Source organism: Chiloscyllium plagiosum, unplaced genomic scaffold (genome assembly GCF_037043375.1).
Source record: "Chiloscyllium plagiosum isolate Xiang-an unplaced genomic scaffold, Cpla_swu_hap1 HiC_scaffold_17, whole genome shotgun sequence".
In the NCBI taxonomy this organism is placed as follows: domain Eukaryota; kingdom Metazoa; phylum Chordata; class Chondrichthyes; order Orectolobiformes; family Hemiscylliidae; genus Chiloscyllium; species Chiloscyllium plagiosum.
The window spans coordinates 20026001-20170179 of NW_028270155.1; the positions used below are offsets into that span (position 1 = coordinate 20026001).

Below are 144179 nucleotides of genomic sequence, written 5' to 3' on the forward strand. Positions count from 1 at the left end.
TTTTGACAGAATGTTCAGGAGCACTACCTGTATGTAGTTACCCGAGAGTGAGGTTACCCTAAACCTTTCAGAATAAATTTTATTTTCCAGCTAAAGTATGTTCTTAAAAAAATCATTCATCACCAATCAGCAACTGGAACATAATATCAACAATTGCAATGATATTAACATGCCACTCTTACACATTTTGATCATTTTTGATAACTATTCATATCGGACCTTAACAAAGTCTGCTATTGAATTTAGCTGCACAGGAGAGGGACAAATGATTACACTTCATTTTTATTGCTCTGGTCCAAAGCTACCAGCCAACTGTAAACTGAAAAATTACTGCTGGCAATGAGCACTGTCAGTGAATGCTTAATGAACTTGTATTAAAATCAGTTTAAAATAAATAAATATCATTAATGCATCAGACTCATGTGCACATCAATAAACTTTCATCGAAAGTTATCTCCTACAGCAATTCCAACTGTATATTTTGACTAAAATGATAGTTAGCCCAGCTTCATTTTCAGTTATGAATTGGAAGCCTTACCGAAAGAAGGGTACTAAATCCACGTGAAACTCTGTTTGGAATTTGACATAGCGAAATGTTTTATCTGCACCCCATTGATCTGTTCTTTAAAAACAAGATGTGCCAGCATATCTGGTTGGGTTTATATCAGTGAAATACCTCCTTTAATATATTTTTCATGATTTCTATCACTTGAATTGGCACAAAGCCAACCAGCCAAATATTTTCCACTATGGATAGTGTGGAGGTGGGGACATGAAGACTTTAAAAAGTTCTTGAGTATCAGGGACCTGAAGAGGATAGTATGAAAAGAATACCCTTGGAGTTCTGTTGCAACAGAAATGGTATCTTGCCTTTGGTATAAAAGTTGCCCAAAAGTGTTTTCCAGAACTACAGAACACATAGGGACCTGGAAACTTCGAACAGGATTAGGCTGGTTAGATGCAGGAAGGATGTTCTTGATGTCCAGAAGCAAGGGTGATAGCTGAAGAATAACAAGTAAATATTTTAGGGAAATGTAGGGAAATTTCTCCTCCCAGACAGTGGTGAACCTATGAACTTCACTAGCACTGAAAGTGGCTGAGGCCAAAACTTTATGTGTTTTCAACAGGGAGGTAGATATAGCTCTTGTGACTGAAGGGGTCAAGGGAGAAGGGAGGAGGGCAGATTAGGGTAAGATTAGGGTATTGAGCTTGATGATCAGCCATTGAATGGTTGAATGGTCTACTCCTGCTCCTATATTCTATGCTTCTGTGTTTATGAATATTGCTGACAAACCAAAGAAGACTTCAGGAGGGAGCACACATGATCAAAAAGATAAGTTCTGAAGAAAGTCTCACAAAAAAAGTGAAGAGGCAGAAAATTTTAGGGAAACTTATTGCAGTGATGTTGCTACCGGATGAATAATTCAGCATTTAGAACAGGGACCAGGAGCAGATGTTTAAGCTCAACATGTTTAACATCCTATAGATCAACCAAGGTCTTACTAATGGTGGAGCAAGCTCAAGAGGCCAAATGATGTACTTTTGATCTTATTTCTTATGTGTGAATGACCAATAAATTCTTTTAATATATGAGAAAATTTGTGAGAAACCATTGGCTGGATTGATATTATATATATTCTTAAATGAAATGAGTGGGCCAAATTAATGACATTATGTCATTCTTCCCAGTTTTAAAATTACTTGGAATAGTTAGATGATATTCTCTGTAATAACAGTGGTAAATTTCAGTGTATCATTTGGACACCCCAAATCCATTAACTTGGCTTACTGGATTGTTAACCTTATACAATAGACTGTGAACCCTTTGTTAACCTTAACTGATACATACAATTTTTCACAATGGCACATTCACAATGACTCTTAAAGGTCAATTTAAACCAGCCAGTCCTGCAGCAATTGTGTGAATAGAGGTTAAAATTGTGTGGAGATGTATTTGTATGCTAAAGACTTAATCTATGCCTGCCCCTCTGCTGCACCCCTACCATTTTAATTTGTCTGGTTTCAGTCAAATGAAGCTCCCTTGCCCAAGAGGAGCAGATGCTTAAATTGAGTTAAATTCACACCCTTTCCTGTGGACTTAATTAATACCCATAAAATCTCAAATCTGTTAGTGCAAACTGGTGGCTGCCAGAGGTCTAGCCAGAAGAGATGCAGATAAATGTTATTATTCTTAATTCTTGATTCTTTGGGCCATGTTTGCTCCTTTCCATTCTTTACATACCTTCTAAAGATTGTTTGCATGAGTTCCCAACAGCAGCCTGGATCCCCATCCCCACTGTAGATACTGAATCCAGTCCGATAGCAGTGGCATCATTCTCCGTGGTGGTATGAAGAAGTTGCAAAGAAGGAAGAACCTTTGGGCAGGTAAATGAGAGCCTGGCCTTCAATTCTGCCAGGATTCACATGTCCATGGCTTACCACCCACATTGAGACTTGCCCCTTTGATTTTCAACTTGTTTCAGATGCCAACACTGATTAAATCTATTCCTGGCAGTCTTGTCCCATGACTTGTACCTTCTCCTCCAGCTGTTGTCTGCCAACCCATCCACCTTTGTGACAAAATGCATTTTGATGCCAATTAGAAAGCAGAAAGATTCATTATCCATTGGACGAAACTTGACTTTCAGCCAAACAGTCTTGTAATCAACCAATTGCACCATTTTTATACTTGGTAAAGAGAAATGTTCAAAGACATGACAAAGTCGTCAATTTTTTTTTAATGTTTCCAAGAATTTCCTCTGGTATTGTGAACAGTGTTGTGGAGTTTGCTTGGCAACGTTTGGAGACTCCAAGCCAAACCTAGATAGTTGGCAACCATACCAGAGTTAAAATTAGGATTTTCATTTTCACAAGACTAAAATAGGTACAAGGTCCATAAAGAGTGGAAATTCCAATTTGTTACATCCAGAGGAGGGCCCAAGTTTTGGGCACCAGTTTTCTAAAATTGTGTGGCCACCTAAAATAGAATATTAATCACCAAGATAAATGAATAAGAATAATGTCTGTTTTAGGTTCCTCAATCTACAAGCTGCATTCTGATACAGTCTGGTCCTTGCTTCAGATTTACTTATGATTGCTGCATTCTGAACACTGAGTGTCAGCAAAACGTATGTGAAAAAGATGAACTTGAGGAGCAAGTGTACACCCCCACCCCCTCGCCACCCCCACCTGTCCCCTCACTGACTGCACATTACCTGTAATAGATCTCCTGCTCTCTTCCCTTTCCTTCCTCATCATTACCACTCCATCTCCCCTTCCATGATCAACCTTGGGGCTGCTTTTCCAAGGCAATTGGCTTGAAATGTGTTTGCTAAAAATGGGCAAATTCTCTGTGGAGGTCAGATAGTCCTTGCCGTGAGGCCTGAGCTCTAACTGTGGGCCAGTGTTGTGTCAGCTGGCTCAGGTTTGCTTGGGGCTTGCATTGCTGGCAGCACAGCATCATCCAGACTTTGACGAATTTCTAACCCAAATACCAATTCCATATCTAGCACATGTTTTCTGGACCACTTCAGCACATGCTGGAGGGGTTTTACTATGTACCTTTCATTTCTAATCTCCAATATATTCCTATCAGTGTATCCCTTAAATGTTATAAATTACTATTGTCATTACTCCTCTGAATTTTCCTGTGTTCTTCCTTCAAATTGCAAAATAGTATGATATCCAGGATATCCTTCCTCCCATCTGCAGTATACGATTGCTTGTCTTGTGCTCATTCTTTACTAATGCCTCAAAACTGTGGAACTTCCTATCTCCCAAAATCTTTCTTCCTTCCCACAATCTACAGCATTTCCAATCCCAAGCTTGGTGTCACCGAGCACTATGTCTTGATTTATTTCCTATTCACGACTACACTGTTCAAACTTGGTGGTGCCTTGCGCAATGGGCTTTGGCCTTGCACCTAACTTTCTTAGTATCATTGCTGCATTTCCTGCCTTTCTACTTTCTTTCTACTTTTCACTCTACTTTCGAGTTTATTCCAAAGTCTGGCTTCCAGCTAACCCCTAAGATCCACACACTTTCAGAAACACTGCATGAACACTCCTCCCCCCATGAAAGTGCAGATGACATATCAATAAAATATTCAGATCATATTATAACTAATATCATTAGCAGAGGAAACCTTGTGCCATTAAATTTTACCTGCGTTCACACAAACTGCAGCTAAATGACTCTCTCTATATATCAAGCCACTGACTACAGACTAAACACAGACAGACTGAAGTTTTTTTCCACTTAATACCATTTATTGCAGTACTGGTCCATGATAAAATGGACACAAAGAGGTTATTGCGAATAATAGACAATTTTAAAAAAAGATTTTATCCAAATTATTCCATTTCTTTTCCTTCAAATACAAACAGAGAGTGTTTATTTGATGCTAGGGATATCTTAAACAAAATCTTCAGTGTCGAATGGCTCAGATATAGAAAGTGGCATTCAAAAATGCCTTAGATTGTATTTTGTAAAGTATGAATAAAATGACAGAAAAATATTAAATAAATATGAATTGGGGAAACTGGTTTCTTCTGGACTTAATTTTGGTGCAATTGCCATAAGGAAATGTAATATTATGCTGGAGATTTCTTCAGAAATTATCCTTATTCAGTGAAGAGGCCAAATAAAATGAGTTTCCACCAACGTTATAACAGTTGATTGGGACAATGCCCAAGGGAATTTCTGCCATTTAGCAGTTCACATAAAGCTTGCTTTTTAAATTTGGAGGTCAAAATCAAACTTAGTATTTTAAAAATAAAATCCTTATAGCGTTCCGAAAACATGGAATTATTTATGATTTGCCTTTTGTGTTGCAATTTTAAACATGCAACAATATTGCCATCTTCTGGTAGAAATGGAACCTGCCACATGGATAACTGATTTTCCAACATTGTTATTCATACTCCTTGGGAATGAATATTTCTAAACTTTTCAAGTATACTTGCAATTTTAGGAGAATAATCCCACAAAGCACACTTAGGGAAAAATCAAGGTTGAGGAAGATATACACAGCGTGTTGGAGTGAGAAATTCAGAAGTATTAATGACTGAAGTAAAGCAATGGGCAGTAGTATGTTTTGATCTTTATATAAGAACATCTCATGTTATGTTCAAGAGGGAAAATCCCACATAAAATTATTTCAGCAGTAGTTACCATAGCACAGACCAAGAATTGCTACCTGTTTGCTTGTGTTGGCTGTAAATTAAAATTAAACGACAGGTTATAATGCCAAAAAAAACAAACAGAAATAGAGCTTCTGGTGTAGTGCTGAAGGCAGAAAAATATATATTTTAATTAGAAAGGAAAGAATCACTACCTTAGAAGAAAAAATACTCAGTAGAAGTCTTGGCTAGGATTATACTAACATAAACTTTGGCGCAAATGCTAAGTTTTATCGATTGAATATTTCCTAGTTGACACTGCCAGGGTTAATCCCTGCCAGGGGTTGAGGTCAAGTATAGGGTGCTAGAAAAAGTCTAGCTGGTCACCGGTTTGCCCTCGATGTATGTATTTGCAAATAGCAGGCAATGAGTAATTTGCAATATCTTCCATTGTTTCAGGACATGAGAAATCCTGTAAACTTTAGTCGAACTTTAGAAACAATGAAAAAATTTAATATTTCCTATTTTGACTCAACATCACTCTAGAGGTTTAGCATTGGAAAAATCACTTCGTTTGTGCAATTAATATTTTTGACAGGTCAAATTATGTGATGATGATACATAGGCTTATTTGAATGTTAAATGCATTAAAAAAATGTCTAAGGAAAAGCGCAAAAGAAGCAGAACAAAGCCTTGGCAGTGAGTACAAAGACAGAGTCAGGCAGTCAAAAATTGACCTTCCAACAGATGAAATGTAACATTACAGGAACTGCCAGAATGGCTCTTACGTAATAGCGAGACAGAGGAGTTGGGTGAGCATTGCATCCAAGTGTAAGTCTGCTTCCCAGTCATAGTTTTATGACTGACAGACAAAAGTGCTCCAATGGGCTCTGTAGATGTGAGGGTGAAAGGTTACTTTGCAATACCGGAAGGATGATAAGACTACCAATAATTAAGTCACATGATTTTACAAATGAGAGGTATTAAAGGATGCATACAAAAAATAATCTAGACAGGGAATTGATAATGCAAACAACACTGAGATACTTACCATGTATTGTCCATACTTTCCTTTGTTTAGGGTCATTACAATGGGGGAACCACAGTGTAAAGAGTGGATCCTAGTTTGCAGCACCTGGAATTGTTCACAGCTGTCCTTTAAATATGGTGTCAGCAGTACAAATGTTGGAGTGTCCTAGCAATGGTGAGCACTTACACCCCTCCACAGCATGTTTTTTCAATTACCCCAGGAATGGTATCCAAGTGGCCAGTGGCATAATTAAGCAGGCAGGCAAGTTTATCAGAGGCATCAGGTAATCTGGATTAATGAATGTAGAGTCCACTGGCATGGTATCAGTACAATGCTGGCCCGAGTATTGTGTGCCTGGCTGTCTCCATCGATAGGTTTGTACCAGGTGCAGACAGCCAGTGCCAGCATATTCTGTCGATGCTGGAAATGCACAGTCCTACAGTGCATTGCTATTGCAAAGTGAAACAGGAACAAGGGCCTTGACACTGCTCCAACTGTGCATTCATTTCATGGAGACAGGGTGATGGGAAGAGGCTTGCATAGGAAGGAGCAACCACACATGGGACCCCCAAAAGCATCTTCTCAGAACCCTCCGGAGGCACACTTTTCCTCCTCCAGCGATCTTAAAGACTGTAGATTTTCAAGCCAAGGAGGGTGAGCCTACATTTGAGCAGGAGATTCTCAGCTGGCTCGGTCCCCTTAAACAGCAAAGCACTAGTGGGATGATGTTTTAAAAAATTCTCAAGGTCAGGTTCGTAGGAGAGTAGTCTGACACAGAACAAACGACCAAGAGGCGAGTCTGCTAGAATATGGGCATTTTATTCCCCGCAGCGTCGCCAGAACGGGTCTGGCTTATACTCACTCTACATGTTACCAAAACTGGGAGCCGTCAGTTCTCGTAGAGCGGTTGCCAACAACCCACGCTCGGCGGTTAAACGTAACCCCGGAGCAGACTCACCGAACTGGAGACTTTTCCAGCTGATATACTCTTTTCCAGATATAAACATTCATGTGAACAGCAGAGCAAGGCTAAAAAACACATCCATTCTGGTTACATACAGATAAGAAGATTCACACGGGACTAAGCAACACCTCCATTCCGGTTAGATTCACACATGTATTGGGACATAATTTTTAACCGTTTCACCACATTCCACTGCTTGGAATTTTACACCACATTCCACTGCTTGGCCCAATACATGTGTTACATTATGATTCACACATGTATTGGGACATAATTTTACACCACATTCCACTGCTTGGCCCAATACATGTGTTACATTATGCTTAATTCAGTTCAATTCGTTTCAGTTAATTTCAGTTCCGTCCATTTCAATTCAATTTAGCTCAGTTCCATTTTGTTCCGTTCAATTTGATTCACTTCAGTTCCACTCAGTTCAGTTCAGTTCAATCCCATTCAATTCTGTTAACTCCGCTTCAGCTTTTTGGACATGCCCACATCCTCCGCTGTACCCCAGGCAAGGGGTTCTTCGGCAGGACTGGGATCCTTTCTCAAACAAACTGCCACGTACATGCCCACATCCATGCCATCCCGGGACGGTCGGGACCTCCACAGTTTGTTCTTCTGGTTTCTTAGTCTTTTTCCAAAACATTGTTCTGTATCAAAATCTCTCCTCAATTGCGATTGATCCTGCCGACTACGCCAAATGTTTTAAAAAATTCTCAAGGTCAGGTTCGTAGGAGAGTAGTCTGACACAGAACAAACGACCAAGAGGCGAGTCTGCTAGAATATGGGCATTTTATTCCCCGCAGCGTCGCCAGAACGGGTCTGGCTTATACTCACTCTACATGTTACCAAAACTGGGAGCCGTCAGTTCTCGTAGAGCGGTTGCCAACAACCCACGCTCGGCGGTTAAACGTAACCCCGGAGCAGACTCACCGAACTGGAGACTTTTCCAGCTGATATACTCTTTTCCAGATATAAACATTCATGTGAACAGCAGAGCAAGGCTAAAAAACACATTCCATTCTGGTTACATACAGATAAGAAGATTCACACGGGACTAAGCAACACCTCCATTCCGGTTAGATTCACACATGTATTGGGACATAATTTTTAACCGTTTCACCACATTCCACTGCTTGGAATTTTACACCACAGATGACCATCCAGGTTTTCCAGGCAAACAAAGCCAATCTCATGGAGTAGGCACCCTTGCCCTAAAGGCTCAGTGAATGTGCACTAAGAGAGCAATGTGAAGTACAATAGACAGAGGCTTGAGTCCTTGGAGGAAGAGCAAAATTCGTGATTATTAAGAAAACGACATAAGAATTGTAATTATGCCTCTGTGCGCAAAGCGGCATGCAAATCCCAACTAACCCAGATCTCTAAAGCACTGTTGAATCATGGAATCCCTACAGCTTGTAAAGAGGTCACTGGCCCATCAATCAGCACCAACCACCACCCCCTACCAAAGAGCACTGGATACAGACCCAGGTCCTGACCCTATCACCGTAACTTTAAATTTCCCATGGCTAACCCATACAGTCTGCACAATTCCAGGACATAACGGGACAATTTTGCACAGCCAATCCATTTAAACTGCACATCTTTGGACTGTGAGCACCTGGAGGAAGCCCGCACAGACCTGGGGAGAATGTGTAAACTCTACATAAGCAGTTACCCAAGGCTGGAATTGAACCTGGGCCCCTGGCACTGTGAGGCAGCAGTGCTAACCACTGAGCCACCATGCTGCCCACCAAAATGGCAGATTTACTTCCCTAAAGGACACCAGTGAATGAGAAGGGAGTTTACAACAATCAATATTGGTTACATGGTCACCATTAAACCTTTTTTTGTATTCCAGACATTGAATTCAAATTTCAACATGTGTCATGGTGGGAATTGAATCAACGTCCCCAGAACATACACTTGTTCTGGATTACTAGCCCAGTGAAATTACTAATATGCCGCTGCCTCCCTTTAAAATGGCATAAGGAACAGACCAAGGTCAGCCATGATGATGTGATGAGGCTGGTGGATTGCTGGTTTGTGACAATGAAGGGTTAAAGGGAACAGGTGACATAAAGCACACAGTAACCTTGTTGTGGTGAACTAGTTAGACAAATGAACAGGTCAAGCAGTCAGCGAGCTGTAGCCACCAGGTGACCGCTCTGAATTACATGCTGAGACTTGTGTGCCTGCCAGCCAGCCAGCTTCTCAGGGAAGGAGAGGATTGAAAATGATATATGAATGAGGTGAATTGGGGCTTCTGTGAAATGTAAATGCATGGAAAAAAAGGGTGTTCCCACTCAATGGTGAGATTCTAAAATGATTAAAGGCTGGAGATAAAAATCGTAAATATTTTTCTTGATGTGGAGATTCTGATTGATTTTCATTTTTCTTAGTTTTCCCACCATTTTCTCCATTGCTCATGTAATGTTAGGGAGGCCCAGCTTTTCTGAAGTGCTGCTATAGGTTTTGTGTTAAAGGGACCAATCAGAGAGCATTGACAGGAACGTTCATTTTGCTATTGGATGTCAGGAGCATGGGAATGAAAGGGTTTGTCCAAATTCGGATAAAACAAGCATTACAAACAGTCTCATTGTTCTGCTCAATGAGGCAATGTGCACAAATGGTTAAATGCAAGGCAGTAAAGTTGAGGATTATCAGATGTGCCATAATTTCATTTATTAGCAAAGAAGACTTGATGAACTGAATGGCCTACTTCTGTTCCTATGTCTTATTGTCTCACATACTTTGATCACCCAATTGAATCTGTAAAATTGAATCTGTATCAGTGCTTTGATAGGCATATTTGTTTCTTTTAAAAATATTATTTCCTTCTGCCTTACTTTATGGTTGGATCTTGCCTGAATATAAGCATCATTTTATCACATTGACTTACTGATCACCGACAATCTGTCTTGGTCCACTCATGTCAATGCAACAGTCAAGAAAGTACAACAAGTCTCTACGTCTTTAGCAGGCTAAGGAAACTCAGCAGGTTCACAAGAATCTTAACAATGGATGTAGGTTTGCTTGCTGAGCTGGAAGGTTCATTTCCAGATGTTTTGTCACCCTACTAGGTATCATCTTCAGTGGGCCTCAGGTGAAGCACTGCTGAAAATTCCTGCTTTCTATTTATATGTTTGGGTTTCTGGGACAACACATCCATCCTAGGACAAGCCAAGCAAAGACATGCACAAGAATTCCTAGAAACATGGCATTCCAATCGGAACTTCTATCAACAAACACATCAAGTTAGACCCCATCTACCACCCCCTGAGAAAATGAACAAGAAGTGACTTCACGACAGGAAATACCACCACAGGAAATGACATCACCAACCCAGAGAAACCCAAACATATAAATAAAAATCAGGAATTTTCAGCAGTGCTTCGCCTGAGGCCCACTGAAGATGTTACCTAATAGGGTGACGAAACGTCTGGAAATGAACCTTCCAGCTCAGCGAGCAAACCTACATCCAAAACCTCAATCTGAGCTACAAATCTTCTCAAAACTCGCTACTCTTAACAATTTTTTTATAGATGCACCATAGAAAGCATCCTATTTGAATTCATCACAGTGTGTTTTGGAAACTGGTCCTCTCAAGACCGCAAGAAACTACAATGTATCATGAACACAGCCCAGTCTATCATGCAATCCATTGACTCCATCTATACTTCCCACTGCCTTGGGAATGCAACCAACATAATAAATAACCCTTCCCACCCCAGTTATACTCTCCTGAATCCTCTTCTGTTAGGCAGAAGATATAAATGCTTGACTATACATATGAATAGATTCAAGAACAGCATCTTCCCTGCTGTTATCAGACCTTTGAACGGACCTGTCAAACATTAACTCTGACCTCTCTCTCTGCAGCTTCCCTGCATCTGTAACACTGCATTGTGCACTTTGTTTTGCTACCTTGATGCACATTGTATGGCACAATCTGCCTATACAACAGGCAAAACAACTTTTCACTGCATCTTGGTACATGTGCCAATAATGAATCAATCAATTGAAAACTGTACATCTCTGAGATGACACTTGTGGCTGATGTTGAATTTCTGACTGCAGTCAAATGATGCTCTTTTGAGTGTTAATTAGCTGTGGGACAGATGTGATTGGCAGGATAGGACAAGAAGTGGAGGATACATTCCCCATTGAGTCTTTGGATGACAGAGTGGGGATCTCCACAGTTTGAAAAGTCTTGCCAATGTGCAATGAATTCCTCAGAGTTCAAGATTAGGAAAATTATATTCCTTGTTATATGCAAACTACTGCAACATGGATATGACGTGCAATTTTAAAGTTTTCAGATAATTCACAACTTGCCAAAATTGTTTAGTTTTTGTTCCACCAAGAAGTGAATGTGGTAGTAGTGGATTTTAGGAAGATGCTAACAGGCTTGGTAAAATGTCAGATGCAGTTTAATGCAGATATATGTGAGGTAATTCACACTGTTGCAAAGTTGGTGTGTAAAAATGGCAAAACTGTAAAATTGGAGAAAGTATCCCTTTAAAAGATGATGTTTTTCATTGCTTAGAGTTAAAATGGATGTCTGAACAGCAGTTAAAATGCAGGTGCACAGATTGAAACATCTTGTGTCGAACAGCAAGCAGCATTTTTACCATGACAAGTCTTTTCAAATTTAACCAATTAATTTAACCCAAGCACTTAGATATTGAAAGCCAATTAAGTTTAAATCTGATGGTGTTGAGAACCTTGAACCAATCCAGTTGCAAATAAATGTGTATGTTAGCACAGGGGCAAATGGGCACAGGGGGAGAGCCAACTGCCATCTGAAGAGATAAGAACTTTTCAGCTCCATGATAAAAGCAGCATCTATTCATAAAGGTACACGGCACTTTTAGATAATATTCCAGCGAAACGAATCAGAAGAAAATGACAGAGAAGGCATTTTGGACAGAGGAAGATGACACAGAAAGTTCAGGAAGACACATTCTGATTGATCTTTGAGAGACTAATTGTAGATTAGATTCCCTACAGTGTGGAAGCAGGCCCTTCAACCCAACCAGTCCACATCGACCCTCCGAAGAGTAACCCACCCAGACCCATTCCTCTCTGACTAATGCACCTAACACTATGGACAATTTAGCATGGTCAATTTACCTGCCCTGCACATCTTTGGACTGAGGGAGGAAACCAGAGCACCTGGAGGAAACCCACACAGACACGGGGAGAATGTGCAAACTCTACACAGAAGTCACCCGAGGCTAGAATTGAACCTGGGTCCCTGGTGCTGTGAGGGAGCAGTGTTAACCACTGAGCCACCGTGCGGCTCCATTTTACCAAATTTATTGTTTTCTTATTACTTGGATTTATATAAGAGGGACATGTGTTATTGGAACAGCATACTATTAGAATCTTGATTTATTCAAGAATAAGTAGTTTGGTTTGCTAATAATTCTGTTAATTTGTTCACCACTGGGGTTAGATAAATAAATTGTTACTTGTTAATTATAGAGTAGGTGAAAGGATTCCATTTCATTTAACCACTCCTTTATAACGGATTAGGGTTTGAGGTAGGTTTTACCACTTTTCACACTTTTATCAGATCACAAGGTGAAGTGAGTTTCTCCGGGGATTTTGGTTTAATTATCACAGCAGTGTTGACCTCCACTTCATAACAACGTTGAGAGAGAGTATAGAGAAGCAGTATGATCAAGTGATTACCATTTTGAGGGGGATGCAGGAACAGATTAACCTCCTGATGCTTATAACCGATTTTGAAGATGGAAAGGCAATTCGTTAGCTAGTAAATAAAGCATACCGGCTTTGTAGATAGCGGCAGTGAATCAAAAAAAGCAAGGATATCATGTTGAATCTTTGCAAATCACTGTTTAGTTCACAACTGAAATACAGCCTACAATTCAGGGCACTATATTCTAAGAATGGAGTTAAGATGCTGGAAAGCTTACAGGGAAGATTATCAGGATGATGTTGGGATAAAAGTAATGTGAGACAATGGCGAAGTTGAAATTGTTCTCTTTAAATCAGAGAAGGTGAAGGGAGATTATTTAGAGACACTCAAGATTATGAGCTTGTTAAAGTGCAGAAAAAGTAATATTATTTCATCTGGAAAATGGGTCAATAACCAGACATCATAGAGTTAAAATACCTGAAAAAATTAAAAAGCTTTCACAGGTATGAGGAGCTGAATGGTCATTTTTTCTCTGTATGATTCAATTAATTCTGTTCCAGTAAATGTTTTTGCAAATGGCACAAAAGTTTATTCGGCCCAAACTTACTTATTTTTATATGACAAGCAATAAATGGGCAATATTATGGGATGTGTTCCCCAAAACACTGGTAAAAAGAAATATTGGGATTCTTTGCAAAAAAAAGGGAATGTCAACTACTCAGTCAGTTTAAACCAACAGTCCTGGCATGTTGCCTCTATCCCCCATGAATGGAGGAAGGATAGAACACTACATTTATATGCTATATTTACAGGAATTAGAAGTCCTTCCCTCCACTTCTGGTTTGCTGAAATTGACACTGTAAATTTCACCAAATGCAGTAATTCCAACAAATAAAGATTTAGTTTATGAGCTGCTCAAATGGAAAGTTCTTAGATGAATTTAAAGTAGTATTACTGTGCTGTTTACACTTCTACCTGTCAATCAAAATCTAATTACACTGCAGGCCAAGCATCAGAACAAATATCATTTGTAAACTGGGTACAAATCAACATTTTCTATTTCAAAAGGGATAAATGCACTAGTGAAAATGATCTTCAAATTTCTTTTCTCCTTAACCTAGACCCGATACCCATGCATCCCCACCGCCTCCACAACCACCTCCACCTCTAATTTTGTAATTACGTTGAATCAGAACTAGCAAATTCTTTTCATAATTCCTGCAGTGTTTAATATTTTCAGTTCAATTTATTTTTTGCGGTCATACTTGTTAAATAAATATCTGAAAGAGTGATGGCACTCAGGAAGCTCATGAGACATTGGAGCATAAACTCAGCATTGTTGTACTTGTTTAGTTGGTGTAACATGGACACCATTATGATGGATTCAGCAGACTATGACCGATGCCCAATTATAAGTAGGTTTGGCATGTCGCTAATTTAGTCAGGGCAATTACCAGGCAGCCCAACACAGGCTGTGTTTCAATACTGAAATGAATATCTTGTGTCCATATCTGAGAAATTCTGTCGAATGGTTTTTCTGGTCTCCACAGAGACCAATGGATGCCACCGGAAAAGCTGTAGATAAATTTCTTTCTAAGTTTACATTGACATGTAGCCGGAAAGAATCCTCTCCTTTTAGCCATTACCAAGTTTCCGTCGGTCTATTCTGCGCTATTTAACTTCCCCATTCATGATATCTGTAAGGCAACAGTTATGTATGTGTTGGGCAGAATTAATTCAGAAAATCATATCATTTCGTACCTGCAATTCACTGGACTTCTTCCAAACAGGCCTCGGACAAATTCCTGATGAAGGCCTTATGCCCAAAACATCGATTCTCCTTCTCCTCAGATGCTGCCTGACCGGCTGTGCTTTTCCAGCACCCCACTCTTCAACTCTGATCTCCAGTATCTGCAGTCCTCACTTTCTACTCGGACAAATTTAGAATGTTTTGTAACCATTTTTTAACCAGTTTTGTTAATTAGCAAATCTAATTGTCGGGTTTTTTAAAATTGAAGGCTAATTTTGCTAAAGATATCTACATGAACGATGGTTACTTAAACCTTATGAAACTGACAACCATCAATAGTTTCTAGCGAAAGCAGACACATACAAAAATGATAATAAAGACTGAACGGTTTTTAACAAAACAGTTTGACACTTGAAAATGCTTTATGTCATAGTGTCTTGCCTCAGCAGTAACCCTTCTCATCTCCAACTCAGGAAATTATCAGTCCGAGCTCATCTCAAAATTAAGTGACAATCTAGTGCATTTTCAGAGTAAAAATGCCTTTGGGTGGAATACCAAAGTGGTTCTTAGTGGTTTCAATACTTTTGTAAAAACTAATAATTCTTCTTTTCAATGTCACAAAATCAGTCAGCCATGCAGGCTTTGCATTTTGTGGAGACTCACTATGTACAAGATGTCTACCAAATTTGAGCCATAGAGTCATAGAGATGTACAGCATGGAAACAGACCCTTCGGTCCAACCCATCTATGCTGACCAGATATCCCAACCCAATCTAATCCCACCTGCCAGCACCCAGACCATATCCCTCCAAACTCTTTCTATTCATATACCAATCCAAATGCCTCTTAAATGTTGCAATTGTACCAGCCTCCACCACTTCCTCTGGCAGCTCATTCCATACATGTGTGAAAAAGGTGCCCCATAGGTCTCTTTTATATCTTTCCCCTCTCACCCTAAACCTATGCCCTCTAGTTCTGGATTCCCCAATCCCAGGGAAAAGACTTTGTCTATTTACCCTATCCATGCCCCTCATAATTTTGTAAACCACTATAAGGTCACCCCTCAGACTCCGACGCTCCAGGGAAAACAGCCCCAGCCTGTTCAACCTCTCCCTACAGCACAAATCCTCCAACTCGGGCAACATCCTTAAAAATCTTTTCTGAACCCTTTCAAGCTTCCCAACATCTTACCGAAAGGAAGGAGACCAGAATTGCATGCAATATTCCAACAGTGGCATAACCAATGTCCTGTACAGCCACAACATGACCTCCCAACTCCTGTACTCAATATTCTGACCAATAAAGGAAAGCATACCAAACGCCTTCTTCACTACCTATCTACCTTTGACTCCACTTTCAAGGAGCTATGAACCTGCACTCCAAGGTCTTTTTGTTCAGCAACACTCCCTAGGACATTACCATTAAGTGTATAAATTCTGCTAAAATTTGCATTCCAAAATGCAGCACCTTGCATTTATCTGAATTGAACTCCATCTGCCACTTCTCAGCTCATTGGCTCATCTGGTCCAGATCCTGTTGTAATCTGAGGTATTCCTCTTCGCTGTCCACTACACCTCCAATTTTGGTGTCATCTGCAAAATTACTAACTGTACCTCTTATGCTCACATCCAAATCATGTATGCAAATGATGAAAAGTAGAGCACCGCTCCTTGTGGCACTCCACTGGTCACAGGCCTCCGGTCTGAAAAGCAACCCTCCACCACCACTCTCCATCTTCTACTTTTGAGCCAGTTCTGTATCCAAATGGCTAGTTCTCCCTGTATTCCATGAGATCTAACCTTGCTAATCGGTCTCCCATGGGGGACCTTGTCGAACGCCTTACTGAAGTCCATATAGATCACATCTACCGCTCTGCCCTCATTAATTCTCTTTGTTACTTCCTCAAAAAACTCAGTCAAGTTTGTGAGATGTGATTTCCCATGCATAAAGCCATGTTGACTATTCCAAATCAGTCCTTGCCTTTCCAAATACATGTACATCCTGTCCCTCAGGATTCCCTCCAATAACTTGCCCACCACCGACGTCAGCCTCGCAGGTCTATAGTTCCCTGGCATGTCCTGACCACCTTTCTTAAACAGTGGCACATTAGCCAACCTCCAGTCTTCTGGCATCTCACCTGTGACTATCGATGATACAAATATCTCAGCAATAGGCCCAGCAGTCACTCCTCTACTTTCCCACAGAGTTCTAGGGTACACCTGATTAGGTCCTGTGGAACATTTATGCGTTCCAAGACATCCAGCACTTCCTCCTCTGTAATATGGACATTTTGCAATTTTGCTTAATAATAGTCCAAAAGTAACACTGAATTTGAAACAACATGAAAGACTCTCCTTCTCAACCTTTCCTCTCACCTGAGGTGTGGTGACCCTCATGTTAAATCATTAGAATCATCTGCCTCCAATGAGAGAGCAACTCTCTGGTCCAGTAGGACCATGATGCCATTACATTGAATTTGTCATGTTTCTGAAAACCATTTAAAAAATGCAATAACAATGCAGGTTTTTCAATTTGACCTACAATGAATAGCTCCCCAAGTTAATTTATTTGTAATTTGAAGTCTATAAAAAGTAATTTTTCTTAGATGACGGAACCAGCAACACAGATTACATTTTGACGGAAGTTTTATGTTTAAAGATTTTTTTTCCATTGAACATCCTGCATGGTTCCCCTCAATGACGTTATCACATTCTATTTCCCACGTTGCACTTAATTACTACAATAGTTGTTCTTTAAATAAATATCTTAGTTTTATAAAGAATCCATTGCATATACTCGAATAATAGTTGATCTCAAGTAAAATTCAACTCCTAACATTTGGCCCAAAAATACTTAATTTTTCCTGTACCTCGTTCATAAGTCTGTCCTTGACCTTCAGCAAAAAAGCCACTCTTCTTACTTTTACCAGATGCTTATTTGCTGAAATATTCACACCTTTGATGTAAACACCACACATAGCACACTAGTAAGGTTGGTAATTCATTTAGTTATGTCTGCACAGGTTAAGGCTGCTTCTCTGATACTTTAGGGGTGGGATTGATGGGCATTGCCTCCAATCTGGCAATTTGGTGATAGTAAGTCAAAACAAGAGGCTGGATTTCAACCCAGCAAAACAATTACTTGTGTAGAAGTCGACCTCCTACATTGTGGCTGAAATTTTAGAATTTTCAAAACTTGTCTTTGAGTAGTTGTGGTCTTTGAAACTTTGCAATATTTTGATTTTAAAAATCCAAAACTGTGCGGTGAGGAGACAGATGCTGTATTGCGAAGGAAGCTGATGGAAACTAACATTCGTGTAAAGGGTTGTTTGAAATAGTTCACCACTCCATTCTTTGTCTTGGGCCTATCTAGTGATTATTGACCAAGGGTACTCCATTGCAGAGTGTCTACTGAAGAGGTACTGATTCAAAACAATACGAAGAATTATTGCATGACAGCAATAAGTACAAATACATTTGGTATAATTACTAGGATCTTAGGGAGCTAGTACAATTGTATCTGATCTCTCTGAAAGCTGGAGTTGAACTCATTATCTGCAGTCTCAGATTGACATTTGTGACATTAATACAATGGGTGGAGTCAATGTAACATGAATATTAATCTCTTCAGAATTATTATTTAATATAACAGTGTCAACAGTAAGCTGAACTGTACCTTTGGTTAAAGATTAATAGAGGCAAAGTTGAGCTCCTTGTCAATCTCTGTTAATTATTTTTCCAGTTAGCTAGCTACATGAGTTTATGATGAACACTAGACTCCTGGAATATTGTACATTATTATTCCTTTACAGATGTAAATGACTTGTTGTGAATTTGCAACACCTTGTTTTTATTTGTAGTATTTTGCACTACTATATTCAAGTATTTTCTGCTCCCTTTTACCTGTGCCTGCTGCATCACAGTCCTGTCTGCTCCCACACCTTGGACTGGGTCAGTGCTGTGAGGGGGGGGGGGGGGGGCGACATTTCCCAATTCCTCTTTGTACAATGCCAGGAAATTCCATCCTTGCAGTGCTTGACTTCTCTTACGGCAACAGAAATAGCTGCCATTGCAGTTCAAACAGGCAAAAGGCTGTGAAATCTATGAAGGTCAAAATGGCAACTGAGGTTCCAAGGGTAGATCAAAAATTCCTCTGGTATACATTGACACTGGAGTAATTAAACATCACTACGTGACTCAACTGTTTTACTATCCATTTGGCTTTCAAATGCCTTTTGGCTGCTTGACTGAGATGAACTTTATATGTCATCCAACACTTTTTCACTACTTTGAAGCCTTTGCAAAAACTAATTCACAGGTCATTAAACTCTCCAACTGCCCTCTTGTAATAGTAGTAAGCATACACAATTTTTGACTTTTGCTTGTTGTCCTTCTTCTCCATCTTTGCTTAGACGTATCAAAGGAGTTCACTTACCTTCACGCTTCCAGTTCTGACATAGGATCTATGCCAATATATTAATCTTTACCCCGAAAACAATAGAAATATCCAACAAGGAAACCTGAAAGCTATGTGAGCTCCTTGCTTTGCTAATTTGAAACAGAGATGCATTTGCATGAACTTGTTGTTCAAAGATATGATACAACAAATGAAGAATCTTAAATTTGGAACTTTCACCAGAAATTGCACATATGGCTTAAAATTAAATTTCTAGTACGTTCTCAGGAAATGTTTAGCAATTACATGTAGAACATTCAGATTAGACAGGAATATTTCACAATCTATTCTTAAACAATCTTATATATTATTACAAACATCAAAGACAAATATCTAGCTGCCCAGAAAATAATACTTGAAAAATATCTGAAATTACATTTTCAGAACATCTCCGACAATCAAATGCTGAGTTTCTCTGGGGCACCAAAGCAAGTTTGAGACAAAAATGTTTGCCAGGGAACATGGTGTTGTGTTGAAGTGGCAAGTAACTGGAAGCTCAAGATCTTTTTTGTGGACACAATGTAGGTATTCTGCAAAGTGGTCACCCAGTCTGTGCTTCAGTAGAGGAGGCCACATTGTGAGCAGCAATTGCAGTAGATTAGGTTGAGAGAAGCACTGCTTCACTTGGAAATTGTGTTTGGGACCTCGGATGGTGAGGAAGGACAAAGTAAATCGGCAGATGTTCCACCTTCTGCGATTGTAAGGGAAGGTGCTCTGCGGCTATGGGGAGTCTGGGTTGGTGTTGTGAGCAAAGGACGAGTGAATCAGACTGTCCCGGAGGGCTGATAGGGAAGGCAAGGAAAATGTCTGTCTGGTGGTGTTGGAGGCTGAGCACAAACTAGAAGAAACAGCACCTCATTTTTCGCTTCAGAGCCAAGGCTTCGTAGTTTGGAGAAATGAGATGAATGAGAAAAGATGATGCATGCATTATGAAGTGAGAGTGGTAGATCATGAGCTTGGTGAGAGATATTTGTGCAGTGGCAGAATGACAGTAAGTCTGAGATAGCAGAGAGAATATGGTGGCACTTGTCCTTGCAAAGTGCAAAAGACCATGAACCTTCTCGCAGCATTGTCACACTTTCCTCCAGATCATGATCACACCACACTGACCTAGATGGCAACTTCAGACCAGGCGTGATCATCTGAGAGGACAGCCCTCCTTCCCAAAACCCTGTCCACAAGGACATCCAGGTTCCTGTATGCAAAGCTGGCTGCCCACTTTCCATCCTCAGCCATGCTGTTTGGAATTGCACGGCCAGTCGTTCCTGTCTTGTAGTGTTTGAAATGATGCGCAACTGGGATTCTAATATGGCACCCAGGACGTGATTTCTATTATTGCTGAGTGCAAGATTGATATCATGGAGGCAGAATGCATACTTAATCAAGTGAACGGTGGAGAAACACATGAGAATAGTCATCAGGGCTGACAGAGGGAAACCTCTTGTAAAACTCCCTGAAACTGACACTTAGCCAAAATATGAAAAAAATTACCCAAAATCCAGTTTACTGAAAAGCAAATAAAAACAATCTTAACATTCATTAACAAAAGTACAGTCTGTGACAATCATATGTTTTCTCTGAGAAGCAAGGACAATGAGGCATGATCATGTTGCAAATTATTCCTTTCAATTAAGTTGGGTGAAATTCTGAGTCTAAAAATAAAACCCTTTTGTCCTTTGCTCATAATCAGTTTACACACACATTTGATTGATCCATGTAAGCCACACATCTGGTACAATTCTCTGTGTTAGTGAATACATGCTTATTTGGATCATTAGTTGCAAGGCAGATGCCAGTTGGTTCCACCCCTTGGCTATGTATTACAGGACCTCGAATATGGTCTGGACTGACATTCAACCTCCTCTGCTTGCTGCCACATGTTCCATTTTTCTGATCTAGCGGGCTTGGTCTAGCCTTGGCCATGACTGGACTTCCTTGTTCCAGCATATTACATTTTAAATTGATTATGGTTTTATTCATTCATTCACATTATTTCCACCTTAAACTTAAATGTGTGAAGTTTGCTGATGATTGCAAAATGTTCAAACTGTTTGCAACTTCTCAGATACTGAAGCATTCAATGTCTATATACAACAAGACATAGACAGCATCCAGGCTTGGGATCTTAAGTGGCAAGAAACATTCACCCTGCAAAGATAGCAAACAATGACCATCTCCATGAAGTAACCAACTCTCCTCGACGTTCAATGATTTTACCATCATTGAATCTCCTAATGACCAGAAAATGAACTGGGCTAGCCAAATAATACTGTGGTAACAAGAGTTGATCAGAGTCTAGGAATTCTGAGGCAACCAACTTACCTTTTGACTCCTCAAAAGCCTGGCCACTTCTACAAGATATCAGCCAGGAGTGTGATGGAATATTTTACACTTCCCTGGAAAGTACATTTCCAACAACCATCAAAAAGTTCACTACCAACCAGGACAAAGCAGCCCCAAGTAACTGAAAACCTACCCTCCATCTCCAACATTCATTTCCTCTGTCACTGATGCACAGTGGCAACAGTGTGTAGAATTTACAAGAAGTATTGTAGGAAATCACCAATGATTTTTGAAAGGTTTATTACAAAATCACAACATCTGCCACCTCAAAGGATAATGGAAGCAGGTGCACGAGGCCACCATCACCCAGAGGTTTCTCTGCAAGCCAAACATCATTCCTGACTTGCAACTATATTACTGTTCCCTCACTGTTGCTGGGTCAAAATTCTGCAACTCACTTCTTAACTGTCCTGTTGATGTGTTTACACTATATGGTCTTTAGTGTACCACCTTCAAGTGGTAACTCACCACCACCTTTCTCAAGGGTATTTACAGATAGACAATAAATGGATAGGTGCAATCCAACAACACTCAAGAAGGTTGACACCATCTTGAACAAAGCAGCTTAATTGCATCACATCAACAAACATCCATTCCCTCCACTACCAATGCTCAGTAGCAGCAGTGTGTACTATCTACAAGATGTACTGCAGAAATTCACCAAAGACACTTAGACAGCATCTTCCAAACCCACAATTACTTCCCATCTAGGAGAAGGGCAGTAGAAATATGGGAACACCACCACCCTGCAAGTTCCCCTTCAAGCCACTCACCATTCTGACTTGGAAATATATCCCCGTTCCATCATTGTCACTGGGTCAAAATCCTGGAATTCCCTCCTTAATGGCATTGTGGGTCAACTCATAGCACTGGACTGCAGTGGTACAGGAAAAGGAAGGCAGCTCACCACCACTTTCTCAAGAGTAGCTAGGCATGGGTCAATAAATACTGGCCAGACAGCAATGCCCATGTCCCATGACTGAATAAAAAAAAGATGGTCTAGCATGACCCTACACATCCTATGTACAGATAAAAAAACATTCAAGACACCAGTTTCAAACAAAATGATATTCAGATTCTCCAGCTTCATATTTTTGCTGATGTACTTTCAATATAACCATTAAGGTTATCTCTAGTAATGCAAAGAAAATAAACATTTTAATGGTTCTTAACTGTTACATTCACACAGAAGTGTATAGAATCTACTGAATCAATGCTTAGAGTGGATAAAAAGATAAAAGGCAAGCAAATAAAAATGAGAAAGTTTGTTCAGAGCAGAGATTTGCGTATTGTCTGTGATGCACCCTTGAAAGCAAGAAAAAAAATCAGAATGGAATATTTTAAATGTGTTTCTCTGCAAACCTAGTTATTGAAAATAATTACAATCGTTCCATTTGGAAAGGAAGTGGCAGCTGAAAGTGTCAGCTTCACACATTAAATCAATGGAATAAGATTTGCAAACCACTTCCACTTGCTCCACGCTAATTAAACTATACCCTTACAGAATGACTGCATGCACACTCTATATTGCTGTACCAAAAACTTGTCAAGACTCCAAGATAAATTAATCTTACAAGGTAAGTTACTGATAGACCATCACATACCTTTCACTTGTGCAAATGTTTGGATTTTAAAATGAATGTCTAAAGAAAGTCAATTTAACTTAATGCTTTCCATGAAAATTATAGTTAAGGGCCACCCTTATACTAGACACCAAAGTGCAAGGAGGGCAACTGGAACTGCCAAAACTGGAGGAATAACACTCCCTTTAATTTTGTTAGCATCTCAAAATGAGTGTGGAGATTGTGACATGTAACTTTCTCATGTTCACTGATTGCAATGCAAAAAGCATGCAAAAATCACATTACACACTTGTTTAAATTATTTCAGTGTCTACCCAGTACAAGCCATACTTGTTCAATGACTGGATGAATCAACAAGTGTCCAATAATGTGAGCAATATCAGCCTTCACTGCTTAAAACATCACTGTGCTGACTTAAAAGGGAAGTGCATTGTGGCTAGAGGTATTCATAGCAGTTTTCTGAAGCTGCAATGGATGAACATGTGGCAGTTTAAAGTGAAGACATCCTGAGTGAAGGAGGTAAAAACAATGACTGCAGATGCTGGAAACCAGATTCTGGATCAGTGGTGCTGGAAGAGCACAGCAATTCAGGCAGCATCCGAAGACAGGCAAAATCGACGTTTCGGGCAAAAGCCCTTCATCAGGAAGGGCTTTTGCCCGAAACGTCGATTTTGCCTGTCTTCGGATGCTGCCTGAATTGCTGTGCTCTTCCAGCACCACTGATCCAGACATCCTGAGTGAAGCCCACTCAGTAATTGGGCTTCACTGACGCCTCAGTAGGATAACTGGATAGTCAATGTACAGACTTGTATGTATGAATGACTAATTCCGATCTCGGCATGTAAAGAAATGGAATGTATAGTATGTATGGCATCACGAATTGTATAGATATCAAAATAATTTTATGAATAAAGTATATTTTTGAATTTAAAAAATTCCTAAGTGAGGTATAAATGTCATGTATTGTTCCTGACTGAGGTTCAGGTATAAAAATAACTCACTGACTCTCCTGCTGGGAGTCCTGTTCCCCTCCTCCTCCCTCTTCCAGCTGATTGTCCTGCTCTACATGACCTCTGCTTATTCACCATATCATGCTGTTTTCTAGGGGCAATGGCTACCAATGTGCAGATGACTGGGATTGGTTTGTGCAGAAGACTTAAAGTTAGCAAAATCTCAGCATCTGCTACTCCTCTCCCTTATATTTAAAATTATACACAGCACCAAACACTTGTAGAAATGACACTGCATGCAGAAAAATTTACCTAGCAACTAATCAGGAGCTCAATCACAATATAATGCCGCTGATTGAGTTCTTGCTGCTGCTGAGTATGTGTTCAACTTGTAGGGCTAAGAAAGGATAAAAGCTTCAACTTTGAGATTCAAGCCTTAAGCCATGGTCATCTCTTCTGAGCTCAAAGTGATCTGCACCACACAAAATACAGGTCTAACCAGTGCAAATTTCATGGCCCTTATTTTTTGGGAGAAGATGACAGACAACGTGATGCAATGAACATTTATTTCTTCCAAGTCAATTGAAAATTCAGGAAGCAGAGGTGGACAGAGGTTAGCACTACCCCCTCACAGTATAAGGCACCGGGGTTTGATTCTCAGACTCGGGAGTCTATCTGTGTGGAGTTTGCATATTCTTCCATGTCATCCCACAGTCCAAAGATATGCAGGTTAGTGGACTAGCCATGGTAAATGCAGGGTTATGGGGATTGTGTGGGCTGGTCTTTGGAGGGTTGGTGCAGACTCAATGGGCCAAATGGCCTCTGTCTGCACTCTGCCAATCCTATGAAATCCTTACTAATTGTTATATTACTTAAATGGATGTCTTACGGAAAATTCACAATGAATTACTTTACATCTTAAAAGAAACAAAAATATGTGAACATTGACAAAAAGACACAATCATTCTGTCCTACACAACTGTCATGCCTTGCACATCCAAAAGCCATGTGATCTCTTGAAAGAGGTGACAAAACCAGTCAAATGGGGAAAAGAAAATCTAATTAATGTCATACAGCACTGATCTTCAGGATGACGCAATCTCTATTCCAATCAGGAGGTGTAAAGATCAGCTTAACGTTCTCATTCAAAATTGTCTTCTGAACTGCAGTCTCCCCTAGATCTTTAAATTGACTTTTTCTTTTCAGAAGCTGCTATTCATTTCTAATATTTTCCTTGATATGTCTAATTTTCAATATTCAGTTGTAGTAAATTAGTAGTCTTCAATACTTAATGCTTCTTTTTGACATAGGTCTTAAAACCAGCAATGAATTGTGGAAGTAACATAATAAATTGCTTGTATTCAAGCAATGTCCAAAGTGCTTCCAAATGCACTGTTTCAAAATAGTAACCTATTCACTTTCACTATATGTACATTAAAAATGTTATTGACTGAAATTTTAAGCTTTACTAACAATATTCTATAAACCTTCTCCTTTCAGACTGGGCAGGCTGTTAGTAACTGGAAGTACTGTATTCTGACAGTTAAGTGACAGTGAATTTGGAATTGGATCAGAGTGACGAAAAATGTGGAAGCCAAGACTGCTGAGCAGTATGAATGATAAAGAGGCATTGAAGAAAACATAGAAAGGTGTAGCAGTTTTGAAACCAGGAGGAATCTGAGGAGGTGACTAAATAGAGAGCAGATTAGTGCTCAGCTCATGGACTAAAGCTTCAGGAGTCACCACAAACAATTATCATTAAGTTGTTCTATAAGTAAGTACTGGACTGAAGGTCACATTAACTTGAATGCAAGAAAAACAAACTGCAGCGGTTCAAATATGCAGCTCACCACCACCTTCTAAAGGGCAACTAGGATGGGCAATAAGTGTTGGCCAGCCAGCAACATCCACAGCCCATGACTAAAAAGAAATTGCTGGTACATTGAGTTGTCCCTTGGTATTTTAACTCATCTTGCTCAGTATCTAAGTTCATTGTAAACTCCATGGTTACCTTAGATGTCACTACTTTATTGGATTGACTGCTCTATCCAGTCAATGGCTTGTACTTTGAGTAAACACTCTTTTTCCTTTTGCATTACTCTTCAAAAACTTCATGTTCTCTTTTTCTGATGGCATAACTAATATCACACTCATTCTATTTCTGTGTCATTCAATATTTTGTAAGTCTCAAATGACATTATCATTTTTTTCTGAATTGTAAAACTTAAAGTTCTCTAATCTTAACTGCTAGCACATGATTTTATATTTTAAATCATTCTCTATACCTCTCCAATGATTAGAAGTTCATTCCAATATTACAAAGATTGTCTAACCATATGATAATAAAACATAATTTATAAAAACAACTCAACTGTAACAATCCATTCTGATGTTCTTAAGTTCTCCTACACATTGTAGTGATAAGCAAAGAATACTACTTTCAAATAGTCTCTGTGCTAAATCTATTCCTTTGATTGCATTCCTAAGTCGTTCGTTTTTATTTTGTGACACTTGTAAGATGAAGTGTGTAAAGATCCATCATTAGATTTGTGTGTCCACTGACAGTAAGCACTCAGCAACCCACACAGGTAGAGTTCTGTTTGCCTGACATGGATCCAGATTCTATACATGGTGACGTTACACCAGTTAAAATCACCAAGCTTACCAGCACAGGAGGTGAGAAATTTCCTGTGGCTTTGTTGGTTGAAACCAATACTATTTCTTCTCATATGCAACATTTCATTTGTCAATATTAAAATGCTTTCACTTATTTATTCAGAAATACAGAGAATTTCCACATGGGGTTCTCATGATTTATTGCTGTAACTTCAACAGAAGACCAAAACAAACAGCACCTATGTAGTTTTTAGCATTAAGCTTAAGTGCTATCACTTTTAAGCTGTTTTGCTAGTGTGTCTGAGAACAGTACAACAGCAGATCAGGAAAACCTCTGAGAAAATTCAAGCCGATGATACAGATTACCACATTTTGAGTAGAAAAGGTTTTCATGGCTGTGTGATAATATCCTTTCCAATTCAAAACGTCAAGAAGGGTTGTTATTACCGGAATCAGTACTCTCTGTCTGGCAAGACCCAGCAAGCTTTGGATCCTGCAGCTTAAGTTAAGCAGTCCGTGGACCAACCATTTTTGAATCTTATTGGATTTTAGTTTGTGCAACAATAAATGATCTTGGCCCTATTTGTTTCTGTAAGATGCATCTCTTGTCCAGGGTCTTTACCAGCTAACTCTGCAGTAATAATGTTAACACAGTTTCTGAAAATCTGTATATTTCCTGCAAATGCTACCAGAATTAACAGACCGACAAATTAAACTGTTCATGTCGATATTCTGTTTGTTTTGTTAATTTCAAAATGCAATAAACATATCTTTATTTTTGTTAAAGAAACAGAATTCCACAAAGACTTAGATCTTGAATAATCTCAAATACCTCATTCTCTTCCTTGTAGCTTGCTTCCCTCTAGTGGTGATATATAGACAATTTGTAACAGTGGAGAAAAACTAATGCTGAAGTTTGATGTTTTGAATAGAGCTCTTACAAAATATCGCTAGATTATTGCACTTATCTCACAATTCCAAAATTGGTAAATTTTATTATAAGTACAGAAGTAATTTATAAATAAGTAATTTATAAAAGGCACAGAGTACACATCTTGTCTCTTTGTGGGACATGTGGGACATCCTTTTGTCTCAACCAGAATTGAAAAAATTTATCAGTTTTGCTTCCAATTATTTTCCTTTCCTCACCATCAGCTGCCCATCTCTGATTCTTCCTTTCTCTTCTTTGACTTCTCTGTTTCCATTTCTGGAAAAGGCAGTCCACTACAAACCTACTGACTTCTACAGTTAGCTTGACGACACTTTCTCATGTACTACTTCTTGTAATAAATTGATTCCATTTCTTGCACCCACTCCTGTCCTCATACCTCCCCTCCCTCCAAGAACAACAATATGGTGCCCTTGACTTCATTTTCCATTCCACCAGACACTGCGTTCAAAGAATCTCTCTTCAGCATTTCCATCAGCAGGATAGCATGACCAAACACCACTTCCCTTTCCCTCAACTGTCAGCATCTCACTGGTTCTATTCCTTCCCCAAGACCTTGACCCCTCCCCTGATACATGCAATCACTCCTTGAACCTTCATGGCATTTTCCTGTGAATGGTTAAAGGGGTAACACATGCCCTTGTAGCTCTTCTGTTGTCACTGCCCAATCCCCAAAGACACCTTCCAGGTGAAGCAGCAATGTGGTTGCATTTCTTTCAATCTCAAATACTGAATTCACAGTTAACAATGTGTTCTCCTCTACATTGATGAGACCAAGCACAAAGGGAGAGACTGCTTTGTGGGTCACCGCTATTCAGCAAAACTGACCCTGACCTTTCCAGTTGCTTGCCAGTTCAATACATCTTACTCTCATGCTAACATTTCTGTCCTAGGCCTTCTGTAGTGTTCCATTAAGCCTCGTGTAAGCTTGGGAAACAGCGGCTCTTCTCTTCTTCATCACTTTACAGCATTCAGAACCTATCACCGAGTTCAACAAATTAAAATCACGAATACTGTCCTCTATTTTTATTATATCTATTCCCTTCTTACAGCCTTGCCTGCATAGTCAGCAGAGCTGATTTATTTTTTGCTACAATCACCTCCCATCAACATCTACTCTCCACCCATATCACTTTTCTACTACCATTCGTTTTTGCTCTGGGCATTCTTAGCATCTGTTCCACTCGATCTCCTGACCCTTTTCATAAGAAAAACATTAGTCATCTTTCCAGCCCTCTTCAGCTCCAAGGAAGAGTCACATTGAATTCATTGTTGTCACTTATATTTTTACAAAACAAAATTGAAAAGTCACCAAAGATGTTGCCAGAACTGCCAGGTTTCTCCAAAACTGTTTTTATTTCAATTCTCCAGCACCTGCAGTACTTCTGCCTTTGTTTATATAGAAAACATACTTTTGCACATTATATTTCATTATTCCCATTTACTTAATGCTACTATTATTCCAATTACCAGAGAGAATAATTAAATGGTGCTTTGCCATTTTAATCAATCACACTTCCTTGAACGTTCTCACCTCCCCCCCTCCCCCCAACCTGTTATATCTAACCTCCCTCCTTTACAACTGAAATTGTAGAAATCTGCTTTTAATGTAGTTTGAATCAAAACTGCATTTGACCAGACTCACAACCTTTTTTAGGGATCATTAAAGTCAGGGAGCTGATACATCAGGTGCTAAACAACTTCAGAGGTTGAACCAGTGTTGATGGGGAGAACAATGGAAAGGGAGCTTTACTCTGTATTTTATCCTGTGCTGCTCCTGTCCTGATCCTCAAACGATTGACTGTGTGGAGTTTGCATCCCTGTGTCTGCGTGGATTTCCTCTGGGTGCTCTGGTTTCCTCCCACAGTCCAAAAATGTGCAGGTTAGGTGAATTGGCCATACTAAATTGCCTGTAGTGTTAGGTGAAGGGGTAAATGTAGGGGAATGGGTCTGGTTGGGTTGTGCTTCAGCGGGTCGGCGTGGACTTGTTGGGCCGAAGGGCCTGTTTCCACACTGGAAGTAATCTAATCTAATCTAAAAAAAAAGAGTACATGAGCAGTCTTTACCAGGTAAAGGAGAACCCTAAAGCTTTCTATAGGATTGTGAGGAATAAAAGGATGACTAGGATAGGAATAGGGCCAGTCAAAGACAGAAGTGGGAAGTTGTATGTGGACCCTGTGGAGATCGGAGAGGTGCTAAATGAATATTTCTCATCTGTTTTCATTCAGGAAGAGGAGAATATTGTAAAGGATAAAATGAGATATTAGACTACATTCCCTACAGTGTGGAAACAGGCCCTTTGGCCCAACCAGTCCATACCGACCCTCCAAAGAGCAACCCACCCAGACCCATTTCCCTCTGACTAATGCACCTAACACAATGGGCAATTTAGCATGGCCAATTCACCTGACCTGCACATCTTTGGATCGTGGGAGGAAACCAGAGCACCCGGAGGAAACCCACACAGACACGGGGAGAACGTGCAAACTCCACACAGTCAGTCACCCGAGGCTGGAATTGAACCTGGGACCCTGGTGCTGTGAGGCAGCAGTTCTAACCACTGAGCCACCGTGCTGCCCATCTAATTAGGAACCTAGTCTAGAAAGGATCTAGTTAGTAAGGTGTAGTGTTATCAATTCTAGAAAGAGTGAGAGTAGATAAGTCCCCTAGATTGGATGGGATTTATCCAAGGATTTTCTGGGAAGCTAGGGAGATGTTGGAGCCTTTGGCCTTGATCTTTGAGTCGTCACTGTCTACATGTTTAGTACCAGAGGACTGGAGGATTGCAAATATTGTGCCCTTGTTCAAGAAGGGGAGTGAAGATGACCCAGGTAATTATAGACCAGTGAGCCTTATATCTGTTGTAGGAAAAGTTTTGGAAAGGACTATCAGAGATAGGATTTATAATCATCTAGCAAGCAACAATGTGATTGCAGATAGTCAACATGGTTTCATCAAGGGCAGGTCATGTCTCACAAACCTCATTGAATCTTTTGACAAGGTGACCAAGCATGTGGATGAGGGTGTGGCAGTTGAAGTGGAGTACATGGACTTCAGTAAAGCCTTTGATAAGATTCCACATGGTAGGCTGTTGGAGAAAATGTAGAAGCATGTGATGGAAGGTGATTTAGCAGTTTGGATTAGAAACTGGCTTTCTGTAAGAAGGCAGCGAGTGGTGGTTGATGGAAAACATTCAGCCTGGAGTCTGGTTACTAGTGGTGTGCAACAAGAATCTGTTTTGGGACCACTGCTGCTTGTCATTTTTATAAATGACTTGGGCACAGGCGTAGGTGAATGGGTTAGTAAGTTTGCAGACGACATTAAAATCGGTGGAGTAGTGGACAGTGTGGAAGAATGTTGCAGGTGGGCTTGGATAAACTGCAGAATTGGGCTGACAGGTGGCAAATGGAGTTCAATGCAGATAAATGTGAGGTGATGCACTTTGGGAAGAATAATGGGAATGCAGAATACTGGGTCAACGGAAAGATTCTTGGTCGTGTGGATGTGCAGAGAGATCTTGGAGTCCATGTACATAGATCTCTGGAAGTTGCCACCCAGGTTGATAGTGCTGTTAAGAAGGCATACAGTATGTTAGGTTTTACTGGTAAAGGTATTGAGTTCCGGAGCAGTAATGTCATGCTGCAACTATACAAAACGCTAGTGCGGCTGCACTTGGAATATTGTATACAGTTCTGGTCACCCCATTACAGGAAGGATGTGGAAACATTGAGAAAGGTGTAGAGGAGATTTACCAGGATGTTGCCTGGTCTGGAGGGAAGGTCTTATGAGGAAAGGCTGAGAGACTCGGGTCTGTTTTCATTGGAGAGAAGAAGGTTAAGAGGGGATTGGATAGAGACATACAAGATGATCAGAGGATTAGATAGGGTAGACAGTGAAAGTCTTTTTCCTAGGATGATGATGTCAGCTTGTACGAAGGGGTATAGCTACGAATTGAGGGGTGATGGGTTTAAGACAGATGTCAGAAGCAGGCTCTTTACTTAAATTGGTAAGGGCATGGAATGCCCTGCCTGCCAATATAGTTAACTCAGCCACATTAGGGGCATCTAAACAGCCCTTGGATAAGCACATGGATGATGAGGGGGATGGGCTTAGATTAGTTCACAGGTTGGTGCAACTTCGAGGGCTGAAGGGCCTGTTCTGCACTGTATTGTTCTATGTTCTAGGTGACTAAGTTGGGGTCTTGAGCTGCAATATTGTTTTAGGCTGGGTTTGCTGAAAGACAAAAGAGTTGAAGTGTATTCCAGCAACAGGCACTGGGATGCTAGTGTTACAGCTAGTTGCTACTCATGTAGTCTACTAGTGCTCATTAAAGAGACCACATAGTGTTTGTGTGGCTAGCACCTGGCCTACTCTCCTGTGCTAAATGGAAACTGTCTTCTTGTAAAGTGCTACAGTCACTAGGCTGATTGAATTGGTAACATTTATTGACCAGTTGGGCAACTTGCTAGAGTGGGTCATGAGAACCACTTGTCACTACCAGGAGATAAAAACTGCAGCTCTGTTAACCTGCTTGATTGTCATCCCATTTGGTGAAAATTAAAATATTCTCAAAAAAAAGAATTAGTTTGAAGCTGAAATTTAGCTGTATCCCTTTAAAGCCATTGAAGCTTAACAAATATCGACTATTCATTTAATATGATGGAGATAACAAACAGTCTGCGAAAATATATATGGCAGAGAATTCCCCAGCTATGGAGTACATTTCCAAAGGTAGAAGGTAATTTGTCTCTGCCAATCAGCCCTTTTCTTTATGCAATGCAAGCCCATTCAGAAGATCCGATTTTCTAATTTTTCAGATGTGGGAAATGCTCTCCATAAGCAATTGTTGCCGCTCTCTAGTTATCATCAAGTCAAACTGTGCTATGTAGATTGAGTCATGTATACATCAAACGCCAGACCAGGTAGAGGTCCCCCTCCAAGCCACTGTGCATTCAGACTTGGCGGCTCAGTGGCTATGGGTGGATCATTGGTTAGCAGTGCTGCCTCACAGCACGAGGGATCCAGGTTCAATACCAGACTTGGGTGACTGCCTGTGTGGAGGTTGCGTATTTCCCCCCATGTCGGCATGTTTTCTGCCAGATGCTCTGGTTTCCTCCTACAATCCAAAGATGTGCGGGGATGTGGAGGGTAGGAGAGCTGGGTCTGGGTGGGATACTCATTGTAGGGCTGGTACAAACTTGATAGGCTGAATGGCATTTTTCTTCACTGCGGGGATTCTATGATTCTTTTAGTGTCCCTGGATCAAAGCCCTGGAACTCCCTTCCTAACAACATGGCAGGTGTGCTGATGCCAAATAGATTTCAGCAGCTCACCACCACCTTCTCAAGGGCAACTAGGGATGGGCAATAAATGAAGGCCTCAAGGTCAAGATTAGAGTGGTGCTGGAAAAGCACAGCAGGTCAGGCAACATCCAAGGAGCAGGAAAATCGATGTTTCAGGCAAAAGCTGAAGGGTTTTTGCCAGAAATGTCGATTTTCCTGCTCCTCAGACGCTGCCTTCCCTGTCGTACTTTTCCAGCACCACTCTAATTTTTACTCTGATCTCCAGCATCTGCAATCCTCACTTTCGCCTAATAAATGACAGCAAGGCCCACATCTCCTGAGTAAAGTGAGAAAAGCAGCTCATTCTTTTCCCCATAGGAAAGCAATCCTGACCATTCATTTCTAAATCAACATCGATGCATTTGTATTTTATTCCATCAGTCACATACCATGGTAACAGCATCCTTCCAGAATAAAGAATTTCACATATGGTCTTACTTTGGACATGGATTTATTGGATGCCTTTTCACTCACTTTACACCTTTGCTTTTTCAGTTGTGAAGCACTTTTTTGACTTCTGCCCAAAACTAGCGACAATGGACTCAATGCAACTCCTCCAGTGTGATTTCTTGTCTGACATGTTGGCATCCGACCTATATGACTGTTACCAAGAGTAAGCCAGTGAAACCCTTTTCCACTCCAAGTCCACATCAATGAGCTGTACCATGGCCCTGCTTGTGAAATAGCTTTCACAAGGTCTCCCATGAGAGTCACTTCCTTTGAGAAAATGCTTCCTGAATGGTCTGTATCACCTATTTTTGTTAAGAGCATTCTGGCAACTTAAGGTACATAAAACAAATCCTACTGTAGTCAAGTTCTAACAGACCATATTTCTAATGTTAACAGCAAAGCTACTGGATTCCATAAATTCTTAACATAAACAGGTGGACAACAGAAAAATATTGAATCTTATCATCTGTAGGGAGTAAACTTAAATAGTATCAATCATAAAAAAAAATATGATTTATGTTCTCTTGTGTATCAATTAATCTTGCGAGTGCAAAGCCATTAATTTGCATTCGATGTTTTCTATTAGGCTGAAAAGAAACTGAATACAATGTCTGTTGCAATATTTCAAACAGATTTTCAATCAATTAATCTGTTCAGGAATGTTATATCCCACATTTGGAGCAGGTGTGACTTGAACCTGGTCTCCTGGCCCAGAGGTGGGGGGACACTATCATAACAGCCCTCTGCAGTATTTCATGTGCTTTCTAATATTACAGAGGCAATCATTTTATGTCAGATATCACATCCAGATAGTAGTATCTGGTCAATAATACCTGTATCACAACAATACCTGCTCAAATGCATTTAATTTCATTGGCTGTTCATGAATGTGTATTGTTTCATTTTGTTCAACTAATCTTTCATGTCTAAATGAGGCACGACATGTAAAATCAAATTACAAATAAGCTGCCTTTGTTGCACCCTGCACTTCTCAACATGATCAATTCTTTTAAAACATATTTACGTGTGAAATTTGCTGCCAACGTTTTTGGTACTCAATCAGATTACTGGCTGCTTGGTTTTTCAGTGGTTTGAATTTTAGATCTATTGCCTCTTTGACTCTTGGCAAGTTCAACTCTAATCACACTCCCACTTATACTTAGCCCAGTAAGGGAGGTTACAGCTTCTTCTGCAGTGACCTCGTCCTTGTAATCAAGAAAAGCCCTGTGTTGGGCCCCCTGCCAACTCAGACGCAATGGAACTGCATTGTGCTCTCTTAAGGTATTCTTTAATTCACTGACCCTCAGACTATGAGGTAGGTTACCCATATAAATTGAAGTAACTCTGGTTGGAGCATTAGGCTGGTTTTTACAGCTAGGTTCTTTATGTTCTTCACTAGCTTCAGTATTTCTGGCCATTTCCATTGCATTAGTTTTAACTTTGGTTGCACCTCCACCTTTCCCGGATGATATTCTTTTCTCTAATAGTCTCTGGAGTTCTTTCTTCTCTGCGTGCCTTTCCTCCTTCAGAGCAACATCCTTTCCTGCTTTTCGTTCCCTGAACTGAAGGCTTTTAAGGATTGGAATTTTTTCCATCATATTTGAATCCACCTGAGCACCAAGAAAGGAAAACACAAACATCAAGATCAGAAGAATTATGCACATGTGAGAAGGAACAGATTGAGGTGAGTTCATATCCTTGAAAGCTGTGTCACAGTTAGACAGGGTGGTAAAGAAGGTGTTAGCACGCTGGCCTTCATTTGCTCAAACCACTGAGCATAGCAATTGGGACGTCATTTTGTGGTTGTACAGGACATTGGTGAGGCTGCTTTTGGAGTACTGTGCACAATTCTGGTCACCCTGCTGTAGGAAGGAGAGTTGGACTGAAGGGTCTGTTTCCATGCTGTATACTATGATTTTAAGGTCACTTCTTCAAGGTAAATGGGAATTTTCAAATTAGCCTGTGGACCTCCTGTAGCTTGGGGAACAGGCAATTACCTCAAGGCAATATCCCAATAGCAGACTAGGGAGCCAGTATAATCTTCAAGGCCTGTCCTGCCTCACTGACCTCATTACAATTTCATATTGCCCAATGCGGGAGTATCCCTCCACAATGATGCAGCTATGACCATTTCTGAGTTTAAAAGTTTCTGTAAGGATACCTCCCGATGTAGCTCCTTCCATACTGGAGGACCTTCGTTGGCTTTGTGGCTTGGCAAGCCCCCCTCGCCCCCACCACAAGGATTACATCCCAAGGCTGTTAGTTGACTAATTCAGGAAATAAACTGCCGGTTGACTGTTTCCCACATATTGTAGAGTCATTTAAACCCAGTCAGGGCCCTGACTCAAAACCCAGAATCCTGCCAGCAACTTAGATGTTCTCACAGACATCATAATGGCACACAACGTCCATTGAAATACGGTTTTTAAGAGGTTGTATTTGTAATTATGTTGCAATAATGTGGTTCACTAACGTATGTGCAATTCTCAAATACAGCTGTGCTTTCATAGAATGCAAAGTGGGATACAGGCACTTCCTCACTGGAAAGAGACTGAGAAACATGGATGGTAAGAGGGGATCGAATATAAGGGTCGCTGTATAAGACACTTCAGACCTCAGCTGGAATAGAGCATACAATCCTGGATGACATGTTATAGCAAGAATGTGAATGTATTGGAGGGAGTGCAGCAGTGTTTTACAAGAATGATTCCAAGCATGAAGAATTTCAGTTATGAAAATATGATTGAGCAAAATGGAACTGTTTTCCTTTGAGGGAAGGAGACTAAGAGGAGACCTGATAGACGTTTTCAAAATCATGAGCAGACTGAATAGAGCAAATGCTGAGAAATTGTTCCCAATTTACAAGAACAAGAGGGCCATGGATTTAAAGTGATCTGCAAAAGAAGAAAGGGTGAAGTGAAGAAAGATGCTTTCACTCAGCGAGTAGTTACGGCATGGAATGCACTGCCTGGGAATGTGGTGGAAGCAGGTTTAACTGAGGGCATTGGATGATTATTTAGATAAAAATAACATGCAAAGGTATGGGGTAAAAGCAGATTAGCACTAGGCAGTAATGCTCTTTTGGAGAGTTGATGCAGGAATGATGGCTGAACGGTTCCTTTCTGTGTCGATTGTGTTGCCGTTGTCCTGAAAAAGAACAACGAGACCAGCACTTTGACAGAAGTAAAGAATAATTCTTTCAGGAATTCAAAGAATAAAAAAGTATTGTAAACCTTTGACCAAATAATTCCTTGAGGCTTGGAACAGCTGCAGTTTGTTTTTATCACTTGGCTAGGTGTAAGGATGTAGTCTACAGTGAGATCATGGCTGTCCATCAGCTCTTCTGGGATATCAAGCAACTAGAAAAATGACATAAAAAACACAGAAATCGATTATAACTCATGTAACTGGTTTCATTGATTTTGTCCCAGAATTCACAAAGATTTCCAATAGCCTGTAAGTGTTACCATGTACGAAACAAATTAACTTACTAATAATACCCTGCCAATCTGACATAATTTACTACAGCTGGCATTCACTCTGGATTGCTGCTGAGACAGCACCCTCTGGCATCCTCTCTGAGCCACTGAACTGTACTGAGAGGCATACTATTTGGCACCTTTGGCAGTGACTGAATTAAAGGAAAAATTGAAGTATCAGGCTCCTATAGCAAACATACATGCAGGCGTTTATTTTTTTTTCCAATTTATTTAGAACTTTAAACCATGTTTAAATGTTTACCTTGTCACAACTGGCTTCCTGATTGGAGTTGGAGATTTTGCACCATCTTCCGATGTTAAGCAGTGAGGTGTGAGACTTCAGTCTTCAGGTCTCACTGTGTTTAATTCACCCCAAGCCACGGAGATGTTCACAGATCAACACCTTTCACAGCTACTTTTATATACTTACAAACACTTTAACGTCTCATGTTAATAAACCAGATGGTCCTTCCAGTAGCTACTTGTAAAGTCTTTTCCCATCTGAACAGCAGTTCCAAAATGATTTCTTTTTTTTGAACAGCAATACTTATATAAGACAGTGACACCTTTGCCTCTTCGCCTTGGCGATCTGTCTAGGGGCACTCAGGCTAATGCCATACCTTTCTTCTCCTTGCCCAAGGTTGGCATGATTTCTCTTGAATGGGTAACTTGTTCTGTAGGAAAGTGTAATCTGTGTTCAACTGGGTACGTTTTGCCAGGTTTGAGCAGCTGTTTAGAAGTGAGTACCCTTTATGAGCAAGAAAAGCTTGGATCTTTGCCTGGGTGAGAAATGCGAACTGTACCATCTGTCCTTGCTTAGAAAAGCAAAGAGACCAGTTTTGGAGAGCAAATGGATGAATTGTATAGTGCAAATTTTGTTGATGCTGTTGTAAGCTGTATTTATTTCCCTTTAATACTTCACCTGTGCTGGGATCATTATGCACTGCTGGTGATTAAGCAACTAGAAAAGTGAAATAATTCTAAAGATGAAATTTTAGGAAATAAAGGATTGCTGAACACTCTGGACACAAACTGAGCATGAAGAATCTGTTTGCCTCAGAAAGCTTACCCAACTTTCAATATAGGTTAATTGGTGGAGTATATCAGCCAAAGGATTATTAAGATTACAGGTGGGGGAAGCTGCAGATGAGTTGAACCTTGCAAATTTGGGCTGATAAAAATCATAATAACAATTTTGAATAAAGATCAAATGCATTCAGCACTGGAAGAAAACTGAGCAAATAACTATAAACAAAGGCAAGGAATTTAATGAATCAGTGCAACAATGCTTCCTTGCTAAGCACAACAAACACCGTGATCAGAAAAGGCCTTGTATTTGTTCAGTGGGTACAAAACATTCAAAGGCAACCATTTTAATACTTCGGTGGACTTCATTTTATAAAAGACTGTTTCTCACTGTGAGTGGTAATAATGCAGGAACAGTTTCGTTAGAAAGAAGTGGTCAGAGGTGAATTGAAGGAGGAATTGCAATTGACAATGATTTATTGGAATTGACGACCAAATGATATTATTGCTGAACTATTATTCCTGAGAGGTAGTTAATGTCCTGGAGATCTGGGTTTGAATCCCACCATGGCAGATGATTGAATTTAAATTCAATAAAAATCTGGAATTAAGAATCAAACGATGACCATGAATCAATCTTTTGTTGATTATCAGGAAAAACCCATCTGGTTCACTAATGTCCTTGAGGGAAGAAACTGCCATTCTTACTTGGTCTGTTCTAAATGTGACTCCTGACCCACAACAAGGTGGTTGACTCTTAACTTCAACTCTGGTGAAACTTGAATGTTTGATGAGCACTCAATACTCTAAACTGTTAAACACATTAAAGATATATAGAAGAAAGCTGAATGGAGCTTTTAAGTTATAAGGAAAGGTAGGTTAAGTTTTTTTCACTACAGCATAGAAGATTGAGGGGTGACCTTATATTGATTTATAAAATCATGAGTGGCATGAATAGCCATGGTCTTTTTCCGAAAGTGAAGGGGGTTCAAATCTAAGGGACATATTTTTAAGGTGAGAGGAGAACGTTTTAAAAAGGACATGACAGGCAACATTTTGACACAGAAAGTGGTTAGTGGGTGGAATGAACTGCCAGAAGAAGTGCTGGATACAAGCACAGTTACAATATTTAAAATACATTTGCATAAGTGCAGGAGTAGGAAAGGGATATGTGGCTTGGAGGGATACGTGCCAAATGCAGGTTGGTGGGACTAATTTAGTTTGGGAACATGATCAGAATGGACTGGTTGGACTGAAGGGTCTGTTTTCACGTTGTATGATCCTATGACAAACCATTCAATAAAAACTTCAAGCACCATTAGGATATGGGTTCGCTGAGTTTTTGGAACGAGATCTCCAAGGTTCAAAATAGGGACTCATATGTGATCGAGCTTGAAGATCTTGGGGACAGACTATATATGGTTTGTTGAAGGAGCAGGTGAATTGCCTTTTCTTGTTAGAAGCAAAATACCACCTAACTACATTTCCCATAGAGTTGATGGCAATGATGGAACTGTAGTCATTTTCAACTCCAGTTTTTGATTTTTTTTCTCATAGAATCCCAACAGTGTAGAAAGAGGCCATTCGGCCCATCAAGTCTGCACTGACACATGGAATTGATCCCACCCAGACCTCCTACCCTATCTCCGTAACCCCGCATTTACTATGGCTAATACATTAACCTGCACATCTTTGAACTGTGAGAGGAAACCGGAGCACCCAGAAGAAACCCACGCAGACAGAGGGAGAGTGTACAAACTCCATACAGTCAGCCAGCCAAGACTGGAATTGAACCTAGGTGCCTGGCACTGTGAGGCAGTAGTGCTCACCACTGAGCCAATGTGCCACCCAGATTACCACTCGTCTGAAGATTGTGTCATCAGCACTCTCTTTTGTTTGCATTATCATCATCTCTTTGACATTTACTCATGCTTTTGTATTATCACAGATCTTCCCTTTGGTTCTTTCTGAGTCCCCCCAACTATCTTTCCCTGCTTCTGGACTTACTTAAAAGCTGTTACATTTGTCTAACTTTTTTTGGTTCAGATGTAAGGTCTTTGACTTGAAACATAGGGTTCCATTTTAACAGAATTGATTTAATAGTTTTGTGGAGAGTTCCATTATGCAAGGTCTACCTATTTCTCTCGACTACCATAAATCCCTCTCACCAAGGGTTATGGTCTACTCCTCTCAATGTCACATGCAACAACTTCCCTTACCACAACTCCATCCTCCCAAACTCTACTAACCTCACGCAGCATCTTGTACTCTGCCTACTCATTCACATCTCATCACATGTCCCAACAGTGCCTGCAGTAAAACCTATGCAGCCACCTTTACCTCAATCAATCCCTCCCTTCTCTCACTCCAGGAGAAAAGGGTCCACAATAGGATAGAATCAACTGGGATAGGTAGTGGAGTGATTTGACATTCAGCTCGCCCGCACGATAAGGAGATTTAAGAGGGAAATCATGAGGACAAAACGGGGACATGAGATAGCTTTGGCAAACAGAATTAAGGAGAATCCAAAGGGTTTTTACAAATATATTAAGGACAAAAGGGTAATTAGGGAGAGAATAGGGCCCCTCAAAGATCACCAGGGCGGCCTTTGTGTGGAGCCACAGAAAATGGGGTAGATACTAAATGAATATTTTGCATCAGTATTTACTGTGGGAAAGGATATGGAAGATATAGACTGTAGGGAAATAGATGGTGCCATCTTGCAAAATGTCCATATTACAGAGGAGGAAGTGCTGGATGTCTTGAAACGGTTAAAGGTGGATAAATCCCCAGGACCTGATCAGGTGTGCCTGGGAACTCTGTGGGAAGCTAGAGAAGTGATTGCTGGGCCTCTTGCTGAGATATTTGTATCATCGATAGTCACAGATGAGGTGCCAGAAGACAGGAGGTTGGCTAACGTGGTTAAGAAGGGCGGTAAAGCAAGCCAGGGAACTATAGACTGGTGAGCCTGACCTCGGTGGTGGGCAAGTTGTTGGAGGGAAACCTGAGGGATAGGATGCACATGTATTTGGAAAGGCAAGGACTGATTCGGGATAGTCAATATGGCTTTGTGCATGGGAGATCATGTCTCACAAACTTGATTGAGTTTTTTGAAGTGACAAAGAAGATTGATGAGGGCAGAGCAGTAGATGTGATCTATATGAACTTCAGTAAGGTGTTCGACAAGGTTCCCCATAGGAGACTGATTAACAAGGTTAGATCTCATGGAATACCGGGAGAACTAGCCATTTGGATACAGAAATGGCTCAACGGTACAAGACAGAGGGTGGTGGTGGAGGGTTGTTTTTCAAACTGGAGGCCTGTGACCAGTGGAGTGCCACAAGGATGGGTGCTGGGCCCTCTACGTTTTGTCATTTACATAAATGATATAGATGTGAGTATAAGAGATACAGTTTGTAAGTTTGCCGATGACACCAAAATTGGAGGTGTAACGGACAGCGAAGAGGGTTACCTCAGATTACAAGAGGATCTGGACCAGATGGGCCAATGGGCTCAGAAGTGGCAGATAGAGTTTAATTCAGATAAATGCGAGGTGCTGCATTTTGGGAAAGCAAATCTTAGCAGGACTTATACCCTTAATGGTAAGGTCCTAGGGAGTGTTGCTGAACAAAGAGTGCAGGTTCATAGCTCCTTGAAAGTGGAGTCACAGGTACATAGGATCGTGAAGAAGGCGTTTGGTATGCTTTCCTTTATTGGTCAGAGTATTGAGTACAGGGGTTGGGAGGTCATGTTGCAGCTGTACAGGACATTGGTTAGGCCACTGTTGGAATATTGCGAGCAAATCTGGTCTCCTTCCTACCTGAAAGATGTTGTGAAACTTGAAAGGGTTCAGAAAAGATTTACAAGGATGTTGCCAGCGTTGGAGGATGTGAGCTACAGGGAGAGGCTGAACAGGCTGGGGCTGTTTTCCCTGGAGCGTCGGAGGTTAAGGGGTGACCTTATAGAGGTTTACAAAATTATGAGGAGCATGGATAGGATAAATAGACAAAATCTTTTCCCTGAGGTCGGGGAGTCCAAAACTAGAGGGCATAGGTTTAGGGTGAGAGGGGAAAGATATAAAAGAGACTTAAGGGGCAACTTTTTCACGCAGAACGTGGTACGTGTATGGAATGAGCTACCAGAGGAAGTGGTGGAGGCTGGTACAATTGCAACATTTAAGAGGCATTTGGATGGGTATATGAATAGGAAGGGTTTGGAGGGATATGGGCCGGGTACTGGCAGGTGGGACTAGATTGGGTTGGGATATCTGGTCGGTGTGGACAGGTTGGACCGAAGGGTCTGTTTCCATGCTGTACATCTCTATGACTCTAAGCATGGAGCCTGTTCATGCTGTGACATCATGACCTGACTATCAGATAGGAAGCAGTGTCCATTATTCTCCCATTATCATCACTGAGAATGAACTCTTAACATGCTTGAATATCAATCTATCCTTAGGTCGCTTCACTTACTCATGTCCCTAGAGGGTACCAATGGTATCAGCACAATGCCAGCCTCTAAGCAGCCTGCCCTGCATCTCCACCTCTGAGGAAGAAGCCACAGATCCCTCCGAAAGGACACTTCAAGGCTCAGATACTGGCATTCTAGTGGATAGTTTTGCTAGATTAGAACCAGAAACACCTGCTGGTGAGCACATCACAATGAAAGATGCCATTACGATTCAAAATGCAACAACAAAGTGAAGAACTGTCTTGTAAGTGGATCGGAGATGTGCCAAAAGGGTTCCGTCAGGTATGTTTCAGATGCAATGGTCTGCAGCCACTGAACATGAACAGTGCCTGAGAGTTTGGTGTCTCATGTTCAAGATGGAAGCCTGAGGACCAAGGTGCAGGTTAGAATCAGTGGTTACTACTCTGGCTTTCATGTTGGTATTGTCACCACCTGGTTTCTAACAGGTAGCTAGGAGACTGCATAGCAATGAGGTGAAATTAGGTGTTAATGAGATGCTAATATCTTTCATCATTCACGAGTGAGCATCATGTCTCAATGTTCAACATTTACGTGGAAGATAGCACTTTGGCTCTCAATGTTGAGAAGTTCCTCGCTGGCTATCACACGATGTTCTCAAGTTTCTCACCAATGGCTATGTCGTTCATGGGTGGGAAAATTCTGCCAATGAAACTTACTTCTGTCTTTCCAAAGGTATTATCTGACCAATTGAGTATTGAGCATTTTCTGTTTCTAACTAAATTAGTTCTGAACTAAATTCATTTGGTGGCATTGGTTGAAGGAGCAATGTCAGTGAAGACGCCCCTTACAAACCATACCCTGAGATCTTGAATGATCAACTACACTGACAGGGCCTTAGCTTAACATCATACTCAAAAAGAAAAACATTTCCAATGATGTAGTAGTGTCAATCTAAGCAAAGAGCTCAAAAACATAAGCATGACTTTAACCACAAGTCAAAATAATACCACAACCAAATTAATTTGGAGATGCCGGTGTTGGACTGGGATGTACAAAGTTAAAAATCACACAACATCAGGTTATTGTCCAACAGGTTTAATTAGAAGCACTAGTTTTCAGAGTGCTGCTCCTTCATCACAACCACTTGATGAAGAAGCGTTGTTCCGAAACCTAGTGCTTCCAAATTAAACCCGTTGAACTATAACCTGGTGTTGTGTGATTTTTAACAACCAAGTTGATTGTTTTAATATCGTTTGACATAGGTCATGTAATGTTAACAGGATTGCCATTTGTAAAGAATGAAATTGCTTATTCAGTTACTCTCCTGTATCTTGTATCCATCTTCAGATTAGGACAACTGCTCATGCATCAACAGGCTCTAATAAATTGCTCCTCAAACTCCTTTGGTTGAAAAATCCCCTTCAGTTGTGTTATTAATCATGGAACCTCAATTTGATTTATTATTGTCACATATATCTAAGTAAGGTAAACAGTTTTGTTTTGCAAGAAGTACAACAGATCATAACATATAAAGACACAAAGACCATATGGTGATTGAACAGGACGAGGATTGAACAATGGTTGTAAAGAAGGTGTACAAAAAGCAAGTTTGGGAACTACTGTTCTAACAGACAGGAAGAAGTCAGTCAGAAGAAATGGACCAGAATATCAAAATAATAGGTGTGTTTTCTTAAAGTTGAAACCATTGTGGTTAGAATCATACTACACTGAAAGAGGCTATTAATTCCAACAATCCTGTTCTAGCTCTCTGAAAGCATTTAAAACTGGTCCCACTCCCATTGCTCATTCCCATAATCCTGCATACATTTCTTTCAGTAAATGTTAGTAAAAAATCCATTTTGATCTTTTTTTTAATTCATCTGCTACTATCACCCTTTCAGGAAATGTACTTCAGGTCTTAGCTTGTTGCATAAATAAATGCCTCCTGTTCTCACCTCCTCTCTGGCCAACATTTTACCAATGATTTGGGACGGCATGGTGGCTCAGGGATTAGCACTGCTACCTCACAGCACCAGGGACCTGGGTTTGATTCCAGCCTCGGGTGACTATGTGGAGTTTGCACATTCTCCCAGTGTCTGCATGAGTTTCCTCCAGGTGCTCCGATTTCCTCCCACAGTCCAAAGATGTGCAGGTTAGATGGATTGGCTGTGCTAAAATGTCCAGACTGTCCAGGGACGTGCAGGCTAGGGAGACTACCCATGAGAAATGCAGGGTTGTAGGGATAGGATTGGGGAATGTATCTGGGTGGGATGCTCTTCAGAGGTTTAGTGTGGACTTGCTGGACTGAATGGCCTGCTTCCACACCGTAGGGATTCTATGATAATTTGATCTGCTGTCTGGTGACTGACCATCCAACCAGTTCAAATAGATCCTCCTTCTTTACTCAATCCAAACCTACCAAGATTTTAAACATCTCACTATCTTTGTCCCTTTAACTTTTCTGCTCTTGGAAGAATAATCACAATTTCTACCATCTCTCTACACAACTGAAGTCTTTTGTTGCTCAATTCTATTAGACAAGAAAGTCACTCTGCTCTTGCAACATAGGTTTATTTTTACCCCCTCCTTTCTCAATCACATGAACAGAAAAATCACAACATTCAATTCATACAAAATTTTGGAATGAAATACATTACCCTTAGCCGTCTCTGAGCACTGACATCGTTAGGATTTCCACAAGAAACACGTACTCAGAGGTATTCAGTTACAGATTGGCTCCAGCCAAATACTTTCATTCTTCAAAATAAAAACTAAAAATGAGAGAAATGTGCAGCAGGTTGATAAACACCTTAAACAGACAGGTTAATGTTCTCATGGAACCCTTCAATAGAACAAAATGTCCTGCTGTCCACTTGCAATACTTTCAGTTTTTACTCTGGATTTCAGCATTTGTGGTTTCCTTTTTCCTCTCCTCTAGCTCCCAATTTATTTTTCTAGTTGGAAAGAAAACATTTGACTGATGGCCCCAGTCACAACATGGTTTTCAGCATGTGCAAAGGTTGGTTCATGCTCTGGTCCAAACTCAATCGCGTGTCAACTGACTGATGGGGGAAAACCAAGGTCTGTGCTTTTAAATAATGCACAAGCAGGAATAGGTTCAGAGGTAAGGTGGTGTTGCTTTCCCCTGATGTGTGACAGTCGCTGACTCTAAACGCTTTAAAGACGGAACTGGGACAGGGAACGTATCATCAGGTCAGTCAGAATGGAAGAGAAGGAGGCCATTCAGCCCATCTACTCCATACTCACTTTGTCTCAATACAGTCAGCCCCACACCCCCTCTTTATTCTTGTTGTGTAAGGCTCTGAACTGGTTAATGCTGAGGAGTGCATGAAGCACAGTTCAGTATGTCCTCATACAACGTTGTGGGGGTTTGGTGGGGGGGATCGAGTCTTGATCTTAAAGGAGATGGACTTACCATCAAGGTCTAGATTTCAAATTCTTAGTAAAAATGGGCTGAATCTTCCTTAGGTTTGGCCAAATGTCAATTTCAGGAAGTTTCATGAAGGCTTTCCCTCCATGAGCCCTAGTGACTTTTCTCACGCAATTTGATACTGCTCACTGAATTAAGTAGGCACCACGCCTCTGCAGCACTGCTGGTGTCCAGCCTTGTCCTAAAGGTACTGATCAGCGCTAGGATCTTACAGCATTCACACCACAGGTGCCATATTTCAAATGTTGCCAACCTGTTCCAAAGTAGCCCCAAGTCAGTGTGGCATCTAGGAATGTGCAGCAATGCTGTAAGAGGATTAATGACAAGGGTAAATGCCACCAACCTCTCTCTGCTAGTTCACACTCATTCCAACTGTATAACAGCACGCATCTCCCAACAAGGCGCATAGACCACCATTCTCAGTATTGCACGCAGCATCTTTTCCCAATGGCTTTCACATACTCCATCTCCCAAACTACAAACCCTGCCTTCATTCTGCACTCCTTACTCACTGCATCAGGATAGGTTGTGAGGTGCCCTAGGTTCAGACAAACGCATTGACTGACCATTGTCCACCTTAATTAGACTAAGGATTACTCCCCTTAGATTTTGAGACATGAGTACCTGGTTGAAGCAGTGTGCTTTCTGCAAAAGCTGCTGCCACATATTGTAGGTGTGATATTAAGAAATCTGCCCTCTTGAACAGTTATTACTTGGTCTGCATTAAAAAGGCAAGGTAAGGCAAGGAAGAGATGCTGTAAACATTTAAGAAGGCACAAAGTGAGTGAGAACCAAGAAAGCAAGTTAACCGCCCAAAGAAGCACTTTGAGATGGATGATTATCACTGTTTGCAGCACTAGAAGCAGCATAGCAATGTGAGGTTTTGGGGAGCACAGGGAGCAGTGCTGACATGCTGAACTGTATTACAAATTAAGCTGAGACATGCCATAATGATGCCGTGATGTGGTGCACTGGTGATGCAAAATTCCTCAAACAGGTAGACAATTGCAGTCCATGAAGTGAGTTCTGGACAAGGTGGTTGACCATAAACCATAGGAGCAGAAGTAGGCCATTTGGTCCATCTGGCCAGCTTTGCCCAAGAGGCATTTGGATGGGTATATGAATAGGAAGGGTTTGGAGGGATATGGGCCGGGTGCTGGCAGGTGAGACTATATTGGGTTGGGGTATCTGGTCGGCGTGGACAGGTTGGACCAAAGGGTCTGTTTCCATGCTGTACATCTCTATGACTCCATGACTCTATCATGGCTGAAAAGTAATCCTCATCTTCACTTTCCTACCTTATCCCCATAATCCTCGATTCCCTTTCTGATTAAAACTCTGTTAGTCTCCCTCAGCTGTTACACTTCACTGTGGTAGTCTGCTGAAAATCAAGACTTGCTATCCCCGAAGTCATCACAAAAGTTAAACATTTATAAAGTATGCTGAATTCCAAAATTTACATGTCTTTTAGACCCAGGTTGACAGAATGCATAAACTAGGTTTCTATGTTTAATCACGATTATTATTTACATATTAATAGACCCTAACCACAGCTAAACAATTATGAACTATCGACCAGTAACCCCACTCATTAAAACTTTAATCCCTTTATAAACCTGCCCCCTACATACACATACATCAGACTGGAAAGAAAACATGGGTGTGGTGACAGAAGGAAAGATAGGGAAAGCAGTTTAATGGCCCCTATCCACATGGCTCATTGAGATGGTCTTTCTGGCGAGTCAGGACAGGCTGCACCTTATTTCTCCTCCAGGTACTTGCACTTGCTTACAGAAGGTACAAGGTGGCTGATTGACATTTATCAAGTTGCTTATTGGTTAAGATTCACTGCTTACAGAACTGTTAAGGGCAAAAGAAACTGGCTTTCTTCAGACTTAAAGTGTTTTTTTTTACTGCAGAGAAAAGAGACAGCTCCTGTGCTTGCAGAGATTCGATGGCTTCTCCCAAAACATTCAAACTCCAAAGCTGTTCAGCCATCTGACAGCTGGTCTATTACCTGTTGTCAGACAAGACTACTTTATTGTTAATAATTGGTCACTAATATACAAACCAAACAGCTACTTGCGGCTGTATATGCTCTGTCAATATACAGGTACCTGACTTCAGTACAGCAGTATCCAGACATCCAATTCTACTTGAACAAGCAGCAGTAAAAACAAACACTCGCAATAAATGTCACCTAATCCGCTTCTATCAAATGTAGCTATCTTTTACACTATCTTCAGTTTTTAAGAGTTTTTTTTTCAGTTTTAGTCCATAATCAATAATAGAGAAAAATAAAAAGATACAGTCCATATAGAGTCTGGGACTTAATGACAAAGCTCTTCATGATAAAGAACTGCAGAGATTCACTACCATTTGAGAGAAAAAATTCCTCCTCTTTGAAACAAATGACCCCTTAATCTGGGATTAGGCTCTTGGGTCCTATACTCTCCCACAAGGGGGTACAACCTCTCCACAGCCCCCTTAAGAGTCATGTATGTTTCAATAAGGTCTCCTCTTGTTTTCTATACTTTAATCAACTCAACTGCTCCTCAAAAGAAAATCTTACCATTCTTGAAATCAATCTACGAAATGTTCTCTGGATTGCTAACATTGCCAGAATGTTTCTCCTTGGATAAAGGTATCAAAATTGTTGTCTGTATTCCAGTTGTTATCCTCAGCTCTTGCCATCACACCTCTTTTTGCAACATGGGTGATATAATGTCCATCATTCATGTCTCTAATACATATTGTAAATAATTGTGACCTGAGCATTTATCCCTGTGGCATGACGGTAGTTAAGAGTACCAAATCAAAAATGTCCCTGTCTCAATTATCTGTCTTCTTTTAGTCAGCCAACCTTCTGTCAATGCTAATGTACTAACAAAAGGTAAAGATTAAAAATCACACAACACCAGGTTATAGTCCAACAGGTTTAACTGGAAGCACACTAGCTTTCAGAGCGCCGCTCCTTCATCAGGTGCTCTGAAAGCTGGTGCTTCCAATTAAACCTGTTGGACTATAACCTGGTGTTGTGTGATTTTTAACTTTGTACACCCCAGTCCAACGTCGGCCTCTCTACCAGACTATAGGGCTGCTGTGTCATGACAGGAAGCTGACTGGTGGTGGTTTAACCTGACGGTCACCACGCCTCAGGTGAAGGGAGAGGTTGAGAAGGAGAATCCTTCATGATAATCTCAGCCGTTGCAGGAATTTAATCCAAACTGTGGGCATCACAAACCAGCCATCCAGCCAAGTTAGCTAACCAACCCCATAATATTCTACCCCTGACCAACAAGCCCCTTATTTTTTTTTTAATTGCTCTGCTAGGTTTCAAGGTAAGTGCATAGGAGCAGCTCTGGAAGCAGAAATCACTCATGAGATGCTGACTGACATGCTGAGCTTTCCAACCATATCTGCATAGCTTAGAGAGCATGCTGCTCCAAAAATCACTGGCTCCTGTCTTACTAAATAGCCTTACATGCAGTAATAGAACATAGAACAGTACAGCACAGAACAGGCCCTTCAGCCCACGATGTTGTGCCGACCATTGATCCTCATGTATGCACCCTCAAATTTCTGTGACCATATGCATGTCCAGCAGTCTCTTAAATGTCCCCAATGACCTTGCTTCCACAACTGCTGCTGGCAACGCATTCCATGCTCTCACAACTCTCTGTGTAAAGAACCCGCCTCTGACATCCCCTCTATACTTTTCTCCAACCAGCTTAAAACTATGACCCCTCGTGTTAGTCATTTCTGCCCTGGGAAATAGTCTCTGGCTATCGACTCTATCTATGCCTCTCATTACCTTGTATACCTCAATTAGGTCCCCTCTTCTCCTCCTTTTCTCCAATGAAAAAAGTCCGAGCTCAGTCAACCTCTCTTCATAAGATAAGCCCTCCAGTCCAGGCAGCATCCTGGTAAACCTCCTCTGAACCCTCTCCAAAGCATCCACATCTTTCCTATAATAGGGCGACCAGAACTGGACGCAGTATTCCAAGTGCGGTCTAACCAAAGTTTTATAGAGCTGCAACAAGATCTCACAGCTCTTAAACTCAATCCCCCTGTTAATGAAAGCCAAACAGCATATGCTTTCTTAACAACCCTGTCCACTTGGGTGGCCATTTTAAGGGATCTATGTACCTGCACACCAAGATCCCGCTGTTCCTCCACACTGCCAAGAATCCTATCCTTAATCCTGTACTCAGCTTTCAAATTCGACCTTCCAAAATGCATCACCTCGCATTTATCCAGGTTGAACTCCATCTGCCACCTCTCAGCCCATCTCTGCATCCTGTCAATGTCCCGGTGCAGCCTACAACAGCCCTCTATACTGTCAACGACACCTCCAACTCACCACCGACTTCCAGGCAGAATATTTTCCTTCTACTACCACTCACTGTCTTCTGTTGGCCAGCCAATTCTGTATCCAGACAGCTAAGTTCCCCGTATCCCATTCCTCCTGACCTTCTGAATGAGCCTACCATGGGGAACCTTATCAAATGCCTTGCTGAAGTCCATATACACCACATCCACAGCTCGAACCTCATCAGCTTTTCTAGTCATATCCTCAAAGAACTCGATAAAGGTTTGTGAGGCATGACCTGCCCCTCACAAAGCCGTGTTGACTGCATTTAATCAAGCCATGCTCTTCCAGATGGTCATAAATCCTATCCTCAGAATCCTTTCTCACACCTTGCAGACGACAGACGTGAGACTTAGTGGTCTGTAATTGCCAGGGATTTCCCTATTTCCTTTCCTGAAGAGAGGAATTACATTTGCCTCTCTCCAGTCCTCAGGTACGATTCCAGTGGAGAGCGAGGATGCAAAAATCTTCGCAAGTGGTGAAGCAATTGCATTTCTCGTTTCCCAAAGCAGCCAAGGACAAATCTGGTCCGGGCCTGGCGACTTGTCAATCTTAATGTTTGACAAAAGTTTCAGCACATCAGCTTCCTTTATCTCTATCCATTCCAGCATGCACATCTGCTCTTCAAAGGTTTTATTCACTACAAAGTTTGTTTCTTTCATAAAGACAGAAGCAAAAAACTCATTTAGGGCTTCCCCTACCTCCTCAGACTCCACACACAAGTTCCCTATGCTATCTCTGATCAGCCCTACTCTTTCTTTGACCATTCTCTTATTCCTCACATAAGTGTAAAATGCCTTTGTGTTCTCCCTAATCCTTTCTGCCAAGCCTTTCTCGTGCCCCCTCATGGCTCTCCTCAGACCATTTTTGAGCTCCTTCCTCGCCTGCCTGTAATCCTGTAGAGCTGAGCTTGACCCTAGCTTCCTCCACCTTATGTAAGCTACCTTCTTCCTTTTGACGAGAAGCTCCACCGCTCTCATCATCCAAGGTTCCTTTATCTTACTCCTTCTTGCCTGTCTCAGAGGGACATATTTATTCATCACTTGCAACAACTGTTCCTTAAACAGTCTCCACATGTCTATAGTGCCTTTACCATGGAACAATTGCTCCCAGTCCATGCTTCCTAACTCATGTCTAATCGCAACATAGTTTCCTCTTCCCCAATTAAATATCCTCCCATTTTGCCTAATTCTCTCCTTCTCCATAGCTATGTAGAATGTGAGGCAGTTATGGTCACTATCACCAAAATGCTCTCCCACCACAAGATCTGATACCTGCCCCGGCTTGTTTCCGATCACCAAGTCTAGAATGGCCTCTCCCCTCGTTGGCCTGTCAACGTACTGAGTTAGGAAACCCTCCTGAACACACTTTACAAAAACAGCTCCATTCAAATCTTCTGCTCGAAGGAGGTTCCAATCAATATTGGGAAAGTTAAAGTCACCCATTACAACAACCCTACTACGTCCACACTTTTCCAAAATCTGCCGACCTATGTTTTCTTCCATCTCCCTGCTGCTATTGGGGGGTCTGTAGTAAACTCCTAATGAGGTGACTGCTCCCTTGCTGTTCCTAATTTCCACCCATACTGACTCGGTAGACAGATCTTCCTTGACAATGGAAGTTTCTGTAGCTGTGATACCCTCTCTGATAAGTAGTGCTACACCCCCTCCTCTTTTTCCCCCTCCCTATTCTTTTTAAATGCTCTAAACCCTGGAACATCCAGCAACCATTCCTGCCCCTGAGAAACCCATGTCTCTGTTATGGCCACAACATCATAGCACCAGGTACTGATCCATGCTCTAGGTTCATCACTTTTATTCCTGATACTCCTTGCGTTAAAGCAAACACACTTTAACTGATCCCTTGGTTCCTTCCCAGGAAAATCCTTCCCACTAGCTGGTCTACCTCTTGCTATTGCCTCATCTGCATCAACTCTCACCTCTGGTATACAGCTCAGGTTCCCACCCCCCTGCCATACTAGTTTAAACCCTCTCGAACTACTTGAGCAAACCTTCCACTCAGGACATTGGTCCCCTTCAAGTTCAGATGCAACCCGTCCTTCTTGTACCGGTCACCTTCCCCAGAAGGCATCCCAATTATCTACATATCTGAAGCCCTCCCTCCTACACCAGTTGCGCAGCCACGTGTTAAGCTGCGCCCGCTCCCTGTTCCTCACCTCGCTATCTCGTGGCACCGGTAGTAAACTAGAGAACACCTCTCTTGGTGAACCTCAGCTTTTTCTTTCAATTTGACTCTTTTTGATACTATGGATGCCCAGAGAAAATGCTGAAGAACTATTACTTCTTTGACTTTCAAGTAGGAATTGAAGCCGCTAGTTTCTCTCTGACATTTGGAAAAAATAGCAACATGCTTATACATGTGACAAAGCAGACATGAAAAGGATGTTTCCTCATATATGGCAATCCAGAATGAGAAGTGATAGCTTTAGACTAAGGGGTAGCAGATTTCACACAGAGTTGAAGAGAAATTGTTGTGAATCAAAGGGCTGTGAATCTGTGTAATTATTTATCCCAAAATGCTAAAGATTCCAGAACGTTGAGTAAATTTAAGGAAGAGATAGACAGATTTTAATTAATAATGGGGGGAAGGGTTATAGAGAGCAGTCAAGCAAGTGGAGTTGAAGCCAAGATGAGACCGTGGCAGAGCAGGCTCGAGGGGCTGAAATGCCTACTCCTACTCTGAGTTCTATGTTCTTATGAGATCATGTAATAATGAGATGTTATTAGACCCTTGCCACTCTATCGATACTATATTCCAGGTCAGCAAATCCCTCGCTCTCTATAATCTTTCAGCCATGAGCAGAATATCAGAATTCTTTTTCAGATGTTTATGCCCTTCTTAGCCTTGGTTTTATTGCCTGGAAATTGTTATTTTCAGATTAAACACTATAGGACAGGACATAAGAGTTGGCTTAGGAGCGTTCTAGTTGCGATGTATTAGGCATCATAGGTTTTAGATTAGATTCCCTGCAGTGTGGAAACAGGCCCTTCAGCCCAACAAATCCACATCCAATGCTCCGAAAAGTAACTGACCCAAACTCATTTCCCTACATTTACCCCTGACACTATAGACAATTAAACTTGGCCAATTCACCTGACCTGCACATCTCTGAACTGTGGGAGGAAACCGGAACAAACTCATGCAGACACAGGGAGAATGTGCAAATTCCACACAGACAGTCGCCTGAGGCCGGAATCGAACCTGGGACTCTGGCACTGTGAGGTAGTAGTGCTAATCACTGAGCCACCATGCCACCATTTGAAACAGGCTTGATAGACCAATATGACCTTTCTAATAATTTTTAAATGTCTATGTCAAATATCTGCGATCCCTACGCTTATGATGCACACAGTAACTCTGCCCATTCTATTAGATCAAGGCTCATTTTCATATGGAGATGTCAGTAATGAACAATACTTGTGGAGTGATAAGTACCCAATGTTAATTTTTGTTTCTAAATTCCTCAATTTTTTACCTTTTGTTTAACAAACCTGACAGTCATGCACTGTGGTGACAACAACTGTGTTCTCATCAACTGCTCCCATTGATACCATCATCGCATATTCCAGGTCTGCAAATCCCTCGCCTTTTCCAATTCTCCATCCTTTACAGTAAACACAATTTAAATATTTTTTAAAAACTGCCTTTTGGACAAGGGGTAAAAATGGCCGATAGTAAGAAGAAAGTTTTGCAATTTATTTTAAAAGGTCTAAAAACTCATTTTCATATAAAAATTAACACAATTAGTTGTATGAAAAAAATATGCTGTTTTTTTTTCCAAATTCTTGTTTATTGCATACTTACAATATTATTAAAAAATGTATTTTGATGTTCTGACAAGTGAGAAGATGCACTGTTTCATAATGGGAAAATAAACTAAAAAGAGAATTGTGGCTTGAATTGTGGCTTTCAGGCTCTAAGATGTATTTGGTAATTCATTCTTTATATAAAAAAATGTTGAATACCTATTTGAAATATGGCTCAGTATTTTGAAGCTCGGTTGCTGTATCAGGTATTTGAGTTTAGTTATAGATGTAGACATCAGTTGCTTTACATATGTAGTCAAAAACCAATTTGCAAGGAATGAAATGTGTTTAATGGATGTGACCTTTGCTAACCAACCCATGTTCTGAGTGTCACCCTACATTTTTCCAAAAAATGTGTCCAAGGGCACAGCAAGTTACTAAGCTGGGGAGAATCGTAAATTGTGAGGATGACTCTGAGCAACTTCAGAGAGATGTGGACAAATTAGCCAAATGGACAGACATCTAGTAGTTGAATTTCAATGCAGAGAAATGTGAGGTAATGCATTTTTGTTGAAGAAGCATTGAGAGTCAACACGGGCTCAATGGTACACATTGAGGGAGTGCAGTGGCAGAGGAACCTCAGGGTTCACGTGCATAATTCTCCGAAGGTGGCCAGACAAGTTGAAACAATTGTTATGAAGGCTTGTAGAATCCTTGGGTTTATAAACAGAGTTTGAGTGTAAAGGCAAGACAATTATGCTATTCCTCTACAAATCATCCATCAGACCATATCTAGAGTAGTGTGTTCAGTTCTGGGCACCTTTTTGAAGGATGAATGTTAAAGCCCTGGACAGAGTTCAAAGGAGATCTACTTGAATGATATCATAAATGTGGAATTTTGATACAAGGAGAGGTGAGAGAAATTGGCTTTTTCTCCTTGGAGCAGAGAAAATTAAGAGATGACCTTATTGAGGTGCTCAAAGTAATGAACAATTCTGATAGGCCTAAGAAGGATATTCAGTTTCCAATAGTTGGTATGTCCATAACTAACAGTCATAATTTCAAGACTGTCAATGAGAGAACTAGGATTGAGATAAGGATAACCTTCTTTACGCAGAGAATTGGTAGGATTTGGAATGTGCTGCATGGAAGAGTGGTGGAAGTGGATTCCATGGAAGGTTTCAAAAGACAGCAGAATATATCTTCCAAAGTGTGAATGTAGAGAGCTACAGAGATAGGGCTGGACAGTGGGATTAGCTGGGTAGCTCTTTTGAGAGCTGGTACAGACATAATGGGCCAAATAACTTCCTTCTATGCTGTAAAATTCTATGCTCCTACATTCCCAATTTTTTAAAAGGGTCAATAATATTCTCAGTCAATTGCTCTAGGTAATAAAACACAATTTTCAAAAGTCACACCATGCTTCTTAAAATCAATCACCAAGACTAATGAGATTTTCCACATATTGCTTTCTGTTCTTGTGCATAAAAATACTAAAATATTTCAAACATTTGTCCAGATGTAGTCAATGTATGGAGTTAATGTATGTAAATGCTTAGCTCTTCTGAAATATTCTGTATTTCTGAGCTGAATACTTGTGTAATTTGAGTTTGTTTGCATTTTTCTTGCCTCTGTAGAAAATCAAAACTGCTTCACTGATACTCAAACAAAAGCACGTAAAGGCTCTAATCAAAGAAGTTGCGGGTCCTTGATAAGTATATACCTATCAGGCATGGAGGTAGTTATCAAGAGAGGGAGCCATGCTTTACTAAAAAAGTTGAAGTCAAGGGGAAGGTGAAGGCTTATGTGAGGATGAGGCATGAAGACTCAGTTAGGGGCTTGTGAGTTAGAAGTTAGCCAGAAAAGATCTAAAGAAAGTGCTAAGAAGAGCCAGGAGGGGACATGAGAAGTTCTTGATGGATAGGATCAAGGAAAACCCTAAGGTCTTCCATTGATATATCAGTAATAAAAGAATGACTAGAGTAAGATTAGGGCCAATCAAAGACAGCAATCGGAAGTTGTGTGTGGAATCTGAGGACATAGGGGAAGCGCTTAATGAATACTTTTTGTCAGTATTCATATTGATAAAGGGAAATATTAGTGAGAATACGGAGATACAGGCTACTAGATTAGATGGGATTTGTGGTTCACAAAGAGGAGGTGTAGCAATTTTAGAAGAAAATAAATTCTGAAATCAATTCTGAAAATAAATAAGATCCCTGGGCCGGATGGGATTTATCCTCAGATTCTCTGGGAAGCCACGAAGGAGATTGCAGAACCTTTGGCTTTGATCTTTATGTCATCATTGTTGATAGGAGTAGTGCCACAAGACTGGAGGATAGCAAATGTTGTCCCCTTGTTTAAGAAGGGGAGTCGGGACAACTCTGCTAATTATAGGCCAGTGAGCCTTACTTCAGTTGTGGGTAAGGTGTTGGAAAAGATTATAAGAGATAGGATTTATAGTCATCTAAAAAGAATAATTTGATTAGGGATAGTCAACATGGTTTTGTGAAGGTTAGGTCGTGCCTAACTAACCTTATTGAGTTCATCAAGAAGGTGATAAAACAGGTAGATGAAGGTAAAGCAGGTAGATGTGGTGTGTATGGACTTCAGTAAGATGTTTGATAAGGTTCCACATGGTAAGCTATTGCACAAAATACAGAGTTTCGGGATTGAAGGTGATTTAGATTAGATTAGATTAGATTATTTACAGTGTGGAAACAGGCCCTTCGGCCCAACAAGTCCACATCGACCCGCCGAAGAGCAACCCACCCAGACCCATTCCCCTACATTTACCCCTTCACCTAACACTATGGGCAATTTAGCATGGCCAATTCACCTAACCCGCACATTTTTGGATTGTGGGAGAAAACCGAAGCACCTGGAGGAAACCCACCCAGGCACAGGGAGAATGTGCAAACTCCACACAGAAAGTCGTCTGAGGTGGGAATTGAACCCGGGTCTCTGGTGCTGTGAGGCAGCAGTGCTAACCACTGTGCCACCGTGCCGCTCATAGTGATTTCGTTCAGAAATTGTCTAGCTGAAAGAAGACAGAGGGTGGTGGTTAATGGGAATTGTTCATCCTGGAGCTCAGTTACTCGTGGTATGTCGGAAGGATCTGTTTTGGGGCCATTGCTGTTTGTCATTTTTATAAATGATCTGGATGTAGGCATAGAAGGATGGGTTGGTAAATTTGTGGATGACACTGAGGTAAGCAGTGTTGTGCCGAAGGAGGTTGTGGGTTACAGAGGGACATAAATAAGATGCAGAGCCGGGCTGAGAAGTGGCAAATGGAGTTTAATGCAGAAAAGTGTGAGGTAGTGTACTTCGGAAGAAGTAACATGAATGGAGCGTACTGGGCTAATGGTAAGATTCTTGATTTGGAGATGCCGGTGTTGGACTGGGGTGTTCAAAGTTAAAAATCACACAACACCAGGTTATAGTCCAACAGGTTTAATTGGAAGCACACTAGCTTTCGGAGTGACGCTCCTTCATCAGCTGATAGTGGAGGGATAGTAAAATTCTTGGCAGTGTAGATGAACCAAGAGATCTCGGTATCCAGGTACATAAATCCCTGAAAGTTGTCACCCATGTTGATAGGGGTGTTAAGGAGGCATATGGTGTGTTGGTGTTTATTAGTAGGTAATTGAGTTTCAAGCTCATGCTTCAACTGTACAAGACACTGGTAAGGCCACACCTGGAGTATTGCATTACCGCATTATAGGAAGGATGAGGAAGCTTAGGAAAGGGTTCAGATGACATTCGCTAGGATGTTGCCTGATATGGAGGGAAGGTCTTACGAGGAAAGGCTGAGGGAACGGAGGCTGCTTTCATTGGAAAGAAGAAGGTTGAGAGGTGACTTAATCAAGACGTATAAGATAATCAGAGGGTTAGATAGGGTGGATAGTGAGAGCCTTTTTCCTCGGAAGGTGAAGGCTAACATGAAGGGACATAGCTTTAAATTGAGGGGTGATAGATTTAGGACAGATGTCAGGGGTAGTTTCTTTACTCAGAGAGTAGTAGGGGCGTGGAACGGCCTGCCTGCAACAGTAGTAGACTCACAGACGTTAAAGGCATTTAAGTGGGCATTGGACATACATTTGGATAACAATAGAATGGCGTAGGTTAGATGGGCATCAGATTAATTTCTCAGGTTGGCGCAACATCGAAGGCCGAAGGTGATATGTAAATCAAGGGTACAGAAAGCTTAGAAACCTGATACTACACAAAAGATTCAGGTTTTATTTATTCATTCTGTATTCAACAGAAATTATGCTGCCTGTACCCATGTTCCATTTATCTATCATTCCTGTATTCATTTACCTATATTGACTTCCAGTCTGACATAAGTGCAGTGTTAAAACATTTGTCCTCGTTTTCAAATCCCTTTATGGTCTCCAACTTCCTCTTGTCCAACAAATCTGGGATCACCACACCCCTACAAATCTGGCCTCTTGACTATCTCTAATTTTAATTACTCCATCATTGACAGCCATGTATTCAGACATAAGTTCTGGAATTCCGTTCCCAAACCTGTTCCTAGTATGGATTTATGATTCAGTGCCAAACTCTGTTCAATAAGGCTCCTATGGAGTAGCTTGGGATTACTATTAGCCTACTGGTGCAATGTCAATGAAAACTGTTGTTGGTTCTGCAAGAATACTTGAACAGTGTCAGATTTCCATTTATTAAAAACATTACAATACTAAGGCGTTATATTATGGAATTTACATTCTTAATGTTACCTTTCTCTGATACAGCTACAGATCCCACAACCACCAGGTCCACATGAATGTTTGCATCAAGTCCAATCGGTACGCTGAAATCTTTCACACCCTGGGGTAGAAGAGATCAAAGTTTCATATCGCACAGAGAAGAGAGAGGTGTTTGCTTGCCAAGCATGCAAATATAAAATGTACAAAAGGCAATACATTAATCATGGGTAACGTTAATCTTCATCTGAACTGGGAAAGTCAAATTGTTGGAGATAGCCAAAGAAGAACTCAGAACTCAGAGATAGCCAAAGAATTCTTAGTTTCTGGAAAAGTTCCAAAGGATTGGAGAACTGCCAATGTAACACCTATTCAAAAAGGTGAGAGTAAAAGCAGGTAATTATAGCTTACTCCTATTACTGCAAAGATGTCAAACCATAAGATAAAGAAAGCCACCCAATTTTTTCTAACGATTTTCAACTTGTACTCATTGGGATATTTCCCAAGAATACAAGTTCAAGCTGAAAACCAATATTTATTATGTATAAGAGGAGAATGATATTTAGTTGGCAGTGAACTGTGATTGGTAGAGGTATTGCCCTAGAGAATACACTCATTAATGCTGTTTGACATGAAACAGCCTGGTTTTGTTAAATTTTAAATCAAAACAAATTTTAGATTTATTTTCATTTGGGGAGAAAGTGAGGGCTGCAGATGCTGGAGATCAGAGCTGAAAATGTGTTGCTGGAAAAGCGCAGCAGGTCAGGCAGCATCCAAGGAACAGGAGAATCGACGTTTTGGGCATAAGGGCTTATGCCCGAAACGTCGATTCTCCTGTTCCTTGGATGCTGCCTGACCTGCTGCCCTTTTCCAGCAACACATTTTCAGCATTTATTTTCATTTGTCAAGGAGATGATTAGCCTGAGAGATAAAGCAGTGAATGGCTGTCACCTATTTTGCTGTGTTGGCGCTGAAAACCAAGCAAGTCCCTACGGTAGTCACTTTCGTCCTGAAATATGCCAAACCTACCTTAGATTACCCAGTAAATATCAGCAACAGTTGAAGTCCACTGCTTCAAACTGCTATCATGCAATAGCAACGCAAGTGGTGCTTTTCCACTGACAGGATGCTGACCTCAAGCCAAAAGACATCTGCACATCACATAAATGAGTAATTGGTAGCTGAATTTAAAGTCGATGTGATGCTAGATATGTAGGCTGTGGGCTCCAAAGACTGGTGGATTATATCAAAAAACATGCCCCTTTGGCTGTCACAATAACCAAAGAAATGATCATACCTAATTAGTCTGGGATTGTAACACTGTGTCTAACATTAGGTATGAATCTGCAACTGGACAACATTTGCTAGATAATAGAACATAGAACATAGAAGAATACAGCGCAGTACAGGCCCTTTGGCCCTCGATGTTGCACCGATCCAAGCCCACCTAACCTATACTAACCCACTATCCTCCATATACCTATCCAATGCCCGCTTAAATGCCCATAAAGAGGGAGAGTCCACCACTGCTACTGGCAGGGCATTCCATGAACTTACGACTCGCTGAGTGAAGAACCTACCCCTAACTTCAGTCCTATATCTACCCCCCCTTAATTTAAAGCTATGCCCCCTTGTAATACCCGACTCCATACGCGGAAAAAGGTTCACACTGTCAACCCTATCTAACCCCCTAATCATCTTGTACACCTCAATCAAGTCACCCCTAAACCTTCTTTTCTCTAATGAAAACAGCCCCAAGTGTCTCAGTCTTTCCTCATACGATCTTCCTTCCATACCAGGCAACATCCTGGTAAACCTCCTCTGCACCCGTTCCAGTGCCTCCACATCCTTCCTATAGTATGGCGACCAAAACTGCACACAATATTCCAGATGCGGCCGCACCAGAGTCTTATACAACTGCATCATGACCTCAGGACTCCGGAACTCAATTCCTCTACCAATAAAAGCCAGTACGCCATATGCCTTCCTCACCGCACTATTTACCTGGGTGGCAACTTTCAGAGATCTGTGTACATGGACACCAAGATCCCTCTGCTCATCCACACTACCAAGTATCCGACCATTAGCCCAGTACCCCATCTTTTTGTTATTCTTCCCAAAGTGAATCACCTCACACTTAGCTACATTGAATTCCATTTGCCACCTTCCTGCTGTAACCTGCCACATCCTTCCTCACTGTCAACAACTCCTCCGACTTTCGTATCATCCGCAAACTTGCTCACCCAACCTTCTAACCCCTCTTCCAGGTCATTTATAAAAATGACAAACAGCAATGGTCCCAAAACAGATCCTTGCGGAACACCGCTAGTGACGGCACTCCATGAAGAAACTTTGCCATCAACTACTACCCTCTGTCTTCTTCCATCCAGCCAATTCCTAATCCAAACCTCCAACTCACCCTCAATGCCATATCTCATTATTTTCTGCAGTAGCCTACCATGGGGAACCTTATCAAACGCCTTACTAAAATCCATATATACCACATCTACCGCTTTCCCCTCATCAACCTCCTTCGTCACCTTTTCAAAGAATTCAATAAGGTTTGTGAGGCACGACCTGCCCTTCACAAAACCATGCTGACTATCCTTGATCACATTATTCCTATCCAGATGTGCATAAATCCTATCCCTTACAATTCTCTCTAAGACTTTGCCCACAACAGAAGTGAGACTCACCGGCCTATAGTTACTAGGGTTATCCCTACTCCCCTTTTTGAACAAGGGAACCACATTTGCTATCCTCCAGTCTTCTGGCACTACTCCTGTAGACAAAGAGGACATAAAAATCAAGGCCAATGGCTCTGCAATCTCCTCCTTTGCTTCCCAGAGAATCCTAGGATAAATGCCATCAGGCCCAGGGGACTTATCTATTTTCACCTTTTCCAGGATTTCCAACACCTCTTCTCTACATACCTCAAAGCCATCCATTCTACTTATTTGTGACTCAGTATTCACATCGACGACAATGCCCTGTTCCTGAGTAAATACTGAAGAAAAGTATTCATTCAGTGTCTCCCCAATCTCTTCCGCCTCCACACGCAACTTCCCACTACTATCCTTGACTGGACCTATTCCTACCCTAGTCATTCTTTTATTCCTAACATACCTATAGAAAGCCTTAGGGTTTTCCCTAATCCTACCGACTAAGGACCTTTCATGTCCCCTCCTTGCTGCTCTTAGCTCTCTCTTCAGGTCCTTCCTGGCTACCCTATAACTCTCAATCGCCCCAATTGAACCTTCACGTCTCATCTTGAGATAGGCTGCCCTCTTCCATTTAACAAGGGATTCCAATTCCTTATTAAACCACGGCTCCCTCGCACGACCCTTTCCTCCCTGCCTGACAGGTACATAATTATCAAGGACACTCAATAGTTGCTCCTTGAACAAGCTCCACATATCATTTACACTCTTGCCTTGGAGTCTACTTTTCCAAGCCACACATCCTAAGTCATGCCTCACCGCATCATAATTTCCCTGACCCCAGCTATAACTCTTGCCCTGTAGTACACACTTATCCCTCTCCATCACGAGAGTAAAAATCACCGAATTATGGTCACTATCCCCAAAGTGCTCACCTACCTCTAATTCTAACACCTGGCCTGGTTCGTTACCCAGAACCAAATCCAGTATGGCCTCACCTCTTGTTGGCCTGTCTACATATTGTGTCAGGAAACTCTCCTGCACACATTCAACAAACACTGACCCATCTAATGAACTTGAGCTATAGCTTTCCCAATCAATATCAGGAAAGTTAAAGTCCCCCATAACAACCACCCTATTACTGTCACTCATCTCCTGAATCACCTTCCCTATCCTTTCTTCAATGATTCTAGGACTATTAGGAGGCCTGTAAAAGACTCCTAACAGGGTGACCTCACCTTTCCTATTCCTAACCTCAGCCCAAACTACCTCAGATGGCAAGTCCTCATCCATCATCCTTTCCACCACTGTAATACTATCTTTGACAAGCAATGCCACACCTCCCCCTCTTTTACCCCCACCTCTGACCCTACTAAAACATTTAAATCCTGGAACCTGCAACAGCCAATCCTGTCCCTGTTCTAGCCATGTCTCCGTAATAGCCACAACATCGAAGTCCCAGGTACCAACCCACGCTGCAAGTTCACCTACCTTATTTCGTATACTTCTTGCATTGAAGTATACACACTTCAAGCCACTTTCCTGTTTACAGACACCCTCCTTGGAAATTGATGCCATGTTCCTAACCTCCCTACACTCCAGGCCCTGCACCCTGAAGCTACAATCTGGGTTCCCATGCCCCTGCAGAGTTAGTTTAAACCCCCCCCCAAGAGCACTAGCAAACCTCCCCCCAAGGATACTGGTGCCCCTCAGGTTCAGGTGTAGCTGAACGTGTAAAGAATTATGCTGACAACCAATTTAGGATCATCAGTCAGACTCAGTATGTGGATTGAAAGCCACATATATTAATTAAAGGGTCATGTCAGACAGAATAATCATGTCCGGGCACTGTTCCTGTTTCAACACAACAAATTAGGGTGCAGCCATTCACTGGTTGTTTTGCCAGGGCCTGATAAATAAGTCAGCTTGCTTGGCTTAATAGTTTGCAAAACAAGGCTGTTTTAACCATCAATAAACATCACTGGGTAAATCCTCCATAGCAATGCTTCTGTGAATCACCACTGTCCTCTTCCCTCAAATTTATATTCTCGCAAAGTGTCCTGATGAGTGCAAGCTTTGGCAAGATGTAGTCCGTTTTCAGCAATACATTAGCTTTAAAACACATTAGCCTCTATTCTAATAGCCCCAAATTAACAGCTTTTCATAGTCAATATTTTTCAAATCTCCTGGTTAAGGTTTGTTAATTTTATATTTAAATGTTCGCGAACAAAATTAAATACCTGATTTCTATAATCTTATCCAACATTTTATAACTGTATCTCTACCATTTCATATTCTAAGCCACTACATTATGGGCTCTGTTTATCCTTTTCTCAGCTAATAATAATTGTGCTTATATTAAACTTTGGAATTTCATCCACTTTCTGTGGAACAACATCTGTTTGCGGCACACCTCTTTCTTTTACATTTGGACTAGGAATCTCATTCTCTCAGGAATGCTGGGCTCTACAATAATTATTGTAGAGCAGCAGAATTATTGAGCTATTTTTCTGGGTTTTTTTAGCTTTCAAAATAAAGTTCATAAAAGTCTATTTATTTCAATTGCACATGAACATAAAGTGTCCAAAACAGATTTACGAAGAAAATACCTATGATTCTAAATCTTGCTTTCCTCTTAACACATTAACAACTTGCCATCAGTCTATATTGTTTCTCCAATGAACCTGGTATGGTAGCTTTCAGAGACAGGATAAAACATACATTGGACTCCAATGAAGATGGAGAACTCAAGTCTCTCACTGCTGGAATACTATGCACCTATTGCCAACTTATACGATCAATCTAATTTTGCCCCTGGAAGAAAAGTCAGCATTTAATGTGAGAAATTAATTTGTGAACTTTTTTTAAAGATCTTAATAAATAAGGTAGTGCAAGCAGTTAGCATTGGAAAGATGTAAAATATGTACTGAAATAAAGTCTGATTCAATATTGACGCTGAAACTTATGTTACAGTCACATAAAGCTGATTTTAGTCTCCAAAACAGCAATTGCTGGCAAAGCTCAGCAAGTCTGGCAATACCTATCGAGAGAAATCAAAATTAACGTTTCAGTTCTGAGGAAGGATCACTGGATCTGAAACAACACTGATTTCTCTCCTCAGATGCTGCCAGACCTGCTGAGCTTTTCCAGCAATTTCTGCTTTTGGTTCGGATTTCCAGCATCTACAGATCTTTTGGATTTTCTCTGCAGACCCTGTTTGGAATAGCGAGCTTAGCTCGGGGTACAGCACCTCAGGGAAAACAAATTCACCTTGGGTGAGGTGCAGCTTAGAATCAAGACTATAACCAGCTGGGTATTTTCACCACTTTCTTTACTTGTTTATGACTTCCAAATTAGCAGTATTTGGCCTTTGTAAACTATGATTAGGTTATCTTGCTTTGTTCAGTATTAAGGGGTGATCTACATGAGATGTTTAAGATGACTAAAAAATGGATAGGGCAGACAGAACTATCTTTTCTGCTGGGAAGATCAGAACAAAGGATGTTAACTCTAAAGTTAGAAGTAAACTAATTAAGGGTAGCGTCAGGAGGCATTTCTTCACAGTGTAGTAGAAATCTGCAACTATCTCCTCCAAAAGGCTGTTGAGAATGAAAGCTAATTAATAATTTCAAAACTAAGACTGATTGATCTTTGCTAGGTTAACAGCATAACAGCTTACAGATCAAAGCTAGGTAGATGCAGTTACAATACAGATCAGCTACAGACTAACAGAATGGCAGAATTTGCTTAAGTAGCTAGTTAGAGAAAGTGATGACTGCAGATGCTGGAGATCAGAGTCAAAAAATGTAGTGCTGGAAAAGCACAGCCAATCAAGCAGCATCCAAGGAGCAGGAGAGTCGATGTTTCGAGCATGAGCTCTTCATCAGGAGCTAGTTGATTGATTCCTGTTATAACTTTCCTTTAAGACCCAATGGGATGAACAAGGATTTTTTAAAAATCTAGCTGTAACTTTTGAAAACGACTTGCTCAATTAATGGATCACTGATAATTTTTTTTTAAAGTGACAATGACTACAAATAAAAGGCCTTTTTAAATGATTCTCCCACAACCCCAACCCCAAAAGAACACATCTAAAAGCTTTATAGTGTTTGTAGTCTCCACACAGTGAACTGAATTTTAATTAACTTCTTGCAGTATTAAAGAGAAGTCTTTCATTGGTTAGATATAATGGTTAAAGACCAGGACATTTTCTCCATAATTTAGTTTCTGTTTGAAAACAGCATTGACGCAAATACTCTTACACACAATATTCCAGCCTGCAAGAGCCTTTTGAGCCTAATTTTCCTCCTGCTGGAAGTTGGTGGAATGTGCATGAAACATTCATAATCTTGGAGAAGACTGAAAGGTTGAATGAATGCAGTGCTCTCATTTACCCCATACTGGACAGGAAGATTCTACAATGAGTATTGGTCGAGACTCAGAGAGTTACTACAAGTGGCCTCTGCAATCCTGTGTTACTCTGGAGGAAATTAGTCAGGATTTTAAGTGAAATTTTCATGGTTCCATGAGAGACTCTCAGTGATCTTTCTGAATTTGGGGTATCACTGGTAGAGACTACCTGTCTAACAGAAGCTGTAGTGCAGTAGTGTATCTGCATACTTAACTGCACATTTGTTAGTTTACAGGGAAATCATCCCAGTAACAGTCCCCACCCAGGGTCAAGTCTGGCATTTGTCTGGAAGCATCTTGTGGCAGCTTGTGGGGGGAAAGAAGGACCCATGAGGCTTCCTACACCAACACCAGCCCAACACAAGAGCACCTTTAATCAGTAGGTCTGGGTTTTGTTTTGTCCAAAACAGATCAAAACCTTTCCACAGGCTGGCTCAAGTTTTGAGTTCTCTGCAATAAGTTGGAACATTTTCTCTTTGTCCACCCTGTCTAATTGCTTCATAAACTTTCAAGACATCTATTAACTCACCGCTCAGACGACTCTTTTCGAGAGATGAAACAGCCCCATTCTTCTCAGCCAGTCTTTCCTGACGGGTCATAATCCATCAGCTTTACTATTTTCCATGTCAATCATTTTGCACTTTCCCAATGCCTCTATCCATATGCATTTTAAATATGGGGACCGGGATTGTATTCAAAATGCACTCTAATTAAGATACTAAGTAAAACTTAAACAGAATCAAAACCAGGGTTGGCACAATTGTTAATACTTATTGCTGAGTTTTAATGATGAATTGTGAAAGGGGGGTGGGAGGAAGGGGGGTTGGAAAGAGAGAGGAACTGACAGGTAGCTAATGCCCATGCAGCTCCACCCCAGCAAACTACCACAATATTGTTTGTGGGAGCAAATTGACTGCCATGTTTTCTAGATTACAACAGTGTTTTCTACTGGAATCTAGGCATATAGTCACTGGCATTATTATACCAAAACATGAGACTGTATTACTGAATCTAATCATTTGTTGTGGAGTTTTTCAATGACTCCTTCACCAGTAATTCATTATATTAAAAAGAAGTTCTTTGTTGGACCTAAAGAGTTTTGGGATATCCCAAATCAGTGAAAGATGCTGTACAGATAATGAATACAGAACATCTGTTTCATGTCCTCTGTACAAATGCAAGATTTTATACCTTGTTCTTTATTATGAGAGCTTGGACAGGAACATCCATACCAACAGCTTCATACTGAACTTTCTTTTGTTAATTTGCTTTTTTATTAACCATGATAGTGTGGAATGGAAAAAACTGGTCACCAGCATTCTAGAATGTATAGACATTCACAGCAGTACATCAAGATGGAGATGGCTCAAGTGCAAAAGTTGCTCTACATTCTCAGTGCACCTGTTTGCATGTAAATGTGTAACTGAATAAAAAATGTGCCAAAGGTTGAACATTTAACTGAAGTGAATGAAAACTATTTCAGTAACCTTCCTCATATTTTCAAAATGCTTTGTCCAAACATTTCAACAAAGTTACCCCTGTTTACAAGTTCCTCAAATTAACAGTCCTCTCAATCAGGGAAATAAAAAAATGAACTTAAATATTAACTTCTTGTCAGCTTGCTTTAAACAAAAAGATCACAGTTTCATTGAGCACACTGAGCCAGCACAAGGAGCTAACCTTTTCTAATGGAACCCTTGTCATACAGTCACCGGCATCATTATACTAAAACATGTGACCGTGTTGCTGAATCTAATCGTTTGCTGTGGATTCTCTGCACGTTTTTTCCATGTCCCCTTCTCAGTTAATTCATTTACAGTTCACATCCTGTCACAGTGGCAATTTTAAGTGGCTGGTGACCCTGTTAATGCCAGACCTATCATTACCCCTTAACTTCTTCCTCTGTTAAAGGCTTTTGTGTCCTCTCATTTATTCTCTACCAGATCTTGAATCAATGTAACTGTTGCTCCAGTTTGTGACCTGTTCCAGATCACTTGAGCTGCCAAAGTTTAACTAGCTGTTAATATTTGGAGGCCCAAACTGATTGCCATTTCCAAGCTGCTGTAATCAGTACACTAGAAAGAACACAAGGTGGTGATCTTCTACCAGCATTCTCCTCAGCGGCTGACAAGGAGAATTATTTCCAGCAGCCAATAGGCAACCTTTACAGAGTTTACCGGCCATGAAAAGTCTTTTGAATTGGGTCATCATAACATAGCATGCATTTATCGAATGAAGACATCTAATAAAAATAAAAAGTTTCAAAAAACTGAACAGGCTGACCAGAGTTTTCAGGAAGCCTCGGCTTTTGCAACAATTTGGTCATGTTTACCTAAAGTTCACAATGTTGATCGCATCCTTAGATATTGTGACAAAAATCAATACATTTGTTACTGTACTTTGTTTAGAATCCTTCAGGTACGTGCTAGATGTAGGTTTCCTCTAGGCAAAGAAAATATATGTACTTTGCAATTTTCCAGCATGTGCGATTACTAAGTTAGTCACTGAATTGAGTAACTTGTGTAGACTTCATCCGAACAGCTAGTTTTGAAACCCAATCAACACTTCCTTAATCTAGGGATTAAATGGACTACTTGCTGCCTCTACATTTTTTAGTCAGGGCAAACAAGGCTTTTCATTGTTCCTGAAACCTTTACTGTAAAATTGCAACACCTCAGCATCAAGTCATGACAATACACCAACATAGATGTGTGTGTAGAGATGTTGGTGGTGAATGAAGAAATATTGTGGGGGTTCCTGGGGTATACCACGGCACACGAAATCGCTTGTCCTGTCTAGAATCTAGCAGAGAGTTGCTTAAAACGTGGAAAGGAGTAGTTGTTGTTTTATAAAAGTGAAAGACTCTGAAGTATTAATCCAACCACTGTGATTCTACGAACACATATGGATTTGTGGAGAGAACAGTTTTGGAACTTGAAGAAGTAAGACCTAACATCCAGGTCCTCCTCCTGTCTTTTGAAACAATGTTGATGTAACCTGTAACTACTTGACAATGAGCCGTTAGGGAGATCCTATTCAATACAAGAACATCTTTTCATTAGAGCCGTGAGTGGTTTCCTTTTACCACAAGCTGACCCTGTCAATGGCTGCACTGAAAGAAGATGGTGGCAGCAAACCTACAATATGGTGAGGTGAGATGCAGCCTCCGTTTAGCCGCACATACAGCATTTGCTGCTGATGTACCCACCTGAGCAGTAGAACACACACGTACTATCTCCTTCGAGGCCCCAGGGGGTGGGATGATTTTGTTGAATAGTCCAGTCCTGAGCCGAGGAGTTGGAACCAACAATGTCTTTCTGGCCTAAAGTAGGAAATGGTATACAAGTTATATTCTGACAACATCTTGTTACACCGCTGTATAAAGCGTACTGCACCCACAAAGGACAAAGTACCTTGGCACCATGCTGTAAACTCGGACTGCATCCGCGGGACATCCCACTACTCTGTTTATCTCATCTTGCAAAGCATCTTTCTTAACAACTTTGAAGGCTCCTTTCTACACAGATATTCACTGAATGGAGCATAAAAATAGTTTTTGCATTGATTACTGTATTTCTCCTCCTGAATGCATGCACTTGTACTGTACAGTACCCCAGAGATGTACAACATGTAAACAGACCTTTCAGTCCAACTCATCCATGCCGATCAGATAGCCTAACCTAATTTAGCCACATTTGCCAGTAAACTTCTTTATTTTTGTTTTCCCAGCACCCATGTTGCGTGTGTGCAGGTGTGAGACACAGTGAAAGACACAGGGTGCACGAATCTTTATTCAAATTTCCACCACCAGGAAGGAAACACCTGAGTGGCCAGTGACAAGCAGTGCCCTTCACATCAAAGGGCAGTGCTGTGTGATCAAACAGTGAAGGGGAGGGCAGGATTAAATCAAAATAGAGTTGAAGGGTGAAATAATGCACTCCACTCCCTGCGGCGCCCACCTGTCCCTGAACAACTCCAGGGTGTTGGTGGACACCGCGTGCTCCTTTTCCAGAGACACCCGAGCTCTAAGTAACCTTCTTTATTTAATCAAATGACAATTGCTAATTTATTGGCCTAATTAGTGTATGTCAGTGAGTCATTTAACCAGCAATGCAGTACGCTGAACTTCCCCTTGCCCAAGATTCAGATTTACCTTCCAGAAAGGGTCATTGGACAGTGATCAGAAGAAATATGTGCATAACTGAATGCAAGAGGTCTTATTTGTCCATTTTAAAAGGCTCACTTGTCTAATATTGTGTTGAAAAGGAAACTGCTACTTATCAGTTTTAAAAAAAGAAAGTGCAGAAACAAAGTAGTTATGAATATGGACTAAACTCAAAGAATAATCCATTTTAATCACTCAAAATTACATCCAAATGTTTACCTCAATGTTACTATTTATTTAGACATCAATGTCCTGAAGCTTGTAGCTCCAATGGACAGAAATAACAGATTACAAGTCAGCTGTGGGTCAGTTTGCCATTACTTTGAAACGCATGTTTGTATTTGAAGCTTCTCTCATAGAGATCTCTTCCAGCAGAAAACCGTCAGCAAAACTGACAGGTTTCCTGAGAAAGAAAGCAAGATAAATTGGGGATTATGAGAAGCCTTCGATCAGCTTCTCATTCCACCATTTCTCATGGTTGAAGGATGCAAGTCTTATACCTCCACTATTTTACTTGTCAGAAAATTGCAGCCAGCTGTGCATGTGTCGCTGATTTGGAGAAACAATGGTAACCATATTCTTTAATTATGTGTTTGTACATTTGTTCATTTGTGCCTAGGATTGTAGATCTGTACGTGGATAAACTACTGAGAGTGTGGCTGTGTGCGTGCATGCTTGTGCAACAGTGGCATTCTGAGTCAGTGAGTATGTTGGTGTGTGCAGTAGCAAATGTAGTTGTGAGTCCATTAAGAGGAAATACAAATCCAAACAAGGCAAAATACTGAAGTGACTAAACAGTACAGCACTGGATCCTCACTGTATGTCACAGAAAGGGTAGGTGGTGTTGGAACAGGTAGGTGTGTGAGATGCTCAGGTTGCAACATGGTCCTTCCACTGTTTAAGCTTGGTCTTCTCCTGACGCTTGAAACCATTGTGGAAGCTTTTTCACCAGTTTGGATGGGTCTTAAACCTGAGATTACAAGTGTTAGGTTGGGATGTTACATTTTTTGAGTTGGCTGTGAGAACATCCAAAAACATTTCTGTTGATCTCTGGTCATCACTTGTTACGATGAAGCTCAGGGTAGAGAGCTCATTTTAGAAGTCTCACATTAGGAACGTGGATGAGACAGTTCAGTTGATTGTCCAAGTACAGTGCCTCAATAATGGGGATACTGGCTTGAGAGAGGACACTGAAATTGGAATGCCTATGTTGCTAGTGGACTTGCAGGATTTTGTGAAGGCAACACTAGCAATATTTCTCAAGAGAGCTCGGGAAGTGATTGCTGGGCCTCTTACTGAGATATCTTCGATAGTCACAGGTGAGGTGCTGGAAGACTGGAGGTTGGCTAACGTGGTGCCACTGTTTAAGAAAGGCGGTAAAGACAAGTCAGGGAACTATAGACCAGTGAGCCTGACGTCGGTGGTGGGCAAGTTGTTGGAGGGAATCCTGAGGGACCGGATGTACATGTATTTGGAAAGGCAAGGACTGATTAGGGATAGTCAACATGGCTTTGTGCGTGGGAAATCATGTCTCACAAATAATTCTATCTGTGGCATTTACTCTACATTGCCAATGTCTCAGGTTACTGCAGGAGGGCTGGTAATACATCTACACTGCAGACCATGAGCTTGCTGCAGGATTTGAAGTCCAGGTCTTTACGCCTTTCTTCATCAGACAGCTGAAGGCAGTGCTGGCATGAGGCACTGAGTTCATCCTCAATATCTCCCCTCACAGAGAGGAAGCTCCAAGGTTCCGAAAATTGATTCACATCGTCCAGTGGCTCACCTTGGATCTTGATAGACCAGAGGTGCAGTGTTATAGGTCTGGAGCAAGCTGGTAGATAATCATTGTGTCCTGGATGTTTAGCCGAAGGCCCATTAACTCAGACATCTCCATGAATGCACTGACGTTAGTTTGGAGCTCAGCCTCAGAGTGTGTGCACTCAGGAGTGGTGTCTGCATATTGTAGCCTGATGACAGAAGGTGGGCTGTTCTCACTCCTGGATTGATGTGGTGTAGGTTGAGCAAAATCCCATTTGTCTTGGAGAAGAGATCCATTCCAGCATGAAGCTACCTGAAGTTGCATATAGAGGGAAATAGAGAAGAACACTGGTGCAATGACATAGTTTGCACTCGTACTAGGTGTACAGCAGATGCAATGGTGAGCACAGTTTGAAAGTTATTGTGCACAAGCACAGGGTGGTGATAAAATTTCTGCAGGTAGCCAAGACTGCCACTTCCAACGAGAGCACTGCAGCCTGCTAATCCATGCAGCAAGGTGGCTCAGTGGTTAGCCCTGCTGCCTCACTGACTGTGCAGTTTGCACGTTCTCCCTGTGTCTGCAAGGGTTTCCTCTGGGTGCTCCAGTTTCCTCTCATAGCCCAAAGATTTGCAGGTCAGGTGGATTGACTGTGCTAAATTGTCCCACAGTGGCCACAGATCTGCAGGCCAGGTGGATTAGCCATGGGAAATGCAGGCTTACGGGGATAGGGTAGAAGGTTGGGTCTGGGTGGGATGCTTTTCGGAGGTTCAGTGTGGATTGGATGGGCTGAATGGCCTGTTTCCATACTGTAGGGATTCTATTAGTGTAATCACACTGTCCATTCTGGTAACATGAGATCAGGAAAGAACAGCAAGTTCACACCCAGTTTAACCTTAAAATTATTGCAATTGTAGAGCCGACAAATAATTGTGTAGCCACTAGAAAACTCAAGATATCAGCAAAGAACATTTTGAGATTGGCAGCAGCTCCTTGCACAGATGAGGCAAATGCCTCAGAATAGATGAGCAAACCAAGGAAAGTCTAGCACCTGACCACAACTAGAAGACAAAGGTGTACGACATAGTAATGGAAACCACCAGGATAGACTCTCTAGCATCTATCCAAATCTTTGCCCTGAAACAAGCAATAAACTAAAGTACTGCAGATTTCAAAGCCAGCCGCAGGAGAAACAGTTCTGTGCTGTGACAGAAGACCAAGATTTCATAGTGTCTCCTAGAGAACTTGTTGATTGGCTTATTGGATTTCACTGGCTGATAATCAAACATCAACAAAGGAATGAATAAAGAATGCCTGAATTTGGAAGATGGCCGCCATGAATCTTGACAGACCCGTTAGTCAAACAATGAGCAAAGTTGCAGACAAAAGGTTCAGCGAAAACAGCAGCAAATGAAAAGAATAAACTCACTGTTTGGTGTCACATATGGTGACTGGTCAAAGCTTATGCTGATGGTAATATTCAAGAGAATAACTCTTTGAAAACAGCAATTTACTTAGGATGTAGTAACTCACATGCACGGTAAGAGATGGATCAATGATGGAGAATTGCGAATATGGCTGAGGAAAGTTTGGCGCTCACCATCACGAGGATTAACAGAAATGTGTTCTCATTGGGAAATGTTCACACATTGCAATGATGTTGTCGCTGAAGTTAGATCGCAAAATGATTAAATGATCATGATTCCCATTAGTCTGAGCAGCCTTGTTCAATTACTGGACAGCTGTCTAAACAAGCACGAGGGAAAAAAATAGAATGACTTGATAATCAGAGCAAAGGAGATTTTCACTATAGCAAGCAGCTTTTTCTAATTCATTCATGAGATGTGAGTTTTACAGGCTAGCCTTTTATCACATTTCAGAGTCACCCACATTGCTGAGTGCCTGGAGTCGCATGTCGGTTACAGCATGTAAATATGACAGAGTTCCTTCCCAAAACAACATTCATGAACCAGATGGGTTTTTTACAAAAATCAACAGTAGTTGCATGGTCATCATTTGGCAGGCTTTAGTTCCAGATTTTTTATTGAATTCAGAATGTGCTTTGATGGGATTTGAACCTATGGCCCGAGGGCATAAGCATGGGTTTCTGGATCACCAGTGCAGTGACATTACCACTGTACCACAATCTCCTCACATAGGTCCCAATGTTAACAATCCTATACAGATGGGTTGTGTAGGTCTCAGATGAAATCAGATTAGAGACTGACATCAAATCATTCAATAAATGTGAGGCAGCACTTGGTGGCGCAGCAGATTATTTGTGGAATAGTATGACCCATGATGATGTTAATACTGATGAAGATGATGATGATGATGATGATACAATTCAAGAATCAAATTGAAAGGAGTTAATTTGGTTCTGAAAATGAAAAGGATTTGTGGATTCTAATTTACATTTAGTGCATGGTCTGCTGCTCAGTGGTCTTATATTATAATATATAATTTTATGCAGATTAGATTACTTACAGTGTGGAAACAGGCCCTTCGGCCCAACAAGTCCACACTCTCCGAAGAGCAACCCACCCAGACCCATTCTCCTACATTTACCCCTTCACTTAACACTACGGGCAATTTAGCATGGCCAATTCACCTAACCAGCACATCTTTGGACTGTGGGAGGAAACTGGAGGACCCGGAGGGAACTCCGCACAGACACGGGGAGAATGTGCAAACTCCACACAGACAGTTGCCTGAGGCGGGAATTGACCGCGGGTCTCTGGCGCTGTGAGGCAGCAGTGCGAACCACTGTGCCACCGTGCCGCCCATGTATTGCCTTTTGTTGATCAATTTGATAAGTTGTTTTGAATTTAGTGTACATAGATTAATGTCTGAGTCCATGGAGATTAAAATTGATTTATCAATAAAAATGTAAGAATAAGAACACGCCTGACTCCTTCTCTACTAATTTCGGGAATGGGTTTGATGGGAACAATGTCATTGACATAACTCTGACAAAGCTACCTGTGGTGTAATACTCGACATCACTCTACCTTTGGATGAAAAATTTAAGTTTAGAAAACTAAGTAATACACAACAGTACATACTTATTTAAAAGGGATTAAGCAAGACTGAAAGGATTCAGATGCATCACCCTATATGCGACTTGTTCTTCAAGAAGCAATGGGAAACATCACTGGCAAACCATTAACACATTTAGAGCTGGGCTGAGAAATGGCAGATGGCGTTCAACCTGGATAAATGCAAAGTGATGCCTTTTGGAAGGTCAAACTTGAACGCTGAATATAGGATTAAAGACAGGATTCTTGGCAGTGTGGAGGAACAGAGGGATCTAGGTGTGTAAGTACATAGATCCCTTAAAGTTGCCACACAAGTGGATAGGGTTGTTAAGAAAGCATATGGTGTTTTGGCTTTCATTAACAGGGGGAGCGAGTTTAAGAGCCGCGAGATTTTGCTACAGCTCTACAAGTCCCTGGTGAGACCACACTTGGAATATTGTGTCCAGTTCTGGCCGCCCCACTATAGGAAAGATACAGAAGCTTTGGAGAGGGTGCAAAGAAGGTTTACCAGGATGCTGCCTGGACTGGAGGGCTTGCCTTATGAAGAAAGGGGGGGGGATTAGAATGGTGCTGGAAAAGCACAGCAGTTCAGGCAGCATCCGAGGAGCAGGGAAATCGATGTTTCGGGCAAAAGCCCTTCATCAGGAATACAGGCAGAGTGCCTGAAGGGTGGAGAGATCAGGTTGAATAAGCTTGGACTTTTCTCTCTGGAGAGAAGGAGGAAGAGAGGAGACCTGATTGAGGTGTATAAAATAATGAGTGGAATGGATAGAGTCAATAGCCAGAGACTTTTCCACAGGGCAGGATTGACTGATACGAGAAGTCATAGTTTGAAGATATTAGGAGGAAGGTATAAAGGAGATGTCAGAGGTAGGTTCTTCATGCAGAGAGTTGTGGATGCATGGATGCGTTGCCAGCGGTGGTGGTGGAAACAGAGTCATTGGAGACATTTAAGCGACTGCTGGACATGCATATGGATAGCAGTGAGTTGAGGGGTGCGTATGTTAAGTTACTATACTTGACATTAGGATTAAATCTCGGCACAACATCATGGGCCAAAGGGCCTGTTCTGTGCTGTACTTTTCTATGTTCTATGTTCTATTTTACAAGTCAATGAGCATTGAGATCAAACCACGCATATGATTACTCTGAAGGAGAGGAAGCTTCAGGAGGGTTCAAAGTTTGGTACTGACTGGTAACATCACAACCAAGATCATTTTCAACAATCTTGAATGTTTTACAAGCTACAGGCAACATAAATCAACAACACTGTGTTACCATGATGGATGAAAATGCTCTCCACTGCACTTTCATCATTGAACTACATGGTTGGAATGACTACTGCATCACGGGAAACGAGGTTGTTTAAGAGAAATTATGCACAGATTTAACTTTAGTGGAGAAATTTCAAATTATTGCACTTATAACAAAGACTTTATAATATTCTCAGGCTTCTTTGATTTACTGGATAAGCCTCTTTGATAATGCCACTTTTGATTAGATGTTTTAATGTCACTTGTATGGAGGTACATTGAAAAATGTTGTCTTATGTGCTTTACAGACAGATCATCATGTACAAGTGCATCAGGGTAACAGAACAGAGTGCAGGGGACAATGTTACAGCTGCCCAGAAGACTGACACTTTCATCTTTTGGCAGAATTTTCACCACCATAAGGCATCTGTTGAGAAGGGAGGCTGGGAAAAATACACTCTGCTAGCTCAGGATTATTTTCCCTAACGTGCTTGGAGTTGTAAGGGCTACCTACTGAAGCCAGTTGTCAGACACTGACTGGAAGTTTCAATTCATCTCTAGGCGTTCCAAGGAGTCAGGAAGCAGACTGGCTACTTGGCAGTAGACCAGAGAACTATTGCTCTAGGCTGGCTTCGAAGTACTCCCTCCTTGCCTGCCTCACTAGAGCTGCAGCCACAGGCCGTTCCTAAAGAGTCGACTGAAAACTTTGGCTACCTTTTACTTTACGAGTTGCTGGTAGTATATCAGTAACCTGCAAACATAAGGTGCCGTTCTATCAGAGCTAGAGAGCCTTCTATTTGATCTCCAGCTTTGACAGTCTGCCTGCTGTCCTTAATTTGACATCAAGTATGTCATCTGCCCACCAACTGGCAAATCCACAAGAAATCAGTGTCGGGTGACTGTATTAGACGTGGTGTATGTTACGATCCCCACTTGATCCCAGTTACACATTTCTAAACCAAACTTTGCCCTTTTGGGTCTGTGATTTATGGGAAAAGGGAGATGAGAAATAAAGAAAAATGATTAGCTTGAAAACATTTTGTATAATTCTTTCAGTGCCATATCATTCCATCATAAACAATCAAGTGGTCTTGTAACTGGCAACAAGCACAAAGACTGTCGTGCCAGGATTGGTGTATTTCATAGAGTCCATGTCAGCACCAGGGACAGCTAGTTTTGAGGACAGAGGAAACAAGAAAACTCCTCTATTATTCTAGTCTTTCCTGACTACATGTTTCTTAATGGGCCAGCTATCTCTGGCATCTGAGTCATCCACCTCAGTTACTAATGCAGCTCTCCAGTTGGATGGCAAAGTTATGATACAGCCAAGTGCAATGCCAGCAACTTTCTTTACCTCCCTTACCATAACCATGGAATTAGGCAGACATCAATGTAGTAATATCACTGAGCTCTGGAAATTGGCAGATTATGGACTGAGTTCACAAACAATCCTGCCACCCATTACTCTAATTTGCTATTTAATGCTGTTCAAGTCCCTGCTATAGTGAAGATGCTGTGAAACTTGAAATGGTGCATAAAAGATTTTAAAGGATATTGCCAGGATTAGAGGGTTTGAGCTATCAGGAGAGGCTGAATAGGCTGGGGCTGCTTCCCCTGGAGTGTCGGAGGGATGACATTATAAATGTTTGTAAAATCATGAGGGGCATGGATAGGGTGAACAGCCAAATTCTTTTACCCAAGGTAGGAAAGTCCAAAACTAGAGAGCATGGGTTTAAGGTGAGAGGGGAAAGACTTAAAGGGACCCAAGGGGAACATTTTCAGGCAGAGCGTGGTGTGTGTATGGAATTAACTGCTAGAGAAAGTGGTGGATGCTGGTACAATTGCAACATTTAAAAGGCATCTGAATGGGTACATAAATAGAAAATGTTGAAAGGCATATGTGCCAACTGATGGCAAATGTGACCAGATTAACTTAGAATATCTAGTCAGCATGGACGAATTGGGCTGAAGGGTCTGTTTCCGTGCTGTACAACACAATGATTCTATGAGTGCATTTTGCTATTCTTAGAATCCTTGTTTTTGTTTTCATGGCCAATAGACAGTAGGTGCAGGAGTAGGTCATTCTGCTCTTCGAGCCTGCACCACCATTCAATATGATCATGGCTGATCATTCCTGCCTTATCTCCATAATCCTTGATTCCACTATCCTTGAGAGCTCTATCCAACTCTTTCTTAAATGAATCCAGAGACTGGGCCTCCACTGCCCTCTGGGGCAGAGCATTCCACACAGCCTCCACTCTCTGGGTGAAGAAGTTTCTCCTCATCTCTGTTCTAAATGGTCTACCCCGTATTTTTAAGCTGTGTCCTCTGGTTGGGCACTCACCCATCAGCGGAAACATGGCCACTTTGGCTCTATTAGCATTTTACAGATTTTCAGAGTGCTATGGATAGTTCAGAGATGAGGTGGTTACTACATTACGCCTGAAGCAAATCTGTGATCATGAATTCAGGTCTTTTAGTGTAGCCAACTCTGACAAGTGGAACCAAATGGTAAGCAACCATGAGGAAGTAGCAACTGAGATCAGTATGCCCTTTGGAAAGGACAATGTGAGATGAAAGCAACTCACCATTGTGCAGTGTCAGCTGCGATTCAGTTGGCAGCAGTCTCTGCTCTGTGCAAGGAGGTTGCGGGTTCAAGTTCCACTCCAACAACTTGAGCACAAAAAGCTAGGCTAATACTCCAGTGCAGAACTAAGGGGGCGCTGCACAGTTTGTGATGCTGTATTTTGGATGAGACATGAAGTCAACAATCTGTCTTGTCCATCAGTTGTATGTAAACAATCCCATGGCACTGCTTTAACATACAAAGCAGAAGATCTCCCCAGTTCTTGCAATCAATCATCATTCCTAAAATTTGGCTCTTAACAAATTACTATATGTGAGAGCTCACTGTGCAGAAAGTGGATGCTGCATTTTGTATATTACACTGTGATTAAAAATAAAAATGTTAAAAATAAAAGTTACTGGCTGTAAAAAATGCTTTAAGACACCCTAAAACCATTTTAAAAATGCATAATATTAATGCAAGTCTTTCTTTTATCAATATATATCGACTGAGTTTGCTGTATTTCTTGCCCAGTAGTCTTTGCAACATAATAGGTGTTTGCAATTAGTGAAACAGAGAATATCAAAAGTGGTGAATTTTTGGCTCACCTCTACAATTCTTCCTTCCAAACCATACAGAAAAAAAGTATCAACAAGATCAAACTGATCCACAGTAAACTGGCAATTAACACCAGAGTTGTGATATCAGTGAGGAGAAAGTGAGGTCTGCAGATGCTGGAGATCAGAGCTGAAAATGTGTTGCTGGAAAAGCGCAGCAGGTCAGGCAGCATCCAGGGAACAGGAGAATCGACATTTCGGGCATAAGCCCTTCTTCAGGAATGAGGAAAGTTTGTCCAGCAGGCTAAGATAAAAGGTAGGGAGGAGGGACTTGGGGGAGGGGCGTCGGAAATGTGATAGGTGGAAAGAGGTCAAGGTGAGGGTGATAGGTCAGACTGGGGTGGGGACGGAGAGGTCAGGAAGAAGATTGCAGGTTAGGAAGGCGGTGCTGAATTCGATGGATTTGACTGAGACAAGGTGGGGGGAGGGGAAATGAGGAAACTGGTGAAATCCGAGTTCATCCCTTGTGGTTGGAGGGTTCCTAGGCGGAAGATGAGGCGCTCTTCCTCCAACCGTCGTTTTGTTGTGGTCTGGCGATGGAGGAGTCCAAAGACCTGCATATCCTTGGTGGAGTGCGAGGGGGAGTTGAAATGTTGAGCCACAGGGTGGTTGGGTTGGTTGGGCCGGGTGTCCCAGAGGTGTTCTCTGAAACGCTCCGCAAGTAGCCGGCCTGTCTCCCCAATATAGAGGAGGCCACATCGGGTGCAGAGGATGTAATAGATGACGTGTGTGGAGGTGCAGGTGAATCTGTGGCGGATATGGAAGTTTCCTTTGGGGCCTTGGAGGGAGGTGAGGGGGGAGGTGTGGGCGCAAGTCTTGCACCTCCTGCGGTTGCAGGGGAAGGTGCCAGGAGTGGAGGTTGGGTTGGTGGGGGGTGTGGATCTGACGAGGGAGTCACGGAGGGAGTGGTCTTTACGGAATGCTGATAGGGGAGGGGAGGGAAATATATCCTTGGTGGTGGGGTCCGTTTGGAGGTGGCGGAAATGACGGCGGATGATGCGCTGTACATGGAGATTGGTGGGGTGGTAGGTGAGGACCAGTGGGGTTCTGTCCTGGTGGCGGTTGGAGGGGCGGGGCTCAAGGGCGGAGGAGCGGGAAGTGGAAGAGATGCGGTGGAGGGCATCGTCGACCACGTCGGGGGGAGAAATTGCGGTCCTTGAAGAAGGAGGCCATCTGGGTTGTGCGGTTTTGGAACTGGTCCTCCTGGGAGTCGAAGGAATTGGGAGAATGGGATGGCGTTTTTGCAGGGGGCAGGATGGGAGGAGGTGTCGTCCAGGTAGCTGTGGGAGTCGATCGGTTTGTAGTAGATGTCCGTGTTGATTTGGTCGCCTGAGATAGAAATAGAAAGGTTTAGGAAGGGGAGGGAGGAATCTGAGACTGTCCAGGTGAATTTGAGGTCGGGGTGGAAGGTGTTGGTGAAGTGGATGAACTGTTCAACCTCCTCGTGGGAGCACGAGGCGGCGCCGATACAGTCATCGATGTAGCGGAGGAAAAGGTGGGGGGTGGGGCCAGTGTAGTTGCGGAAGATGGACTGTTCCACATATCCTACGAAGAGGCAGGCATAGCTGGGGCCCATGCGGGTGCCCATGGCTACTCCTTTCGTTTGGAGGAAGTGGGAGAATTGGAAAGAGAAGTTGTTCAGGGTGAGGACCAGTTCAGTCAGTCGAAGGAGGGTGTCAGTGGAAGGGTACTGGTCGGTACGGCGGGAAAGAAAGAAGCGGAGGGCTTTGAGTCCTTCGTGATGGGGGATGGAGGTGTACAGGGACTGAATTGTCCATGGTGAAAATAAGGCGTTGGGGACCGGGGAAGCAAAAATCATGGAGCAGGTGGAGGGCATGGGTGGTGTCCCAAACGTAGGTGGGGCGAAAATCATGGAGCAGGTGGAGGGCATGGGTGGTGTCCCGAACGTAGGTGGGGCGAAAATCATGGAGCAGGTGGAGGGCATGGGTGGTGTCCCGAACGTAGGTGGGGCGATATCAGTGGTCTACTATATAAGTGGTGGAGATGTCACAACACTGATTAGTAATTTCAGTACAGAATTATTTCCAGATCATCACCATTCTGTGCACTTTACTATCCACAATACACAAAAATAAAGCATTTTGTATTCAGAGTGTGTTGTGTTCCCAGATTAATATTCAATATCCTATCAATACCATAGTTAAGAGGACAGATTTTGCTGCTCAACTTGTAACTCACCTTTAAAATTACTTAGCAGCTTTCAAAGCTGTAATTAATTTCTGTAATACCAACACCATATTTATTGAAGTGACCTGCAAGATACGGACTGCATATTAACAAACTCCCCATTATAGTTGAGCACAATAAATTTTGCATCTGAACTGCTTCCACTTCTTTGGTTCACATGCGTTACTCCTCTTAGATTTAATAATTAAACATATTCGACATCATATTTGTCTAAACATCTAAAGGTATGAGTTTTGATATATTAAAGGCACAGCGCAACATTCTTTGGAAGATTAACTAAGTATGTTCAGTTTATACCAATGGAACTCCTCCCCAGAAAAATCTTCCAAGCCTATAAATTTATACAACATACTGTATGTGTGACATGTATCAGACAATCTACGGTCAGCTATCCTATTACAACTGGTGGACTAAGAAGTGGTCCCCTGCATTATACCCATACGTTTACTCCAGAGAGATCTTGGCACTGGGACAGCCTGGATGAGTGCCCAAGGACAAAGTAAAAATACTCCTCAAGCAACGTGGAGGAGTAAAACAGGGCTGAAAGCAGCTAGCTTGAGTTCTCCTTAAGTTCACGTTGAAACACTTCCCCTGCCTTAGCCCATTTTATTATAGGGTCAAATAACCAAGTATCCAGTCTGGCAGCAGTCAAATTGTTGACTGCAATTAATTACAGTATATGACCTCCCAAGTTGTAAGACTTTCAATGTGTCCTTCTTCAACTGTGAAAGCACAGAGTAGCCAGTTGCTACCTTTTCACATCAATTAAGCTTTTAATTACTTTAGAGAGGAAAAGTTTCACCTGATATTTTATTAAAATGCCTGAACATGAAAATAAAATGTTATTCGCTTGGTAATGTGCCAGCTGGATGGATTTCAAAGGAAGAGGGAAACTTGCAATTGACAACATATCACAAAAAGACCTCAAAAGTGTTATATACAATAAATGACTTTTAGTAAGTAGTGGCCACAAAATTTGTCTCCATCGTGCTTTCTGCACTATGAGAAGCTGGTAGGGAAGAACTTCAGCACAGAGCTAACATTTTTTTTCAAAATGGCAGAGTGGGTGTTCCAAATAAAGTGTGTACAGATCATGATGTCAGTTGTCCTGTAACACCAAGTTGATGCCCCATCAGTCATTATCTGTCTCACCCCTCTAGTTAGGAGACACTTTTAAATGTGCAGAGCTGAACATGTGCCAGATGCATGAAGGACCCCTGCTGTCAGCACTATTTTAAGGAATTGTGCCGCACAACCCGAAGCTGAGTTGCTTGTGACTACTTAGTTGCTGTTCCACAATTTCTGAAAATCCTGAAAAATCTGTGCAAAGTTGATCATATTAGCTGTCAGTAGTGCTGGATGATGTGAAGGAGTTCCGAACTTCTGAAAGATCCCTAAATACATTACTTGCTCTCAGTCATGGAAACTACTGTCACAATCCCCTTTGTGCAGGGATCCCCTTTGTGTTAGAGATATCAGAGAGAGAAAAAACAGAGTACAGAAGTCACTTACAGCAGGAGGAGAAGGAAGGCTGTAAGTGGGAAGCCTTTCTCGACCAGGGTTTTCAGACAGCACTTCTTTCAACTGTAGCTAAACCAGGAAAAATGCATTCGGGAGCTGTATTTCATGTGACTACACCACATCGTACAGGTGATCCTACAGTTTCAGAGCAGGGCAAAGCCAGTATTGCAAAACCTATCAAGGTGATGGTTAACACTGAACTTTTGCTCTAGTGGATTCCCCCAGGATGGAGCAAATGATATTGGAAACATTTTGCACTTTCTTCTCCCTGTGAAAGCGGTCTCTGATTTCATGGATTTTGCACTAAATAGAAAAAGGAGAAATATCGGTTATCTTGGTAGCTACTACTAAGCTTCTAACCTCCCATGGGGGAATGCAGCAAATATTAACACATGTTGCTTTAGTCTATGAATAACACAGGTTTCACAGTCCTCCGTGGGGTCTTCAACATCCTTGGACATCTCCAGCCACTATAACACTGACCAAAATCTGGCTCGGTGCAATTTCTCCAGAACGTCTTTATGAAGTGAAGCTGGAATGACCAGGCATTTGTCTCACATCCATAAATCATCCCTAGTCGTAAAATGCTATGAATTCTTAAAGTATGCTTACGATCAACCAGTTGACCTTTTCGTATGGCTAGGCTTTGACACACTGATTTTCCTGGTCCCTCTTCTGTACCTATTATATTTGGTTCAGCTGACAATGACTTGCTGGTCACTGTTGTTGTGGACTGAGTACACAATGCAATCTCATGAACCAGCTCAATATCATACCTCGAAAGGATGTTGATTGTTGCTCAGGATCTGGATCAAAAGAAGCCATCACAGGGAATAATGACTATCTGCCCCCAAATGACAGGTAATCACTGAGGGCAACTGCCCCAGCAAAGATTTCCAGTCAACAGGAGGGCTTTGTGAATCAATACAAAACAAACAGATGGTCAATCCATCAAAGCAACTTGAAGATACGTTCTGGGCCAGAAATTGAAATGCACCCTCAAATGTTATTCTTTCTTAATAAAATAATGATCATCAATCTCCATGTTTGCTAAATGCTTAACAATGAAAAATTCTTAAATTTGCAAAATAACTTTATCATCAATAATGATAAACCCTTTTTAAATCACTCATCCACAGTTCATCACATTTCATTTTCATGACACTATATTTATTTGACAAAAGAACAACTTGCAATGACATTTCAGTTCCACTAAAAGCCATTTCTAAACCTAGAAAAAATAGGTTAAAAAAAAAGAAAGTCTTTCAGAATTCACCTCATTGCAGAAACAGTACGAGAAGAAGATAGCATTGAAGAGTGGTATCCACAACTATTGCTATTATGATTTTATAGAAACCGCTTAGCATCCATGGATATTCACGGTGAAAATATGCACGTGGTAGCAATTACGAATGAAAATCTTTATAAATAATTGTCTGGCTGCCTGAACTAAACAAAGCTTCTTGATTCAGGAGGTTTAATTTAAAACTGCTGTGTTTAAGTGCTTGGCTTCAAATGACTTATTACCTGGAGCGTAGCTAAACGGACTCCTTCTAGTGGTTTGTCAGGATCCACCTTCACCTCTCTGGTCTTCATAAAACTATCTAAGGTTTTGATTCTATTACAGGCATCATATGCACCCTGCAATGACAATAAGAAGCAAAGACTTACTTCCAGTGTGAGCAAACGGACATTTTCCTGTGGTTTGTCGGGATTTACTTTGATGATCCTTGCATTTTTGAACTCTTGCAAATTTGGCAAATTTTTTGCAGCCTGGGCAGCTCCCTGTTTCCAGAAGATGTGACGAATTACAATTAAAAACAACCACCGGAAACATGCACGGTTTATTATATCTTTATTTCCCCCACATTTTAAACTCTTCGCCCTCCCTTGCATTGCATTAACCTTTTTACCCACATAAATCTCCTTTCCAAGCACATCCTAAAAAATCTAGATTACACAAGGGGTTAGGTTTCACTGCGGTATTTTGAACACTCAGAATAGAGTAATAAAACTGGAGCACCCACACACTTCTTTTTTTTTAACTTGCAGTCAGTAATACTTTTAGAACAAAAGTAGTTGAGAAAGCATTTTGTGCACTCTTGAAAACTGCATTGAGGGATCTGAAGAAAAATGTAAAAAGAACATGTTCCCTTCATACAAAAAAAACAAAGAGATGACTGGATGTTGCAATTAGTGCTATTATGGCCAAGACCAGTTTACCCCAGTCCAGTCAGATGAGCGGAATGCCTCCACTGTGTCGACTGTAAAGGTCACACTGGACAGGGTCTTGTAGTGCAGAGGTTGCATCTCTACCCCTTGGTCAGAACCCCTGGTTCAAGACCCAATCCAGCTCTTGGTAAAAATAATGACTGCAGATGCTGGAAACCAGATTCTGGATTAGTGGTGCTGGAAGAGCACAGCAGTTCAGGCAGCATCCAAGGAGCTTCGAAATCGATGTTTCGGGCAAAAGCCCTTCATCAGGAATAAAGGCAGTGAGCCTGGAGCGTGGAGAGATAAGCTAGAGGAGGGTGGGGGTGGGGAGAAAGTAGCATAGAGTACAATGGGTGAGTGGGGGAGGGGATGAAGGTGATAGGTCAGGGAGGAGAGGGTGGAGTGGATAGGTGGAAAAGGAGATAGGCAGGTAGGACAAGTCCGGACAAGTCATCCAATCCAGCTCTTGTTGACCAGGTATGGTGCATTTATAATGAGACCAAACTGATTAACTATCAGAAATGAAACAGCGAACGGAAGATGCTGGAGATCTAAAACAAAAACAGAAAATGCTGGAGAAACTCTGCAGATCTGGCAGCATCTGTGGAGACAGAAAACATTTCGAGTCCAGTGAACAGTTCTGACGAAGGGTCACTGGATTTAAAACATTGACTCTGTTTCTCGCTCCACAGATGCTGCCAGACCTACGGAGTTTCTCCAGCACTTTCTGTTTTGGTTGATTATCAGCTGATGAATCCTGCTAATATTCCTGATGGCAGGCACGAAGAGTGGGTGACTTTCCTGATTAAATATCCTGCAGAAGGCAATGGCAAACTACTCTTGTACTTTTCCCATTACCATGGACCAAGTTAACGGGATGTCTGTGGCCTAACCTTTGGAAAGGAGGACATCACAGAAAGAACCCACTTAGATTATAGACCCCATTTAGACTTGATGGAAAGCACAAGGAAATGGTTCTCTTCAGCACAAAGCAGTGTCTCCAATCAAAAGGACAAATCAATAGCTGTTTTGAGGAACAAAAAACCACCACACTGGTGTTGCACAAGTATCAGCTGTGAAGCACATAGTCCGGACAAAGCAGATCTGGCTTTTTGGGCCGAGGTGCGTTACGTATGGGAGTTTTTGACGCTGGTATTTGATAACTAAGATAGCAAAGGTTTCATTTTTGTTACACTAAAATCACGAGGGCAAGCATAACTCATAACAAAAACAACAAAACTGATATAAATTTTCTCATAGACTACATGTTACTACGTGCTGGAATGCACAAATACATAAGAAAGTGAAACAGTTGATGGAGTTTAGTGATTGCTCAGTCAGTTTGTGCAAGAGTCTCCCTCCCTCATTCTCTTGCTGGTTTTGTGCAGGACAAATGACCCTGACCCAGTGCTAAATGACCACACTGGGAACAAACTTTCTAGTCGTAAGCACTGACACCCTTGCAAGTCCAAAATTGATTAAATGAAAACAAAGGTAACAGTGTGGCTAGAATAAGAGGCTGCCAACATGTACAGAGCCTGGCTCTGTATGGGCATAAGACAGACTACAAAGGCCAAGGGGATCAGCAGGTCTGTCAGCACTCTCCCACATTCTATAACCAGCTGCGAGGGATATATTTAAATGTCTGCCCCTCAGATTTGATTGTGGTTGGTTAGGCGGTGTTAGCTTAACTTCTTGTTTTGCTTTCACCCACAGGTTGGTATCAAACCGATTGTGTAAAGAACAACAAGCTTCAGTGATAACCTAAATCCCTGTTATGAAAACAATGATGCAAGCAGCTATGTTTGTGTTGAACTTATGGCAAAATGTTCTTAATACTGTGAATGTGAATTCCTTACAATTCTGTTCTAATCTTATGTAATATTGTAATCATGATTAAAGTTCTGTAAATGCAGCCCAACAATAAAAGTATCTATTGTGATTATCCACTAATTATTGTTTAATTTCAATTGCTCTTCAATGGCTGTAAAATTTTCTAAAGTAGGCTGCTAATATTGAGAAGATGGGTGGAAAACATTGACTCATCTAGTTAAGTTTTTCCCACACTTACTTGAAGAGTTTATTGCCACCAATTGAGGTGCAGTTCAAATTCACATGCGTAAACTTTGGCATGGCCTCTTTTGAGGAAATAATGCAAAGCTAACTTCTGTCGAGTTAGACACGGCTACTTTGTCTGAGTAGATTCACAATCACGCTTCCCTCATCTGCGCATCACTGAGTCTGTAATGGTGCTTGCTGCATTAGTCCTAATGTCTCACCGACATTAACAAAAACCACTTAGGAGACTGAAGAAACAAAATTTTGATGAAGATTATTGAATTTAGGGAAACATAGACTACAGTTTAATTTCTTCAATACTCATGTTTAAGCCTTTACATAAATTTGCTCACATCATGGAATCTCCTTTCCAGCATTTCATACAAGATAGACTGCTGCCATGTAATATATACAGACTGCACTTTCTTTAAACTTTTGGTGAGGAAAAAGTGTCAGCATTTTCTTCGGTCCCTTACTTCAGCTTTTACAATGTCTTTCTTGTCAGGCTCTGACAGCTACAGCATGAACAAATTTTCTTTGAAATTAATTCTCAGCATGTGGGTGTCACTGGGAGGGATGGCATTTATTGCCCATTCATACTTCCCTAGTGAGGGAGGAGCTGGGCCACCTTCTTGAACTGCCGAAGCTTTGTTATTCTTTGCAGCAGCTTGATAACATCAAGTGGCTTACTTGGCCATTTTGGAGGGCAGCTAAGAGTCAACTACATTAGTGCATAACTTAAGTGACAGATAGGTCAGACCGGCTAATGACAGCAGGTTACCTTCCCTAAAAGACATTAGTGAACCAGCTGAACATTTATAATTATCTAATAACTTCACTGTCACTTCGGTCTTCACTGATACCAGCTTTTAAAATTGCAAAATTTTCAACGGGATCCACTCTATCCTTACGAAGTTATTGCGATCTCACCTAGAACATACAAATTAGCAGCAACAGTAGACTATTTGGCCCTTCGAGCGTGCTCAATAAAATCATTTCTAATCTGATTGCATTCTCAAATCCACATTCCCATCTATCCTCAATAACTTTTGACTCTAGTTGGTCAAGAAGGAATCTACCTGAAAAGTATTCAATGACCCCCCATCTCCACCACTCTCTAGAGAAGAGGGACACTCCTTATTTTTAAGCTGTATCCCATTACTCTAATCTCTCCCACATGGGAGAAGCCCTTAAAGCCACCTATCAAGTCCACATTGAATCTGTATCAATATGCTTGTCTCTCATACTTCTAAATCCCCAAGGACACAGACCCAACCAGTCTCTCCTTTCCTTATCCTAGGTATCAGCGATGTGAACCTTCTCTACATGGCTACTAACACATTTCCATTCTTAAATAAGGAGATCAAAATGGTACACAGTCTCCCGGATGTGATGTTGCCAATATTTTATTTCTCTTCCTAATCCCTTGCTCTACTTGTACACTAAGCTCTTTGTGATTCATGTAACAGGATCCCCAGGTCCCTCTGTAATCTCAGAATTCTGCAATCTCTCTCCATTGAAATAATATGCTGCTTTTCTAACATGACTATCAAAGTGACCAAGTTCATTATTTCCCACATTTTTAAATTCACTCATGGGATGTGTGCTTCACTGGTAAGGCCAACATTTACTGCCCATCTCCAGTTGCTGACTCCTTTTGTTCTCTTCACAACTTACTTTCCTACCTAACTTGTTGTGATCAGTAAATTATATTCAGTCCCTTCATCAGTCATTTACATTAGTTGTAAATAACCAGGATTTCACCAGTGATCCCTGAGGTACAACATAGGTCACATCCCAAAAGGAAATTTATGCCCACTTCCTATTAGCCAACCGATACTTTATTCATGCTAATCTGTTGTCTCCTACTCCACGTGTGCTTATTTTGCATAGAAGCCTTTGATTTGACACTATTGAAGTTATCATCTTTGGAACCATCATCATGCATGTTTTACTGCACCCTCTCCAATGTCTACATATCATTCCTAAAATTAGGTGCCCATAGCTGGATGCAGTACTTTGGATGAGACTAGTCCAGTGTTTTATACAGGTTTAACATAGTTCCCTATTGATGAAGTCTAGGATGCTGAATGCTTCGCTGACTGCTCTCTCAACTTGTCCTGCTACCTTCAACGATTGATGCACATGTACACCAAAGTCCATTTGCTCCAACATCTTGTTTGAATTGTACCCTTTATTTTATTGCAATTGTATAGACTTACTGACCAACTCAGTTGGCTGGATTGTTGGCTTGCAGAGCAGTGTGATGCCAACAGCGTTGGTTCAATTCGGCGGGTCGGTGTGGACTTGTTGGGCCGAAGGGCCTGTTTCCACACTGTAATGTAATGTAATCTAATTCCCATCGCCGGTTTGTGGTTAACATGAAGGACTCTCCTTCTCAAACTCTTTGCTCGCTTGAGGTCTGTTAAATCACCACCAGTCGCTTCTCTCTTTCTCATGAGAGAGCAGCCCCTATGGTCTGGTAAGACTATGGTGACACAACAACAGACCAAAGTGAATCACTTCAGATATCTCCACTTTACATTTCTTCTACCAAATTGGCTTGACGGAGGGTGGTGGTGAGGGTTTGTTTCTCAGACTGGAGGCCCATGACTAGCCATGTTCCACAGTGGTCGGCACTGGGTCCACGGTCATTTGTCATTTATGTAAACAATTTGGATGAAAATTTAGGAGGCATAGTTAGTAAGTTTGCAGATGACACCAAAATCTAAGATTGCAAAGCAATCTTGATCATTAGGCTGAGGGGCGGCAGATGAAATTTAAAACAAAGAACAATACAGCATAGGAACAGGCCCTTCTGCACTCCAAGACTGTGCTAACACATTTTGCCCTTCCATACTAAAACTGTCTTCACTTCCAGGATTGTCCAGTTGTTGTTTGAAAGCTGCTATTATGAATGCTTCTACCACTTCCTCTGGCAGCGTGTTCTAAGCACCCACCACTATTTGTGTGAAAAACTTGCTTCGCACATCTATTTAAAGTCCAACCCCCCCCCCACTCTGAACCTGTGTCCCGTAATAATTCACCCCTCTGCCCTGGGAAAGGCCTCATACTTTCCACTCTATCAATGCCAATCTGAATTTTCTAAACTTCTATCAGGTCATCCCTCAACCTCCTGCATTCTGCTGAAAACAAATCTAGTCTATCCAACCTTTCTTCATCGCTGAAATCCCCCATACCAAGCAACATCCTGGTAAACCTTTTCTGTACCCTCTCCAAGCATCCACATCCTTCTTGTAGTATGTTGACCAAAACAGTACGCAATATACCAAGTGTGGCCTAAATAAAGTTCTGTAGAGCTGCAGATTAACTTGTCTATCGTTATACTCAATACCCCTTCCAATGAAGGCAAGTATGCCACAGGCCCTTTTTACTAACTAATATCTATGTGTGTTGTTACCTTTGGTGACCTGTGGACCTGCACACACACATCTCTCTGCATATCGATAATCCTAAGGGTTGTGCCATTCACTGTATAATTTCCATTAGTATTTGACCTTCCAAAATGCATCACTTCACATTTATCTGGATTAAACTCATCTGCTATTTTTCCATCCATGCCTCCACTGGTCTACAACATTCTGTATCCTCTTGGCATCATCCTCAATATCCACAACTCTTACCAATCTTTGTATCATCTGCATACTTTCGAATTAGACCAGCTACATTTTCCTCCAAACCATTTATATAGACCACGAAGAGTAGATAGGTAAAAACAATGACTGCAGATGCTGGAAACCCCCCAGAATCTAGATTAGAGTGGTGCTGGAAAAGCACAGCAATTCAGGCAGCATCCGAGGAGCAGTAAAATCGATGTTTCAGGCAAAAGTCCTTCATCAGGAATACAGCCTGTATTCGTCGATTTTACTGCTCCTCGGATGCTGCCTGAACTGCTGTGCTTTTCCAGCACCACTCTAATCTAGACATGAAGAGTAGATGTCCCAGCACTGATCTCTGTGGAACACCATTACCCACAACCCTCCATTCTGAAAAGCATCCTTCCACCGCTACCCTCTGTCTCCTATGACTAAGCCATTTCTGTATCCAACTTGCCAACTCACCCCTGATACCAATGGACTTCACCTTTTGTACCAGCCTCTCATGAGGGACCTTGTCAAAGGCTTTACTGAAATCCATATAGACAGCATCAACTACTTTTCCCTCATCAACCTCCTCAAAAAACTCAATCAGGTGAGACAGGATCTTGCCCCACACAAAACCATGCTGTCTATCACTAATAAGTCCATTTGTTTCTAAATATATATAGGTCTTGTCCCTGAGAATCTTTTCTAATAATTTCCCTACCACTGATGTGAGGCTCACAAGTCTGCAATTGCCAGGATTATCCTTGTTACCCTTCTTAAACAATGGAACGTTAACAATTCTCCAGTCCTCTCGGACCTCACCTGTGGCTAAAGAGGATACAAAGATGGCTGTCCACGCTCCAGCAATTTGTTGTCTTGCCTCTCTCAATATTCTGGAATAGATCCCATCAGGACCCAGGGACTTATCTATCTTAAACTTTTTATGATGGACAACACCTCTTCCTTTTTTATAGCAACTTGGCTTAGAAATTGACACTCCTGCCCTGAGCTCATCCTCCACCAATTCTTTCTGTTTTGGTGAATACTGACACAAAGTATTCACTTAGGACCTCTAAGTATTCACCTACCTCTTCTGGCTCCATACATAGATTTCTTTGTCCTCAAGTGGGCCAGCCCTTTCCCTGGCTACCCTCTTGCTTTTTATAGATGTATAAAAAGCCTTGGAATTCTCCTTAATCCTGTTTGTGAATGACTTTTCATGACCCCTTTCAGCTCTTCTAATTCCTTGTTTAAGTTCGTTCCTACTTTGCTTAAACTCTTCAAGGGCTTTGTCAGTTCCCATCCTCCTAGTTCGTTTTGACCAAGGTTATATCATTCCTGGTCACCCAAAGTTCACGTAATGGGCCATACCTATCCTCCGTTCTCACAGGAACATGCCACTCCTGAACACTTATCAACTGCCATTTGAAATACTCCCAAATGTCCTATGTGGATTTACCCTCAACCAGCCACCTCCAAATCAACATCCTCCAGTTCCTGCCTAACACTGTTGTACTGCACCTTCCCGTAACTTAACACATTCACCTGATAACTGCTGTAATCCCTATCCAGGAGTATCGTAAAACTCATGGTATTATGGTCACTCCTCCCAAAATGTTCCCCCACTGAAATTTCACTCACCTGGCTGGTTTGGATTAATTTAGATAAATACAAGGTATTGCATTTTGGTAAAATGAACAAGGGCAGGACTTATACAGTTAATGGTAGGGTGCTGAGTAACATTGTTGAACAGAGAGACATGGGGGGAAGGGTACATAGTTCTTTAAACTCTGCATCAAAACGGGATGGTTAAGCACACTTGACTTCATTGTTCAGCCCGTGGAGTATAAGAGTTGGGGCATCATGTTGAGGACATTGGTGAGGCTACCTTTGGAGTGCTGTTCTGGTCAAAAAGGATGGCACAGGGAAAACACATTGGGTCAGCCAGCATCTGAAGAACAGGAGATTCAATGTTTTGGACATAAGCCCTTCATGAGGAAGGTGGAGGGGGAAGGGAGATGAGATATAAATAGGGGAGTGGGGGTGGGGCTGGGGGAATGTAGGTGGGAAAGCAATAGGTGGATGCCGGTGGGGGATAATTGTGATAGGTCGGCAGGGTGGGTGGAACACATAGCTATGAAGGAAGATGGACAGGTCGCTCTGCTACAGAAAGGATACTATTAATTGGAGAGGGTTCAGAAAAGATTTACAAGGATGTTGCCAGGAATGGAGTGTTTGAGATATACGGAGAGGCTATTTAGGCTGGGACCTCTTTCCCTGGGATGTAGGAGGTTGAGGAGTGACATTACAGAGGTTTATAAAATCATGAGGGGCATAGATAATGTGAACAGCAAGGGACTTTCCCATAAAGTGGAGTTCAAAACTAGGGGTCATATTTTTAAGGTTGGAGGAGAAAGATTTAAAAAGGAGCTGAGGGGCAATGTTTTCACACAGACCGTGGTTCGTATGTTGAATGAGCTGCAAGCTGAAATGGGAAATGAAGGTACAGTTACAACTTTTAAAAAACATTTGGACAGGTACATGAATAGGAAAGGTTTAGAGGGATATCTACCAAACGCAGGCAAAGGTGACCAAGTTTAGTTTTGGGAAACTTGGCTGGCATGGAGGTGGACCAAAGGGTCTATTTCTGTGCTATATGACTTTACACCACTTGCTCACCCATTCCACCAGTTTATGATTTACCTGAAGTTCTACACAACACTCCTCATGGTTTACACTATCAAATTTCATATCATGCACACGTTTTGAAACTGTGCCCTGGCCTAGGTCATGAATGTATATAAGGAAGGACAGTAGTCCTAACACTGACATCTGGGAAACTCCACCACAAACCTTCCTCCATTATGAAAAACAACATTGCAAGTTTTCCTGTTGATTTTGTGTCCATATTGCTACTCTGTATTGTATTCCACAAACATTGACTTAGCTCACAAATCTGTTTTGTGACACATTATTAATGTCTTTCGGAAGTCATCACATCATGTTATAAGCATTATCTCATTAAGCCTCTTAATACCCTCATCAATGTCTCAAACAGTCAATTAAACATGATTATTACTTAACTCTGTGCTGGCATTGCTTAATGACCCATAATTTGCCAAGTGACTACTTACTTTTTCTCAAATTATTGTTCAATATTCAATGCAGGTGACTGTGATCTTACTGTGGGCTGGAGAATGTGAGAAGCCAGCGTCACCTCTTTTAGGGAAGGCGCAAGATACTTAAGTGCCAGTTCGGCATTTAACAATAGTGTGGCAGGCTGGCCCTGGGGGAGAGCTCTTGTGGGCCCCTGCTTCTTGTTTGTTCATTCATTGGCTGTGGGAATCATTAGCTAGCTCTGCAATAATTGCTCTCTCTAATGGTCATTGAGAAGACAATGGTGAGCATTCTTGAAGATCCCTGTAATTTCACTCACTTCCTTCAGTATCCTTGACGCATGTCATCTAATCCTTTTTTTAAGAAATCAACTTTAAGTAGATGGCCTATTCAACAACTCCTTATCAATTTTATTCCTTCAAGCATCTGGCACTAAGCCATTAAGAAGACCTGACATCAAAATTAAACCAAACAGCATTATAATGATTTTGTAAATAACTATTATACAGAACAGTAGAATGGAGAGCACAGTGTTAAAAATAAAGCATAGGTCAGAGTTGGATAGCTTCAATTGGTCACAGTCGTAAATAAGCCATTGTTTAGATTATAAAAGTCAACTAAAAATATTTATACCAACAGTTCTTTCAATTGCAAAAGATTTCCTTGTATCAATCCAAGAATGCAACTCAATGGATTAACAATATCGATTTTGAGACTTCTCAAAATTTTTACTTTAATCTACTAATTGCACATTTTTTCACAGAATAGTCACTGAGAGATATGAGTTCAGTCTTCTAAAATTAGCTACAACAACAAACAAGGTTTTGTAATGATTTGCCTTGAATGAATCTGACATGAGAACTTGAAACTTAAGAGGCAAATAAGGCTTTTTAAATGTAAAGCTCGCAAGACTTCAAAGTGGTTTTACCTTGAAATTAGGAATTCTGTGGTGAACTGGTCTTGGGAAGTTTGCCAAATTGTTTTCTTCCATATAATCCCAAACTTTCTGGCGAATGTCCCACTTGGAGACACCTAGGAAAAATAAATTAGAAGGTTCTCAGGTCTAATACATCATTTCAGATATAATATAACTGCCTTATCTTTGTCACCGTTAGGGACAAGGTGGTCCACAGTTGTGACATGAAGAATTTGCATTGCGTTACTCAAGGAGGAGGCAGAATGTAAATACATGCTGTAAGTAGATAATATAATTTAAACTGCTTCATAATCTGCTATACATTAGGAGATGGAATTTTGATTATTTTCACTTATTTTTGAAAAATTCATTTTTCATTCAATGATTAAAAAGGAAATTAGGTATTGACCAGGATGGCTTTCTAAAGTATTTTCTGCTTATCACAATCTTTCAATGTATAAATTCAATTAAAATCAAAATAAAACACCTTTTTTTTTAAGTTACGACCACAGATTTCTACTCTGCAGATGATAATCATTTATTTATATAACTTTGCGCTCACTGAAGTCTTCCCCAGCATCATTTCACCCAGTCTGCTTCCAAGTTTAAACCATTTTTCTATTCCATCACATTTTATGTGAACCTAAAAGTCTCGTGAAGGGAGTCAAAGGCTGCAAATTAATTCCAGAACTTTTTTGGATGTTCACAATCCAGAACAATTTCTCAGAGCTTCATTCTCACGCACAATATTTCGATCTAAATCCCATGACTGAATGCAAGTCCATTATATTCATTATGACCAGGCTGTGCTCTGCTGAGGTATGAGCAGCAGAAAGCTTGATATTTTATTACTTGCATTGACAAACATAAGGAACACACCAGGTAATATCAGATCAACATAGCATCATCAGTCAACATGTCTAACGCACACTTTTTAATTATTATGTGCAAGCAAGAAATTTGAAAGCAGAATAGCAATTCTGGTCTCCTTCCTATCGGAAGGATGTTGTGAAACTTGAAAGAGTTCAGAAAAGATTTACAAGGATGTTGCCAGGGTTGGAGGATTTGAGCTACAGGGAGAGATTGAATAGGCTGGGGCTATTTTCTCTGGAGCGTCAGAGGAAGAGGGGGTGACCTTATACAGGTTTACAAAATCATGAGGGGCATGGATAGGATAAATAGACAAAGTCTTTTCCCTGGGGTAGGGAAGCCCAGAATGAGAGGGCATAGGTTTAGGGTGAAAGGGGAAAGATATAAAAGAGACCTAAGGTGCAACGTTTTCACGCAGAGGGTGGTATGTGTATGGAATGAGTTGCCAGAGGAAGTGGTGGAGGCTAGTACAATTGCAACATTTAAAAGGCATCTGGATGGGTATATGAATAGGAAGGGTTGGAGGGATATGGGCCAGGTGCTGGCAGGTGGGACGAGATTGGGTTGGGATACCTGGTCAGCATGGAGGCATTGGACCGAAGGGTCTGTTTCCGTGCTGTATATCTCTATGACTCTTGATTAGTTTTTATTGAAATCAGAAATAAATTAACTATATTATGTTGTTCCATAATTATTGCACGTCTTTCAAATACTGTATAGAAGTGTTCAGATTTTTCATTTGTTTAATTTGCAAGCTTGAGTACAATAATTCTGTCCTACCTATATGTCGAGTGAAGAATTCTTGGATTGTCTATATATTTTAATTAACACAATTCAGTCATTTCCTGCTCTCTTTCAGTTCTGTTCAAATTTGTTTAAGCAAGATTTATTGCGGCATTTTGTCAAATAGATTTTGAGTAGGTAAAAAGTATGAAATATGAATGCCAGCTGCAACATGCTGCAACAAACCCTCAATTTGAATAATGTTCTGTTGAGCCAATGCTTTAAATAATCATCAACATTCAATACTTTTATTGCATAAACATTATAAAATATTGCTCAATGGAGCTTTCGTGTATGAGAGAAGAATGACAGAACAAATGAATTGGGTAACTTTAAAAATTCCACATGATTTGGACACTCATAAAAGTATGACAATCTTAACAAAACAAAAACCAATTCTAAAACATGATCCATTGATAAGTATATTAACTTATTCTTTTCTAATTATTTAAAAAAATTCCCAAATGTGCAGTGCTCTTAAAGACTCTGACTAATATTCTACTTGATATTAGCTTTCCTTTATTACTGGCATGGATTTCCAATATTGTGCTGCTGAGTAAAATTTGTTAAGGCTGATGTCTGCAAATTTTCATCTCACTTTGTAAAATCAGACAGCCAGCAAAGCATTTCTACGAAGACAACAAGTTAGTGTGCTAATACACCTTCTCAGATTGTATTTCTCCCACCAGCTGAATCCACCATCTTTACAAGGCTTCCTGGCAGAGATGCGGAGTGAGAATCTATGACTTGCAGGGGGAACTCATTATTGCACCTCAATAAATACTCTTTACCAGTTACCCAGGGCCACACGGCAGGAGTTGCTTCACCCAACACCTTCGGCAGAAACAAGTACTTTGACATCAGGAACTTTACAACAGGAAGAAAACCTTTCTAACTGAAAATATTAAAATATGTCATTTTATTTGTAATTTTGATCTCTATTAAAGGCAATTTGATGCTGCAACTTTGTGAGAAAGAAGAGGAGTGAGACTCAAAGTTATAAAAATGTAAACTTGCCATTGTCCCAGAGATCATAAGGCTGCACTCTCATTAGAGAGATGACTGAAGGATCACATGCAATGGGATCTTGATCAGATGGGCCATGGGCCAAGGAGTGGCAGATGGAGTTTAATTTAGATAAATGTGAGGTGCTGCATTTTGGAAAAGCAAGTCTTAGCAGGACTTATACACTTAATGGTAAGGTCCTAAGCAGTGTTGCTGAACAAAGAGACCATGGAGTGCAGGTTCACAACTCCTTGAAAGTGGAGTCACAGGTAGATAGGATAGTGAAGAAGGCGTTTGGTATGCTTTCCTTTATTGGTCAGAATATTGAGTATAGGAGTTGGGAGGTCATGTTGCAGCTGTACAGGACATTGGTTCGGCCACTTTTGGAATATTGCATGAATTCTAATCTCCTTCCTATCAGAAGGATGTTGTGAAACTTGAAAGGGTTCGGAAAAAATATACAAGGATGTTGCCAGGGTTGGAGGATTTGAGCTATATGGAAAGGTTGAATAGGCTGGGGCTATTTTTCCTGGAGGGTCAGAGGCTGAGGGGTGACTTTATAGAGGTTTATAAAATCATGAGGGGTATAGATAGGATAAATAGACATGGTCTTTTCCCTGAGCTGGGGAAGTCCAGAACTAGAGGGCATAGATTAGATTAGATTAGATTAGATTAGATTAGATTACTTACAGTGTGGAAACAGGCCCTTCGGCCCAACAAGTCCACACCGACCCGCCGAAGCAAAACCCACCCATACCCCTACATTTACCCCTTACCTAACACTACGGGCAATTTAGTATAGCCAATTCAACTGGCCCTGCACATCTTTGGACTGTGGGAGGAAACCGGAGCACCTGGAGGAAACCCACGCAGACACGGGGAGAACGTGCAAACTCCACACAGTCAGTCGCCTGAGGCGGGAATCAGTCGCCTGAGGCGGGAATAGGTTTTGGATGAGAGCGGAAAGATATAAAAGAGACCTAATGGGCAACATTTTCACTCCGAGGGTGGTACATGTGTGGAATGAGCTGCCAGAGAAAGTGGTGGAGGCTAGTTCAATGACCGTTATTATTGAAATGCTTACACCATCCTTATAGCCAGTCGATTTCCTGGTCACAACAGTTCAGAACAGTAAAAACATTATTACTTCTCCTCTGGTTCTTTTGCTAATTGCTTCAATCCCTGTCCTAATGTCACTGACCCTGCTGCCTCTAGAAATAGGTTTTCCTCATTTACGTCATCAAAAAGCCATCATAATTTTTAAAACCTTCATCAATTTTTCCCTTAATCCTCCCAGGTCCACGGTTTAATCTTTCTTGACTCTGCACATAACTTTGGTGTCATGACATTGATGCAATTTATGATGCTTAACTGATCAATACAATATAGCACAGGAACAGGTTCTTCGCCTCACCAGGCCAGCGGCAATTCTAATCCTTATTTCGACCCATTACTTCTTGCGCATGTGCAGATTCTATCTCTCTGTTTGTCTTCTGTTTGCATGTCTATCTGGAATCACCTTAAACATTGCTAACGTGCCTGCTTCTATCACCTCCACTGGTAGAACATTCCAGATATCCACCATTCACTTGTAAAAAATTTTCCCCACGCTTCTCCCCTAGAGCTTCCCCCTGTTACCTTGAACCTGTGTCCCGTTGTAGTTGACCTTGGCATCTGATGAAAAAGCCTCTGACTATCCACCTGATCTATGCCTCTCATTATGTTGAATACCTCCATCAGGTCACCCCTCAGCCTGCTTAGAGCGAAAACAATCTGAGTTTATCTAACCTCTCCTAACAACTATAATCATTCACGCGAGGCAACATCCTGATAAACCGCCTCCCCCACCTCCTTCATCCCCTCCATTTTCCCCTCCTCCCCGTCTCTCCACTCCCCTCCTTCCCTTCCCCCCTGAACTGCGTTCATAGCTGTACAATGGAATTGTATTTCCTGAAGTGGTCATGGAAGAGCCTCATCTAGGCAGACTCACGACGTGCAGCCATAGGCTGACCTACCCTAATTTCTGGATTAGTGGTGCTGGAAGAGCACAGCAGTTCAGGCAGCATCCTGCCTGAACTGCTGTGCCCTTCTAGCACCACTAATCCAGAATCTGGTTTCCAGCAGCTGCAGTCATTGTTTTTACCTTTTTGACCTACCCTAACCCACACCCTCCCTCCCACCTCATTAAATGCCCCCAGCACCAAACTACACCAGTGGTGAGATTAAACTCCTGTTTTGGAGGCCAGGATTTGCAGAGGTCTGCTTGGGATTATATCAGTTAAGTATATCACAACAAATTTTAAAGGGATATTATTTAAGAGCAACACGTGTCAGCATTAACTTAAAATATTGCAGTCCAAACCCTACCAGGCTTCAATTTGATTGCAGGCTCCATGTTTTTATTCCCTGAACTAGTTCAGATTAACCATTTGCCAACAGAAGTAATGCGGTGCCTGTGCCTTTAAACTGACATTGTTTCCGACTGAAGAAGGCGAATGTACAAAGTATCCGATGAGCGTCACAATTGGCGACGTCACGGGTAAGTGTAGCAATTGTGAGTTCCACTCTGCCCTCCTCCGCGACCGACACGTGTTTCCGCACCGACTTTCCAAACTGCAAGCAAAAGTAGCAGCAGTTTCCGCACTTTCATTGCAAGGCAAGGGGAGCCGAAACTGCGAATCGCTTTCAGAGTGCTGGATCCACACTCGCACGCAAATTCCCTCGACTGCTTCTGGGCTTTGCAAAGCTGCTGACATCTGCAAACAACTGCAGGTCGCCTCACATGTGCCTTTTATGCTTCACGAACCAGTGAGACGACAATCCATGGCAAACTAGCAAGAGCTGTTTACAAATAGTAATGAAAAAAAAAGTCTTTGGCCACCCCAGCAATGCTGGCAACCGAGAGAATGTGGGCAGATCGGGACATTTAGTTTGCCAACTCAGCTTTCTGTGTTTTTGGAAGTTTGTAACACAGGCTGGATTTAACAGGCGATGACAAAGCATTCACGGTTGAGCTCAAAGAATGCTGCCCACAAATGCTCACTGATCCTTCTCGCGCTATATGCGGACCCGTTCCCCCATGCCAATTTAAATCTGCCACAAATCAATGGAATCTCCTGGCATGCAGCACTTGTGTTGTCAGTCAATTTAATGTATTAAAGCCACCATCAGCAGGTGGCGATGGTAAAGGTAGCGATGCCAGAACTATTGTGTGGGGACCTCCAGCAGTCGATGGTGGGGGAGACTGCTGACTGGGGGTGCTTTGATGGGGTCCTCCAGCAGCAGGTGGCGATGGTGAAGGAGGATGCTGTTTAGGGGTGCTCGAGTAGTTGCATGGATACCCCTGTAGAAGGTGGTGATACTGAGAGAGGGTGTCTTTGGAGAAGAAGGCATAGACAAGTGAGACCTCGATCCACAGACTTAATTCTATGTAAACTCTTCTTTAGGGTCATAGAGACGTACAGCACGGAAACTGACCCTTTGGTCCAACTCATCCATGATGACCAGATATCCGAAACTAATCTAGCTCCATTTACCAGCACTTGGCCCATATCCCTCTAAACCCTTCCTATTCATATACCCATCCTGATGCCTGTTAAATGTTGCAATTGTACCAGCCTCCACCACTTCCTCTGGCAATTCACTCCATACACGTACCGCCGTCTGTGTGAAAACCTTGTCCCTTAGGTCCTTTTGTATCTTTCCCCTCTCACCCTAAACCTATGCCCTCTAGTTTTGGACTCCCCGGCCCCAGGGAAAAGACCTTGTCTATTTACCCTTTCCATGCCCCTCATGATTTTATAAACCTCTATAAGGTCACCCCTCAGCCTCCGACGCTGCAGGAAAAACAGCCCCAGCCTGTTCAGCCTCTCCCTGTAGCTCAAATCCTCCAACCATGGCAACATTCTTGTAGATCTTTTCTGAACCCTTTCAAGTTTCACAACAATCTTCTGCTAGGAGGGAGACCAGAATTTGATCTTAATTTCTTCTCAGGTTTGTAATGACCTGATGGTAGTAGAATAAATAATTCCTGTTTCATGATTTTTCAGGTATATGTGTGTACAAATCTTATGTTACATTTCTGACATGGTCAGCAGGAGTCTACAGTACATCCTCTAGTCATGATGGATGATGCCAAAACATGCCCATCAGCTGAGATGTAGTGGATGGTGTAGGAGTTGAAACTGGCTATGTCCATGAGGAAGACTGAAGATGTTCTGGCATCATTGGAGATTCAGGTATTGGCAGGAGGAATCAGACCTTTAGGCCAAATCCTGGTATAAAATACTCAAGTGCTTTGTTTAGCTCTATGGAGGAAGGAATTGTTAATCTTGTTCAGATATTCTACTCGCCAATAAGTAACAAACTGGACAGATTTGGAACGAGACCAGAAACACTCAGTGATCCAGGTGAAGGTGTCCAGGGGCCTCAATGCAAGTGAGCAGGTGGCAATCATGGTGGCACATCTGTGTGGGAAAGCCAGAAATAGGTACAGATGTTCAAAGAAGCCTGCAACAGATCTTTGAGCTACTGACAAGGATTTTAGAGGACAGCGGTAGCTGGTCAAAGCTACAACACAGAGTTTATAAGTACAGGCAAGTGGAAGGGGAGGACCTGGTCTCTATATTCCTGGAGATAGTGGCGATGGTTGAGTGCATTGTCCTAGATCTCTCCTTCAAATTGACCAGGGACATAAATCTGAAGGGCCATTCAGTAGAAGCTGTGAGGATGGGAACATCCAGATGGAGTTAAGGATACTTAATAGACTTCAATTATCTTTCTTTGAAGCATGAGATCATATCATCCAGACCATGGGGAAAGATACATATGAATACATAAGACCAGGAACAATACTGCCACCATAAAGATGACTGTCAATATGGATGGCGATGTAAGCCTGAGGTTGAAGAGGCAGCTGAAATAGATTATCATACAGATCTCTATCTTCACTGTATACTTTGCAGCCAATTCCACTCAAGGGAGGTCCCAAAGTCATGTTGGTATTGTGACAGAGCTGGGAACTTCAGTCAAGATTACCCTCAACAACTACAGCCACCATGTCATCAGGCACAGAGATTCAGTGCAATACAAATGCTTCCTTTCTCTATAGATGCTAAAACTACTGGACCTCCTGCCAACAGGATTGAATCAGAAGTGCTGAGATAAAAATCATTGAATGATCACAAGGCTGACAAGACTGACGTCCTAATCAATATATATTCTTTCAAAATCAGAATATCAGGGGTCAAAATAAGATAAAGGACCCTGAAGCATACCGAGTCATCAAGCAGCTTGTCATAGGTGCTTACATTTATGTTATTGAACCAATAGCTGCAGGCAGCCTCAAAGTGGTTTAGAGGAAGGGGAATTGCTTGATGTCATAGTCTGTCGGATGATGTGGAAGTACACGGCTCACACAATGAAGTGTCAGTGTGTGACAGCTTGAGTGAAAGAGTCAGGTGGCAATGTGGAATTCTGGGGCGAACTGTGTACTGTGAGTCCAGGGGGTGCATCCAGTATGAGGCTTACTCCTGCCCTTGAAAACAATGCAAGGGGAAATATACTGAGAGGCAACAACTGAAGCAACAAGTACCATAATGACACCTGGAAAACTGACCAACATGGAACTCAACATGGGTGACACACCACAGTGCCTAGATTTATTGAAGGCACCAGTACAGATAAGATGTCAACAAGCAAATGCTAGATAATGTCCCAACCCTTACCACTTGCCCAGATTGCTAATGGAAGAAGAGAACATTGTTGTTAATATGGACTCAAACATCCTAGCCATCGTGGCACAATTGAACCTAATTGCACATCTGCTTTGTAGACAGGTACTGCATAATATGCATGGTTGCTGACACAGCAGGTTTTCGGCAAGGAAGTGTGTCATGGAACCTCTAGCAGCAGATGGCGACTATGAGGGAGGACAGCAGGAGCAATCAGCAAGATCTTTTCTTGAGAGGGGAGGGCTTATGGAAAGGAAGTGCAGATAGATGAAGGATTCATCAACCCAATGTAAATCATAGACATCATTCCATGTAAACCTTGTTTAATCTTAAATCATTGCAAACATGAAAGGAAATTATGCCAGTGGAATAAAGAATCCCTTCTTAGTAATCTTTGGACCATCCATGTTCAAATTGCATGTTCCATTAGCCTGCAGCATTCACATACAGAGCAAGCCAACAGTTTGCAAATACTGAGGCCCAGATATTCCAGTAGCTATATAGTCAATGGAGTAGAGCAAAATGGAGTTGTGATGGGACCACTCGGAATTCCAGAAGCAGCAGATACTGTGATAATTGCTCAGCATCTGGCAAAATATGTGGAGAGAAGACAGAGTTAATGTTTCAAGTCCAGTGTCTCTTCAACAGAACCAGTCATTTATAATGGTGATATCTGACAGACGTGCTGAATTTCTCCCGGAATTTCTGTTTGTTTGTTTGTTTCAGATCTCCAGCATCCACAGTTCTAAGTTTTACTACAATGCTGCATGGTTTGGGGGAACAGTTTGACTTCACCCATTATCCTGCAGTATGATGGATCAGCTAGATTTTGGATATGCTTTACATTTATGAAGGTATCACAATTGGAATTCTACGCTAGAAAAATATAGCTCGGTACTAATGGAAGAAAACAGGAACAGAGTGACAATCTGTAATTATGCTTCTCAGAATATCTGGGCCTAAATATCCTTCACATTTAAATTTTTATGTGGTAAAAGAAATGATCACAGTTGGGCTAATATTGAAGCCAAAATAAAAGCAAAGAAACTTGTCTTTAAAAATACATGTCTTCAAAAACATGTCAATTATTTTATCATTACAGAGGAATTTGGCATTCCTTTCTCATGTCTGGTGAGGATTTTCAATAGTAATTGTGAAGTTAGTAAACTATTTAAAAATTTAGTTACACCACATTTAACAAGATGTAATGATTCCTGGGTTTTGTTTTTGAAGTGAGACTTACTTTGTTGCATTATTCTTTGAAAACTAGGAACTAATTACAATACACATATCATGGGATGTCACAGTTCATTGCTGCACTTCAGTCAATACATTACGTAGCAACTGGCCAGATTTTCTTTTATTTGTTCGTAGGATGTAGCACTCCCTGACTAGGCCAGCATTCATTGCCCATTCCTAATCCTGCTCTAATACTGAGGTAATTATACAGTTGAACATGCTGACATCATACCCTCCTCTCCCCACACACTCTGACTACTCTCAGACTGTCTGACTCTACTTCGCCACCTGACTTTTGGAAAGTCATGTTGAGTATATACAGGACATTGGTGAGTTTCTGGTGTACTGATTCCAGTTGTGGGTGTGCTCTTCTAGGAAGGATATTAGCAAGCTGGAGAGGATTCAGAAAAGATTTACTAGGATGTTGGTGGGAATGGAAAGTCTTCAGTTATGGGGAGAGGCTGAAAGGCTGGGACCTTTTCACTGGAAGGTAGAAGGTTGAGGGATGACCTGATAGAGGCTTTGAAAATCATGAGAGGCATTGATAAAGTGAATGGCTGGTCTGTTTTCCCTATGGTAGGGGGCATATTAGATTCCATGCAGTGTGGAAAGAGACCCTCCAAAGAGCAACCAACCCAGACCCATTCCCCTCTGACTAATGCACCTAACACTACAGACAATTTAGCCTGGCCAATTCACCTAAACTGCACATTTTTGGACTGAGGAGGAAACCAGAGCATCTGGAGGATAGTTGCCTGAGGTGGGAATTGAACCCAGGTCCCTGGCGGTGGGATTTATCCAAGGATTCTCTGGAAAGCTAGGGAGGAGATAGCAGAGCCTTTGGCTTTGATATTTGAGTTGTCATTGTCTCCGGGTTTAGTACCTGAGGACTGGAGGATTGCAAATGTTGTGCCCTTGTTCAAGAAGGGCAGCAGAGATGACCCAGGTAATTATAGACCAGTGAGCCTTACTTCTGTTGTAGGAAAGGTTTTGGAAAGGATTATGAGAGATAAGATTTATAATCATCTAGCAAGTAACAATTTGATTTCAGATAGTCAGCATGGTTTCGTCAAAGGCAGGTTGTGTCTCACAAACCTCATTAAGTTTTTTGAGAAGGTGGCCAAGATGTAGATGAGGGTAGGGCAGTTGATATGGTATACTTGGACTTCAGTAAAGCCTTTGATAAGGTTCCACATGGTAGGCTGATGGAGAAAATGCAGAGGCATGGGATTGAGGGTAATTTAGCAGTTTGGATTAGAAACTGGCTTTCTGGAAGAAGGCAGCGAGTGATGGTTGATGGAAAATATTCAGTCTGGAGTCCACTTACTAGTGGTGTGTCACAAGGATCTGTTTTGGGACCATTGCTGTTTGTCATTTTTATAAATGACTTTGATGCAGGCATAGGTGGATGGATTAGTAAATTTGCAGACAACACTAAAGTTGGTGGAGTAGTGGACAGTTTGGAAGAATGTTGCAGGGGGCATAGATCCCTGAAAATTGCCACCCAGGTGCATAGTGCTATTATGAAGGCATACGGTGTGTTAGGTTTCATTGGTAGAGGGATTGAGTTCCGGAATCGCAATATCATGCTGCAACTATACAAAACGCTGGTGCGGCCACACTTGGAATGTTGTGTACAGTTCTGGTCATCCCATTACAGAAAGGATGTGGAAGCATTGGAAAAGGTGCAGAGGAGATTTACCAGGATGTTGCCTGGTCTGCAGGGAAGGTCTTATGAGGAAGGGCTGAGAGACTTGGGTCTTTTTTCATTGGAAAGAAGAAGGCTATGGGGGGATTTGACAGAGGCATACAAAATGATCAGAGGATTAGATAGGGTAGATAGAGAAAGACTTTTTCCTAGGATGATGACGTCAGCTTGTACGAGAGGGCATAACTACACATTGAGGGGTGACAGATTTAGGACGGATGTCAGAGGTAAGTTCTTTATGCAGAGAGTGGTAAGGGCGTGGAATGCCCTACTTGCTAAGGTAGTCAACTCAGCCACATAAGGGAGATTTAAACAATCCTTAGATAAGAACATGGATGATTTTGGGATAGTGTAGGGTGACAAGTGGAGAATAGTTCACAGGTCGGCGCAACATCGAGGGCCGAAGGGCCTGTTCTGTCCTGTATTGTTCTATGTTCTATGCTAACCACCATGCAGCTCCGTATGTTTAAGGTGACAGGAGAAAGGTTTAAAAAGGACATGAAGGCAACTTTTTTTACACGGAAAATAGTTCATGTGTGGAATGAAATTCCAGAGGAAGTGATGGATGTGGGTACAGTTACAACATTTAAAAGACATTTTGCTAATTACATGAATCAGAAAGGCTTGGAGGGTTTGGGCCAAGCACAGGGAGGTAGGACAAGTTTAGTTTTGGATTATGGTCAGCATGGACTGGTTGGACTGAAAGGACTTTTTTCCATGTTCTATGACTCCCTCATTTTTAACCATCCGTTGCTTGCGACAATTCACTTCACCATTTCATTGTTCAGACTATTGGACATAGATTCAGCATGGAATTCATCGAGTGACCCTTCCAAAAGAGGAAGGAAAAATGTTTTGGCAGATGATCATCATGACAACAATCAATAGCAACATTTAAGAAGAGAGTGGGTAAAAATATGAAAACGTCAAGTGTGGAAACATATGGGGAATGGAAAGGAGAATGGGACCCAACTCCACCAAAAAGCATGTGGAGGTCCAACAGCAAACACAAAAACAGAAATGGCTGGAAAAAGCTGAACAGGTGTGGCAGCATCTGTGGAGAGAAATCAGAGCTAAAATTTCAGGTCCAGTGACCCTTTAATACAATGGGTCTCTTTTCATCTTTCACATCTGCCATAACATTTCAATTAATATTCTCAACAAAATGCCAACGGTCTGTTTAAGATCTCATTGTAATGACTTTTTCAGGAGTTTCTTTTTAATAGTCTCATGGTCATTTTGTTACTGAGACATCCTGATGATTGATGATGATAATGAGAAAGAGCACTGTATTTTACAGTGTTCCCCAACCACTGATTGATAAGTCAAGCATCAACCCGTCCATCTGGACCCCAGCTAACCAGCAGTGATATTACACTGGAAGCAGCCTTAACTTGCACCTGCATCTGGGACTCGCTGATCTGATTTGCCAGTAGCTCAGTAGCCACAGCAATGTCAAGATCAAGAGGTGACTGCTTCAAGGTTCCAGGAGAAGAAGACTGATGGAGCCCAGACTGAAGGGACAACCTGGAGGGGCTAGGGTGAGAGAGAAGGGTGAACATTGGGGAGCAACTTTGAGATATTTGAAGGGAAAGCTAGAAGCGGGGGGAGGGAGTGGGGTGGGGCGGAGGTTGCAATCTTACATAAGGATGTAGGAGGGAGGGTGTGGCTGCCTTTGGTGCAAATAGGGCATCCCCTGAAGTGGTTAACCCTCCATCCTGCCAAGAGTAGCCTGTATATTGAAAGCTGCAGGCATCCCACTGTTGGGTTATATCTCACAGCTAGTATACCTTCAAGAAATATATTCACCGTGTCATGGCATGTGACTTGATGAAATGAACAAATCAGATTCCATTCTAACTGGGCCACTTGAGCATGACACACTGATGGAAGCCTGCAACTGTTTGTAACAGATACTGAAATGCCATTGACTATGATATATGCATAAACCAGGAACTGTGAACAATGTCTGCTGAATCTTTTAAAACCAGGTAACTCACACTAATTCTTGTGTTACAGGAACTAAGAAAAACATAGCTGTGGAAGGTACAAATACTCTATGCAATGCCCAAATCCACTATGGCAGATTACCCAGGTCTGCCTTCCCCTGCACACATAAAGAGAAGTAGAGGTGAAATGAGACCCTTAATGGCCAGTTAGTAAAGGTCAGTTGGTTATCTAAAACCTGCTCTGCCCCTGTAAATGGGAATGGGGTGGGGTCCATGGGGTGGGGGTGGTCAGGACAGCTGTCTGCTTCATTTTGTAAGCTGTCTTGGCCTTACAATGCATCTGCAGCTAAGGACCTTAAGATCCACCTCAGACTTTCCATTTTGGGTGCAACAATTGAACCAGATTCCAAATCTGTCCAAAATTATAGCCATTTCCAGAAGAGTTTATGTTATCCTCAATTTCTTCTCAAGCCGTATTTGAATGTTGACAATTGCAAACTCTATTATCAAAGAGTGGAATTGACAGTTTAAAATGTTCACTGTTAAAACATATCCCAGATTATACTTTAAGGTAGCAACTTGTTGCTGGCGACTGACATTTCATGAAAAATAAACATTTTCAATCATAATGTCAATCCACCACCAGTGACAGGACAGGAGAGGGTTTGGCACAAGGATAGGCATTGCTGTGGGATCCTTCTGAATTGTTAGAGAAACAAATAGGAAGTGCCCCCACTCAAGACCACAGAAATGCCACCGGGTACACCAGACAGTTTTCTCACATAGTAGAGTGTTCACCTGCCATTGGTACAATGCTATAAGTAATGGGAAGAGGCCTCTATTTGGCCACTTAAGTGGCTCAGATTTCTTCTTTGCGGGAGGTCTATCCTTCACCTTTCCCTCCATGGACAGAATGTCAACAGGAAGACAACGGGCACCCTACTTCCTCCTGTTCCCTTCTCTCACTGCCTGTTACTTCAGGACTGGTAAAAATCCAGCCCAGTATAAATAGGGTACTTAAATCAAACAGTGTGCTGGGGAAATTTAGCAGGTTTGGCCCCATCTGTTGAGAGAGAAAAGTCAGTAAATGTTTCAAGTCCAGATTCTTCTTCCAAAGAAGAGTTTTATTAAGAAGAGCCATATTAGACTAAAACTGTTAACTTTTTTTCTCTCTCCACTGACACTCCCAGACCTGCTGATTTTTCCCAGCACTTTCTGTTTTTTTATTGCAGATATCCAGCATCTGCACCACTTTGCTTTTATATAGGTAGGGTACTTATCCTGCTTATACTAACATTGACAAGTGCTGGCAGGTGGAATTTCAACCTTGCTGAATATCTACCCTTACGAGTGTTTTAATTAGAATTTCTGATTAAAGCTGTTCTATATTTCGAGGCAAATATTTTGTAAATAGAGTAAATGTCACCAGACAGTGAACAGCAGAACCCACTTTTCAAACATCTGAGAAGCAGACCCATTCTCTTGTTTGTGTGGATACAGTTGATGAGTCACGCAAGAATAGCATTCCAAAACCAAAAAATGTAATAAATTTGTACCACAGAAGCAAGATAGATGATTTCAGAGCTTTACTTCAAGCTGTTGTTGATCAGTATGAATGAGGAATGATTAAACTGGTTGATCCTGGAGTGGCCATGATGCAAATGTTCAGCATTGAGTGAGATTACCAAATGAGAAAAAACAATGATACAATAATATAAAAGGCAACATTAAAGGGTGATTTTACTTACCTACTCATACCATGTCTAATGAAGTTAATTCTTGCAGAGATAATAGTTGGAAACACATTTAAAGATTGAAGGAAAGATGGAAACAATTAACCAAAGCAATTGAATATGGTATTATTTACAAAATTTAATTGCTACCCGCTGCAATTTGCACAACGTGGGCAAAGCCAAGGACCAAGTTCTCACACTGATAAAAAAAAATGATGTGCTCTTAAAGGAATTTTTTTTACTTGTATAAGAATGTCAACCTAAATAAGTTATTCATGCAATGAATATTTGGCAAAGGTGCAAGCATTCCACATGTTGAAACTTTCTCTAGGTCCCCTAGTATGTGGTGCAACTGTTTTTAAAAGCTGAATATCTGTTATTACTGGTGTTGCAAAACCAAGGTCAGAGACAGAAGATAAAATTGAAAGAGGTTAAGCTGTGATATTGAAGTTTCACTAAAGTGCAAAGAGAAGATTTCTGCAAGTTTCTGACCTTTGCTGTCGTTTGCAACTCATACAAGGTGTATGCCATGCAGCTGTTGTGCTCTATGATGTTCAAGCTTTTTGTTAACTAGTAACTCCTCTTTAGTCATATCAGACTGGCAGCTCTTCCTTGATGGCAAATTTGTGAGGGGCACAGCAGGTGTTTATAATTCTGGAAATTTTGTCTGGCAAATACTTAAGGGCTCTTGTACTGCTGGGATAAGGCCCCTACCTGTGAGCAGAGCAGACTGGATTCATGACCCATCTGCTGCGGAGATCTGAAGTAATATTTCTGCACAAGTTGTTCAGAAAATATTAAGATCAGATGCTGGAAATTAGAATCAAAATCAGAAATTGCTGGACAAACTCAGCAGGTCTGGTAGCATCTGTGGAGAGAAGGCAGAGTTAGTGTTTTGGGTCCAGTGATCCTTCTTCAGAACCGATTGTAGCAAGGAATAGGTTGGTGTATATGCCAGAAAGGGGGAGTGGGGAGGGAGGTCAGAGTAAGTGATAGGTGGAGATGGAGTCAAGAGAGAGAGTGAAAGACAGTTAGGCAAACAGAGGAATGGGTAAAGGTCAGCGTGAGGGAATGAGTAGCTGCTAATGGGGACAGACCATGAGCTGTTTATGGTAGCATCCCATGTGATGACAAGGCCTGATGTGGGAAGTTGGGGTAAGGACATGGGACTAGGTGCTCAGGTCTTAAAATTATGAAACTCAATATTGAGTCCAGAAGTTTGCAGGGTTCCTAAGTGGTAAATGAGGTGCTATCTTCTACCTTGCACTGAGCCTTGCTGGAGCACTATAGCAAGCTGAAGATAGAGATGCTAGCCAGGGAACACGGTGGTGTGTTGAAATGGCAGGCAACAGGAGATCAGGGTAATTTTTGCAGATATAACGTAGGTGTTCTGCAAAGCTATTGAAACATTACCTGAAATGTTCACTCTGCCTTCACTCCACAGATTCTGCCAGACTTGCTAAGTTTATCCAGCAAATTCTGATATTGATTAGAAAATATCTTTGGCAAATACCTATATGACCAGTCTGGACAGTGAAAGAATACTTTCAATACCCTTGATGATCATGTCAACACCACAGGAGTATTCCTCACTGTGCTATAATTTTAGTTCCATTTTAGGTTATTGGATTCTCAGTGGGCAAAAAAGGATCATTGTCTTCCAATTACCACTCTTGGTTATGGTTTCTTTCTTGAGGCATTGTGGGAGGAACAAATAAAAGGAGGGTCAATGTGTCCTGCATCTGAAAGATTAACATGTGGAATACTCATTGTGTTGTCTCAAACTGCTGGCACTTTTCTTGCGTAATCCACCAGTGAGGGTATGCACTTTGAATGACCTCACGGTGCTGTGGGTGTTTGAGGAGATCCTGGAGCTCAGAAATCAGCATTCGAACTGTTTGACCCATTGTCTCTGCCATATTATTGAAATGCCAAAGCATGTAAGGCAAAGAAATGGGCTGCAATGACATAAAAGACAATGATGACCAAACATTGACTTGTGTTGCACAGGTTTCCTGAAGCTGACTCAATGGAGCCTGAGCAACAAATGTAAAAAAAAATGCAGAGAAACTGTTTTCAAATGGCTTAAGACATTAACCAAACTTTAGAGATGTTTCAATGCTAACAAACTATTCACTTCCATTTCAATCAAATGATGTAGGCAACTACTTCATAAACTGAGAAGTTTTATGTACAATAGTTGTGTAAAATAAACTGAAATATAAAAAGCCACTAGCTGGCACACAGTCATATCCCCTGATATCAGACTGAACGGCTCAAAAAGAATGAGGAAAATCTGGGGAAGGATTTCAAAGGTGCACAAACAATGGAATTGACTTCCAACAGAATGATCTCATCAAAAACATACATTGTTCTGTTCCGGCACAATTAATGTGCCAGAAATGTCATGGAAGTTCAGCTCCTGCTTTCTTTGTCAAAGTGACTTGTGAGAATCAACATGGAAACCAATTACATATAGCAAAAAAGTGTGATGGAGCAAATGCATCCAAAGTGCTAACCTCATGGCTATCGAAATACAGAAATGATCAGCAAAACTGTAGCCGATGAGATACAGTTCAGTCTTGTTTGTTCTGCTGAAGTCTGCAGTTAATCTGCTGAAATATTCCACAGTGTAACATGGCAGCCATTCCAATCCCTATTTATCTCATGGGAAGACAGTGTATTACAATCCATTCAGGGAGGTTGAATTACAATTCCAACATGCAAGTTGTAGTCTGCAGTTATGCATAGTGATGACCTAGATTTCAACATGTTTGCAATCACATGACTGACCTGAACCTTAACAACCTGCCATTGTTGCATGGTGGAAGGGTTTTCAAGTTGATATTTAATCTGTTAGGCTGCATTATTAATGTCATTGGTTGTCCAATCATGAGTGGGATTCACCTGACTTTTTGATACAGAAGCAGGATGCTGCTGATTATGTCATGGGATCTTCAGCTTTATCATCGTAGCAGGCGTCCCCTTGCTGCTTCTCTAAGTTGGATTGCGACATAATCTAATGATGGACCTAAAAGCCTGCTTTCAAAAATAGACCTAAACCTTTTTTGGTTCCAGTATGTTGCAGTTCTAAATGGAAAACGTCTGTTCCATGTCAAAACTAAATTTGGAAGCAAGACTACTAATGAGTCCGAGGGTATCTAAATTGTTTCAAATAGCTGTGTGTTATACTTGGCTGCTGGTTACCATAATTGATGTTGAACATTCAGCATCTATCTATGGCAGACTTTCAAATGACACACAAAGAAAGTTGATAAAGTCAATGTCAAGTTGTTTATAATGATGAGATTTAGTAAGGATTATCTGATTTCTAAAATGAAGAAATAAATGTGATCGCTTGTAAAAGCATTGTTTATTTATTAAATTAATTTGACATTCATGTTAATGCTTCCCAATGCTGTTTTTAGACAGCGTATAGTACTTACATCAATTTTATATATGAAAGAGCATATTTTGCAATAAGACATTGTCACATATTTTTAAGTAAGAACTCTTACATCTTGACAGAATAGTGTGATAGCATAAGAAACAGGAGCAGGAATAGACTATTCAACTCCTCAGACCTGAATCTATCTTTTCAACAATGTGCTGTCACCAAGTTTGCAGATGAAATAAAAGCAGGTGGGGAGTATGACACAAAGAGTATGCAGAGAGATACAGACATGTTGAGTAAGTGGGCAAAAGTTTGTCCAATAGACTCGTCGGCAGGAAAATATGAACTTGTGCACTTTGGAAGGAAGAATAGAGGAGCTAAATCTTATATAAAAGGGAAAACACTGAAGAGTTGCATCAAAGAGGGATTTGGGGTCCTTGTGCATGAAAGAAGCTCGCATGCAAACCCAGCAGGTAAGAGGGAAGGCAAGTGGACTGATTGAGTTTATTTCAAAGGGAATGGAGTATAAAAGTAAGGAAGTCTTACTGAAAGTATATATGGCACTAGCCAGACCACAAAAACAGAAATTGCAAAAGAAACTCAGTAGGTCTGGCAGCATCAGTGAAGAGAAAACAGAGTTAGTATTTCAAGTTACATGACCCTTTTTCAGAACTAGTTAGATGACATGGAATGCCAGTAATGGCTTTGGTTCTCTTATCTAAGGAAAAATATATGAGCACTGGAGGCAATCCAATGACTACTCATTACATTAATCCTGTATATGAGGAGACATTCAGTGAGTTGAGCTTGTACCTATTAGAGTTCAGAAGAATAAGAGATCTCACTGAAACACAAATTCTTTCAGGCTTGACAAGATAGGTGCAGAGAGGTTGTTTCCCTTTGTGGGAAAGTCTAAGACCAGAGGGCATAATCTCAGAATAAAGGGCATACAGTTAAGACAGAGATGAAAAAGTTTTCCTTCTCTTAGAGGGTAGTAAATTTATTGATTCTTTCAGAGGATTGTAAGGCTGGATTGTTAATTTTTTTCCAGGCTGGAACAAGCAGATTTTAAAAAGAAATCAAGTATTACGGAGTTAAGGCAGGAAGGTGATCTAATTATAAGATCAACCATGATCTCATTGAATAGCGCACAGATGTGTGGGGTAAATGGCCTATATGTGCTGCTACATCTTATGGTATGTCATTCAGTATGATCATAGCTGAGCTTTTGTTTCAACTCCAGTTTCGCACCTGCTTCCCATATCCATTTAATGCTTGAGAGGTCATGATTCTGCTTATCTCACTGTTAAATTTAATCAAAGATGGAGCATCTACAAGCCCTGGGGTAGAGAAATCAAAAGATTCACAAGCATTCAAGTGAAGCTGTTTTTCCTTATCTCAGCCTCAAATGATATGCTCCTGATTCTTAAGACTGTGCCTCCTCATGTTCTATGATTATGTATCAGATAGATAATTGATTTATCGAAAAATCATTATCCTGGCAGGTGTTAAGATATGATGACAATGTTGATAAATAACTAATCATAATTTATAACATGCTTAAATATAAAACAAACTGTAAAAGACGAAAAGGCTTGCACTGTTACGATCATTTCAGCATGCAAATAGTGACAATGCATTACAAAATGCATGTCTCCTTAGTTTTCAAAATAGAACTGAGAAGTCTGCTTCACTGCATATTTGTAAAACAATATTTTGCTGCCAGTTGTTGCTGCCAAAGTGAGTTACTTTATTCTTTTCCATGTTATTGTATTTTATCTGTCATCTGTCTCCCACGCAGACAATGTATCTCTTTTTGACGACTTTGTCTTCACTTCATTGTTTACATGCCAACTTAGCTTTTTATTATGGTCAAACTTAAATATATTATTTTGTGTCTCTTTAACTAAGTCATTAATATAGACAACTGAAAGATAAAATATCTTAATTTTTGATGCAGCCCACAACGTGCCTTTAAAAATAAAAATTTTCACATAAAGTTTCATTACTTTATAACAACTTTGCATCATATATAAAGATCATAAAACTGAATCGCAGGTCTCTGAACATCTTGAACTTTACTACACTTCACTTTCATATTCAATTGAATGTGATTATTAGTCACATGCAAGAAAGAAGCAGCATAGATTACTGTAGCACTTCATTCAGTAGACTACCTGAAAATATTGTACTTATTCCTTTTCTTCACTTCCTACCTCTGCTAATGAACCTTTACCTTGCATATGAACCTTGTGTAGTGTTTTATCAAATGCCTTTTGGAGCTCCAAATATATTGCATTTACTAGTTCCTCTTTATCTATGCTATCAAAAAAAGCTTATAGATTTGCCTTAATTTTTTTCTGTTGTAAGACAATAGCATTTTTCTGACATTTGCTATCAATCTTTTGTTGTTTCCTATTTTCTTTCTGTCTTTCCTGAAACATGGTGTGACATTAACTAACTTTGGCTATTCTAGAATCTATTGAAGCAACTGTCAGTTTTCTTTTTATTCCTCGGTTATAGCGTTTATGTCCTTGTGTTCCTTGTGATTTTCCATTTTTAGTATGTTCTCGGTTATTTGCCAATCAAATTAAGCAAAGTTTTTGCTCCCCAGTTACAATCCATCAAAAGAAATGTTAAAAAACACAGCTGGTATCTTAATTCTTGATGCAGCCCACAACGTGCCTTTAAAAATAAAAGTTTTCACATAAAGTTTCATGACTTTCTAACAACTTCACATCATACATAAAGATCATAAAACTGAATTGCAGGTCTCTGAACATCTTGAACTTTACTACGCTTCACTTTCATATTCAATTGAATGTGATTATTAGTCACATGCAAGAAAGAAGCAGCATTTTTATCTGATTTAAATCAATATATTTCAGTGAAAGGAATTTTTAAAAAGCTTATTTTTTGCAGATTTGCCTCACTTGGAAGGGCAATGGCATAATTCAAAGTGGGATCTTTGAATGGGACAGGATTTTTTTTTATTCATTCACAATATTGGGCATTGTTGTCCAGGTCAGCATTTATTATCCATCCTGAATTGTGCAGGGGGAACTTCAGAGTTGACCCCATTGATGTGGGTCTGAGGACCCATGTAGACCAGACCAAGAAAGGATGATAGTATCCCTTCCCTAAAAGACATTAGTGAACCAAATGGGTTTTTATGACAATCAACAGTGGTTACATGGCTGCCATTAGGCGAGATTTTCTTTTAATTTAATTCTGGTTTCACCATCTTCTATGAGATTCAAATCCATGTCCTCAAAAGTTCAGCATGGGTATTTGGATTATTAGTTCAGTGACATCATTACTACATCACCACCTTGTCTTGGAGCTAACAATAGATTTAATACTGTTTTGTGTATTGTGAGAGATAAATGGTAAAAAAATATAGAATTATAAACAAGATCATATGCAGTCTCAGGATGTACTGAAGTGCTTCACTGCCAAATGCAACAGTCAGTTTACTCACAACAAGACTGCACAACAGCAATGAGACAAATAATAGTTAATTTATGTTGGTGATGATGACTGAAGGATAACAGTTATCCAGGACAGTGCAGGTAGACAGTAGAACTGCACAGTGGCTGCCTAAAAGAAATGTGGAAATTGGATGATGAAAGGTGTATGATTTTAGAATCTTAAAGAATTTAGATTTTAATATAGTGGTACATGAATTTGTTTCCAGTTCAACGGGTTTATTAATTAACTATGTCAGCCTTTTCTGAAGCATGATTTAAACAAGATAATGTCAGGGAACAGATGACTGAAGACTTTCTGGAAAATTATTATAGAATGTTTATGTTGTGAGGTTTCAGAACAGCAGAAGAAAAAGTCATTAAACCATTCGTTTAGCAGAAGCTTAGATAAGCACGTTTCTTTAAATGTAACAGCTTCTGAATTCAGTATGATGGACACCTGCTGAAGTCAGATGTAAGAATATCTTATCCTTGGAAAAGGAGCTTGTTTGGCTCAGTTAAGAAAATACATTACATCAGTGTGAAGAGTTCACAGTTGTGCGAGTCAAATAATGAGGATTTAACAGCTCACACAACCAGAAGTAAAAAGAAACAGTTTTGATCGGGAATTTTCTCTGGCTTTTGGTTAACTGGAAAGTGATAGTGTTATGGAGTAGATGAGAATTTGTTTTGCAGTGTTTGAAGTCTTTAAATTGTGTTATGCTCAGATAGTTTGGTTTTGCTTTGTGTATTTATGTTTCAGTGAAAGACCACCGTTTTTAAATTAACGAAAAAAAAACAAACAAAATATGATCTATCAAGCCAGATTTCATTCTGGAATCTGGTGAAGGTAGGGGTAGGTGATGAGGAAAAGAGGCAGATGAAACATAATGACCTAGATTATCCACAGACCAGATAGCTGTTACCCAGGGTAGGCCGGAGTTCCAATTGGGAACCCTGCAGAATCCCCATTAGAACACATTCCTAAGGAATTGCCTGGGGAATTGAAGACTCTGTTGGGCAATTCCTCTTTGCTGGGAACACTTCAAAAGTCTTAACTTAGAGAATTTAGTTGGTTATGATTAATTAATTAAAATCATTTCTCAAGAAAAGTTAGACTATTAAATACTTAGGCGAACTCCTGAGTGACTATTTGACAGATGTCCTTCTTGCTTCATGTCTAACCAATCTCCCCCAGACCCCTTACGACTCTGATCTGATACCTATCGCATCTTGTTCTGACCTTCCCTCCCCCCCAACTTGGCCCCAATCCCCTTACCCCTGATCTGCCTACCTTACTCTACCTCCCACCATCAGAGCAGGCCTGACCAGATCCCCAGTTCACCCTCAAATGCCCATCACCCTCCCCACTCCCTCTCCCCTGCCCCTACCACAGGCCATTAGACCAGACTCGATACCCTCCCTCATCAAACCTGGACTGGAAACACCCACCCCGACACTAACTGCTATTGGACTCATTACCCCCACCCCAACTCCTCTGTATTTCCATTGCCAGACTAGAACACCCAGCTTCCTCATCCTCCACCAGGTCCAAATTTACCCATTCACCCCAATCTACCCAAAACACTGCATCGCTGACCTGACTTCCTTTTACCACTTTGCACCCTTGCACTCTACCCCCTTCCTCCTTTCCATTTGGCATCCTACTTATCTGACATGCTAAACCCACAGTCCCCTCCTCCCACCACCACCCACCTTCTCCCTAAAGTTATGCATGAGAGAAAAAAAACCTGCTAGAATGCAAGTGCAGTTCTGCATTTCTGGAAGTGTTCTGATTGGAATTTCCCCTTAGAAATGCAATGCATATAAGCAAGGTCCCACTGATAGAAATTGGGTAAATGTAGGTAAATGTGATTTGTTTTTAGTCATGATGATTGATGAATGAATATTAGTGATGAAACTGTGGTGAATCCCACTACTCTTCATCAGATCTTCAGTGTTCACCTCTAACAATGCAGCACTCCCCAAGTACTGTACAGATGTGTCAGCCTAGATTAATAATTAATAAGTGACTCTACATATTTCTGACTCAGATGCACTGGAAAACATTTATTTAAGAGAATGTTTATATTACACTCACAATTATTGTAACTCATATAATAAGTGCAGGATATTGTTTCTCCTTTTATCTACATGCCTGTTCAATGCCACTGTTCTTTTGTTTTAAATAAGAGTGCAACATACTGGGAGATCCACAAGATAGTTAATTAAAACTAAATTTATCTGCTACTTTCATTATGAATCATACAGGTTAAATTTTTTTAAAAGCTAAATCCTTATAAGTATATAAATATACGGGAAAGGAACAGATCGGCAATCTGATAACTGGGGAAATATTTTACACTTTGAAAAGGTTTATGTGTTTTTATATTGTACTTGGATCAGCAATTGGAATAATTTGACCACAGTTGAATAGTTTAGAATTCCATATTTAAAAAGCTATAGGTTTACCTATAATTGATACTCAACTCATAAAATACAGAGAATATTTGTATTTGTATATACTCTGCCTTGCTGACAGATGGTAAATGAGAGAATGTTGCAGTATTAGAACTGAATAATACTATTTAATATGTTTGATAGCAGATATTTGGCTATACAGAGTTTTTCCCAATTGATTCTACATCTCATTTTTTGATAAATACTTTAAATTACTCCTTTCAAATCGATATTCATCCTTCTGTCATGTGGTCAAACCTTGTGTCATCGGAGACTTTTAAAAAAAATGAAGTGCATAAAAAAGCTGTTGTGGACTCCATGAAAGACCAGCCAACTCTAGGTAGGTTGCAAAATTTTAGCCAAGAGATTGGCATCAGGATGACAGAAAATAATTTTGAAATATGTACACTGGAGCCAACTGCATTTTATATAACATCAACATGCCTTTAATAACATCCATAAGGTACTTGATCTTAAAAATATTAAAGTGAAGGTTCATTGCTCAGTGCTGGTGGTCTTCTGCATGCTGAACCAACATTTGATTAGATTGAATGGAGCTTTTCATTTGGGTCTTTGAACAAATCTGATCTTTAGCAGAGATTTGTTCAGTGGATTAAAATATTATATGGCAGATGTTGTCCACAGAAATATCATAAAAGACTATGTGTAAGCTTCATAACTTTTAAAGGGGACCAGGGAAAGATCAAAACTGACTATTTGTTCACATTCATGGAATGTGGGAATCACTGACTAGGCGAGCATTTACTGCTTATCCCTATTTGCCCTTAAGAAGGTGGTGGTGAACCAGCATCTTGAACTGCTACAGGCTATATGGTGCCTCCTTAGATTTGCTACTCTACTGTCCCTATGTGATAGAGGTCAGAGGTAGAAGTTTGGAAGGTGTCTTCAGAGAAGTCTTGCTGAGTGACTGTTGTACATCTTGTAAGTGGTATACACCACAACTATTGTGGTGAAGGGAGTGAATGCTGAATGTGATTGGTGGGGTGCCAATCAAACAGGCTCTTTAATCCTGGTTGGTCATCTGAGGTTCTTCAGAATTACACTCATCCAGGCAATAGAAAATATTCTGCCACGCAGCTGACTTCTGCCTTGTGGACAGGCTTTTGAAAGTCTTGAGGTGAGTTACTCACTACAGAGTTCCCAGACTCTGACCTGCTATTGTAACCATAGTATTCTATGGCTAGTCCGTTCAGTTTCTGGTCAGTGGTAATCATGAGGATGTTGACAGTGAGGAGTTCAGTGATGATGCCATTGAAAGTCAGTGCACTTTTCTCTGACTGTGGAACCATCTCATGGATCATCCTAGAATGGTTACAGTGCAGAAGCAGGCTATTTGGCCCAACAAGTCCACACTGATCCTCCGATGAGTAACCCACCCATTCCCCTACTACTCTACATTTACCCCTGACTAATGTATCTAACCTACACATCCCTGAACACTATGGGCAATTTAGCATGGCCAATTCACCTAAACTGCACATCTTTGGATTGTGAGAGAAAACTGGAGCACCCGGAGGAACCCCATGCAGACACGTGAAGAATGTGCAAACTCCACACAGACAGTTGCCTGAGGCTGGAATCGAACCCAGGTCCCTGGTGCTATGAGGCAGCAGTGCTAACCAATGAGCAGTGCTGAGCCATCTGCATGTGCTATTAGACAAAAGCATTGTACTGGATATACAAGAAATGAGAACCCCCAGAAATACAAGAAATTAATCAAGATTACTATATATCGAAATAGCCGTATCATAGCTATCTATAATTCCTAAATTTACTTTTGTTGTCTAAAGTTATTGGGCTAAATCGTAGAAGTTTTGGCTGAGTCCACAGTTGTATTGAATTTTTTGGAAGGCTAATCACCATGAGGCCAAGTGAGTTCTCTCATCCTTTCATATCAAACTTGCCTCATTACTTACCTACCATGCTCCAAAAGTGTCCTTCGCATCCGATTATCACTCATCTTACCTCATGCCATTCCCTGAACAACTTCCTACTCAATGGATATCCCAGAAATCATTGACACCCTGGCATCTGCACCATCTTTCAGTCTGTTGTGCACCTGGATAAGCACTGCCAGGCCATAGCTGCCCTGCACAGTTGCTGACATTTCCCCTGGAAATGATAGACAGGGGAAATCGGTGCCCCATTTTGTGGGCAGGCTCCTTGAAGCTCTCATGGACATGGTAATGCTAATGTTGGGCTTCCTCCTCTCCCCCGCCCCAACACAAGCAGTAGAGGCCATGGTACCAGACCATGCCAGCCAGGTCCAAGGTCACTGCCGTGCTTCGAGCAGTCTCAGCTATCTGAAGGAATACTCAGCAATATCAGGTGAAGAAGAAGTTCCACATCTTCTTTCAGATACCACATACTTACTCTGTCTCTGCTACTGCACCCACCTCCCACCAAGGCTCATGCTCTACAATTCTCATTATTGCTTGCAACGTCTTCTCCATCTATTGTTGCCCACCTCAATGCCCGACACTACTGAGTCTGCACTTCCTGATCTTCACTGGGACTCTTTCCCACCTGCACTTACAGTAATAGCTATGCTACCTACTCTCATCTCCAATAATGCCTGCTTCTCTCTCATTCCAAGATGAAAATAGCCTGCAATAAGGTACCAAGAGCCAAGACAGGCATGTGCTGCCCATCATTCAGCTCCTCACCCTGATCCTGATATTGCCTGGCCACTTCTAGCTCACTACATGGACATTGTCATTCAACACATTCCAGCCTCTAAGAACACTTGGGATTAAACCACTTCTGCACTTCAGTGGTGCACCTTGGATTATCATTTGTAATACTGCAGCAAGGGCACTGTGTGTTCAGGGGAATGCACCTAGCTCATGCACTGGACCAAGCTGCACCTTCAGGCTCTTCATTTACTCTGATAGCACTCACTCACAGCATTCGTGTTCTGTCTTGCCTTGTCTTTTTGTACTTTGCCCCTTTAGACAGAGATCCCAGACCAATGTTACTGCTGCTTGCCAAGCCGTTCAACACCGGCACACAGCCAGGAAGCTTGTCATATTTATCAGTAGGCCTCAGTAAGTCAAGGGGTTTAACCTTCGTTCAGGGGCTCCCAGCACACAAAAACAAAGGCAGACTCTGAGATGAGTCCAGGCCTTGCTCAGGGTGTTCCAAACTGAATCTACTGCCTGAAAGAATATTTGAAGCAGAGTCAGTCAGAAGAATATTGGAAGGCGGAAGGTTTATATAGCAGTAGGGAGAACAAAGAATGAGACTGAGCAGACATTTCTTTGAAAGAGTATACACAGGCATGATGGACCTGATGGACTCTTCCTGTGCTGTATCATACTATGATTCTACAATTTTACAAACCCAATAGTCTACAGGAGGCTTTGACAAGAATACATTATGAACTAAAATTTAAATATCTTTCCACTCGGTTTTTTTTAGGGAAGTTACAAGAAGATAAGAGTTTAACGGGATAAATTCAAGAGTCATAAGTCCCAGGAAGGTCAGGGTTTAATTGTTTTCTCTCTAAATTGCCCGAGAGGCAGAATTACCCCTGATCACAACATATTTCAAAGAAGATTAACAGTTGTGTCTTTATATGCTATATTAGAAGTGACTGTTTTTCTGTCTTTCAAAGGATGGATAATTGTATTGCAGTTAGGATTGTTGCTACTAATCATATTGTATTTTAAATTATATTAATGCATATTTTTAATATAACTTCTGAATATGGAAGTATCCACAATAGGAATATTTTTGAACTTGTGAAAGAGTTCAAAATTATTGAGCAGTCTCAGTGCCCTTGTAAGAGTGGAGAATTGGTAGTCAGAGTACTATATGCACCTGTACAATCAGACATTTATGCTGTTTTATTAAAATTCTTGAGTTTCTGCTTTCATTCTACATATTGCTAATCAACATTCCCAGTTTTGTTTGAGAAACCAGTGTCTGTTTTGAATAAAATGCAAACAGCCAATATGGGCTTTGTACAAGTGTTCTGTTTATAAATCGTCTGATGGGAAAATTTGAGCCGAAAGCAATATTTATGTTTCATGAAAAATGGTACCAATTGTCAAACATTTTTTTGTTTATCACTCTTGCACTTCAATTTTCAGCAGCAAAGTAACAAAGTAAAGTAATGCATGAGCCAAACAAAATGAAGTGGTAAAATGTGATGCTGGAGAAACACAGCAGGCCAGGCAGCATCCGAGGAGCAGGAGAATCGACATTTTGGGCATAAGCTCTTGTTCAGGAATTCCTGAAGAAGGGCTTATGCCCGAAATGTCGATTCTCCTGCTCCTCGGATGCTGTCTGGCCTGCTGTGTTTTTCCAGCATCACATTTTTCAACTCTGGTCTCCAGCATCTGCAGTCCTCACTTTCTCCAAAATGAAGTGGTAGGAATGTAATAAAGTGAGGCATTATGCATTATCATCTTGCATCACTTGGCCCTTGTGATGCTGAAACAACTGAGGGAAAAAGAATTACTGAGCTATTTGATGTTGCGTTCTTACTAGTGAGCTTGTGTTGAACCTTCAAATTTCTATAACTTTACCTACAGAAAATGTACAACTATTTATTACAATGAATTCTATACATGTTTCTGCCCTTAGTGTATGATAGAGTTATTTTTAGTTTAACTTCAACAAAAGAAAGAATTACATTTACAGCAGATATATCTGCAAAGATAAACTTGATCATTGCCAGTGAATCACATTGGATCTAGCACAGTATAGGTTTTGTACTCAATTCCAATAAGGTACCTAATCCTAACCCCTGAACCATTCCCTTTGCTGCCAAGCACATACTTACCATTTCTTACTCTGATTGTCCTCATGACCTAAGTGAGATTGCCAATTTGTGGTCAGTTTTTTGCTTAAGACTCTGGGCTAAGAAACGGACTGGGACTGTTCATATTCACTGAACCCTCTTACAGCTTTTACAGAGAAGAACCTTTCATTCCATTAACTTGGGCTGCATTCAAACCCAGGCGAAAGGACAGTTGTGCTAACTCACTGTGCTACCCAGTTCCTCTCAAGAGATTTTTTTTTTAAAAAAAGTAAATAAACTAACTGCTTGAATATTTTTCAAGATTTAGAGTATCCTTCCCTGTTGTGTTTGCTGTGTTAACTTATATGTAAAATAATTACCTGTTAATCGTCAGCTCAGTACTTTGATTTAATTAAAATAAGCAACTTCATGAAACACCAATACATTTTCAAGCATCTTTGTTTTCAATTCTTAGTTTTGTTTCTTAAAGTTAATGAAAATCAAAACATTAAACATTTGTCATAATTATTATGTACAAAACTTTGTCTGCTTTTTGGCAGACCTATTTACATCTAACACAAGAACACCTAGCATACAACTTTCTCTTCATACAAATACCTCGTGAAGTAGATCACAATAGTACAAGGATTGTGGACCTGCCACTCTGTATAACTTAAATGACCTATTAATTTACTCAAAAATAATTACATTCAAAGCTGTGAGGTATGATGTTTTGACTATGTTGCTTCCCTGCTCTGACCTTAATTCATAAATAGAAAGAAAAATCAATGCCTTTAATCATCTCAGGATGCTGCAAAGTGCTTCATCACCAATTAAATAGTTTCTTGAAGTACCGTCACTACTGTACAATGGGAAGCACAACAGTCGGTTTGCTAACCACAAGATTCCATGAACAGAAGTACCATCATCACCAAATAGTCCATTTAATGATGGTATTGAGGGGTAAGTGCTGGGCGGGACATCATGAGAACTAGAATGCCTTCTTCGACATTGCCATGGGCTCTTTATTATCTAAATGACAGATAGGTCATGTCTTTTGGCTTAATGCCTATTCCAAAAGGTGGCATTTCCAACTCTGGAAATAATGCATTTCAATACAATATATTATTTGCTTATAAACAAAAGCAGAAATTACAGGAAAAGCTCAGCATGTCTGGCACCATCTGTGCAGGGAAACCAAAGTTAACATTTTGAGTCAAGTGACCCTTCCTCAGACCTTTCCCTTTGAGTGTGCTGCATTCTTCAATTACTGTAATCTATGTGTAGGGACATCCTACATGACTGTTGGGAAGGGCATTCCAAGATCTAGCATTCAAGGAAAGGAACAGCAAGAGTTTGGAATCAGCTTGTGTGTAACTTTGAGACGAATGTGCTGGTGGTGGTATTCCCAGGTATCTGCTTCCCCTTCTACATTATAGAACATGTGGATTTGGAGGGTGATGTCTAAGAAGCATTGATGAGTCATTATATAGTGCATGTTGCAAATGATGCACACTACTCTGACTGTGCTGTACAGGGTGCCAATAAGCTAGCTGTTTCATATGTTATTGAGCTTTCTGAATTGTGTTGGAACTGCACTCATCTACACAAATGGAAAATATTACATCACTCTCCTGATTTGTACCTTGTAGGCTTTGTGAAGTCAGGAGATACATTATTCATTCCCAGCTCTTGTAGCCACAGTATTTAAATGGCTAGTCCAGTTCATTCAGTGATAACACCCAGGATGTTGGTAGTGGGGTAATTCAGCCATTGAGAGTCAAGGAGTAATGGTTGGATACCATTTTGTTGGCAATAGTCATTGCACAGCACTTGTATAACATCAATGTTAATCACTTCAATATTACAAGAGTCAAGAATGATGTTGAACATTGTGGACTCATCAACTAAAATGCACAACAATCTTTTGGGAGTCGGTTTCATAATTGGCCATCTACGTGATGGGTGATGGCTAGGTTCTTGATACTGGCAGCCCACTCAGCAGACCAAGTAGCAGAGAAATTACTTCAAGATGATGGGGAAAGTTATCATCAGAGAATGCCATTGGTTCCACAATTGCAATCACTTTCACATGCATATCCCAGATTAAGTGTATAGTGAACTTCTGAACTTATGAAAGAGGAAAGGTCATTGATGAAGCAGTTAAAGATGGTTGAGTCAAGGACAATACCCTAAGGAACACCTGCAGTCATATCATTCAGCTGAAATGATTGATTTCCAAGAACCACAATCATCTTCTAAGTATGATTCCCAACCACTGGTATGACCTATCTGTCATTTAGATAATAAAGAGCCCATGGCAATGTCGAAGAAGGCATTCTAGTTCTCATGATGTCCCGCCCAGCACTTACCCCTCAATACCATCATTAAATGTTGAGTTTTCTCCCTGACTCCCACCAACTCAGAATTTGCTAGGACCTCTTGATGCTGCACTCACTCGATGCTGTCTTCATGTCAAGACCAGTAACCTTCACTTCCCCTCTTGAGTTCAACTCCATTTTTGGATCAAGGCTGCAGTGAGATCAGGGTTGAGTGGGCCTGGCAGAACACAAACTGAGCATCAATTAACAGTCTACTGTTAACTAAATGCTGCATCATAGCACTAAGATGATGAGTTCAATTACTTTGCTATTATAATAAAACTTAACCTTGATTCTCAAGAGCCAAATCGAATAAAATTTGAAATTATGTAATCTGTAATTATTTGAACTCCCTACTGCAACAAGGATAAAATATTCAGGAGGACTCAACGTTATCACAGTTGTCTGGTTTGATGGATGACAGGTTCCAAGCAATGAGACGGCTGAAGAAGACAATTGGTTTCGCAATTCTGAAAGCAACTTACATTCAATTAAAGCAAGATCCAATGTTTTAAACAGGGTAAGATGACAGCTGATAACTCTTAATGATTTAAAGACATTGTAACAAAATTAAATTTCTCTCAGATAAAGTGAAAAATGTAGATCAAGAAAATAATGTAAAAACTAAGTTTTAAATGTAAGTAACTGTGTAACAAACACAATGCTCTGTGATTTGCATGTCTGTCTGAAAATGGTGCTGGATTTACCATGAGCTTCAAAAACCCAGAATTGGGACCAAATAGCAATGAGGTTGACACAACAATCTTTTGGGAGTCGGTTTCATAATTGGCCATCTACGTGATGGGTGGTGGCTAGGTTCTTGATACTGGCAGCCCACTCAGTGGACCAAGTAGCAGAGAAATTACTTCAAGATGATGGGGAAAGTTATCATCAGAGAATGCCATTGGTTTCACAATTGCAATCACTTTCACATGCATATCCCAGATTAAGTGTATAGTGAAATATACACTACTCTATCCCAAACAAGAGACTAATTCTAAATTCAAACAATTATGTTTATTCCACTAGAGCTTTACTTCTTATAACCAACCATTTTGAAAACTAAGTGAGACTCTCAATTTGTGATCAGATTTGTGCTTAGAATTTTGGAATCCGCGGTCTGGATAATTATTTTCAGCAAATCACACAATGTATAAATAATGGAATTAAAAACCAAATGAAAGGATAGTTGCAATGACTCAAATATATCCAGTTCCTTGGAAGGTTTTTAAAAATTCTTCAAGTGTTTTTTTAGACATTTGTTATTGTTTACAATAAAAACATAAGAAATAGGAGTCAGAGTGGACCATGCAGCCTTTCATGACCATCTCATCATTCATTGAGATCATAGTGATCTGTTACTCCAACATTTTCCTGCATTATCCTTGAATTCCTTCTTGTCCTTAATATGAAGAAAACTATCTCCCTACCCCAGTCTTGACAATAATTCTCTTTATATTGGTTCTGAATTATGCTCAATTGCTTTATGATGAGACACATTTCTGTATTTGATGGAATGGGTCCCAACTGCAAAAGGCTTAAATAGCATGGCTGTATGAAAATATTTAAATGGTAAAGTGACAAGGAAAATGAGCATATCGTCTATCAAAGTAGATCGTGAGTAGCTTGTCACAATGAGATATGATAATATTGGTGGTTAGAATGACTCACTATCTTGTTGTGAGGCAATACCTAACTCTTACATTCAGGTTGTCAAAGTTATCTGAATCATTATAATGCTTGAGTATTACATTTTCAAAAACTTGGATTCAAATTCAAAACATGACCAAAACCTCCTGACTGTATCCTGCTCTTGACTGCAGGCCACAATTGCAATTCTGATGAAAAATTAGTTGACATGAAGTGGTAATTTCATTTCTTTGTCCACAGATTTGCGAGATTTGTTGAATATTTTGAGCATTTTCAGTTTTTATTTCAAATATTCAACAGTCAAAGTATTTTGCTATGGTGGAGGCTAGGTCTGTTTGTCTGAACTAAGCAGTCTGGAGCAGTTGAGGAAAATCAACTGAGGAGAAAATATTTTTATTCAGCTTGATAGAGCTGCCCCCATGCTATTCGATCCTTCTCATATGAAGAAAAAAAATGGAATGTGCTATTTGTTTACAGGAGACTTTCTTTTCCTCTGACACTATTATGATAGGATGAACATTCTTGAAATCAGATTTGAAAATCAATTGAATCAACACATACAGCTTGTTGCATGAAATGGTTCCCTTTCTGAGATGTAGGCCTAGCTAAATTGAATGAAATATTCAAATCAAAGCAACCTGTGCAAAGACCTGCAAGTGTGCAACCAGATATTCATAGGATAATGGCTATGCAATGCAAATGTAATGCAAACACTTCTTCACATGAAAGATGCCATTGTTTTGGTATTTCATGAGTAAAGTACAAAATCCATTCAAAATTACAGCTGTGGAATTATTGGTCAATGTTTTCTATGAATAATATGAAAACAAGAATAACTATTCTACTAATGCTTGATGCTGTATATTCCTCCCTTGTGCCTGTCTCCACAAAAATGGTTATTTCGAAGATACAATAAAAATGTCTCTGCTGGAAAGTGTGTGATACATTACTCACGTTTGAATGTAGTTTCTAAATCACGACTGATTCTTATCTTCTGACTGAGGTTTGTGCCAAAATGAAGAAACTTTGATGCAATTTCCTATAGCTAACAACCTGAGACTCATCATCTGGCTTCAATGTACAACTCTTCAATGTAAACCCTTGATAATGTGCTTTCTAACCCTGTCTGCTCAACAATATACGCCTGTGACAATATGTGCTGTATAGACCATGTGTTATGCAATGTTCCAAATCTAATTTAAGAAATGTTTTGAGAACACTTGCTTTTTCCTTTTATATCTTCAAAAAATCCATTTTATATTGTGAAAGTTTCCAGGTAGTCCAAGAAATTGCTTGAGTATTTTGAAATCCAGATTTACAGTATAGCTTTGGTTTACAGTATGGAGTGCATGCACTTAATTTATTTAGTGGTCAAAGATTTTCTAGATTGAGAATTGATACACAAATTACCCCATAACTTTCTAAAACCATTTATACCAAAAATTGCTTTGCAAAAGAGTCAGAAAGTCTCCAACTCCAGTGTATAGAAATCAGAATTGTCTATGTCCACGACAGACTTTTTTTTTTAAACTATTAGCCTTCTTAATTGTTACTAAATCTCTTCCAGGCTCCCTATTTTAATAAAATCACAAGAAAATTCGCTGCTAAACTTTTGTGTTTCCAATGTTTGCCAACCAGGGTTGATTTATAGTTATGGCAATGCTAAGCACTAACAATGTACACTATAGAAATAGTTCAAAATTTCCACACAATGCAATGGCATAGATATGGACAGCGGTTTTGTAAGAAGACATTACAGTTTGGGCTGACTGGAATCAGCTGTTCTTTTTCTAGTTACTTGTTTGTTGAAATTTAGACATATATTGGAACAGTCATAATCTCTAAAGAGGCTATTTGACAAAGTAAATAATTATTAAAAAATATACACAGAATATTATAATTGGAAACTGCGATGAGTGGAAAACACTTATGATCCAGGCACGTTACTGACAGCTGCAGTGTTTTCCATGGAAATTGCTGACATCACTATGTGGAAACTGAAAAACTGGAGCCTTGAAGCTCTGTAAAAGAGAAGCTATAAGCACTTCTTAGTCTTTGAATAAGATGATGGATGGGAGCTTGAAAAATATATCATGCAAATGTAACCCAAAATACTCCTGCTTATCTGAGAAAATGCAAACAAAACTTCAACAATGTATCAGGATAACTGATACTATTTGTTAATATGAATTTTCATCCCTGTAAAATTCTTTCCCTTCTATTTCCCTTCAAGAAAAGTAAGAAATCCTATGCTAGAGGAAAATCAATTTCCGTGTTGGGAAGCAGAATTCAATCTCCTTTGTATTAAGTGCATAAATATCTAATCTTCCTCATAATATTGATTTCCTGCATCTCTTCATGCAGCAGAAACTCACCAAGTCAAACACATAAATTCAACACATTAATTTTTTTTTGTCACACACAACATCCCAGATAACCTATCATGGGAGACATAATGAAAATATATTGCATTTCATAGCCTAATTTCATAATTAGTTATGTGATGTTCAAGTCACATTGACCCAGATTAGGTTAGAATGTCCATTTAACAAACAGCGCATACTCAACAAATAACATTCCACTTTGACAAATTGCTTTATTTTACAACAGTCATTATAGCAATCGGTTGAATGAGGTAGAATACTTCAAATTAAATTTACAATATTTTATCTACTACACTGGAACATTTAATAGCTGCACTTCAATTAATTGGTTTTCTGGTTTTCAATATTTTAATGGGGAATTTTATTTTGGACTGATGGGTCTGTTTCTGTGCTGTACATCTCTATGACTCTAAAAAAAACCTACTCTTTTGTTACTTGCATTCTATACATTTTTCTTGTTGGACTGACAAGTTGGGTTGTACTATATTTCCAAACTTTGAGGAGCTTCAGTAATCTGCTAAAATCCATTACTCGTTGGGTCTGCCCTCCACTTAGCCAAGAGGTAAAAAGTAGTTTTTCCCTCATCTGTCTGCTACCCATTGATAATATTTTTTGTCAATCAATATTTCTAAATAAACAGACCATATGGTCTTTATCACATTGCTGTTTGTGAGATCTTCCTGTTCGCAAATTGGTGTTTCACTGGCTGTAAAGGGACAGTTGGGTTTGAGAGGCACCAAGGGTTTCACTGAAACCAATCTATAAATGCAAACTCTTTTTGTTGCTTAGTTGACATTAACATTATGGTTATTCAAATAACTGAAGAAAATATTTTAACAATAGAATATTTTTTTTACTAGCCATTCTTTATATAATTTCACAGAAATAAATTCGAGAAAGAGACAGAAGTTATAGTGTGGTATATAGCTTTATCATAAATAATCTGTGTTTAAAGTCATTATTGTAGGTCATCGTAATTTGTTAGAGAGAAATTGATTGAATGATTCTAAATTTGATTGTTCAGAGAACGTTGTGCCTAGTTGGACTTGAATTCATAAAGAGAGGATTTACATTTCTATAGCAACTGATATCCTTGGAATATTCCAACATATTCTGCAACCAGCAATTCACTGATTAATGTTTAAACACTGTTTTATATAGTCAAATGTATTTTGCACAGGGATTAAAAGACTGACTCAAATCTACAGTGTGCTTTCGACGACCACAGGGTTTCAATTAAACATTTTGGAAGTGTTGCCACTATTGTCATGGGGTAATACTGTTCGCACTGTTTAATCGTCTGGCGTGAACTCTGGATGACAACAGTCAGACAGGATCTCTGGACGAAAAGGCATTGCAAAAATTAATCTTTTGGAATTATTGAATATCATTCATACCTTTCCGACCACATCAGAAGTTGTTGACAACTCTGTTGTTTTGAAAAGCAATCCTGTGGACGGGGAATCAAGAGCAATAAAATGTTACAAGCAAATTCCAGATCGCAAGCTTTCCCCTTCCAATGTCAGTAGAGAGGAAAATGCACAGAATAATAACTGTATACTGAAGGTGAAAGGCGACTTTGAGCAAGTGGGAAACTTCCGGTAGAACTCCATCTTCCTCCCCCCACCCCCACCTCCTAATCACTATCTCCTAATCAGGGGCTCCATCCTTTTCTTATTAATGATTAGGCTATTTCAGAAATCCTTTCCACCTTCGTGCAGTAAATCTTTGCTCTCCTTCCTGCTGTGCAGTCATAAATTCTCTTCACAATAGATTCTGCAATTAGGAATTATTATTGTGAAATCGAACGATGGATGTTCTCATTTCCTTTCAAAGTATGAAGTAGGACCGTCTCTTATAAACTAAGTGGTAGATATTGTTAGGAAAATATTAAAATACGTACCTACATGTTGAGTGATGTCTTAATATAATAGACACGGAATTGGCCAGCTTTAAACTGCGATAATTATACAGACAAGCCCAGGTTAAATAACCGATTTTTAAAAAAGCTTTGCTCCTCCGAAAGGGGAGTTTAATGCTAAAATTTCTAGCAAAAGTAACGAATGCTCCAAACGCTCCGGAAAATTGTTTCATTTTGTTTCCATGTTATGTTATAGAGTATGCAGTAACATTTAAAATGCACCGCTCGCTGAGTTTCCAGAACACTCTTGCGGGCTGCATCGATCGTTCTCCTTCTCTCCCTCTTATTTTCTTCCCTCTTCATCCCAATCCGCTGCCCTGCTGCCGAACCTGTGTGTAGTCTCAGTCCATTTAGTCTTGTGGCGATGCAAAACTAGCTGCAGAGGGAAAAGTCTGATTTTGTTACTAGCGTTCTCCTCATACAGTAAAGTGCATCATTCATTCAATTTGATTATTTTTGTTGTGATTTCCGAAGGGTCTTGTCATGTTAGTTTGTTTGAAATTGCTACCACGTTGTCAGGAACGAAACATTGAAGGTAAATAGGATAAGACTTAATATGTTTTCCTTCATTGCGATTCATTTTATCGCTACCAGAGATGCACAAAGATATATTCTCAGCGCCGACCGCCCATTTAAGTTATTGAATCCTGCGACTATATGCGTTTATGTTTTTTTTTAATGGAACATTAACCTGCAAATATAAAAAGGCATTGTCGCCGGTGTTCAGAAAACTAAGGAGATACATTTATATGATGGAAAATTGAAACGAGAAGAAATCTAATGGCGAGAGACTGGGTGCAGTTGTTTCCTGTGATCTTCCTCAATACTAAGAGCTTCTTTCGCGTCCGCATCGATCCGGTTCACTTGTACGTCGGCTCATGCGAGGGAAATTCCGTGCCAAAATGGACCAAATTATGTACTTGGTCAAACTTAACCTTACAGTAAAATGCAAGCGTTCAGCATTTCGATTCTTACAGAAGACAACTTTCCGGAAATGCAAAACGGGGGCAATAGAAATAATGATTTAAAGCATTCATTATACTGAATCGGACAGAGACAGGAGTTTGCATGTTTTTTCGTGTAATATTTTAACAATCCGTTGATATGTCTTTGGGATACCGCTCTTGTTTTAAGCTTCAGTACTCAATGTGAACTGCTAGTCTTTGAATAAGTGATACTGGCAACGAAGTCCCAGACAAATCGAGCGAGTCTTTGTGGAAGCCCACTTTTAGAAATGCCAAGAGGCTGACCCCGGTCTTGTTCAGTGGGTCGGAGCTGACATTATTGAAACCAAACCAATTAGCTGGCCAGACCACGTTTTTATTGTAACCTGCAATTGGAATAAAACTATCATTTTCTTTATTCGATAAATTGTGTTTAATTATAATTTAGTAATATCATTAGTATCTATAAAACTGCGTTGCAACATTCTCTACATTATCTCTCGAGCACATAAATTTTCCGTGTGGATTTTTGCAATGTATTGTAAATCTATATAATAGCCTTTATACCGGGATGTTTAAAATATGTACTCTTCAGGCAACCATTCGTCCAGTCAAATTCAGATCTTAAGGGCTACTGGGAAATTGATATACTTTTGTGCTGTCCGGATCTAAAGGCTTGGAGTGAAATTCGATGTTGAGAGTAAACAACGAAGACTATTCACAAAGTAGGGGAAAAAATAGTGATTATCTTCATATTGGCCAACTCAGGTAAAGGTAGAAAAATTTTGACAAATTTAACTTCGGGAAATCCTGCAAACATAAATAACGTCAGTAGAGGGCAGGAGTAAATAGAGAATGAAAAGATTGTTTCAAACAAGTGTGGGTAACCATTGGATTATCGTTAAAACGTTCGCCCCATTTGCACAGACGGCGGACAAACATCAGTCATAATGCTGATCTAAATGCATGGGCTCTCACCACGTTAGATGAAAGATTTAGTTTTGTGACAAACTCATGAAATAATGCATTATTGAAAAAATCAGTTCAATCGCCCGAAGAATACCGTACAGATTCATAACGTTATTGCTACTGCGTTTAATTCAAATTTTGGCTATCAGCGCCGCTTTTCCCCGAATAGTGAAGACTTTTTTTCATTGAAAGTAAGGAATCCTAGTGAGGAATACTACTTTTTTAAATAATAAAGCGTTTAGGTTTTTTTCTACACAATAGGCACGCGAATTGGATTTGTCAAAGAAATATTTATAACTGTTATAAGCCGCAATGGGGAAATAACGTTATCTATAAATATGTAGTAACGTTAATAATTTTTTAAAAAAACTATTTTATGAGGGGAAAATGTATTACAGCTATTCTTAGCTTGGCAAAGGGAAGAGGCATTGTAGAAGGAGCCAGGGTCCAAGTCGAGGGAAATTCTGACCTTATCCGCACATACTTCTCTGCTACTGAAGGCTTTTTCTTGCCCTGGCGTTTGCAACAAGTTGTTTTTGCTGCCACTGAACCATGCTGCTTTCAGTTGGTATTGACATTAGGATTAACACAGACACAATAAAACGCGGAGACATAATATTTGTTCGTCCATTTCAATGTGTCAGACTGCTGTGACAGTTAAAAAAAAATTAAAGAGATCTCCGTCTACTACTGTGGCTGGGATTTTGAATGGTTTAAGTGATTGTCTGCAGAAACCTCAATCAAAGAATAAGGAAAATCACGATGCTTGACAACGACAGAAACCAAAAAAAAATCACATCCACATCCATGCACTGGATAAACAAGATTCCACTTTGTGTCTTACTGTGTCCCAGATATGTACTGTTCATTTTCACGATTTGAACAGGCAAGATAAAATACCACGCCTGTTTATTATAAAATAAATGTGCACATCTCTTTCAAGGTAACTGGTTGTAATCGGTACGACTGAGGAACTTTAGACTATCATCCCACACTGAATAAAGATGAATCCATAACATCTCCATCTCCCGTAATCATTCTCGTCTCTCACTCGCATGGCCTACGCCTGATTTTAAACAATCTTTAATACATCGACGGTCCACCAGGCTGCAATTGCCTCGGCGACACAGCCTCTAACATCTGTAACCGATGTGAACGGCGATACCGATGGAACCGGCACAGGCAGAAGAATTGGAGACGTGTCGTATGTATGAAATAACTTTTGAAATGAACTAGTAACAGATAGTAACTAGCAATCTGAAAGAGCACTTGCTGATTATCTGGTGCCAAGCCGATTACCCTCACGCATATAATTTTATTCCGAACATTGTTTCAAAACGTAATTAATTTAGAATGAATATGCTTGTTTGTTTTTACTTCATTGCAAGTGACAGTCGCCGACCGTAGTCACTTTTTAAAAAATATATATATTTTTGAAACTTGCTGAAAAGTATTACAGCAAACAATCCTGAAAATCAGTTTTGTGTCTCAGGGGTTGGGGGGGGGGGAGGTTGTTGGTGGTGAAGAGTGGGAGGGGGAAGTTGTAGATAACAGCAATAAAAATAACCCGACAGACTGTGTAAAAAAAAGCTGTTATCAAAGTCCGCCAGACTTCAGGGGAACCACATGACGTTTGTCACTTATCGGTGTAATTATTACCCCAGATGCATAATCTGATTTATGTCGGTTTGAAGTGTAAAATAAAATAATCAATGTGGCAGACATAGAAAAAAATCAGCATCAAATACATGAAAATAAACGGGGGTTGATCATTCCTAGCGGTTATTCCCTTTTGATTTGATTTTGAACGCACTCGAAGGGAAACCAAGTTAGTTTCCTTTTCAGGAGTTTTTGGATGAAGGATATAATCGAATTCCACGCACAGTCCGCGTGGACCCGAGAGTAAATATAAAACGTGTTTAGCAACAGTTTGGATATTTTTAATAAAACAAACTAATTAGTCGAGAAGACATCTTATTTCCACTACATTAAGAATTGCCCAGTTCGTTATAAAGGAGAATCTATTTGCCTTGTTCGTAATGCAATATATCATTCGAGCAAAATTTCTTATGTTAATGATTTCATTTTAAACACAACAGAATATAGTTTTCACTCATTTAGTGAGGTGTATGCGTTTGGGGTTGAAATACCAGTTACACTCCAATCACACGCTGCTTTCAATACCACGAAAGGATATTTGAAGGCAACTTTCACACAAAATGTACTTTCCCCCTTCCTGACTATTGTTTTAATTCAGTTTGGATGTTTTCTCCTTCGTGTATTTAATTCCGTAAATCTCAGAATGAATTGCGTCTTACTACACTAAAAGCAGAACAAAAGAAAACCTTTTGACTTCGCTACGTGAGGAGGCAAGTTCAGTAGCAGCACCTTGTCAGAATAATTCCTTCGTGAACTAACGCAGCCGGGTTAATTCCTAACAGGACCGTTAAATGGGCAATAGGAAGGGTGTCAGGGGTGGGGCGGGGAGTTGGAGTTCATTAAACTCTCACCCGAAATTAGTTATTTAGCGGTGAAAAATATTCGATAATCTGCCAGAAATGAAATTGTATACGAAGAATAACACACACACAACAGACAAACGCACACAATAGGCTGTTTCATGCGAGAAAACGTGTGTTTTCTTAAATTTTCGTTACAAGGAGGGCAATTTCACGTGCAGGTTACGTGAGATCCAGAGCAATAGCTGAAACGCGCTTTGTCGCAAAATAAAAACTCAAAAGTCTTTATATGATTGATTTACCAGCACTGTATAATACAGAAAACTATTGACAACACTGAATCTTGGTAGCCCCCTCCCCTCCCCACCCCAACATCAGTGAAACCTGTTTCACTTTTACAAGACGCCACCTACGTGTATCGATATGCAATAACGCCCCACAGCTCGCGTTCTGATTGGCCGAAAGTTTGGGGAAGGGGCGGAGCCTGCCTGCCGTAAAAGCCTCTCTCTTCTGAAAGTTGTTGAAACTTCCCCCAAAAGCTTTTAGGACTGTCTCCGGGCGCGCTCTTAATCAAGGGGACCTTATTTTTTTTTTCCAAAAAAATAAGAGAAAGAGAGGGAGAGAGAGAAAACGGATCCAACCCTTCAACCAATAAAGATAATTTCTCAAATATTCGGTGCACGGCTGCATTCTGTGCCGAAAAGCAAAACCAAAAAAAAAATCAGTCTCACTCCCCGGCGATGCAGGCGCGTTACCCAGTGTCAGACCCCAATGCTATTGGAGTCGTGCCTTACCTCAGCGATCAAAACTATTACCGAGCCGCCGGCACTTATGGCACTATGCCCACCCCGATGAGTATGTACCCGGGCCACGAGCAGTATGCTACAGGCATGGCGAGATCGTATGGACCTTATCACCATCACCAGCAGCCGGCACCTAAAGACCTGGTCAAGCCTCCTTACAGCTACATCGCCCTGATCACCATGGCCATCCAAAACGCGCCTGATAAGAAAATCACTCTCAATGGGATCTATCAGTTTATCATGGACCGGTTTCCATTCTACCGCGAGAATAAACAGGGCTGGCAGAACAGCATCCGCCACAACTTGTCGCTGAACGAGTGCTTCGTCAAAGTGCCCCGCGATGACAAAAAGCCGGGCAAGGGCAGCTACTGGACGCTGGACCCGGACTCGTACAACATGTTCGAGAACGGCAGCTTCCTGCGGAGGAGGCGGAGGTTCAAGAAGAAGGACGCGGTCAGGGACAAGGAGGAACGCGACCGGCAGCAGAAGGAAGCGGCGAAAGGGGGCCAGCACGTCGCCTCGCAGACCGACACCTGCCCCGAGAAGAAGGTGGTGGTCAAGAATGAAGCGGGCTCGCCCGGCATGCCTGTCATCACCAAGGTGGAGAGCTTGGAGAGCCCGGACAACGGCAGCTTGATCCAGGACAGCCCAAGGAGTGTGGCCTCCACGCCGTCCGCGTCTACAGAGAACTCCATCCCGGATCACAACACCACCAACAGCAGCCTGTCCGGCTTCAGCGTGGAAAATATCATGACACTGAGGACATCTCCTCCAGGGGACCTCAGCCCCGTGGCTGTGAGCTCTGGGAGGACTGGAATGGGCTCCTCGCTGCCCGTGAACTACCCTCCAACGCAGCAAGCCGTGTACAGCCCAGGCTGCACCCATAACATGGACTCGAGTGGAAGTTACCATTGCAGTATGAGAACCATGAGCCTGTACGCGGGGGACAGGAGCAGCCACATGTTGGTACCCACCAGCCTGGAGGATGCTATCTCAGACCATTCCGGCGGCTCCTCCCTGAACGCCATGAATCTGAGCACAGCGCCGGAAGGTGTCCTCAGCCCGAGTCACCCTCAGCAGGCGGGGGCGCCGGCGGGACAAGCCGCTTCCTGGTACCTCAACCACGGCGCAGATCTCAACCACCTCCCGGGCCACACGTTCGGCAGCCAGCAGCAGACTTTCCCCAATGTGCGGGAGATGTTTAACTCCCACCGACTCGGCATTGAGAGCTCAGCCCTCAATGACCATCAGGTGAGCGGGAATACAAGCTGTCAAATGCCTTACCGATCAACACCGTCAGTATACCGGCATGCAGGACCATACGCCTACGACTGCAATAAGTATTGATTTAACAACCAACCTCTCTAACTTCTCATTGTTTTTTTTAATGTATATTGGGAGATGAAAACAAAACTGCAAAAAAAAAACAACTTGAGACTGCACATAAAATTACTGACTGTGACAGTCCAGTCTACATTGTGTGGCCAAACTTGTTGACCAGTTGTTGTTAGAAAGTGTGTATAAGGAGTTTGAAAACTTAAGACACGCATTTTGTTTAACATTCTTAACATTAGGGATACCTACTTGAATAACTAAAGTTTAGCAAAGTGACAACTTCCAAATGTAGGGTCTAAACTGCTTAATGGACCAAGATTCTAGTGATGCCTTTGTATGTTCTGTTTCTGCAGTTGTTTGTTTAATCCAGTCACGTTCCATTTTCGACAGCAAAGATTTTTTTTCTCTCTCCTGACATTTTGTCCGGTGTTGATGCGACGTTATATTTGATGTAAATTGTACGATTTTCTATGAAGGCTACGTTACAGAGCCATTTAATATATTTTAAAGTTCAGTTCACTGGATTTTTTTTAAATGTTCCCCAGCCATTGTTAAGTGCCAAAGCGTAACTGTTATTCAACCTCAGTTTTATAGCCATGTGCCTTGTACAGTGTAATTTTTATTACGTTCTTATCATCGATATATTTGCTCCGTTTAAAACCAAAGAACTAATTTATTGGATGCATAATATTTTTCTAAAACACGAAATCTCTTTTTTTTTAAATGACAATTCTGTATTGCCGATCCAGGCCCTGACTCCTCCGGTCTGTAATTGATCCTTTTAAGATCATTTCCTTTCTGAGTTCAGTTGATCTTAATTTCTGTATTTATCTGAAAAAAAAAACCCAAAATAAATCAGTATCGATTTTTTTTTGCCTTAAGTTAATGTGGCGTAGTGAATTTGTTTTTGGTTTATTGCATACTGGCTTGTCATTGGCCTTTTGTCTGGTTTATGCAGAATTCTGATTATATCCGTGCTGACTTCTACTCAGTCTGTGATATTGCCTGCCGATTTGCTTGCCAGAGCAGTAACAGATTGCACGGTTCATAGAGTTGACCACATCACACCACTCTTTTACTGAAAACTATATAAAGTTTCGAGGCTGTCAAATAGGTGCCCAGGATTGAACGCGATTTTGTTTTTAGGTTTTGTAAAATCCATGAAAGTAATTGAGAACAAGTTTATAACAGACATGTCAAGGATCTGAGGTGACCATGTGAACTCTATGTAATGTCTGAGCCCATAATTTACAGGACAATGTCATGCCCCTGTGAAATGCACTTTTGGTTACCATTTGATCCAAATAATTAGTTTTATTTTGCTTCGATAAAATAAACCTTTGCAACTTTAATAAACATGCCGATTCCTAGTTGCTCCTGCCTCGGATGTGCTGTCCCCTCTTTCAACATTTATTAATCTCAAAGCATTTGATTTGTAATGTTAAAACTCCTGCAGTATATTTACGTTCCAAAATACTTAGAACTTAGAAATTTGAGACGGCGCAGGTCCATTCACTGACAGACTTAGCCATCAATTTTAAATTCATTCATCAGATGTTCAAAACCAACCAAACACCGGTTTCAGTTGACTGAAAGAACGGGGCTTGCAGCAGAAAAGCTCTTCTCCGTTTAAATGCTAAAACCCAATTACGGTTGACAGAAACTCACAACAAAGCTGAAGCCAGGCCGGTATAATTTTATTTTACAGATATGCTTCCTGAATAGGCCTCAAACCGTTCCCCCGGAGCAGTAACTCCACCTGAAGTATTGGATTTAGGTGAAAAGAATGAAACTTATTTTGACAAGCGAAATTTACAGAATTCTGATTGTTCTGTGAAGTTTAGTGTCAATTACACGCACAATATTTTCTGAACATAGTCTCTGATTCAATATTTATTTATCGTGGCGTTTCATAATGACAGTTACTGATCTGTGGAGTATTGAACTGCTGTCATGTAACAAATATCAAGGCCCGTGGCCAAATATTCATCCGGCAGACTCCATTGTAAGTTAAGCCTTGGCAGGTTGGGACGTGATAAAAGTTATTGGAAAGTGCACCAAGCGAGCCTGAGTTGTATTATAATTGACCAAGAGGCAAGCTGTGTGAATAAAGGTATGCACGCGTTTCTAAGCATACATGCGGGCTCTGTCTCAAATCGGGTCGTTCTATCTTCTCAAGCACAGCCTCTTGGCCTCAGTATATAGTTGCACCTGTCATTAACAATATCTAGTTGAAAGTCAGCTGCGAATAGAATGCGCAAACATCTGGCGTTGGGTAATCAGAACGGAAGTCTGTCTGGCGCTTTGGGATCCCATTGATTTGCATGATTCAAATAAACTAAAATGTCCAGTGCAAATTTGGAATAAATGATTCCTCTGTTTCTGTTAAAAAAAACTGTGTATGCGGTTTCATGCCAAGAACCAGGCATGGAAATCGCGTGCATTTTTTCGACAATCTGAGATCAATTTTGTACTGGCGTTATTATTTTTAATATAATTTTTCAAATTTCGCACGCTACCACATTGAACCCAGCGTGACTACGTTGAATATATTAAGCAACCTGGAAAAGTTTAAAAGGAACGATTTTTTAAAGAGAAAAATCACTGCAGGGTGAACTTTGACTCAGTGCTCTGTACAAGTGGAATAGGGATTTTAAGTACAGATAGATCAAACTTCGGAGTGTTATAGGCCTATAAGTCGCGTAGGTTCTGTTCCAAGTAACAATGAGTACAGAAGCTGAATTAGTACACTGTCTACGTACCATCTAAAGGTGGTCCTGTCATATAAATCCCCTGAATGGAACAAACGACTGCCTATAATCCTACAGTAAATTGTGAACAGAATATTTGGCCCCGCATCTACTGCCTGTTTTCCAGGATTGAATTTACTCCTTACATTATTTCCTTGACTAAACAGTAAACGTCCCTTCGTGTTTAAAAAATAAAAACTCTGTCACAGGATCATTCGTGGCCAAATATGATGTAGGGACAGGAGCCGACTTCCTTTTTTTCCAAATCCAACATACAAACTGTAAGCCAAACGGTTTACTGATAAAATTAGACATTGGATGCCGCCCTGTAAAATTGACACAATTCACATCTACCTGTAATTCAAACACATTCATCTTTTGTATTTGGATTTTTAAAAAGCCGATTTGTTAACCAGTTCCAGCCTTGAAGAATCGGAATAATGACTTGGTCTAGTTTGCAAAGAAGTGAACTGACTGGTGTGGTGTGAGTCAGTGAGTAAATGGCAGTGATAATAGGGCCATTGATTGAAGGTTATTCCCGCAGGCACGGGACAAACAAGGTTCAAGAAAAGCCCTGTAACAGTTCGGGTTTTCTCCAGATTGCTGACGTTGATTGGCCGGTCACCTGCCGAGAGGGCCGGTGTAGTTCATGACCGAGACAACAGCAGAATACAGGAGGCAGTGTAATTGTATATACTGGACCGTATTCTTTCACCGTGGGTTGGGGGGGGGGGGTGTTTGTTTCGGGGGTGGGGGTGGGGGGGAGAACACATGGTAATGCAATCGATACCCTCTATTCCTCAGGTTCGCAATAAACCAAAACCAGACTGGGACATTCAAGAGTAAAGTTGTTTTTCTTTTAAACAAAAATAAGTCATCATTGAGAGTCGCACCCTGCATTTGTTTATAAATACAATACTTATATTTATTTAATGTGCTTGGAATCGACGCGGGCCATTTAATTTATAAGCTGACCAAATACAATTTAGGAGTATTAAAGGCTTTAATGCTGGTTACTGCTTTGGTGCGCCAGACATTCTGTATAATTTATGGATTGGGATGGTAATGTGTCTTTCCACTAACATTACCTTGCTGGTAGTTTATTTCCGATTTTAATCGTTTCGAATGCTGAAATGTGTGGCTGCGAAGTGGCATTTTCTTGATGTTTTGCCTGCAGCGAAGAAGATAATTTAGTTCACGTTCACACAGCACAATACCATTCCGCTTCCCTTCGGGAAACGGACCAAAAGCTGCAGCTCAGTTGATAATATGAGAACTGCGTAGGGCTGAAAGAGTTCTGTTAGCAATTTGGCAATGGCTGTTGATAATTTGTTGCAAAGGCAGGAGAACCTGGATTGTTCTTCTTAGGCCAGAGAAGGTTAAAGGGAGATTGGATATAGATGCTCGAAACCTTGCAGTTTTAGGTTTGTTCTGACAGAGAAACTTTCCCGTGGAAGAAATAGTGGCAAAGGAAGCAGGTTACGCGCATTGGCAAAACAACCAAAGGGTGGATGGGGAAATCATTTTATTTAACATACACTAAGCTTGTTACGAGTTGGGGAGTGCTTCTTGAGAGGCGCAAAAATAACCTTCATGAGGGAATTGGCTGATTGGTCGAAAGGTGCTATTTATGGGGCTATGGGGAGAAGGCGGGAGACTGGGGCTTATTAAGGCAGTTCTTTCAAACGGATCTCACAGACATGACGGGCCGAATTGCCCATTGTGCTGTATCGTCCTCTGATTCACTGAAGTTACGAAAAAATACATTTATTCCTGTCTCAAATAACCTTTGCCAGCTTCTCCGGCAAAGAAGGCGATTAAAACTTTTGCCACGATGTGGGCGTGATGTAACAACGGATCAAATAGTTTTAACAATTGTTACTCATTTAATAGTGCACCTTACTTTATTAATTCCAGCGGTGTCAGGCCTCTGCACATGCATGTGCATAGATACCCGTCACGTAATCTCATCAACATGTCAAAGCACCTTCCACGTAACCACTGACTGAGTTAACGTAAATAAAACAAGGCGGATCCTGTTCACAGCTCCATAGATTCAGGAGTTGCAAACGCGGTGTTATACAGTGCAACATGAAATGTATGGTCATTAATGTCGTGGTGGAAAACAAAACGTACTGAATTTGGGGAACTCAATGCGAATATTTAACGCTATGGTCGCTTGTATGATTGCAATCAGATGGCTTAAATATCATTTAGTAGGAAATAATTTTGACCGTGGGCGATCTCTTCAGTGTTATTTCTATTGCCAATATTTTGTGGTCATTTTATGGACAACAAATTCGTGCTGGCTGCATCGGGTCGGCTCGGTTAACGTAGTCAGTTCGAAACCTGTCAGCATTTATCCAGCCCGGGAATCTCTGCCAAAGTCATTACTGCTTCTCAAATTTCAATTTGAAGTTAATTACTAAAATGACAAGCACGGCCCTCTCTCACTTCATCATTCAAGCCTGCCCTTGATGTGCGTAGATTACAGCGTGTGTGAGGCTGAAATGTAAGCTTCCAAAAGGTGTTGCAATGTGAATAATTATAACAAGGTGCATCCTTGCCATCAAACCATGGACTGAGGCAGCAACAGCAACCTTCCCACGTGACAATTCCTATCCGTTCTGGGATTGGACATCCTCCATGTCAATATTTATCTTAAAAAGATTCTTGCCTAGATTTCTCTCAGATGAGACTTCGTTCAACCAAAGACTTTAAAATAAATAGTTAAGCAAACATTTAGTTTATTTTTTTTGATGAACAATAAGAAGGTTAGGCGACTTCCAATGTTACCTCTGTACACTATGTAATTAAACTCGGCTAATTCAGTCCCGCTGTGAAAGGCACACTCTCAGGTATTGGTCCGGGCTGGGAAAGATCACTGGTGAAATTGTCCCAACATTC

General features: G+C 40.9%; 2 protein-coding genes across 7 annotated transcripts; one reads left to right on the forward strand and one right to left on the reverse strand.

Annotated features, from left to right (window-relative positions):
* Positions 1 to 32961: 32961 nt before the first annotated feature.
* mthfsd (methenyltetrahydrofolate synthetase domain containing) lies at positions 32962 to 100219 on the reverse strand. Of its 6 annotated transcripts, none has more exons than XM_087995732.1 (8): positions 99698 to 100219; positions 94581 to 94684; positions 84330 to 84443; positions 68740 to 68853; positions 58495 to 58585; positions 53495 to 53607; positions 36457 to 36582; positions 32962 to 34833 (listed from the first exon to the last, which is right to left on the reverse strand). In XM_087995732.1, the coding sequence occupies exons 2-8, from the start codon at positions 94641 to 94643 to the stop codon at positions 34288 to 34290; spliced, it is 1167 nt and encodes a 388-aa protein (XP_087851858.1). In that variant the 5' UTR covers positions 94644 to 94684; positions 99698 to 100219; the 3' UTR covers positions 32962 to 34287. The 6 variants fall into 6 exon arrangements, with proteins under 6 accessions (XP_087851858.1, XP_043562555.1, XP_087851857.1 ...); XM_043706620.2 differs by having other exon boundaries at positions 99594 to 100219; XM_087995731.1 differs by lacking the exon at positions 84330 to 84443 and adding an exon at positions 84186 to 84299 and having other exon boundaries at positions 99698 to 100217.
* A 36694-nt stretch (positions 100220 to 136913) lies between these two features.
* On the forward strand, positions 136914 to 140470 carry LOC122558668 (forkhead box protein C2-like). Its single transcript, XM_043707461.2, has one exon. The coding sequence runs from the start codon at positions 137125 to 137127 to the stop codon at positions 138532 to 138534; it is 1410 nt and encodes a 469-aa protein (XP_043563396.1). The 5' UTR covers positions 136914 to 137124; the 3' UTR covers positions 138535 to 140470.
* Positions 140471 to 144179: the final 3709 nt, after the last annotated feature.

Coding starts and splice junctions, on each gene's coding strand:
- LOC122558668 (XM_043707461.2), top strand. CDS start 137,125: ATGCAGGCGCGTTACCCAGTGTCAGACCCCAATGCTATTGGAGTCGTG.
- mthfsd (XM_043706620.2), bottom strand. CDS start 99,621: ATGGAGCCTGCAATCAAATTGAAGCCTG. Junction 94,685..99,593: donor TGCAATCAAATTGAAGCCTG/GTAGGGTTTGGA, acceptor TATTTTTCCTAG/GTGTCTCCAAGTGGGACATT. Junction 53,608..58,494: donor TGTAGCTGTATCAGAGAAAG/GTAACATTAAGA, acceptor TTTACTGTAAAG/GATGGAGAATTGGAAAAGGC.